Source organism: Rutilus rutilus (assembly GCF_951802725.1).
Source record: "Rutilus rutilus genome assembly, chromosome: 5".
Lineage (NCBI taxonomy): Eukaryota > Metazoa > Chordata > Actinopteri > Cypriniformes > Leuciscidae > Rutilus > Rutilus rutilus.
The window spans coordinates 44,168,779-44,312,957 of NC_140213.1; the positions used below are offsets into that span (position 1 = coordinate 44,168,779).

At 38.3% G+C, this 144,179-nt stretch overlaps 4 protein-coding genes across 5 annotated transcripts; all 4 read right to left on the reverse strand.

The window, feature by feature from the left end:
• Positions 1-1,358: 1,358 nt before the first annotated feature.
• capn12 (calpain 12) lies at positions 1,359-26,419 on the reverse strand. Its single transcript, XM_084408824.1, has 21 exons — positions 26,112-26,419; positions 24,925-24,994; positions 21,618-21,736; positions 18,026-18,159; positions 17,602-17,773; positions 17,238-17,321; positions 16,149-16,234; positions 15,877-15,954; positions 15,168-15,343; positions 14,121-14,383; positions 13,381-13,392; positions 13,058-13,266; positions 12,918-12,954; positions 12,733-12,807; positions 12,581-12,626; positions 12,085-12,146; positions 9,094-9,162; positions 8,757-8,835; positions 7,945-8,061; positions 4,039-4,091; positions 1,359-2,138 (listed from the first exon to the last, which is right to left on the reverse strand). The coding sequence occupies exons 1-21, from the start codon at positions 26,295-26,297 to the stop codon at positions 2,112-2,114; spliced, it is 2,154 nt and encodes a 717-aa protein (XP_084264950.1). The 5' UTR covers positions 26,298-26,419; the 3' UTR covers positions 1,359-2,111.
• Positions 26,420-33,740: 7,321 nt separating this feature from the next.
• Positions 33,741-47,871, reverse strand: znf296 (zinc finger protein 296). Its single transcript, XM_084408825.1, has 3 exons — positions 47,458-47,871; positions 42,669-42,980; positions 33,741-36,755 (listed from the first exon to the last, which is right to left on the reverse strand). The coding sequence occupies exons 1-3, from the start codon at positions 47,507-47,509 to the stop codon at positions 35,233-35,235; spliced, it is 1,887 nt and encodes a 628-aa protein (XP_084264951.1). The 5' UTR covers positions 47,510-47,871; the 3' UTR covers positions 33,741-35,232.
• Positions 47,872-48,226: 355 nt separating this feature from the next.
• On the reverse strand, positions 48,227-60,115 carry clasrp (CLK4-associating serine/arginine rich protein). Of its 2 annotated transcripts, none has more exons than XR_014627356.1 (21): positions 59,980-60,115; positions 58,563-58,702; positions 58,338-58,435; positions 58,113-58,214; positions 56,531-56,610; positions 56,333-56,417; positions 56,105-56,244; positions 55,870-55,966; positions 54,928-55,006; positions 54,755-54,828; positions 54,541-54,582; positions 53,632-53,814; positions 52,981-53,298; positions 52,707-52,877; positions 51,860-51,903; positions 50,834-50,894; positions 49,670-49,728; positions 49,529-49,575; positions 49,334-49,422; positions 49,124-49,148; positions 48,227-49,023 (listed from the first exon to the last, which is right to left on the reverse strand). XR_014627356.1 is itself a non-coding variant. In XM_084408733.1 (21 exons), exons 2-21 carry the CDS (start codon positions 58,659-58,661, stop codon positions 48,981-48,983), a joined length of 1,932 nt encoding a protein of 643 aa, XP_084264859.1. In that variant the 5' UTR covers positions 58,662-58,702; positions 59,980-60,115; the 3' UTR covers positions 48,227-48,980. The 2 variants fall into 2 exon arrangements, 1 of the variants encoding a protein (XP_084264859.1); XM_084408733.1 differs by having other exon boundaries at positions 51,864-51,903.
• Positions 60,116-61,643: 1,528 nt separating this feature from the next.
• siae (sialic acid acetylesterase) lies at positions 61,644-66,948 on the reverse strand. The gene is made up of 10 exons (XM_084409357.1): positions 66,744-66,948; positions 65,271-65,432; positions 64,971-65,131; positions 64,749-64,887; positions 64,372-64,555; positions 63,631-63,767; positions 63,415-63,548; positions 62,989-63,143; positions 62,699-62,885; positions 61,644-62,256 (listed from the first exon to the last, which is right to left on the reverse strand). The coding sequence occupies exons 1-10, from the start codon at positions 66,802-66,804 to the stop codon at positions 62,020-62,022; spliced, it is 1,557 nt and encodes a 518-aa protein (XP_084265483.1). The 5' UTR covers positions 66,805-66,948; the 3' UTR covers positions 61,644-62,019.
• Between the last annotated feature and the right edge of the window lie 77,231 nt (positions 66,949-144,179).

A 144,179-nucleotide genomic window follows, 5' to 3' on the forward strand; every position in this document is an offset into this window, starting at 1 on the left:
ATTGTGACGGCTTTAAAATGGTATGTATTTGGTGGCATGGGCACGTCTTTTGCAGTTTTATAGTGTGGAACTCAGTGATATTATTCTTACATTGAGGATGAGTGACATTCATGGGTTAGATATTTGATTAAGTCTTAGTTTTTCATTGGCGGACAGAGCATATAAATATATATTTATTATTTAAATGCAAGAATGTGTCCTATAGTAGATGCCGTAACTACGCTATTTGGGCCACAAAAGCAACTTTTAGCTATTTGCATTTTCATCCAAAGTTGCTAAATTAACTTATGCGCAAAAGTGGAAACATTTGCCGTTTTTATGCGCATTTTTGGAATTTATGTGCATCTTGGGGTTTCCATTCAGTGTAATTTTATGTGATATCCCAAAAATGCACATATAAATGGGTGGATGGAAACATAGTATTTAAAATTAGGTGAATAGTCTGTCCAATATTTCATTATAGGGAATGTTTTACCAGTGCCCAATGCTAATTTTCACATCCCAGTTCAGGATTTGGGATTGTTAGCGTTCTTATGTCGCCATCCGCCAATCAACTCTAGAGTAATCAGTCACATGGCATTTGCAACTCAAGTGATTGGTCCAAAAAACCAAGTAGCCGAAATGAGTGTCCATGAGCAAAGATGGCCGACTTCAAAACGCATTAGGTCAACAATAACGGATGACTTTCTCCAGATATTATTAAAAAGTTATTACTCACAGACAGACAGAGAACAGGACGGGCAGACAGGGATAACCGAGTCAAGAGTAGCTTTTAGAAAAGCCAATGCACGAAGGGATTATGCCCTAAAAAGTACAAGATGTAACTGGCAAAGTATGGAAGAGGAAGTGATCAAGAGAGCAATGACAGACATGTGTGGACTGTTGCTGGGGGCAACCTCTGTTCGGTCACCTTACGACAGGGAGGAAGCATTGTGTGAGGTTTCTATTAATAGGAGCAGCGGGAGAGAGGACAAGAGCGTACGAGTGTGTGTGTGTGTGTGTGAGCATACGCGCATGTGTGAGCAAGCGAGCGAGCGCAAGGTACGCGAGGAGGAGGAAGCAGATTGTGAGAATGAGACAGTTACTAGAGAGAGAGCTAGAGGGAGGGATGCAGGGAGAGCGTAGCGGAGGAGGGAGCGATGGCGTGATGACGCTGTGCGTGGCGTCAGAGCGATAAGAATAGAGCCGGTGCGTGCAGGGCTGCTGAGACATCGCTTTTAATACCCACAGCTACTATCTCGCTCTCTGAACAATGTGTGTGTGAGAGAGAGTGTGTGTGTGTGGAGGTGTAGCTATACGCACAGAAAAAATGTTAATATAGAAATGCCCTGTGATGAAAGATTATGACTTGGTGCTTTTATATTTGGAAGCAAAAAAACATTCTTGACTTTTAATGACATTAAGCAGAGATACATAATGTTCGTAAGAGGGAAAAAGTACAAGAGGAAGTACGAGTCATGCTGTACAAATGAAAAAAAAAAAAAAAGAAGCAATTAGGCTGCTTGTTACTAGGGATATATCAACATTTGCTGCTACTAAATCACAGGTTAAATTGGCAGCTCTATTAATAAAATGTATAAATGTGTTACAATGCTTTTTAGATATAGATTGATTTAGATATAGACATCATTTACCTTCATTACAAACCCGTATGCATTTCTTTCATCTGTGGAAGACAAAAGTAGATATTTAGCAGAATGTCCAGGCTGCTCTTTTCCTTGCAATGAAAGTGAATGGTGATCACAACTGTAGCAAAAATAGCAACTTGGACATTCTGCTTAAATTACGTCTTTTGGTCCACAGAAGAAAAAGTGTCATATGGGTTTGGAACGACATGAGGGTGAGTAAATGATGATAAAATGTTAAATTACAAGTAAAAAAATCTCTTAAATGTGAATGTATATGCAAGGGGGGTGAAATGTTGTGTATCCAGGCAGTGTTGACCAACTGATGGAGCAGTGAGTGGGTTGATGCAACTGCAGGGCAAAGGTCCACAGATCACAAATGAGATAGAAGGGGGGAGACGTAGGAGACGTAGACCCAGGTGGATGACGTCAGAGTAGTCTTGGCCTAGCAGAACTGTCCCGCTGAGGTGTCGGGTCTGGACAGGCTCACACAGCCAACAGCCTGAGCAGCCACTGCACAGAGATCAGAGAAACAATTCAGTAAATGTGCTGTGCACACTAATACATATATGCTTATATTGTACATACATGCTAGAGATACATATAGCCTTAGGGATAGTTCACCTAAACATGTCATTTCTGTTATGAAAACTCTCTGGGTGTTTGGCATGGTAATGGATATGACAATGTTGATATGTTTGGTCTTGGCGAATTAGATCAAGTACAGGACTTGCTACTGCTGTACAATATACTGTACATAAATTACCAGTAGCAAATTTATACAGGTGGAGCTGGGGAAGGTGGAGGGTTTCAGAAAGTGTGCTGCAACTGCTATATTTCTGTTATTTCTATGCAAATGCTGACCAAGTGTTTGAAGGTTGAGCAGCGAGTTCATTGGCTACTGATACAGCAGGAACCAATCAGCTGTGCCCTATAGAGAATGATGTAACTGCAAGAAGACTGAGTTAAGGAAATCTAGAGTTACATGACAGAACTTTGAATGTATCCCTATGGTGCTCTTTTTTGAAATTTTCACTTCATCAGATTGGTATGAAACTCGGTAAAGGTTTTGACACTTGCTATGCGAACACACACACACTGAAAAAAAAAAAGTCACACTTGTACTTCTCGTGGTCAAAAATTATGGCATTGAAAATGATTGGGAAATAATTTGGTCAAACACTATTGCATCATGTTACTCTTAACTCGATGTTTTTATTTTGAAAGAACATGTTTCAATCAAGTAACTCAGAAATTAATTTAATCTAGGATCTTACGTCTATGCCTGACCACAAAATATTTAAAAGTAATTTGAACTTACTCCATGGTTTCTCATTTCTTTTAAATAATTTTCTCTGAGAAATTATGTTTGTATAGCTATAGGGCTCGTTTTGTTATGATGTTTTCTTCATAACTAAAAGCTAATCAAATAAAAACATACATAAATCTATATCAAGTGTACATTAAGCCTTAAATACTCTTACTCATGGCAAATAACTTAATTCAATCACGTGGAACCACTGTCTATGACTGAATCATGTTCAACCAAAGAGCCATTTTTTTGAGTGTTGGAACACAACTTTGATTTGATTACCTCGCAGTTTTAGAGTAAAACATGTTTTGGAAAATACATATTTCATATAAACATTTAAAATAGTATTTTTGTGTGTCTTTAAAAAGAGACCAAACTTAAGTCTGTGCTCTAAAGCATTCAGGATTTATGAAGATTTAAATTGGAAGTTTCATTTTCAGGTCTATGCTCAAAAAGTGAATAAATGCATAACTACTGCGTAAATATAATTTAGTACCATAAAATCCCCACAAAACATACAAAATATTAATATCGAATTAAAATATTGCTCATTTAATCAAAAAAAAAACAAAAAAACTTTCATTCTTGAGCGCCACGTGAAAAGTAGTTTTTTTACTCACATGTTTATCTAAACCTGTATTACTTTCTTTCTTCTGTGGAACATAAAAATATTTTTTAAAATGTTAGTAACCAAAAAAAAAAAAAATTCTGGTCTTTCTCAAAATTTCTCAAAATGGTCTTTTATGTCCCACATAAGAAAGAAAAACAGAATGACATGAGGGAAAATAATGACAGAATTTTGGGTGAACTATCCCTTTAAACCATCTCTAGGATTGAAGAAATCAAAATAGGATTTATTTATTTTAGTATTAATATTAATATTACTAATATACATTTAAAAAAAAAATCTCAGCTTGCCTTGTTTACTGTACTTGTATTGACTATAAATATCTGTAAGACACATTTATATCAAATTGATCTTGACTATACCTGGACAAGTGTGTGTGATAGATATTATTATCTAGTGTTAATCATTTTAACATCAGTCAGAGGGGATTCGAAGATGGTTTTGACAAACAAGGCAGTTAAAGAAGCTCTTACAGCGTTGATGCCCTTGTCCTTCACCTCTGGGTTGGTCTCCGACTCGTAAAGATCTGAGAAGAAACAATCAGCAAGCTGAATCCTCCCAATTAACATGTTTACAGACAATGCGCACACACTCGCATCACCGATAATGACGTCACGGGCATCATCTCGACAGCTTTGAAGCCTGCCAATAAACATCATGATGAGATGCAGTGCTACATGATTATATTTACCTTCACACTGGATGCTGATAGCGATAACCATATGGAAATGGTCATACCGTAAATTCAACCTAAACAAAATGACTACATATAATCAGTGCCTACTTTAAAAGGTACAAATTTCTAACAAGTAGCTTAGGAAAAAGTGCCGTTTATGCGTAAAAAGCGGGTTTTGTATTCAACCCTTTATGAAAGTGACGTATCTGATTGAATTTTCATTTTGTTTGTGTATGTGTGTGTTTGAATGAGCAGCATTCCTGTGCTTAAAGGGCAGCGAAGGATACATAAGCAGATCCATCAGATGAAGGTCTCTCAGGCCCTGTTTACACCTGGATGCGTTTTGGTCGATCGGATCACAAGTGGACGATGATAAATACAGGAGTAAACGGGGTCTAAAACAACACTTCTTCTAGTGTTGATTGATGCTCAGCTGGTCTGGTTATCCTAAATTATTTGCTTTAAAGGGGTGATGAACTGAGAAATAACATTTTCCTTGAGCTTTTGACATATAAGAGATCATCATACTATAAGAATAGTAATCCCTATCCTGTAAGTTTCAGAACTGAAAACTTCCTTGTTAGTCCAATAAGAGCTTTTATTGACACCAGGCACAGCGAACGACAGCTTTTTCAAAGTGGGGATCTATGACGTCAAAGGGTATCAAACACCACCTCCGCAGAAGAAGATCAACGCCTACTTCATCACTGCCTGTTTAACCCCGCCCACTGATTTAGCCACGCCCACCGATTCGCGCATTAAATGAAACCCATTATAATATGCAAAACTGTTATCCAATCATAGCAGTGGGCGTTTACTTCCAAGTCTTCAATGCGGCACGCCCATAAAAACTGAGCGTTTCCGGAGCTAGGCTCAAAACCAGGGTAGAAAATAGCCTATTACTTATTCATTTTGATGTTTTTTTAATGTAAAAACCAAGCGAACATCATAAGTTATATAACAATATAATTGTTTTTTAAAAAGCCAGTTCATGACCCCTTTAAATTATTGTTTGTATATGCCACATGTCTGTGTGAGCTTGCTGCAAACTACTTTCCCTATGGGGATAAATAAACACTACCACCACTACTAGGTAGTCGAAAACGCATTCTACCGGATTGCTTTCGTAGTGTAAACGCTCATGTGGTCGAACAGCCGCAAAAGACGCCTACTCTCCGTCCACTGACCTAATGCCTAAAACTTTATGGGACTTTATGTCGGCTGGAGACTCAAGTTTGGTTTGAAGACGAAAAATGTACCAAGCACAATGTTCTCTCACCATTCCTGATTTCTAACACACACTCGCAGCGTTCGGCTGGTCTTGGAAACTAAAGCTGCTGCTCTCCGTGTGTCTTTGTCGTCTCCGCTCGTGTTCATATGTAAATTGCATGAGCTTATTTTTGTCCATTAGATTGAAAGATCTGAAAAAGCCTGTATATTTACCCGCCAACAGACCCTCGCCTCAAAGAAATCCGTCCACAAGTGATTGAAAGTGGACAAAAGAGATTGAAACTGCGGGAATGTGTCTCCCTCGTCTACCTGTGATCCAATCGACCAAAACGCATCTACCAGCTGTAAACAGGGCCTCAGTAAACAGATCACTGGATTCGGATATGTGCCTTGTTGCCTTCCTACCTCTGTATGCTGCCATAGATTCACACTGTCCACAAGAAACTTTGACCCCTTTATCTGAATGTCACCAAAGGACCAGGAAATTTGGTGAGTTTTGGTGAGTTTGTGTCCCCTGTAGCCTCAGTGTCCTATTCTTAGCTGACATGGTCTTCTGCCGCTGAACGTCCACTGCCACATTTGACATGCGGTGTGTGTTCAGAAAGGCTCTGCTGTAACGTCTGGTTATTTCAGTTACTGTCACCTTCCTGTCCGCCTGATCCAGTCTGGTCATTCCCCTCTGACCTCTCTGAATAAATAGGCATTTTTGTTCACAGCACTGGATGCTTTTTGTGTTTCGTTACACCATTCTCTGCAGATTCTAGAGACCGCCGTGAACAAAAGATCGGCAGGTTTTGAGAAACTAAAACCATTGCGTCACTTAGCACACAAAGTCACTTAGATTATATTCCTTTTTATATTCAGTTTTTTAGTTTGAACAACAACTGATTGTCATTCAAATGTGTGAATGCCTTTATCCACTGATTCGCTGCTGCATGATTGGCTGTTTGGAATATTTGCATTAACAAGCAGGTGTATCTCATAAAGTGTGTTCACATGTACTGTATTATAAATAGACACACCCTACTGTTCAAAAGTTTGGGGCTGGTACAAATTTTTTTTTATTGTTTTTGGGGTCTCTTATGCTCACCAAGGATGCAATTATTTGATCAAATGAGTACAGTAAAAACAGTAATATTGTATTACAATATTATTACTGTGATGCGAAGCTTAATTTTCAGCATCATTCAGAAATCATTCTAATATGCTGATTTGAAAACAATCGTGCTGCTTAAAGGTGCAGTGTGTAAGAATGACAACTAGTGGTCGAAATAGGTACTGCAGTCGAATTCAAAATATCGGAGATCGTGGTTTCTCAGGCCACCTGCTCCTCAGACTGGACGGCGCTCACACGGTTTGCCAGTTTGAGCACACGCATCAGGAACGAGCGCAGTGAAAAATGAAAACTGGCAAATTGGCAACGTGCAATATCACAGACCAAAACAATAAAACACATTCCAGCCTGGAAACGCACATTTCATGGTAAAATAACTGTGTTTTTCAGAGAAACAAGTATGTGAAGTTGGCATGTTTCCTCAATATATGCAAACATATTATGGTATTTTTATGCGTTAGTAGAGTGAAAAAGTTACATATACAGCACCTTTAATATTGTAATATTATCTTTAAAGAACAGCATTTATTTGAAATAGAAATCTTTTGAAAGATTCTAAATGTCTTTACTGTCACATTTGATCAGTTTATTGCGTCCTTGCTGAGTAAAAACATTAGTTTCTTTAAAAAAATCAAACTTATCCAAAACATTATTGTATGCTACCTTCAAATTACATCGAGTCACTTTCTGAATTTTAGCCATTTTAATTAAAAAAATCATACCAGTTCTGATCCTAAATAATTTAAAAGGCTATAAAATTTAGTCAGAATGCGTTTTGTTTACTGTTGATAAAGAATGGAAATAACGGTTGCCAGGAAACACTACTTGCATGACGAAAATACACTGTAAGAAAAAAATCTATAAAAAAATGGAAAATTTCCTTTAACCCTAAAAAAAAAAAAAAAAAGTAATGCGTAATTCAAAAATACGAGTAAAACACCAGTGAAAAATGTACATTAACACATATATACACTTCCCATCATTCTCTGTGAAAGCAAAAGAATGATATAAAACATATCAATGAAACACCTAATGTACATCCTTTACTTTTCATTATGATGTATTAGAAATCCTCTCATCTCTGTCAGGAAGTGTAAAAATGTACTTAATTGCTCAAAAAATTAAATGTTTTATCCATTTTTTATCCGAACCAAAATTGTTTTGGCGGGACTTGATTTTGTCCATTTCATAAAAAAATAAGAATTGTCAATTTTGATTTCATGCTGACTTTAAGTAGTAGACCCTTTCCAGGAGCACAAATAAGACACATTTTAAGTTCCCAGTAAATATGGGTGGTTATTTCTTTCTTTTTTGACTATAGATGACAGTGTAGTCCTCTCTGGTCATGGAAGGACTTACCGAAGAGCACCTGCAGTCTGGCAACACAAGACACAAAGCTACAGAAGGGCAGGTACTGTTCACCAGCGCCAAACCTCTCCCACAACATCTGCTCCACAACACCGTCACACTCCACACCTGAGGGCAAGAACGGACACAGAGAGAGGGGGAGGGAACGTGAGAGTGTAGAGAAAGTACATTTCTCTTTGTATAAACACAGGGTGTGGTCTTTGCGTATGCTACGTTCACACTGTCAGTTTTTGGGATTGATAACCACATTTACTCACAGGTGTCAGTCTCGAAACGTCCCGTTCACACTGCAACTTACAGTAGCGTCTCGAATACTGTCTGTACAAAGGTAATATCAAAGATGGCGACGTCCATAAAACTGAAAAGTCTTATCACTTTTGATACGACGAGAGTCTATGAGACTCGAGCCACGAGTTCACCCGTCAATCTTCCAGTGTTTATATCTGATGGAGATCGGAGCAATTGAGTCATGAGTAGAACAGAAATCTGAGAGAAGCAGCTGCGGTTGATCTAAAAGCCTTGTATCTTCTCCATCACACTCAGCAAAACCACACATGAAAACCCACAACACTCATTAGACACGTGTTTGTGCAGCAGAGCGGCTCTCTCGCACTGTAGGACGTCACAGAAAACTAGTCGTCCAGTCCGGTTCTGTTCACTAAGCGCAGGTGTTCTGAGAATGCCTGAAAATGTACGGGTGTGAGTTCGGTTATAGAGTGCGGTTGTCACTCCCATAAATAACTGAACCGTGTGTGAACGTAACCGCACCGACGACTGTGTTCTGCTGTTGTGTATGTGCTCACCTGCAGCATTCAGAGCCAAACTGAGTTCAAACGGACTCATAGTTCCTGACGAATCCTCATCAAACTGAAAAAAGATAGACTGTGGAAGAAGAAGAAAAATGTCAGCAAGTAATTTCCCCATGTTTTCTCGGCACTTGAAATTTAGCTTCAGTATGACAGCTCTAAAGCAAGAGTTCGTCAACAGGACAAACAACAACAACAACATTTCAAGGTCTTTTTGTCTGTGCAAGACGAGCTCCATGTAACCAAACACAACCTGATAATTGTCACAGCTCAGTGTTCTCTAACACTGTGCCAAAGCTGAGAGTGACCTTTTCACGCACGAGAACTGAGATACCTGCAGATTGCGTAGGGAGGTGAGCAGCTTCTCTGCTTGAGCTCTGTTCAGACGGCCTCTGCCTCCGGTCTACACACCGCCGTTAAGAATATATACAAATAATGGGAGGAAAACTAAAAAGTTCATTATACACTACCGTTCAAAAGTTTGGGGTCAGTAAGATTTTTTTATGTTTTTAAAAGAAGTATCTTTTGCTCACCAAGGCAGCATTTATTTGATAAAAAACAATATAAAAAAAACTGTAATATTGTGAAATATTATGACAATTTAAAATGACTGTTTTCTATTTGAATATATTTTAAACTGTAATGTACTCCTGTGATCAAAGCTGAATTTTCAGCATCATTACTCCAGTTATCAGTGTCACATGATCCTTCAGACATCACTCTAATATGATGATTTAATGCTCAAGAAACATTTATTATTATTATCAATGTTAAAAACTTTTCAAAATTCTTTGATGAATAGAAAGTTCAAAAGAACAGCATTTATTTAAAATAGAATATTTTCTAACATTATAAATGTCTTTACTGTAACTTTTGATCAGTTTAACTCATCCTTGATGAATAAAAGTATTGATTTATATGATTTATTATTTCTTAAAATTACAATTCTTACTGACCCCAAACTTTTGAACGGTAGTGTTTAATGTTACAAAAGCTTTAGATTTCTGATAAATGCTGTTCTTTTGAACTTTCTATTCATCATAGCATCATGAAATAAAAATGTAAATAACTGTTTTCAACATTGATAATAATCAGAAATGTTTCTTGAGCATCAAATCATCATATTAGAATGATTTCTGAAGGATCATGTGACACTAAAGACTGGAGTAATGATGCTGAAAATTCAGCTTTGATCACAGGACTAAATTACACTTTACTGTATATTCACATAGAAAACAGCTGTTTCAAATTGGAATAATATTTCACAATATTACTGTTTTTGTTTGTATTTTTAATCAAATAAGTGCAGCCTTGGTGAGCAAAAGATACTTCTTTTAAAAACATTAAAATCTTACTGACCCCAAACTTTTGAACGATAGTGTATATATATATATATATATATATATATACGTGAGCACAGGTGAGACCTGAACAGCACATGTTACTATCTGTGTTTAACATCTTACTAAACTCATTTAAGTCTTGCCAATTTAAACATTCAAGCACAAGAAGACAAGAAAGTGCACAAATATTGAGCTCTCTTTTAAGTCTTGCGCTTTAACTTCACACAAACATTATGTCAACATGCCGGTCTTGGCAAGTATCCTAGCAAACATAGTAGGTTATGTCTTAAGTGAATGTAAACAGTCGATAAGCAACGCATGTGTATCTAATATTTAATAATGAGTCATCTTTATTTAATTTACACAGTGAAGATTATATACAATGTTGTTTTACATTTGATTACTTTATTCAATTTCTGTACCTGAAAAGCACTATTTATTGTATCTAATTTGTGCTGTTGCTTGTAGTTTGATTATTTATTATTTTCTTTATTTTTATTTGACAGTAGTCCTTTTTACCCTGAACATAGTCGAACTGTACCAAAACCGTGACCCTAAAACCGTGATAAAAACCAAACCGTGAGTAATTTAACCCCTATATATACAGTACCAGTCAAAAGTTTGGAAACGTTACTATTTTTAATGTTTTTGAAAGAAGTCTCTTATGCTCATCAAGCCTGCAGTTAAAAAAAAAAAAAATATGAAATATTATTACAATTTAAAATAATGGTTCTCTTTTTTAATATACTTTAAAATGTAATTTATTTTTGTGATGCAAAGCTGAATTTTCATCAGCAAGTACTCCAGTCTTTGGTGTCTTATGATCCTTCAGAAATCATTCTAATATGCTGATTTATGATCAATGTTGGAAACAGTTGTGCTGCTTAATATTTTTCTTATAACCTGAGATACTTTTTTCAGGATTATTTGATGAATAAAAAGTTAAAAAGAACTGTATTTATTTAGAATAGAAATCTTTTGTAACAATATACACTACCGTTCAAAAGTTTGGGAACAATAACTATTTCTTTTTTAAGAAATTAGTACTTTAATTCAACAAGGATGCGTTAAATTGATAAAAGGTGATGGTAACGATTTATATTGTTAGAAATGTTTTTATTTTGAATAAATGCTGTTTTTATGAATAAATGCTGTTAACGTTTTTTACTCATCAATGAATCCTGAAAAAAGTATTCCAAAAAAATATATTAAACAGCACAACTGTTTCCATCATTGATAATAACTGAGTATCAAATCATCATATTAGAATGATTTCTGAAGGATCATAAGACACCAAAGACTGGAGTACTTGCTGATGAAAATTCAGCTTTGCATCACAAAAATAAATTACATTTTAAAATATATTAAAAAAGAGAACCATTATTTTAAATTGTAATAATATTTCATAATATTACTGGTTTTTTTTTTTTTTGTTTTTTTTTTTTAACTGCAGGCTTGATGAGCATAAGAGACTTCTTTCAAAAACATTAAAAATAGTAATGTTTCCAAACTTTTGACTGGTACTGTATATATAAACACACACACAGAACAAAAGTTCAGGTTCAGGGTCATTTAATAAAAATGTATTTGTAAATGTAATGTAAATTTTTTTTCTGTTTGAATATATTTTAAATGCAACTTATTCCTGCCTTCAGTGTCACATGATCCTTCAGAAATAATTCTAATATGCTGTTTTGCTGCTCTAGAAATATTTCTTATTAACAGTGTTGAAAAAGCTGTGCCACAAAGATTTTTGTGGAAACAATAAAACAATTTTAAACTAAAACTAAATTCAGAAAGAACAGCATTTATTTGAAATAGAAATCTTTTGTAACATTATAAATGTCCTTCATATCACTTTTGATTAGTTTAATGCATCCTTGCTGAATTTAATTAAAAAAAATCTGATTGACCATAACCTTTTAAACAGTAATGTATATTAAACATAATAAAAACATTGCATCAAGATGAAAGAAGGATACATCTTCTCCAAAGATGAGCTGTCTGCAGGTCTCCAGAGGAAGTTCATAGTCTTTTTCCAGCACTAAAACATAATTAAAACACATAAACAGGAATATGATTGTATAAAGCACTTGTTTTTAAGAGGTCTTTCTGACACTTCTTGTGAACCAGAGAGCAAACATATGTGTTTACTAATATCATCACAGGAATACTGTTTTTGCAGATGTATTTTCGTCACAACTGATTTATTCTCTGTCTGATAATGTGGGGTTTATCACATGTAACTGTAACTGATATGAATGTTAGCGTCATTTGAGTGTTCAACATATTTTTATACAGTACTAATCATTTTTACAGTCTAAAAAGGTGCTTTTTTTCTTATAGTGGGTGAATATATAGTGCAGCTGGAGTTTATTCTAGGTGGCACTAAAAGACACTTCCACCTTGTGGCCATTAATGGTACAGCAACCATGTTTGCTTGACTGACAGCTTGTGCTAAAATGTGCAAATCCTGACCTGAATTCATCAGATTCATAAATTGCACAGCATTCACTCTGTCATCCTGGAAAGTGAAAACCAACAAGACAACAGTTGATTTTTACTAATAAACACTTGAATCCCACAAATATTCACACTAGATTGTGACTGGATGGGATTGAGATGCTTACAGATCCAGCCTTTTCATCAAACCACTTCTGCACCCGAAACTGGTCCTCAGGTAAGGCTGGCTTTGACATGACCATCTATGGACAGACAAATACACACAAAATGCAGACAGTCACACACATAATAATATCATATTTATGCTCAGACGGTTGTTCTTCTTTCTCTTTTCAGTCAGTACATGTCTTACCACAGAGTAGTTGTTGGTGCAGGGGAAATCCTGGAATCTGTAAAGCAGATTTGAAACTTTCATATGGTTAACCATTGGACAGACATAATCACAACAGAGAGCTGACAGAAACATAAGCTGTTTGTTGTTGTTGTTCGTACCCCTGTATGTTGCCGGTTTTGGTGTAAATGCGGAGGAAGAACTCCCCCTGCTGGTTGGGCCTGAAAGTGGAGGCTAGGATGGCGTAACTTCCAGGCTCCAGGTGAACCTTCCTCCACACGCTCCTGATGCTCCGGTACTTTCCAGAGCGAGCAACCGCACGGTTGTTGGAGAAGAACTGCTGGTCCAGAGATCCTGGCTTCTCCTGCAGCTAAACGTAGAAAAGATGTGAAAGAGCGTGCATGTGTTTATATCTCAATAGCGTCGTGTATTAAGAAATGTTTTAGATGAGTGTTTTGTATTCATTATTCACTCAGCCGCTCACCTCAGAGGGGACCTGATAGAGAGAATGAAGAGGTAAGACGAGGGGGAAATACAAAAGGGCCAGCTGAATTTGCAACTAGAGCAGAGGCCTTTAACTCTTTCCCCGCCAGCGCTCAAAAACAAAAAAGTTTTCAGCCATTTTTTTTTATCATTTTGGCCCCCAGAATATTTAGCTGTATGAATATGTGAACAAACAATATATCTAAAGAAAGAACAGAGCCTCTGCTTTTGAAAAAACTGCTTTTATCAACACTTAAATGTAGGTAAGTTTAATAAAAAAGCAACATTTTGAACAAAATGCTGAGAAAATCTACGGATTCAGCACTCAAAGCTTCACAGACCCATACCTCGCACTGGGTCGACATTTCATTTCAGTAACATTAAGCGGTTTTAATTTATATGCTGTTTAATGTTTGACGATCGCATAAATGTGCATTAGCAATGCTTCTATTGCTTGTTTCTGCTTCTTCTTCTCCTGTGTTTTTGATCCAGAAACTGTATTTTTTTTAGTAGATGTGTAACAGCGCCCCCTAGCGTATAACAGTGAAAACATGGATTGCTGGAAATTTCTGTCAATGGCAGGGAAAGAGTTAAAATGGGGGTGCTCTCAAACTAATTTAAAAACATGAACCAAAAATAAATATTTTGTTAGCTTCAACCAAAAGCTAACTCTTTTGTAACAGGCTTCCCTACTCCATCTCTAACGGTTAAAGACCCTCAACGTTATAATTCTCTCTACACCTTGTAGATGTGAAATGCGATGTAGAGGAAGTTGATTTTATCTTTCTGTCTGCGGTATTTCTGGAGAAGCTCCACCAGAATCGTGCACTTCTTCTTCTTCTTCTCTCCCTGTTTCCCAGGCTTGCTCACAGGAGCCACTAATCTGACGTCTTCATCCTCTTCTCCGTCCCCTTCCTCCCCTTCCTCATCCTCTCCGTAGTCATTGTCATCCACATCTTTCTCAGACAGAATCATCTGGAACTGAGGGTTTTTCCAGAAAGATCCTGCAGGGATGAAAGGTAAAGGAGGAATACAGGGAGAAGCAGGTTAAGGGAAGCAGAGGAAGAAATTACAGTAAAAAGAGCAATTTATTAATGCTGAAAAATAACCAAACATTTACTTTATTATTGTCTGAGTGTTGTATTACTTGTATTATATTATATTATATTATATTATTTTAAAATATTATAGAGCTTGGCATAACTAGAAAACCTTGAATGTATGCTCATTATAAAAATGCCTATGGATTTTAGCAAGATTTTATTAATTTACATTACTTTTCCAGGTCTAGAAATAACACTATTTCCATAAAATTAGACTGTGCACTCTTAAGGCAAGCTTCAATGGGCTTCTATATAGAACCCTAGTGTTCTAGACTCAATTTTAAAGAACCCTTAATGCCAAAAAGGTTCTATATAATGACAAATCTCTTAAATGATTGCATTATACTTTTATGTTTAATAAGTTATTTCAATTATTTTCTAGTGATAAAGTATGTTTACAAGCCGTTTATTTTATAACATGTAATAAAATAAAAAAATGGATAAAAAAAATAATTAGAATTAAATCCATGCTGGGAAGGTTGTATATATGAATCTATATAGAACCCTTTCTTCCAAGAGTGTGGGAAGACTGTGGAAAAAACAAGAAATATCTTGATTTAAATTAGTTGATTGTTTTGTCTAAATCATTTTAAGTCATCTTGAGACCCCCTTGGAAGTTCGCTGAGGCCCCCTAGTGGGATGAGAGCCGCTGATATGGACTTATTCGTAATAAACATGCACTTACTGGGGTATTTTCGGCTGCCCCCTGCAGAGCACATTGGGACCCAGGTGCCTTGATGTGAGCTCAGTGTCCAGGACGGGGTGGCCGTGTCATCACTCGCCTCCCCCGACATGGAGTCCGGATTCACACTGCACATTTCCACTGTATTAAACAGACGGCAGAAGTCCTCTACTCCAATCCTGAAAAACACAAGTGCTTATGAAGTCCAGACACAGGCAGATTTGAACTAGATGGCCTGTTAAGAAATGCGATGACTGTAGTGGCAATTATTATTATTAGTAGTCTTAGTAGTGTTATATACTGTCATTCTTGGCATTTAATTGATTTAGGTTTGGCAATGCTCCACAATAATATGAGATAGAGAGAGAGATGTGTGTGTGTGTGTGTGTGTGTGTGTGTGTGTGTAATACAATCAATAGCACTGTCTACACCTGAAGCAGATAGAGAGAGTGATGTGTGTGTGTGTGTGTGTGCGTTTATGTGTGTGCATGTGTGTGTGTGTGTGTGTGTGTGTGTGTGTGTGTGTGTGTGATACAATATCAGTTAATGATCAGCCTGTTTCTATTTTTGACGTTCTGCAGAGCTACTAAAGCCACTTTATCTTCCCCATTTGTCTGAAATACAATGTTTTTATTTTACAAATATATGTTTGTGTGCACGTCCCAAGATGACATTCTACGGAGAACAGTGGGAAAGTGTCTTGTACACCTACCAGAATTCTCCATCTTCAGCTTTGGCCAACTCAAGTCTGGCCTTCTGAGCGTTGTCTATAAAGTCCCAGTCTTTACACCTGCACACACACACACACACACACACACACACACACACACACACACACACACACACACACACACACACACACACACACACACACACACACACACACACACACACACACACACACACACACACACAAGTGCCCCGTCTTTAGCAGCTCTGAGATGCAGTGCTGGTAACAACATGATCTGCTTTAGTCTTTCTCACTTGTCACTCCAGGGTCCACAGTACTCAACAAACCCCCAGGGGTTACGCAGCCTCAGCAGGAAGACCTCTTCAGACGCCTTCTGGACCTACACACACACACACACACACACACACACACACACATACATTGGGTTTCCATGTTATATGGGGACTTTCCATAGTCATGATGATTTTTTATACTGTACAAACCGAATATTCTCTCCCTTAACCCTAGCCATACCCCTAAACACAACCCTCACAGAAAACATTCTGCATTTTTACATTTTCAAAAAACATTATTCTGTATGATTAAGAATAAGCTGTTTTTCTCATTGGGGACCAAAACATTTCGCCACAAGGTCAAAGATTTCTGGTAATGCAATCTTTCTGGGAACATTGCGTTGTCATGTTTTATGGTGACTTTCCATAGACATAATGATTTTTATACTAAATTTCCTGCATTTTTACATTTTCAAAAAACATCTCTCCACAATTTATAAGCTGTTTTCCTCATGGGGACCAAACAATTTCCCCACAAGGTCAAGGACTTTGGAAATTGCCATCTCTACACTCACACACACACACATACACACGCACGCACGCATGAACGCACGCACGCACTCACACGCACGCACTCACACACACACACACACACACACTCACGCACGCACGCACTCACACACGCACTCACTCACTCACTCACACACACACACACACACACACACACACGCACGCACGCACGCACACACACACATACCCACGCACACGCACGCACGCACGCACTCACACACACACACACACACAAAACAGAGCATGTGAAAAACTATTTGGTATTTATTAGGCTCTTAATCTACTAGTAACAAACAGAGATATTTACCAAAAGCTATAAAAAAAAAACACAAATTGTATAAAATCATTCAAAAACTGTGATGAAACATCCAGATCATATTTCACCCCAAATTCAAAAGAAACAAATTCTAAAGAAAATAGTCACAATTAAAATAATTTAATATTATTTTCATTTAATAACAGAACTTAAATATTTTTCTTTGTGAAATTCCTACAATGTTCATGTTCGTGAAATCGTGTGTATTTGCCTTATTCCCATACCTTATCTGTATCAGTGATGGCATAAGCATGTCCTTTAATGAGACCCTCTGACGTCACAATGCCAATGTCCTTCACACTGGTAGCCTGCACACAAAACATACAGTATGTGTGTACAGTATTGTACAGACCCTGCTGAAAAATCCAGCATAAAATTGCATGTTGGTCCAGGCTGGTTAGATCTGCATAAATCCTATAGTGTAGTACAGTGTAATAGTATAGTAAACTGATAGCTCCTGCTTCACATGCTGGTCCTATAGCATGCAAAACATACCTTATGCTAGTGACTGGATTTTTCAGCAGGGAAATCATGGATAGGATTAGGATTATGGTCATATACTGTGCCGATGTGAATATGTGTCTGTACATGTATGAAGCAGCTGATCAGACTGCTCCTGGCCAGGGCAGCAGTGATGGCTCTCCAAAGCATGCGTGGGGGTCGAGAAGACACCGGGAGGGAGTAGGCAATACCCCCCGTGAAATCCTCCATTCCCTCCGAGATAATCCCCCCTTTCAGACTGCCATAAGAACCAATCAGCCTTTAAGAACAGACAGACGGAGAGAGAGACACACACACACACATTAATAATTGGCTTCTACTGGTTGGATTGATTCCACATTAATTACTCTACATCCATCGACTGCATTTGATGATTTTTCATAACTGGATGTTTTTGTCTAAAAATATCAGTCCTTAAATAACGCAAAGGAACAATGGCCTTCACGTGAGCAGTGTCACTAATGAATAGTCACGGGCCCACACAGTCGAGGACACATATGCTGGAACTGACTTGGCATAAGCTTTCTCCACCAGGGCGCTCCAGAACTCGTTGGTGGTGCGAGAGTAGCTGAAAAGCAGACGGCCCTCTCTCACAGGCAGCCTGTCATCCACTACCACCTCCACCCACTCACCATACTGCCAGAACTACACCACACACAGAGACAGAGAGAGAGAGAGAGAGAGAGAGAGAGAGAGAGAGAGAGAGAGAGAGAGAACAGGGTGACATTTGCTGATGCACCTGAAAAAGTGCAGGGTTCCTGCAGGTTTCAGTTAGTCAAATTTAAGACCTTTTTAAGACATTTTAAGACAATAAAGATTGAAATTTAAGACCTAAAAAATATTCCAATCAAAGAATTCATTTTATTTCAATGAATTCAGTAATTGAAAAAGCATTAACTTAATTTACAGATAAAGCAATCACATTAGTAACCTTCCACACCCAACAACGCGTGTCAGAGAAAAGAACAGAATCAGATATAATTTTTTTTTATATAAAATTGTACTTTGCATATTATAGGCCTACTGTAAAAAACTATAATTAACTATAATAATTAGTTGATTTTAGTTGATCATAGTTGATCATAACTAGAGATGAAATGGCATGAACATTTCATTTAATTATTATAGTGCCCAAAATTACCACTGTTATCACAGAATCCTGTTCAAAAAGTACTAATACTACACAATGAAATCAATTCACCAAGTTTTATGTCGAAAAACAGCAAATAACAAATAAAATTTGCATCAATACACACTAACATAAACATTAAAATTATACGATTAAAAATGATAGCCAGATTTTAAAAGTGTCTTGCAACATGTTATATACTAACATGTACAAGTTCAAATAAAGTTGACAAAAAAGGTTTTTATAAAAAGATAAACCTCACATATTTCAGACTTTAATTTATCTTTTTTTGACTCATTCTTTTTATAAAAAAATGATTTACTGACATTTACAATACAGTTTAGCTTATCTTTTATTATTAATACTTTATGTGATGTTAGAACATGTCAGCCTGCAGGTAGCACTGCACTGCACTGTGTGTGTGTGTGTGTGTGTGTGTGTGTGTGTGTGTGTGTCCATATGTCTGTGTCCATGTCCTTGGGCTATACAGTAACAAGCCTAGACATTTCAGGAATCGTCCACCAATCTCCAATCGCTAACTCCTTGTTTTCCCATTTCTCTCCTGTCACTCTCGTTCTTTCCTCACCTCTCTAACCCTCCTGGATCAGGTCAAGTCATGTTGCACATACCTGTTTAGCCTCCGAAAGTAATACTACGGCAGGTGGAATGTAAGTATATAATGAGAATGGCATAACAATTACATAACGCTGAGCAACCTTCCATAAGAGCTCTTCAGTGCTAATATGTTTTGATTGTTTAATTAACTGTGCTGTTATCTCACAAGTTTAACCTCAGCTCATAACCACGCACACGACAGCACACAAGCCACGAGAGCTGCAGCGGCTTGTTTTATTGCGAGGCTTCAAGGTGAACTCTCTGAAACAAATAACATTGCAGTAATAATTACAGACAACTCGCAATAGTTTATCCATCACTTTGTGCTTCAGAACAGAAAACCCTGAGGAGTCGGTGAGAAAAATGTTCTCAATCACATATACCGTGTCTCACTGTATAACATAAACCTGTTATTGAAAGATGCACATGAAAAAGTGAATGTTTTGTATGGGTTTTGTTATATTTTTGCATTTTTTTACATGGTGTTTGACGTGAAATTTGTCGTATCAATTGTGATAGAATTATGCATTAGTAAACGTTTTGTTTTTTCTAATTTACTATATAATTATGCGCCTATTATTTTCCTCTGTCTTTTTCTAGAGAACAGCTTAAAGGAGCTATATATGAACATGTGTGAACAGCTTGTAACGAAACTTTAAAAACGAGACCTTCCCAGCTTGTCTATGAAAGCCTGTTGACTGATTTTTATGTGAAGGATTCGGATAGTTTTTGCCGGGAAAATCAAAAGCATGTGTTGTTTATGCGCTCCCGAGAGCCTCTCTTCCGTTCAGTGACATGATATGAATTCTTAATGTTCAGGATAATGCTGAAAGATCCATTCTGTGCTGTAATGCACTGTAAAGAGATTCATTCAAACTATAGTCACACATAGCCAGATCTATATAGTCTATAATCTATACTTTATAATCAAACTGTGATAACTGTGTAATTTTAATGAGCTCATCTGTCGGCATGATGATAGTGAATTGCAGAGCTACTATCGTGTTGTCTTGAGCCTCACAGTGGGCCTCTTTTTTCAGGCTACCAATATAAGTTTAAGTTTATCTCTCTCTGGTGGTTCCTGCCCAGTAACAAGGTGGACAGGATTCCTGAGGGGTGGACAAATTAAGGACTATTCTGGCTGTTTGTTACCCTGGTAATCCAGAGTTCTCGCGAGAGCACAAGTTGAATTTGCTCAGCGAGTTTACTCTGGTGTCGAGTAATGATGCTCATTAAATATGCCCTTGTATCCGAGTTGCACCAATCACATCGGGTTATCTGATATAGGCGGGCCAGAGGCGAGATGACGACAGCGCTGCGACGTCGAAGTCATTAGTAAACATTGCAAGATGGCTATGGATGAACACCAGTTGTTTGAAACGGCTTTGGCCGCTACAATGAACGAGTTAGACTTGGCTTTTTATCTAAAAGAGGAACAGAAGACGCCGCCTGAATCGTTCCTTTGCAAGAAGGACGTTTTTGCTGTTTTGCCGACCGGATACGGCAAGAGTCTAATCTCCCAGTTAGCTCCGCTGGTAGCTAAGCGTATGGGGTTTATTGTTGTGATTGGTCGTAGTGTTATCCAATTGCATGCAGTGAGATTTTCAAATGCATGCTTGGTGCCGCCCCTCGAGCTGGCCGATTTTCATTAGTCGACGACAGACCATTAATCTTTTAGATTTAGGTCTGGATTTCTAGGCTAGCTGTTTGTTCTCAATAATGGTGAGTTTTAACATTAAAACATGAAAAGTTGGCAACTTTATGCTCATTGTAATCCAAACTTTGGATTTTATTGACCAATCAGATCATTAGTAGACTAAGCAAATAGGTTTAAGGCTGATTTTAAAGGGGCCTGCGACAAATATACAAACAGAAACACAATGTTCTTTCTCTGTGAATGAAAAACAGACAACTGAATTATGATAATTTGTGCCAATGCGGTGCATGTTTAAAGGGGGAGGGACATGCAGATGTACATGTCATCGGGACAAAGGGAAGATGACAGGAGCTGTTTCTGGAATGAACCTCAGCTGTTAGTGATGGTAAGGTCAAAGAAGACTGATTTTAATTACCATTCCCGAGGACGTACGTACATTTAAACGAGGATATAAATTCTAGCCTGATTCGACCCTCTCTCAAAATGGACATTATAAAAAATGGCCCGCTTTATGTAAAATTCATGGGTTCTTTCATGCTATCAATCACTCATTACAGTCACTGATCTAGTTTTATATACGATTAAATAGTAACTGTGGAAGAAAAGCATGACGTATTTAACCATTTCAAAAGAATAATCTCATACATTTGTGAGCATCTCATTACTGTCATTTTTTTATTGCCGGTTTCTCGCGCTCCTTACCCTGAAACGGAAGATGCCAGCGTAGGATTCACTCAGGCTTTGTCCACAGGGAACCACTTTGACAAACAGAGTCGGGTGCATGGTGAGACAGGACAGGGCCGCCAGCAGCCAGCAGTTACCTGAAGCAGGACACCAAGACAGCACTGTTACACAATCCTCTCAACATTTATGACCACAGCCTCAAACACAAAGTGGAAGGTCAAGCTTTGAAGAAGCAGGAGACACATGCTGTGTGTCACACGCACTGAGACATTCCTCCGTAACAGGTAACAGATGTTCGTTTGCTCCGTGTGGGGGAAACAACACTTCACAAAAAAACAATACTTAACACACCAACTCCCATAGGAATAACCCCAAACAGAGCTACGTCCAATTAATCTTCCGACCGCAAGAAAACGGCCTGGATATGTTGATGTGGAAAGTCACTTGAAAACAAATAATTAAAATTTCTGCTTGAAGTGCCAAGAATAAGGCATTATTTGAGTAGATTTCCATTCAAATTAGATTATTTACATGCGTTTGTTATTCTAGTTATGCGTTGCGATGTTCATATATTATTTAGAGAGGCCATCCAAATCCTGAGTGGCAAACGCACACTTCATGATTTAAGCTCAGATCCGACTGCTTTGATACAACATGCCCACAGTTGGGCACAAGAACACGCAGAAATGTTGAGTTTCGCAATAAATGATAGCCAGATGTTGCTGTGACACTGATAATTATTGATAAGTATCTCTTAAATGGTACTATATCCTGGGGGATACCAAAAGAGAAGCAGATCTTTACTGGTATATTATGTGTGAACAGGACCTTTGTAAAAACATGAAATGCAGGGCAAAAAAAAAAAAAAAAAAACATTTCGAAAAAATTGTCTACATCCAAAACCGACTACATTCCTACTATATAGCATGTGAAAAACCGTACACCAAAAGAGTACTATGTCCGAATACATAGTATTCGAAAAATAGTAGGCGAAGACTCCTCGGATGGCCTACTACTTCCTCCGAGCATTCGATGGACACTTTACTATCCCATGAGGCCACAGGAGGGGATTTATGAATGGAAGTGAAGTGACGCAACTGATGCTGGTAGGTCACATGACGGTAACAACATGGTGGATGTACACTGTAAACCCGAATATGTTGGCAAAACTCAAAAAATTTAAGGCAATCAGATTTTTATTTTGTACTTATACATTTTAATTGTTCTTAACTTGAAATGTTTGAGTACGCTAATTCATACATTTAACTTAAAACTTTCATGTAATCTCAATGTGATCACTTTTATTAGCATAAACTTACAGTAGCTAGCTTTAACAAGCTAGTTTGCCAACATTGCTAATGTGTTAACATGTTAACAATAGTATGTTATACAGTAGCACTTGCTGTATGAGTGCAGCAATAAAAAGGTGTTATTTGCTCACAAATCAAGCTGCATGCACCACTTGTCACCATGATGGTAACTATCCTATAACCAATATTAACAGAAATTCTTCTAAATTAGCATAACAAAACATTAATCACTACTAAATCTTAACATTACTTAACATTGATCTTGCACAGAAAAACACATTTTATTACACTTAATTTTAGCATTTACTCTCCCTTTTGAGTGCCATCGGCAAAGCATGCTGGGAAATAGACATCCCAGCCGTTTCAGTTAAACTTAAGTTCGTCTAAATTAAAAGAAATAATTTCATAAAACTCAAAACAATGAAACAGTTCAGTTTACCTAAAATATATCAGTTCTGTGAACTTGAAAGAAAAAGAAAGCACTAAATACTCATAAAAGTTAATCTGACTGAACTAATTAGTTTAATTTAAGTTTGTCCTACTCAAACCAATTAATTATTTTGAGCGTTGGGGTTTACAGTGTAGTACATCTGAATTTCATTCATTCTACCCATATTCATACTATACATAACACGCTTTTTTAACAATCGCCACTGAGACCACGATTTCGGACGCAGCAAATGTCTTTAAAAAAGAGGACATTTTTAAAAGTTGAACTTATAACTTGAGCGTCACATTTGTAGGATGGCGTCTCATGCGTGATTGCAAAGGACACGAGCGCAACTCATTTCTGAGAAAAATGCTGAAAATTTAACATTAAATTATGCATGATTACGTGCAACTAACCCTAAACCAAACCCTCATCCTAACCCTAACCCTACAGTAAGTACTGGTAGTTAATTATGTAGTACTTAAGTGTATAATTACACTGTAACATGGACACCTTAAAATAAAGGGTAACACTTTATTGTACAGTGTCCTTGTTACACACGTTACATGTACTTACTATAGTAATAACAGTAAACTATGCATAATTACATGCAACTAACCCTAAAACCAAACCCTAACCCTATAGTAAATACATGTAGTTAGTTAATATTACTCAGTACTTCAATGTATAATTACACAAGTACACATTAAAATAAAGCGTAACAAAATAAAGTGTAGCTGAAAAATTCTATGATTTTGTTGTTACATTCATCAAAATGCATGTTAAATGAAACACTGAATTAATTCAGCAAAAACTATTACGCATATTATTAATAACAAGACATCTTATTTACTTATTCATGTAAATTATGATTTCACTGTATACTTTGTTGAGTTTAAAAGGCACACTGTTGATAAAGAGGTACTTGACCCTTTCTGGTGGATCTTTGGGGGTACATAAGACAAAAAAAAGGTTGGGAAACACTGAATAAAGCTGAGTATGTAAATGTTGAACATTGTACGTCAACAAAAACACTTTCCATCAGCACCAAATCGACGCCATATGTGCAGAGGAAGAGAGAGGCAAAACAATAAAACAATCCCCGCTGTGCACAATAATTGTTATTCTTTAGGTGGGTGGAAACGGGGGACGGGTGAGGGAGGGGGGGGGTACAGATGATGCCAACCCAACCTCTCGCTCCCTCCTTCTTCCCTCTGCTTTCATCCCTCCCTGTCTCTAGTACATTTGTGGTGTTTTTGATGTGCGTTGCCTGCGGCGGCTCGTGTTGCGTCTCTCAGCAGGGACTCAGAGATCCGCGCAGTGTCTCGCGGCTACAAGGGCTAGAATAGGGACAGTACATTAAGCATGATGAGGAAGATCTGGGTGGAAGGAGATGGGGGAGGGCATCTGCATGATAAGGAGAAGAAGAGTGGGAGCGTCGCCAAAGACGGATATTTCTCTGATAGCCCTCAAGCCTTGAGGGTGCTTTCGGGTGATTTGGTTTCTGAGAGGTGCAGTAAGGCGTTATCCCATTATCCTGGCATGAAGTATGAACAAGCGTGCGCTAACACGAGCATGCACTCACCCAGCTGGCCCTGGCAGATATCGGTGGTGCCCATGGTGCCCTCAACAAAGACAGCATTACTGGTGATTTCCTGAAGAGGGGGAGAGGAGATGGGTGTGAGCCAAAAACAATTTGCAAGTACATGCGATGGGTTGATCAGAACATCTGAAAGCATATGCATGCGTAGGAGAACTTTTCAGGTTCAGGGTCTGGCTGACTGTCTTAAAGGGATAGTTCACACTAAAATAAAAATTCTGTCATCATTTAATCACCCTCATGTCATTCCAGACCTGTATGACTTTCTTTCTTCTGCTGAACCAAAAAGAAGATATTCTGAAGAATGTTTGTAACTAAACTGTTTCGTTTCCCATTGACTTCCATTGTATGGGAACTGAAATGCTTTGGTTATCAACATTCTTCTAAATATCTTCTTTTGTGTTCCACGCAGGTTTGGAATAACATGAGGGTGATTAAATGGTCCCCCCAAATCTTTTTATTGCACTCTTGAGTATTTTTTAAAGGAATTTAAAAAACATACTATAAATGCCCCACGTTTTGGCCTTTTTGCTTTAATATATATATATATATATATATATATATATATATATATATATATATATATATATATATATAAGCTTTTTTTTTCATCCATTTCACTTTTCTGTTGATTCTACTGAATGTGTTATTATATATTCTTTGAGCATAAATACATTCAAAAAGGTGGTTGAAAATAACGCAGGTTGTATTTGTGATTTTACCTTAAATATTTAAGGCAGAGTAACAGAGGAACTGAATTTCCCCCTGAGGTGCAACATCACCTTTAATGTCCCCATAAAGTTCTGTGGGCTTTACTAGCTTGTTATTAATGACAATTCCTCCTTTTTTCTGCATCACACTCTGATCCGTCTTTAAATTAAATAGTAATTTATTGTAAAATATGGTCAATAATTACTCTTATACACTGTAAAAAAGTTATGACAAAATATGTTTTTACATTGCTTAATGTAATTTAATTTGAAATGACTTAAACATCCAAGTTGATTGTACTCCATTTAAGGCAGCAACTTTTTCTTACAGTGGATGCTGTTACCAATTAAATCAATCTGCTGCAAATTAAAGGCATAGAAACAATCTGAACCTATAACATTCTTTCTGATAAATAAAGCCCATCTGATGATTTAAAAAAAAGACTATTCATGATAAGTTACCTTTGGGCGCAGCCACTTCACTGCTTTTTTAGGATCAGGATCCGCAGGAATCCCGAGGGAGCTTTGGTTCGCTGCAAACACCGTGTCTGAGAAGAGAAGGGCAGATTTCAGACACTTCTGCAGCAGGGAGTCATAGTCTTGATCCTTGAACTTCACCGGATTATCAATGGAGCCTAACTCAGACATCTCTTCAGAATCAGATCGCGTCAGTCCTGTCACTCACAGCCTGTGCTCAACTTTCTGAATCTGGGCTTTAGCTCAGAAAAGTTTGGAGCTGCACATCCCACCCAATCCCCATCCCAATCCCCATCCCAATCCCCACCCTCCCGAGTTTACTGGCCTGGGAGGCGTAGAAACTTGAGACGTAGAATAGCCTATATGATAATGTCAGACTATCTTGTCTTCCTGGGCTGCTAATCGATCTAAATCAGTCGTGCTAATGTTTACATAATTCAATTGTCTGTTGTTAGCAAATGAAATACGTTTCGATATCAACATAGTAAGCCATTGAGGGATATTTTCAGACACAAAAATTAAAAGATAGGTGTCGACGAATATATATTCTTTCATTTATACAACGGGGAGTTTTATTCACACAAACCAACAAATTAACATCTGTTATATGTGTGACTGTGAAATAACACATTCACCACTAGATGGCACTGCGATGTCACTACCTCAGTTATTCCTATAGTATCCAGAATAAACACGTTAAACCCAAATTCTTCCCAGCTATGTTTTAATAGCCTAATTACCTAACGACCTCCGTACCTTTTCTATTTAAAAAAGCACAACTGCAGAGTCATACATTATTGCATAAGATTAAATTAGAAAGGAAGTGTTAAAGGAAGTGTTTATTTTTAAAGGAAGTGATAATAATAAATGTGTATCTATTTATTTTTACCCTTTTGTTTCATTTGATGTTAAAATTGTTTTACAGTCGACAATTTTTGTGTCTATCATGACGTTTAATGATAGGCCTACTTCCCTATAACGAGTTTTGACCAGACAGTGGCATGTCTGAAACCGAAGGCAAATGCCTGTCATTCAAGCGAGCCTTAGAGATAACTAAGAAAATATTTGATGATTACAATGCTTATTTATAGATAGAAATGAAGTCATAAATTAAATAAAATGAAAGCCTATTCATTTCATGTAGCTGCTCGGTCAGATGCCATTTATTCATTCCACCAACAGTCAAACCACACAGGATTGTGGGACATCATATTTTAGAAACTGATCTCAGTCACACAACAACACAAGTACTTGCGCCCAAAAACAAAACAAAAATTCATCTCACAATTCTGACTTTTCCCCCCTTACAATTATGAGTTTATAGACTATATCTTGCAGCTGTGACTTTTGCGAGTTTATATCCCGCAATTCTGACTTTTTGCCCTTACAATTACGAGTTTAAATCTCACAATTCTAACTTTTTTCTCGCAATTACAAGTTTATATCTCGCAATTATGACTTTTTTTCTCGCAATTATGAGTTTATATGTTGCAGTTATAACTTTTTTCTCGCAATTACTAATTTATATCTCGCAATTTTTACTCTTTTCTTGCAAATATGAGGTTTTATCTCGCAATTCTTTTTTCTGACAATTACAAGTTTATATCTTGCAATTATTACTTTTTTCTTCGCAATTATAAGTTTATACCTCGCAATTATGACTTCTTTCTCGCAATTACGAGTTTATATCTTGCAATTATGACTTTTTTTCTCGCATTTACTAATTTGTATCTCGCAATTTTTACTTTTCTCTCGCAAATACGAGTTTTTATCTCGCAATTCTGACTTTTTTTCTGACAATTACAAATTTATATCTTGCAATTCTGACTTTTTCCTGCAACTACAAGTTTATATCTTGCAATTATTACTTTTTTCTTCGCAATTAAGAGTTTATATCCCGCAATTATTACTTTTTGCCCTTATAATTACGAGTTTAAATCTCACAATTCTAACTTTTTTCTCGCAATTACAACTTATATTATATCTCGCAATTGTGACTTCTTTCTCGCAAGTACAAGTTTATATCTTGCAATTCTGACTTTTTCCTGCAACTACAAGTTTAAATTTTGCAATTTGTACTTTTTTCTTCGCAATTAAGAGTTTATATCCCGCAATTATTATTTTTTTCTAACAATTGCAAGTTTATATCTCTCAATTATGACTTTTTCCTCACAATTACGAGTTTATATCTCGCAATTATGACTTTTTCCCCTCACAATTACGAGTTTATGTCTCACAATTCTGACTTTTTCATGCAGTTGCGAGTTTATATTCCACAATTCTGAGAAAAAAATATTCAGTGGTGGAAACAAGCTTCCATACAAAACACTTTTGCTGCTATTGAGGTGGGATGCGGTTAGCACAGGTTTGGTGGTATGGGTAGATTAAGGGGGGGTTAAGGGGTATGGGAAGAATCAACAGTGTAATTACATGCAGTTTTAAATATATATATATATATGTACAATCTAAAAACATGCATGTACAAAATAAGTGCATTACATCAAATGATGTCAATTCTAGTACATCAAGACACTTAATATGAAGTGGAAACTCAAACTAAGGTTTGTTCACAAAAGTAAGCAGTGATACTAAATAGGTTAATTTGAAGCTAAACATAGTGGAAATAAATCCATTTGTACCAATCAAATCATCTGACCTCGAAACAGTACTTTGCCTTGGTTTCACTGGCTGCCCGCGCCTTGCTAAAGACATTCAGACAAGCTTACAGGGGCTAAACAAACACCGTCATAATGAGACGGATGTGAACAAGCGCTCGCGAGTAACTGGTGTTATTGATGCATATATGTTCTGTGAGCTACATATGGTCTTTCAGTTCGAGAGGATTATGTGGTAACGACAAAGGTTGCTGACCCGCCCAGAACATTATTACACTCCCGGCACGTCCACGACCCCTACTGCTCCCACGACCCAAACCCAGAGTCTATCTGCTCACAGGCATCAATTAACACCAGTCGTTCCCAGGCACCGCAGTGGTGCCCGATGGAAGGATGCATGAAAAAAGGTCAGGAGGTCAAGAACAGAAAGACAATTACTCTATATCTCGCTATTTAACTATCCTGCCTCAATACGTCGCTTGCTATCAGTATTTACTCTTTATATTTGTGTCTCCCTATTGCACTCTCGCTATTTAAACACATGCATATGTAGAAAGAACTGATGTCCAAATGCTATTCAGTCACGCAACGCACTCAAATGAATAGAAACACTTTACATTTACTCTCCTTTCCTAGCAGACGCTCCTTGAAGACACCGAAAAAGGTGTAATTTTCTGGGGGGCGAAGGACAAGTCAGTTAAGTCATAAGTATGGGTTGATCCCTCAGGGCAGGTCACAGTATTGTGGACATGACAATGAGACCTGTGAGCTCTGCTCTGGAGTAAAGGCTAACCAGTCTGTCTGTCCGGCGTCAGGCGGCTGTTTTGACCTGTTTCTTGCTCAATGTGTGAGAGTAAAGGTCACCAGGTGCTGTGTGATTCCCCCCCCCGTTTCTCAGTATCACATGCAGATCGTTTGAGAGGTTATGAAGGAGAGGCATAGAACGCTTGTCTCTCTGTGTGTGTGTGTGTGTGTATCTGTGAAAGCAGATTTTCTTTCACCTAATTTGTGTCACATTTGTTCCAAGGCTAGAACGATGTAAAGTCTTACCACAGTTTATATAGTCAGTTTCTCTATATAGCCTAACTAATTTACCTTTCAAAAGTAAAAAATAATAAAAATAACACTTATACTTGCCATAAATTGATTAAAAAAGTGACAATAAAGAGATTTCTGTCAAAAAATTTTAAGCAGCTCAACTTTTTTCAACATTGATAATAAAAATGTTTCTTGAGCAGAAAATCAGCATAGCCTACTACGGTTTCTGAAGGATCATGTGACACTGAAGACTGGAGCAAAAAATAGCTTCAAATAAATTCATTTTGAATCATATATTATATCAGTCAGTCATTATTGGTTCACCCAAATATTACAATTCTGTGACTTCAAGTTCAGATTTAATGTTCATTTCACCAGGTTTAATGTAGGTTTGATCTCTACGTTATGTTTTCCAACAAAAAATATTTCCTCCTGAAAATAGAAAAGTAAATAATGACAGCTAGTGGTTTCATTTTTAGTTGAACTGTTCCTTTAAAATCAATTTTCTTCAAACTGATCAAAGCAGCTGCATTACGGAGCCCTTAAAGGGACAAGCTGATGGAAACAAATAGAAGATGGGAGAAAAATATATATTTCAATGCTTTGCTTTCACCGGAAAGACTTTACGTTCACTCGCAAAACTCTAAAGTTGGCGAGCGAACGCAAACGTTTCTGAGGGGAACTCAAATGTTGGGTGAGCGAAGGTAGAGTTTCTCGGGGAATGCAAAAGTTCTAAAATATATGGTTTCTCTCATCTCATATTTTTTCTACCACCATATCCCAAAGTTTAGGGGCTCCGTACTAAAGTGATGGGAAAAAAAATATGTTTATGCTTTTGTGAACGTGAAAGTTTTGCGAGCGAAAAAGTTTGGAAATATATTTATTCCGTTCTACGTGAATTTATTTTTTGGAAGAAATATAACTGATGATTGGATTTGGTTTGGAATGATCACATTGAAATGAAAATATGAAATTCCAAACCTCTTCCACCACAGCCGCTGGGAATGTGACCATCCTGGAGCATCGGTAACAGGATTATCAGCTTGTTCTTTGTGGTGAGATGGTCATGTTTTAACCCTTATTTGTGGCCGCTCCCTCCATCCAGCACAGTATTAGCGGACAGCTGGACTGTTGTCTTCCTCTCACACGCAAGGCCACTACAACATCACTGAGGCAGGGGGTAATTTTAGGGTTCAGGTTTCTCTCTGTGGTCCTTGCGGAGGAAAGGAGGGACGTTACCACAAGGAGGAGGAGGAGGAGGAGGAGGAGGAGGATATTGGATGAAGGGTTGGGTAACAACCCTCTCAAAAAACACTTGAGAGCCTTTCTGTGGTTTATCCCATTCACAACCTTCATTTGCTCATTCCCTCCATCTCATTGATTCTGTCACACCAGAAATTGTCCTGTGGGAAGAAAGACGAGGAATTCAGTGGCACTTCTTCATAAAATGTAATTAACAGGTTTTTAAAATATAAAACAATAGGTCTCTATATCATATTTTTTATATTTATTAAGCTTGGCCGAAAGTAGACCTCCGTCAGAAGGCTAATCCACATTTAAGGAATAGCTAGCTCACCCGAAAATTTTAATCATTTACTCTCCCTCAAGTTGTTTCAAACATGAAAGTGAGTTTCTTTCTTCTGCTGAACACAAAAGAAGACATTTTGACGAATGTCAGTAACCAAATGGTTGATGGACCCCACTGACTGCCATAGTATTTTTTCCCATGGAAGGCAAGAATAAGGTGTTTCAGAAGAAGAAACTCATACAGGTTTGGAACAACTTAAGGGTGAGTAAATGAGGACAGAATTTTCATTTTTGAGTGAACTATCCCTTTAAATGCGATTTAGCACAACCCTTATAATGCAGTGATATGCGGCGATTTAATAAATGTAGGCTATATGTGATATGATCTACCACCAGTCTGACGATCACCAACCGTCTTACTATTCACATCAGGTTTCATGAGAACTGGTATTGCATGTTTTGATCTTGCAATGAGAGAAAGCGATTTCAGCAGCAGTTACAGCGGAAGTCCATGACCTCTAGAGAGTTTGCTGCGTTACTGCAGAGGGCCTGCGAAATATTGTTTATTCTGAAACAAATATTTGTGGAAAACCATTACAGTAAGTGCTAAAAATGCATTATTGAGGTTTAAAAATTCAGCTAAATGTTGTTTCTCCTACATTGCATTTTTACATTAAATTGTTAATAATCATTTTAAAAGATGAAAAATTAAATAATAAATATTTAATACTGCAGTGTAATCATTATAACACAATTAAATATAATAATATAATTAAACATTATAATTATAAATATTTTTTTATAATTTATACATATAATATAAAATAATTCAATAAAATAAAATAAAATAAAATAAAATAAAATACATGTACCCATACTAACCCATAATAAATCAGTAGATACAAAAATATTATTTGAATGAATATGGTTTAAACATCACAACACATGTAAAACATTTATAAATTATAATGCAAATTTATGAAAAAATAAAATAATTAAATAAATTACCCTAATCATTACAGGTGATAAATCAATATGAATAAAACGTAGCCTATTATGTTTATGCATATGCAATGTAATCCTCATAACCCAAATCTAAAAATATTTATAAATAATAAAACATAAAAAATTATGAAAAACACATTATTATTTTAATGCATATGAAATTTAACAATTTAACACAATATGTAAATATGAATATGGTGCTGTCTTATGGTGCTAAGACAGAAAGATCTGCTTTATACCACCGGGGCGTCCCTTCTCTGTCTCTCTATCCAAAGGGGTCCTTGGCTTAATCTCCCATTAAGGACGTCTTGAGAGCATTGTGAAGACATAAGGTAAATGAATAAACATGGTTATGAATAAATCAATTCAGACAACTCCCACCCCTGAGAGTTTCTTGAAACCCCCAAACCACAAACTTTCTCTCTTTTCACCCGGAAACAGTGCTAGTTATTGTGGTCTGTGCTCAAACTCAAAACACACCTCAAAGTCCACGTGCGTCTGAACGGTCAGTTACCCGTCACCACACCCTGATAGGAACGGGACGTCGTGATTGGTCGGTGAAGATAAACACAGGCCAGTCCTGTGTGCAGAGAAAAGGTGCAGAGAGGCGGCCAAAAGAGACAAAGGGCACCTGGGAATGTTTTCATCAGCCAGAGGCCATCTTAGCTCGCAGAAGCTCGTGTTACATTATGCAATTGGGACCGTGCGCCACCAAATGGTGCGCGGCTGAGGTGGGTGTATAAGGTTTTGATAGAGGAGAAGCGATGTCAGGTCCCAGGGCAATCACCTGTGATTCAGAGAATCAGAAATTTCTTCTGAACTACCAGTCATAAATGACGCATTAGAGCCCTCCCTTACGCCTCTCTATCTTTCTCTCGTTCCCCGAAACGGCGATAATTGGAGATGGGGTGAGAGCTACATATGGTCCCTTCAATCCAACCTCCCCCAGCCCAGGCTGAAAGCTCATTAAAAAGGTTGCTTGTTAATAAGCTATAGGGATCATAGAGCGTCCCACTCATTAGAGGGGCCAGAGATACCGGCGTGAAGGTTTTGTTACAAAAGAAAAGAGCTGTTAAGATGACTCTGCTCCCCCACCCATTTCAATCCGAGAACTCCTTCCCGGCTTTGTCTTTCTCTCTCCAGATGTACAATCACACTTTCTTAGACGAGTAATCAACCTGACCTGATCTGATCTAATGTTTTCCATCAAACCCTGTTCCTTGAAGGCCAACCTGAATGACCCAGTGGTTTAGTCAGATATGACTGTACTACTAGCGGACTATGACTCGACAACGATAGCCGTTAGAGGAGAGTGGCTCATCTGTGCAAATACTGCTGTATTTGTGATGTGATCTGAGACATGTAGCGACAGGTTCGACTTGCCGTCACACTTTCTGGTTTTCACATACTCAAACACACACACACCCTCTGACTTTACCTCAGTCTTTTAATTATGGTACAAATAGCCATAGAAATACAAAATAGACAAAGTGGTGTAGCCACACAGGGATTTCTGGGAGAAATCACATATAAGACATGACATTTCAATCAACAGAAATTATTCAGAGGACAAAAAGAGCTTTGTTTTCGCTGCTCCCTGAAGAAACGGACACAACTGGATGTCCAACTATTTTCACATTTGCTTATCAATACAAAAAAAAAAAAAATGCTTTTTTAAATTCCATTTAATGACATATTCCACCATATTTGTTACCACGCGAACATAAAGTGTAACATAACAGATCCCTGACATTGATATTCATAAAAAAATAAAAAAAACGTAACAAAGCAGACTTTCCCTGTATAGATTTATCATATATCTGGTCTCTAACTCTCTCTCACATATACACAAACAAACACAAGTGCTCTCTCAGTGGGTTCACCATTCAACAGCGCTGTTCCCTATCCAGAAACCAAGGCTTTTCATTCCACAAAACACAATTGACAAAAATAAAACATTAACAAAACTTTTCATAGTATTTCTATGTGCTCGGGCAGTAAAACAAATGTCTGCGAACAGGCTAAACAGGCTCACAAAATACAACGAAAATTAATTTGTTGTGCAGTAGAAAAAAAAAATGTTATACATTTTTGTGGAATAAGTTGCAAAATAGACATATACACAATTCTGACATTCAAAATGAACTAAATGGCAAACAAATGCTCTTTAACAGTGATATGTGACAGTGAACATGTATTGCCACAGACCCAATCAGTCCTGTTGAATATACAGTATCAAAATAAGGAAACAACCCTGTCAGATAGTTGGGAAAACACAAGCTCAAATTCATCTGTGCAAGTTTTACTCTTACTACACTGATGTAGAGTCCAATCCTGCTCCTGGACGGACGATTCCTGAAGAGATCCAGCCTGAAAGGTCCTGAAGACTTTGATGAGCTTATTTCAGGTGTGTTTAATTAAGCTCTGCAGGACAGAAGCCCTCCTGAAGCAGGATTGGACATCCATTCCCTTTTCTTTTTTTTTGTTATCACGCACAGATTTCTATGAACCATGAACCTTTAAGGCTCTGTGATAGAGTGCTACAACAGTGTCCAGGATTGAAAATCACATTGACAGATCACCTGCAGGCCTTCCTGTCTGATTGTCTTTCGGGCTCAACAAAAGGCTCAAATGGTTTGTAACCATCTCCGTATACGTTCAAACGTTCACGTTCTGGGTTTCGAAGTGCCTTGTACGACGGTGGCTGGGACTAAGGAGTCTATTGCAAGTCAGGATTGAACAGTAGGCACTTGTACTGATATGAGAATCTATCAAGTCTCGGTCAGTACCAGCTTCCCTCCCTGGAGTGACTTGAGGTGAAGGCGGGTAAGGTCTTCTTGGTTTTTTGATAAGATGGGCATACTGAGTTGTGGGTAAAAGATGGTGGTTTTGGTCATTATCAGAGTGTCACGTTGCTGTTTTTATACTGCGGTTTCACCCAGAGCCGCAGTACAACCAGTTTCTTCAGAAGAAGGGGGCACATCAACGCTCACCCTCATTTCAGCGTCCTCCTCTTTCAGCTGCTCTGATAGGTCCACATTAGATTCTGTGAGCGCTGTGATTGGAGCTCCTGATTTATCGTCCTCCATTTTGATGTTGAGGCCGTTGTAATCGGCAAGCGAGCCCTGGCTGTAGGCTCCTGCGCTGGCGTGAGTGAGTCCGTGGACCTTCTTGAGGTGTTTCTCCAGCGTGGCATAGACGGTGAACGGGACAGAGCAAAGCTGACACTGAAAGGGAGCGCGTGTCCCGCGGGCACCGTGTGTTTTCATGTGGCGTGTGAGTTTGCTGCTCTGAGCGCAGGCGTAGCTACAGAGTCCGCAGCGGTACGGCCTTTCCCCCGTGTGGCTGCGCCGGTGAACCGTGAGGTTGCTGCTGTTACGGAAACACTTTCCGCAGAATTCGCACGCCTCTTCTTTTTTCTTCTTGCCCCCTCCGCTGGTGACCTGCCTCCTTTCGTTCTCCCGCTGCCAGTCCGTGACTATCTCCACGGCCTCCACCTCTTGCTCCCATTCGCCTTGAGGACGATCCTCCCGTTCCGGGCGCTTCGGTGTGCAGTTCCCGCTGGCGATCCCGCTCTCTCCGCTTCCACCTGTATCTCCGCTCTCCAGAGAGCCCTCCGAGGGGCTGCCATAGGGAGAAGCCGTATGAGGTTCACCTTGACCCTCTTCTTCAGCTTCTCTCAGAGGCTGGTAGTACCGCAGCAGATTGCGATCCGCACCCCTGGACTGAGAAGATATCAAGATCAGGCTGGTTCCTCCTGGATGCTTTCCAGCCTCCAAGCTGGCGTTATGACCACCGGAAATATCGTTATCTCCCAGTCCAGAAAGCTTTCTGTCCTCATCCGCACTGGCAGGGCCGGGATCAGATGTTTCCGGTCCGGCGGCAGAACGACGGTGGCTTCTCATGTGTCGTGCAAGTTCGCCGCTCTGAGAGAACGTGAGCTGACACACACCGCAGTGATACGGTCTGTCGCAGGCGTGAGTGCGCCGGTGCGCGGACAGGCTGCGCAGAGACTGAAAGCCCTGGCCGCACAGCTGGCAGGAGAAGCCTGTGTGAAGTGGAGGAGAGGACAGGGGAAAAGGTGAAGCGGCCGGAGGAGACGGGGATGGAGACGGCACCACTCCGCCGCTGTTACAGCTCACCTCCGCCAGGCGCTGTAAACACATGGAGAAGTTCAGGCTCTGGAGATCGCGCGGCGCAGGGATGGAGATGTGAGGTTTGTGAGAGCGAGCGGATCTCACGGAGGACGGCTGGAACGCAGAGGCCAGAGCGGCGCCCAGGTGTCGCGGATCCATCGTGGCCGGCGGTTTAGACGCGTGCGCGATGGTGTCGTCCTCCACCTGGTAGATGCTGAGAGAATGTGCGTTCTGAGCGTGCTGGAGGAGAGTCCATGCGCTGGAGAACACACACTGACATACCTGGCAGGTGAAAATGGAGGGCTCTTCTGTTTAGGAAAGAAAGAGAGAGAGAGATAATTAATTTATCAGTCAAACAAACACCTAAAATCACTCAAAAACACCCTGACAAATGGCATTTTTTTAAAATAGCAGTACATTCAGGAGAGAAAACCAAACTTGTTTGACTAATAAATGGTCCATATTTATTTATTTATTTATTTATTATTTAATGCCATAAAACAATCAATCTTATAAAACAATCAATATACAAAATCAGACAGATATACCAATAGTAACAACAGTAATAATAACATTTACATAGAATCTTTCAATTTAACATTTGTCAAATTCTACAATTATTCCAGGAGAAACATCCATTCATATATTTTCTGAATAAAAATGTCGTCTAATATCATTCTATTGAAATATGTTTTACACTCAATTCTTTTTTTTAATAGTGTAGACCTGCTTTGTACTATGTACAGCACTTTGGATCAATCTATATTGTGTTTAAATGTGCATTATAAATAAATGTTGTTGAGGTTGTTGTTGTCGTTACACAAATCACAAACCGGTTTCTCTTCCCCTTTCAATAAATATGAATAAGTGAGACTTCAACGTCCAATTCGGCATCTCGTATATACAACCTGGTCATGTCTAGTTTCAAAATAATAACAATTAACTGCTTGATTTAGTTCTGGAATCAATAAATGGTCCATAACATGCATATATATGCAACAGCCAACTGATGAGGTCCATTAACTGAATCTTCATTTCTAGGTTGTGTGAATGCCTACACTAAATGTGCAAACAAACACAGCCTTTCTCGTGTTGTACATATCTGACTAATTATGCTGAGTGAACTGGAAAGATGTCTATCATGACGCATTGAAAATGAAACGGCAGAGAGGAAAGGCTGCAGGCGAACTTGGTCATTTACAGAAAACAGAACAAAACAGGTAAAACCACAAATACTTATGAAAACGGGGCAGGTACAGTCCTATGTTTAGAAAAGAATGCTAACATACTGTTCTTATGTCATATTACACATTGTTAAAAAAATAATATTAAATCAAATGTAACAGTATGCTGAATGCAACAATAAATGTTTCAATCAGCAACAATGCTATCACATGACCTAAATACATTGCATGCCTTGATCTAAGAGATTATGTGGTTTAGGTTATCAGATTTTGTGTGAAAACATCATCAATTTTCACCAGTCCTTTAAAAATAACAAAAACAAGAGAAATCTGGTTGTATACTGTACATTTTGGCAAAAGTAGTAAGTTATTCATGTATTCCTGTGCAGGGCAAGAACATGATCATCATATTGAACCCCAAAATCCAAATGCAGAAATTTTGCATTGTGATATTTTCATGCCGTTCCTTCCAAGTTGTCATTACAGTAATATAATGGTATAAGTGGAATAATATATTTTATCATATATTATTTAAATTGCATTTATACATCATGGATGCATTTGTTTTTCTGTCAAAAAACCTTAGAAGGAAAACATTCCTTTCATGAAAATATTGTCAGAATATTTGGTAACACTTTACAGTGTCCTTGTTACATATGTTACATGTACTAACCATAGTAATAACAGTAAGTTGTGCATAATTACATGCAACTAACCCACAACCAAACCCTAACCCTACCCTAATCCTATAGTAAGTACATGTAGTTGCTTAATATTACTCAGTACTTAAATGTATAAGTACACTGTAGCAATGACACCTTAAAATGAAGTGTAACCAAATATTCCCTTCTGATCTTGGAGTGAAATGTGATCTGTTCACGTTTTGGTGCTAATCACCCATCATGTCTGCGCCTTGCTAAAATAATCCAAGCATTGAACACTGTTTTACTGTATCCCCTCAAGAGAACACGTATTTTTCAGGCACATTTTCTTTCGGTTAGAAGAACTGTGTGTCACAAACCCCTGCAGGTGTCAGAGCAATAATGAGCTGGTAATGTCAGAAAGGCTCTCCTGATTAAATGTGTGTTCACAGGAGAGAACGACCACGGATGGGCTCCTTCGGCGGCTCTGCTGGTATTTTTAAACGTGGTTAGCTTTGTCTCTATTTCAGAGAGCCGCTCGCCAATTAAGCTGCAAATTGCTAATTAGCGGAACGGAGCAAACGAAGGTTTTATGCAAATGAGTCCTGACTCAGCCTCCTTGATAAATGGGGCCCGTCTGCAAAGAGGATCCCAAAAACTGAGAGGAAAATTCATTTCATTTTTTCCCCCCATTCTCTTACAAAGGGTTCAAAGCAGCGCGCTATAAGCCTCTTTTACATCTCCTCAAGTCAAAATCCTTCTGCATTTTATTGGGAGGGGGCAAAAGAAGAAGATTAAAAAGAGCCTCTCCTATTCTCTTCTCTTCTCTCGTGCTCTGTGCCTGGAGAAGAACGAGAGTCAAAAAGCAAGAGGCAGATCTCTGAGGGTAAAACAGACGGAGGAAACGTGTTTAATTTAAGAACAAAAAAGAAATAGCTGCACAGGTCACGAAAAACAAGAGAAAAATCATCGCCCCTGTGACTGCACCTTCACACACACACACACACACACACACACACACACCCCTTCTGCCTCCAAATCTCTCCCTCGGGTGGAGGGTGCGAGGACGGGTGGAGGGGCTTTTGTCTCGGGGTCTTGGAGTGAAACACAATACCCAGCCTGTCTCTCTCTCTCTCTCTTCCCTCTCCCTTTCTTTCATTCTTTCCCCTCACTCTTTTTGTAAGGATTCCCATTTGGCCCAGGGTAGCAATTGCATATTAAGCAGAAGCAATAACCGCTAATTAAAAATGCAGATTGGCTGAGAGCGCTAACGAGCAGCAGGCAGAATCTTCTCTCTCTAGGGAACAGAGAGAGAGAAAAAGAGAGAGAAAGAGAGAGAGAGAGAGAGAATAAAAGGACAGTTGAAATGAAGAGCAAAGAGAGGGCTGGAGGAAATAAAAATACGACTATTGATACATTGTCTAAACTAATTCAATAATCCATTCCTCTCCCAAAATCTCTCTATGTCACTCTTTTACACCCACATATAAGCACACACACACACACACACCCCGGTCTGAATGGTTTGTGGGTTAACTGATTTTTCATTGGATGAGTCAAAATGAAAGCGCAAATACGACGTGCATACAAAACGCCCTCATCCAAGCAGAACAAAAATGTATCCTTCTGGGGTTCAAGAGGTGCCAAGAGTTGAGCTACTTTTAAACTCCGTCACCGATAGATTTGTAGTTGCATTTAAATGGAACAAATTAGATTCGTTTAGTAAAAAAATTTAAATAACACATTTACAACGGATACAAATATTTAGTTTTTATGGGTATGTTTCCACGACAGCGATGTACTAAAAATCCGCTGCATTCTGCTGCCAGGCCAGTAGATGGCGATGTCACTTTTTATATAATTTAACATGCGTACGTTTGAAAATGTTCTGACCAATGACCGATAAGCTTGAAAATTCTATATTATTTTGTTTGAATAAATTAATATTAAAACACTAAAAACTAAAATCGAATGTTTTAAATGCTGAATATATAGCGAATATAGGAATCACAACATTATAATACAGTACGGAAAAAGTATATTATTTAGAGATTTGCTAAAGATTACATTTGTTCGGTGTTATTAAATAATTTGTGTTTTTAAAGATTAACTATGTGTGTGTGTGTGTTATGGAAAAAAAAAAATATTTACAATCAAATATCCAATATGGACATATATTTTTATTTAAAAGTCTAATATCAACAGATGGTACTGATATATTCTGTCATATAAACTTGTCATTTTGATAACCTACATTATATGTTATGCCTATACCTACAAATAAATGGAAAATAGATCAAATGGTTTGGTTATGGAGTGGCATTTACCACCGCTCAGCAATTTGCAGTAATCTTCAGCAAGGATTCATTCAGTTGATCAAAAGTGTGACGGTAAAGACTTTTACATCGTTTCAAAATAAAAAAAAATTATTCAAATAAATGCTGTTCAACAACAATTTTGAACATTGATAATAATAGTGATAACAATCTCACCTACCACTAACTTTTGAATGGCAGTGTATATTCTTCCAGTGGACTGTGTGTGTCACGCAGACCTGGCAACCCTGACATGTCAGTTTAAACAAATTATCACTCACTCTCATATAACACACACTCATTTTGAACTGTCTTTCAAGCAAAAGTTTTATGCTTGGAACAGTCTTTATCAGACCCCATCTCTGCAGTCTCTGATAGTCTCAATAATGAACCAAAAGGAAGTAACACATTAGCATATTTTGCACCTCTCACCCTGACACCTTTATCAGCAACATACACCTTTCACACACACACATTAAAAAACGTGAGAGGGAATGAACCCCAGAGAATCAAGAAACGTGGACGGACGGATGCAGAGCACGAAAGGGAAGGAAGCGCAAACATGTGTAAGAGGGAGTGATCCGAAAGCATGCGTTTTTGTTGATCACAATCAAGCGTGATCATTTGCTTGCCTCTATGAACGGTCTGTAATGATACACTGATAATGTTTGCTTGGCTCATGTTGTAAGGGGAAAGAATCCTGCCCGTATGAGGAAGCGGCTCAGGTCACGGTTCAATAGCATCAAACTGAGAAACACCAACACCTGCACAGGCCGACGAGTCCCTCTACGGCCCACTACTGCACACACACACACACACACACACACACACACACACACACACACACACACACACACACACACACACACACACACACACACACACACACACACACTGACACACACACCAACATCCTGTTTAACAGTCGAAAGTGTTCAATGTTTCACCCAAAGTTTTTTTTTTTTTTTACAATCTTAAAGGTTTATTGGCTGTTTTGCTTCCATGAAGAACTTCAACGTCCATGAAACGGTTTTTCAGAGAAGAGAATGATTGGGGTAAAAAAAAAAAAATCTAATTGGGATTTTTCGGATAAAAATTGATTGAGATTAATATTTCTGTGCTTCTTTTGTAGTGCTTCACAATTTGGTCAAAAATTTGTGGCTATAAAATAATAATAATTATTGCAACAACAAAAAAAATTACATTACTAAAAAACTAAATAAGAAATATTACAACAGTAATAGACTCAAATTTTAAAAAAATATAATAATAATGATAAAATTTTACACAACAACTACAGAATTACAATACTAATATTTACGTTTCAGCTGTCTTCAATTCTTCAAAACTTTTATTTTGATGGAAACTGCATTTACTGTGATGTTCAGATGCTCGAGGGAAAGAATCACTCTGAAACACGCAGAGCATATGTTTATTTAATTACCTTGCAGCCTTTCGTGGTCATATCACGATTTTGGTTTTATTTTGATAAAGCATGCAGTTCTTTTTCAGATTAGTAAAACGTTCTTCACACAAAAAAAAAAAAAAAAAAAAAAGGGAATCCCAAAATGTTTTTTTTCTTCTATGAAATCGCTGCAACAACAACAAAAAAACCTTTTGGGACCTTTATATTTAAGATTAAGTTTATTTTGAAGCGTGCATTGAGCGGATGGGACTGTGGGAATAACAGCCCAGGTCAGCAGCAGCTGTATGACTGACAGCGCAGGGATAATGAGGGCTTTGCGCTCTGGGAGTTGTGCAGTTCGCTGGCCTGACTGTGCGGTGTTTACCTGGCCACTTCACCTGAGAGACAGAGCTAAGGAGATGCTCAGGTGTGCTCAGGTGTCTTTCCGGCATCCCCTAGGGTGTGTGTATAAGTGTACGTTTGCTCGCGTGTGTCGCAGGACTACCTATCCCTTCCACACAATTAGACCCGGCGTCTCTAACTCTCCAACTCACCAAGGCCTCAGCGCCACAGCAACGGCGGCCTAATGAGCCGGACTGGGGACGAGGCTGTTAAATGAGGGGACAGTTTTACACCAAAAAAAAAAAAAAGACACTAATTAGCAGCTAGAACTCACCGGCTCGGTTGGCCTCCACCCTCACACCTGGCTCTTCCTTCCATCTCCTGCCCGTCACGCGCCGCAGCTCCACAAACCCCGCCTCCACCTGCGTGCGATTGGCCGGAGAGGGAGGGGTGTGGCCCTGAGGCTGGGCTCTGGCTGTGCTGCACCCGCCCTGTTTGTGCTGGATGAAGGTGAGGATGTGTGCCAGCGGGAACGCCTGACCACACTGGCCACACGTCAGCAGGTCACGACCTCCATCCTCAGGCGGAGGCATCCGCTCGGGCGACGGCGAGGAGACGACAGGGACGACTGTGGGATCCGGAGCGTCTGTGAGCGGAACAACACGACATTGCTGTGAAAACACTCTTTAGTGCAGGGCTTGACATTAACACCCGACAACTTGACAAATGCAGGTGAATTCAGCAGTGGCATGTAACTCTTACTAGCCACTTTGGCAGGTTGAAATTTATATATAATATATACTTTTTTTTTTTTTTAAAGCATCTGAAATGATAAACTAAGTGCAATGTAGCGTTGTCAAAAATAGCGATTTTTCAATACATATCGATACTTAAACATCTGAAACGCTTCCGATACTAATTTTCCGCAGAATACACGATTCCAGCTGCGCTTTCTCTCTCATCTCCCCAACAGCGAGTGACACACAAACCCCGCCTCCTCTCACTCACTCATTTCAGTCTCTCCGGATGAATATTGTTGGTGTTGCAGGGCTTGAATTTCAGTGTGGGATTGCACATATTGAGCATAATTTTAGTGCATGCACATAAAGCTGCCTCAGTACTAAATGGAGTTTTTTTTTTTTTGCTGCTTGTTGCATTTAAACAGTCAAATACACACAAAATATTGTCGCATGTAAAAAAAAAAAAAAAAAAGCATGTTTAACAGTATAATGGAGATCTGTGCGTCAGGTCTTAAAGTGACAGCAGCCTAATAAACCTGCTGACAAATTACGAGATAATATTAAAGAAGGCAGTTTTTCCCTATGGTATCGATGTCAAAATTGTGGCCTGTGAAAATGCTGAGTGGCTAATTCAATTCAATTCGTATTTGTTCAATTCAATAATTTGTATAGTACTTTTCACAATACAGATTGTTTCAAAGCAGCTTTACAAAAAAAAATGCATGTCTTAGAGTGATCTGTTATCAGAGGTGACTGTGTCCAAGTTATGCATTCCTACATATCTAGTATATGTAGCTAGTAACAAAAAAAAAGTGAATGTCCAGCCCTGCTTTAGTGCTATAAAGAGTTAACCCTGGGTCATTCTAAACCCTGGGTTAAAGGAACCCTTTCATGTTACATGGTGTTAATAATTAATGCTTGTTATTTATAAACTAATAACAATATGACATTTCACACTGTACATTCCTAAACCCTAGGTAAACATTTTTAATTTGCATATTCGCAGTGTCAATGTCAGTGATTGGACGAAAGAGGCACACGACCCGTTTATATAAAGGCTGTAGCATTTCACATCCTGATATCATATATTTCGGATCGTACCATCACTGAATGGACTTTTCGGACTATAAAGGCAAGTCAAAAGGTCACTTATTTATTCCAGTTGGTGTGCTTTCGGTCACCATTTGATCTTTTTCTCCTTCAAATGCTGAAACTACTGTATATACACAATACAGGGTGTTTCTGTTACTGTCCAAAGCATGTGAATGTGAGGTACATGATTGGGTTGCTGTAACATTCTCGCACTGCTTCGTTTCACGCACGCACCACAATACAGGTTCAACACCACAAAAGTTGAGCAGTTTCATAACCACAGGGTAAAAAGGTGGTGCTTCTAATCGCAAGCGGGGTTTAGAACGACGATAAGCAGGGGTTAAGCACAGTGCGAGGAGCCCTTGGAAGTCTCGAAATGACCCAACTGAGCGGCTTTGCAACAGCTTCGTTTCTCTTCTAATGTGCTACTTTCAGTTCTCTGCATTTGTCGGTGTACTGCTAAACTGTCAGCATCAGCACGGCTCTGTCTGGTCAGCAGATACTGACCACTTCCTGTGTCTCTGCCACTGAGGGCTGCTGTGACAGGAAGTAGAGCGATGCAGCTCCGACCTGCTTGAGCAATTCGCCCATTAGTGCACGCTGATATATCAGGCTCTTTGCACTGTAGTCGTCCTGCCATGCTCACAAGTCTGCTGACATACACAAGGTGTCTTTCACACCACTCATAACCGCCGGGGCGAATGAGCAATGCAGTCTGTAAATCAAGCCATGTCAAAGATGAGCCAAACAGGAGTTTGCTACCAAGACTCTGAAAATAAAGGCTAGTTTACAAACTTTTTCAAAGTGTCTAAAGAGAAAGTCACTTTCATATTTTGTCCCTTAGCGCATCTAATGTCATTTTTACACTGCGGTGGCATGTTGCATATACACTGTATAAAAAAAAAGAAAAAAGTTGCTGCCTTAAATTAAGTACAATCACCTTGAATGTTTAAGTCATTTCAAATTAAATTACATTAAACTGAGTTGAATCTTGTATAACTTGCTGAAAATTGCTGTTTTTTTTTCCATTTCTTTGAGTTAAAGAAATGTAAAAACCTTTGTCATAACTTATTGATCATATAATATTTTTCACAGTGTACGACAAAAAGTGCATTTAAACACTGATTATTGCTGTAAAGAGGTTAAATAAATACATTTAAATCAAATTAGCCCCAGTTTCACAGACAAGTCTTAAACTAGTCTCAGAACTAACTGAAAGACATCTTAAAATACGTCAGTGCCATTGTTTTGTCTCAAGATATACATCACTAATGTTTTTTTCTTTTTCCTAAGGCATGATTAGAAAAGCTACTTAAATGACCTAATTTTTTTTGAATTTATGAATATCTGTGCCTAAACTGAAAGTTTCATGTATTGCCCCCTTCATACACTGTGAAAGTGACACAGAAGCTGCATAAACATAGGATAAAAACTAATTTACTCAAAAAAATGTAATTGATGAAATTTACATTTGAAATATGAATTACGAATATAGAAACATTACACTACAAAATACTGCTCTGCAATGATAAAGGCAACATTTAAGGCTGCAATGTTGCTTAATTTCATTACACGGAAGCAAGTCAGCATCAGGGCCGCCTGGGGTGAATCAAATCTCCATATTTTAGTAGGCTACATCTTTTATGGAGGATTTCATTTTTATACGCACTGAATTTGCTGCAGACACAGATCCTGCTCAGAGCACATTTAATTTGCCTGTAAAGACGGCGAGGTAAGAGGAACTTGCCCTTTGACCTGGGTGCCGCTGCTGTGGTCATGGACTCCAGAGCGCGCCAGTAAGGGCTAGCGCACACACACACACACACACACACACACACACACATACACACACAGAGAAAGACAGAGAGAGAGCGCCTGGACTGGATCCAACTGCCCGGGCTAGGCTGTCCATGCCGATGCAGGTACAGACAGTCCTGGGAAGGGGAGGATTTCACCTGTGGTTACTCAAAAATGTCACCTTTCCTGTTTCAACAGCTCTGGTTGTTTGTGCCGACACGCAAAAGGCGCGGCTGCTCTCTCTCACAAATAAGTGACTGGAAGTCCGATTTATTGAAGTGAATCGGTTCTTTCGAACAGTTCGTTTCACGCGTTTAGCGGTTGTTTTCACGTGGCCTTTGACATCTCGTTGGGGATATTTGATCAGTAAAGCCATATGTAATACGGTTTATCACGGTTTTTTATTTAATTTTTATTCATTTCATTATTAGGGAAGTCCATTACAATTTCATATGTCTCAGTTCAGATCATAAAGAAAAGTAATTTAAATCCTAAATATAATGATCACTTTCACTGTAATACTAAAATAAACGTTTACCTCAAATTAAATTGATAAATAAATATGAGTAAAAGGCAATGAAGTAAAACCAGTGTTCATAAAATGTCATAGCAACATTACAAAAACACATTTTAGTACGTTAACTAAAATATTTCTGACATTCGGCTTTTAAAGTAACTTTGCCTTTTAGCCCCGTCAGTCAATAAATTGGTTGAACCGATTCATTGAACAGATCCGATTCACAAATCAGACTCCGCTAACACACACACACACACACACACACATCAAACTAGACTCAAGTCTTGTGGTCAGGTGAGGCACGAACAGCTGCCCACAGTTAGAAGATAAAACAAAACAAAACGATGATCCTGTCATGATCAAAACAATATTTCATATCCACTCATAAGTCTTAGTACGCCGACTGTTTATCAATCAATTATTAATATCAATAAACAACAACAACAACAACAACAACAGCAGAAATATTGGAAGTGAAGCAAGCGCACTTGTCAGCAGGTAAAATTAATAATACCATCCGAGAATGAGGGTGTGTAAAAAATATGAAAACTAATTGTAAATATTAACAAAGTAGCCACTAAGGTATGAGTGACGACACCAAAACATAAAGATATCGTGAAGATGCAATAAGGAAGTGCAATGTTATTGCTCCAACTCGGAACTTTAACCTAAAAAAAAAAATGTATATAGCATATAGACATTTAACACGGATTGATTCGACACTTCAACAGCAACACATTTAAATAATGATAAATAATAAAAACATGAGGGTATGTTATCATTTCAACTCCAATGTCAAGTTCTGGACACGCACTGAGTGAGACACAAACCACGTGAAAAGTTATTAGGCTAACGTTACATTGATTTCTCGTTATTGGTTATGCTCTCTCCTCCCACATTATCCATATTCGGTTCTCCATGCATATGTTGGGTTTTGTCGTTTAAATGTGAATGAAGTTGTCTTGAATCCAGCTTACCTTGCATCGCGCTCAGGTGTTGCGGTCTGCTGCCGAGTTTGCGTCTGGACATAGTGAGAGAAGCTCCTCTACAACTACACCAAAACTAAGCGAACACTTTAAATCTCATAAAACAGCAATGATGTGTGACTGGTGCTGCTGAGCCCCGTCAGTATTCAAGTTCACACACTGTCTCTGTGTGCTGGCCCTACAGGAGGAGGAGGAGGGCATGAGCAACGCCTTCAGCCCGCCCACCATCATCATCATCATCCTCCTCGGTCTTATCATCACTGACCTCATTAAGCAACTCTGCTGTGCTTAGGCAACAACATTAGAGACACTTTAAATGATTCAAACTCATTCTATTCCTTATCTACCTGTCGTATTGGAGGACTTATGTAAATAGTCGTTTTGATGGCGCGCAGCTGCTGCTCTGACACCAATAAAAATGTGCTGGTTAAGGATGTGGGTGAAGAGGAAGTGGCTTTATCGAGGTCGACTGAGACAGGTGTTTGTTTGGCTGTCCGGCTTGTTTCGAAATCCAAAGTAACTGTCGCTTTACTTTCAGAGGCGTGCTTCTATTTTGTGAATGACGGGGGTAAATACAGGCTGATTGACACTGTTTACATGTGTCTTTGTGTATAAACTGATCAAATTCACATTAAAAACAGCAATTTGCATGGAATCACGAGTAGTTCTAATAGTGACGTGCGCCATCTGGCGGATACAGCACGTAACAGCGGTGACGGCAAAGAAGAGAACGCGGGAAAACACACACACAAACCAACGGTTTTTTAATCATGATTAGCTTTTTATTTCAATGTCAAAAATCTGTGACCATCGATGATTGTTTCCAATGCAAGAAATAACCACTAGACATTTACATTGCTGAGTGAAAAAGATTATGAGCATTTAGAATCTGCGTTTTCTGTAAAAGATTTTTTCCTCGCTCTTTAATGAAGGGATTATTTACAAATTATGAGGTAAAATGGGCAGATTCAACGTTTACCCCCACCCCAAAAACCAAGTCTGTCATTTATTCACCCTCACTGACTTTCTTTTCCCCATAAAACACCTTAGGCAGAATGACGTGTTTCACAAAAAGTCAGTCATGCGAGTTTAGAACAATATGAGAGTGAGTAAATGACAGTATTTGCATTTTTGGGGGAACTCCATCTTAAAATAGAGCATGAGACACAAGGGAGAGATTAGGTCCATCCCAATCTTGTGTCACAAAACTCAACACAGATCAACTCAATCAGCAAAGCTTGATTAGAATCATAGCAGCTTTAAGCATTCCTGGGAACCCTTGCTGTAAAATATCAAGACATCGAGGCAAAATGTGTTTTTAGAGCATGGTGGTGTTCATTTTCACATTTTAGAAATTACTTTTATTTGTTTCCATTGCAACCTTCAGAAGATGTACGAAGCTGAAGTGAGTGAAATGAATTTTATTGGTAATTTTTCCCCAACTTGCATGTAAACTCTTGCCATTCTGTTCAGCATTCACTCCTAAAATGTCTTGTGTTTTATCAGCCGATTCTTCAGTGCCGGTAATGCGGACTCCGTGATCTTGAGCGTGATCTCCTGTTGAGGAAGACAGTAGAAATGGTTGAAATGAGCCTGAACGGCAGTGCGTTTAGATCAAATGGACAAGTGTGGCTGGTCCAAACTGGTTTCTGCATACCTTCTAGATGAGCCGTAGTCTCGACCTGTGGGTTGTTCAAGATTTATGATTAGAATCTTCTTCATGAGTTTGTTTGTTCATAAGTTTTATTACCCTACAGAATCCTTTACCATAGAGCACAATTAATTCCACAAATTCTTTCATTATGTGGATGATAACATCAAGTATCACTGTACGGAGATGGGATTCTTTGGTGGGATGTAAACTCACCGTGTTTAGCGTTGGGAGAGGGCGAGTGACTCTGACGTCCATACTGCCTCTCCCATTCATCCCTTTCTTTTTCCCGCCGCTCCCGCTCCCTACAAGACCAAACAATGACCAAACTGTATCTTCTCCGTTGCAAACCGAGAGGACAGTTCCCACAACATGAACACGTTGCACATGTATATACATGTTGGGACTCACTTCATGCGTATTTTCCGTGCCATTGCGCGAAGAACTCCTTCTCGTTCCTGTGATGGGAGGGGGAAAAAGCATGAGTGTTAAAGTTCAGAACTACCTGGAACTCCCCACCCACACATACCAAATGTACACCCATGCTTTTACCTGCCGCTTGTTCTCTTGTTGCTGGATCTTGGCTTGCGCTGCCTTCTTATCCGCCTTGGCTGATGAAGGTGAAAGCAGAGAGTGAGGCAGGGTCAACAGGCTTTTATTTCAGATGTCTTTCGCATAGCTTAGAAACATGTGGTATACACTACTATTCAAAACCTTTGGGTCAGTAAGATTTTGAATGCTTTTACTCAGCATGGATGCGTTAAATTGATCAAAGGTGACAGTAAAGTAACAAAACATTTCCATTTTAAATTAATTCTTTCTTTTCATCAAAGAATCCAGGAAAAATGCATCACGGTTTCACAAAAATAAGCAGCAAAACTGTTTTTAAGTGTGATAAGAAATGTTTCACGAGCAGCAAATCATCATATTAGAATAATTTCTGAAGGATCATGTGACACTGAATGAAGTAATGATGCTGAAAATTCAGCTTTGCATCACAGGAATAAATTATACATTTAATCGTCGTAGTAATATTTCGTAATATCACAGTTTTTTGCAGTATTTTTGATCAGACTTAAAAACAGAGAGGGTCCAAAGATAAGATCAAACAAAAAAGCTATTACATTAATGCCTCATGTCTAGTCAAATTATTGAACCTTAATTAACACACAGCACATGTTTGTTTCACTATATTAGTAAGGACATTGCATAGACTTGCATTGATTTTATATAACGTTAATGATATTTTCTATGTCCTATCCCTAAACCAACCATCACAGAAACGAGCAAATCACTAGATTTAAAAAAAGCGATTTATACGCTTTTTTAACTACTAGTGAAAATGTCCTCACTAGTTGGTTGTCATAATATTTCACTATATACGTGAGGACATTAGGCCCTCAACAGGTATAGCCAAACCTGCACACACACACACGTAATTAAAATTCTGTATTATTCAGTATAAGTAAATAGATAAAATGAGTAAGACCCATATTCATCCACACAGTGCCGAAGCACAACTAAAACAACGTTCTTAAGCAAAATACATGCAGTTTTGTTGTTTAATTGCTAGAGGGCCAAAAGTTACATAGTGTACACTTAAATGTCCAATTCCGACTGATAAATAAATGCTAACCGATATGGTACCGATATATAATTCTTGGCGTAAATATTGTACGAGATGTTGGTTCCTGGATGCCTGAATGAGTAACTCACATTGTTTGTTTAGGGCCTTCTGCATTCGGATTTTGAGCTTCTCTTGAGGGGTCATCTTGGGCTGCAATGGACACAAAGACTTTAGAACAAGCAGGATGGGAAAGCTCTTGTTCAGGCAAAGAACAGCGACTGACAACAAGACATCTAATTTACTAGGTTAAGCTCGTGTCACGTCATGCAGAAATACGAGAGAGTTTTTAAACTACATACAGATCATTTATTATTCTGCATGTTGAATAGCACTAGGTGGTCCCGTTACGCAGAAACGCCTGTGATTTTTATGTTCTGGATGTATTTTTAGGTATATGGAAAGGTGTGAACAGACAAATGAAGGCAGCCATTTTGAACAGTACAGAACAGTTGACTCGTCTCCTCTCCGGGTCAGATGCACCAACTCGATGGAACAGTTACAAAATGGCAGCAACTTTAGCCATTGCAGAAAGCTGTTCAACCTTTACATACAAGGAAAATGTGTATTGACTTATGCAGGTGTGTTTAGGTGTGCGAGCGAGTGAAGTTGCTCTGCCTGTCTTGACAAGCCCGGGACAGAAGCAACACCTGAGCTGGGAAACTCAGGGCAAACCGGCTAGGAACCATTATTCCTTTGAAGTTTTCCCATTCATTGGTGTCTATCAACAGCCCATCATTCAGATAATTATACTTAGTTAAATAAATGAGAAGTGCATGTATCATTTCCTTAAATAGAAGAGAAAACTATAACGGTTCCAAAGAAGAGCACACAGAAATATCGTGTTCTTTAGAGATAACGCTGGTCACTCCCGGCCTCTTTCTTACACGCATACCAAAAAAAACAGTCAGGTAAGTTCAGATATGGCTGCCGTTCTGCAAACAGAGGGCAGTTGATCACCAAGTGGACAGCCAATCACACACATTTCAAATGAGAACGGCTCTCTGAAGAGCCGAGAGATGGGCAGGAGCCCCAGCCTGATTGTTAACTGCATCAGCCTGTCAGGGGTGAGGGAGGCGGAGTCTTTAGCAACAAATCGAGATATATCAAATTCTTACTGACTTTGGCAGCTCCAGTCTCTTTACCACCCGGAGTTTCAGGCCTACGAGAGAGAAAAATAAGAACATTTTGTCAGTTGTCACTTTTCAGGCATGTGGATCAGCTTAAGACAATAATAAAGTATTGAGCTGCAAATTTCTAAAGCCTCTAAATTATTAATACGATCAAAACTGCTGAAAAACCAGTTGTAGACAATCTACATGTCTTCTAACATCTGATTGATAATTATTATTTTTTTTGCAAGTAAAAGGCCTTTTAAGTATTATTCTAAAAACACCCGCTTTCAGGTCTTTTTGCTGTGAAATTGCTACATATTTTTATAAGGTATTGTAGGAATAACTTCTATATTGCAAGTAGTATTTCTAAATGAACACTTACTAGACTGAAGCAACTTGGGTTTCAATTCATGTTAAAATATACCAAATATGATACATTAGGCTTTAAAAGAGTGTTTATCTGTAAATCTCTGAATCATTATTGTAGTTCATTGAATTATATACTTTGCTTAGTTTTATGCAACAGCTTTGATCATAAAACTAAGCAGGTAAATATCATACTTAGACATATTATTGGGAGATATAGAGTGACAACTGATAATTACATGCATTTTGTATTAGTCTGCTATACTGTTAAAAATATTTAAATGATTTACATTGCAAGCTATCAGAATTTCATCTTATTTTCTGGCCAAATAAATAACAACTGCTCAGTTTGGGCCTCTTGAGTAAAATTAATGTGTTTTTTTTGACAAGACAGACATGTAGCAATTTTCACAATTCATATGGTTCATATTTCTCAGGGTAGAAAATATGGAAATCACATCCCTGACGTTCTTTCGCAACTTACTTTCTCAGCTTGTCTGCAGAAGCAGGCGTAGCAGAATGTGAGGAGGGGGAGGGGCTGTGGCTGATCGCAGGCGAGTGTGAGGGGCTTTGACTGACGCTGCCACCCCTCCTGTACGCAGAGCTGCGACTCCGACGCTGGTAACGATCACCCGAACGTGAACGCGAGCGAGACCTGAGGGAGGGAGTGTTTCATCCGATCAAATTCACCAAAGACAAATTACACATTTTTTCAATCAAAGAATGTACAAAGTCTTGAATTCAAGGAAGTTCCTTGCCTGGTTCGTCTACGGCCCGTGTAGCGCCTCCCCCTATCCCGGTCACGGTCTCTTTCTCGGTTTCTGTCTCTACCTCGATCCGTGGAACGAGACCTCGTCCTGTCGTATCGTCTCCTCGAGCCAACTCCTCCGCTGCGCTGCCGTGAACGAGAGTCAGACCGCCGTCGAGAGCGAGATCGAGACCTGGAGTAACGGCTGTCCCGGTCCCTGCCCCCGCGAGAACGACGACTCCGACGGGAACGTGAGGATGAGCGCGAGGACCGGTGCGAAGAGGAGCGGGAGGAAGAGGATGAGTGACTGGAGGAAGAGCGTCTTCGGCTGAAAGATATACACAAAGCGCTATGTTATTATGAGAAACCTCTAAAACCGATTAAATCACAAGACAAGCCAAAGAGCTTCTAGTTCTCAGGATTAAATGATTCCAAGCTGTTTTTAACCCTGAATATGCCACAAAATATCATCAACAGACTAAAAAACCAACTCTGATATTGGCTGGCTCTCTCTCAACCATATCACCAATCATTTTAAAGCTCAACCTGTGGCAATTCTCTTCGCACAGTGGACTACATGCTATCACAGCTGAACACGCTAATAAATAAATGGAGAAAAAGCCACTAAGGAGCCAGAGAGTAGAAAGGGGAAGTTACCGACCGGGAGCCCCTGCTATGACCTGCAGTGTTGGAGGAGGTTTGGCTAGACGCCGCTGCAGGCGGAGGTTGTGCAGCTGTGGCTCCCTCATCCTCACTGCCCCCAAAGCTGGTGATGAAGGTGATCTTATCATTGCCTGGGGTTCGGGAACGAGAGCGTGACTCGGAACTTGAGTCTGACTCTGGCCTGGGACATGAAGGAGAGAAACGAGAGAGTAGCAAGACGCTATTACGCAAGATTAATACATGATGTACATTACTGTTCAAAGGTTTGGCCTCATTACATTCTAATATGATTTTGTGCAATTAGGCTGTTTAATATTTTTGTGGAAACAGGGATACATTTTTTTTCAGGATGAATAGAAAGTTTAAAAGAACGACATTTATTTTTACGTAGAAATCTTTTGTGATTTTATAAACTTCATCATTGTCACTTTTGGTCAAATTGTGAATAAAAGAAGGAATTTCTTTCAAATGTAGAATATGTAATTGTAATCAGTAATGCACAATATATCTGTCCCATAGCAATTATCGATGGTGGAGTTTTTTTATTTATCATCATCATTGGTCATATTGTATTGTGCATTGTCATTTACCCTATTTTGACCTTGATTAACTTTGCCAACCTTTAACCCTCAAAATGAATCTTTAAAAACACTAATAACTTAACACTGTTAAATGTAATCTTCAGAAAATATCAATTTAACACTATATTCACTTGCATTTAAAATTGATTTTAAGTTTTTTAGACAAAATACTATATACTTTTTAATAATGGCCATTTATTGGTTATCAGCTACACCATGTTTATCAGTATAGGCCAGAATTTTAATATAGATGCAACCAGAATTGTAATGGTTTTTGTGCAAATTTTTACATCATTCAAAAATATAAATCTATCAAAAACACTTACCGTTTGTAGGGGTCGTATGTAGGACTGTCTCTTCTGGCATAGCTGTTTTTGAAATTCACATTAATTTCAGTTAATACATTTTCAAAGCAAAACATCAGCAAATGTTTTGCAATTATCAGCTACTAATAAGTCTTGGATTATTATTTATGAGTAAAAACATTAAAACTTTGTCACCTATCTAAAAACTTGTAGCTCATATTTGTGGTGCTGTTACCTTGGTGGGCTGATCTGCCGGCCTTTCATATACTTCTCTCTAAACTCTCTTCGCTGTCTGCGAGACCGCCGGCCCTGATGGAAGCAAAGCAACAATACAGTGTTACCAATACGAATATCAAACACAAACAACTTAATGGGAGAGAAGAACAGTTGAAAAGCTTCTGCCCATACAGAGTACATGGCCTTCTCTGCTTCCAGTGCTTTAGCATGCTTAATGGCCTCCACTTCCTCCTTGTCCTTCCTCAACATCCTGCCACAAAGACACATCAGACTTTAACTACAGTTCATGTTTTTGTTTTTTTATAGAAGAATTACAAGAAAAATACAGTGTGTTCATTACGGGTGCTTTCACACTTGTTTAGATTGCCTGGTCAGACTTCGAGTTTGATTGCTCCCCCCTCCCCCTACTGGACTGTGTTCACACTAAATTATTTGGGTCTAAACTGCAGAACACATCATGAAAGGGTGTGTTCACACTTGTAATTCTGTTCACTTGGTTTGTTTGGTCCGGACCGGACCAAAATAAATGGTCAGCATTTTAACACCGGACTTAAAGGCATAGGGATGTGTTCACAACCTGATCGTTTTTTGGGGCTTTTATTGAGTATATTTTGTGACGGGACTTACCAAACATCCAAAATGATGCTGTGTTCTGGGCTAAATGCGCTCATTGTATGTGTGTAGTTACATATGATAGTATTTTGACCAGCTGAGAACTTGTGAAGAGCTTATAAAATGTGTAAAGGAGTCAAAACAGCATCAGGAATCCATCAAGATCTGCTGCGAGGAGGTTTTAATCCAACCAAACATGCAGAGTGTGAACACACCCTAAAGAAGCAGCAGTTTACCCCACGTCATCAACAGTGGTTCACGTCCGCGATTAAGTATAATTGAGTTCATTTCAGCAGCGAACCGTACCCCAGACCACCCTGTTTATGAAGACTCGGGTACGGTTTGTGGGTACCCGTTCATCACCCAGATAAACTGAACTCTTCTGCCTCAATCGGACCGAAGTGCGCACCAAAAGTGCAAGCGTGAAAGCACCCTAAGAGTCAATCAATATAACAATCAATTTGCTTTATAATGGTTTAGCTGAAGAATGCGTGAACGAACCATACAAAGTCCCCCTCTGCCATGCCGTAAGTGGTGCCCATCTTGTTAATCTCCGTCACCTGCTCTGGGGTCAGTTCATCTACATCCACCTCAACATCTACAACATGAGAAAGCATTCACACACATTGGTTACCTTCTATACCCTATTTAAGTAAATCACATATCTAGAGTGTCAGTATATCATAAAACAAGCATTGTCCCAACAGGAAGTGTTTATTGTACACGAAGGACACACCAATGTCAGGAATGACTTCGTCTTCCTCAGAATCGCTGTTTTCTGAGTCCTCCTCGTTCCCCTTCTCCGCCTCTTCATCTGGTTCAGTCACTGTGCTGTCCTCGTATGTATAACCGATCTGAGCTTTCTTCTCAGAGAGTCTAACAGAGAAAAACATAAGATGTGATCCTTCTAACTGAATGTTTTTTCAGGCATACATTTGGTAACTACTGATTCATAAGATCATACTTTTTCTTTTCATCCTCATTTGGTTTCTGTAGGCCACCGTAGAGTTCATCCACATAGATCTGGTACAAACACTGCTCCTCAGAGACTATAAAATGACAAGAACATTTTTGTGGGTTCTTCCAAGTGGATCAATGGCATCTAGTCACATTACACGGGTCAAAATGTGATTGAAGCATGCTAAAGTTAAAGGGGACTCACTGGTCGCGAAGTCATTCTGCACCAGACCTCTATAGCGTTCATAATTGCACTTCCTCTCCTCTGATTCCTGCTCTGGGGTGCTGTGAAAGAAACAATGAGCTCTATCAACAATGACACAAAGTAGCAACCAGTTCTGCATAATTTTAACATCTTCTGGTGGTCTACAGTCATTTTAGACCAGAAATGTTACATTTTCAATTGAAAAACAAAAATGTGAACATGATTAGAAAAGTTTAAATGGTCTTAAAGTCACACTGTGATCTTCATGGTCCAAAATGACAACCATAGGAAATTAATGGGAAATATAAAAATGAAGAGCAATTTTTTGGGTGTCTACAAAACAAAGCAGTACTTGACAATGTCTAAATATATATCCAAATGCAAAACAAAAAAAATAGTTATGTCTGTAAATAATCTTATAAGCAACAAGAATTACTTATGATTAAAATAATGAACAGTCATATTATGAATTAAAATAATATGAAATACAAATATCATACATTTTAATTATTTTATATAGAAATAAATAGTGCATCATTTAGAGGTGAATACTGTCTAGTACCACGAAATCCCCTGAAAATCCTACATATTAAGAAAGAAATAATGCTGGAACAGAATCCCTATTGTCTTTGGTCTGTTTTGACTGCCGAGGATCACAAGTGTGACCCCTAAATGAGAAGTACTAGAGTTAAATTGAAAAATCAATAATAATACACTGTGCCTGTTTATTTGTATATTTATTTTCCAACATGAGATGCATTAACCCTTTAAAACCGGATGTGTCGTCGATGACGACACAGCCAACCAAGCTGTATTCATGTCACTGTAACTCTTCAACCGTTTGCACTATCAAAATAATTCAAATAGTTCCTGAAAGTAGACATCATGCGCTTTTCGCCAATATACGGCTTATTACGGTAATGTCATGCTTTCCGTCTACAAATGACAGCAGCGCGGGATGGAAGGATTTGAACAGAGAGATACGACGCGCGGCAGGTTAGAGTGTTTTGGATTGCATAAAATAATAAAAGAAACAAACAAATACATGGCAAAATAAGTGTTAGACAGCAGAAGAGGGGATTGGGATGATTTTTAATGAAATTTGGGAGGCGGATGGCCATTACTCTTTCACGTATCTAAGCATGTAGTGCGTGCATGTGTATGTGTGCATGCATTTGTATGTGTGCCTGTATGACAAAAAGCATCCTAAATGAAAACTATGCAACCCAATGTCACAAAAAAGACTTGTATATATGTATTCTAGTTAATTTTTCAACTTTAAAGTGTTAGTTTCTTTCATTCATGATTTTTTCTGGTTTTTTTTACTAAATAAAAATCAGTAAATTTACACTCGGTTTTTTTTTTTTTTTGTCTATTTAAATTCTATTTACAAACTCACCACACACAATAATGGTCAATAAGTGTAATTTGTTGAAAGCTTATCTTTTTCTGAAAAAGATGACACCTTGCACATGAAGATAGCACATTGTTTTAGAATTTTACAGTCAAAAAAAAAATCAAATTATGTGAAAAACACCTATTTTAGCTTCAGGTTCTAAAGGGTTAAGATCAGACTACTCACGTAGTGTTCAGGAGAGGTGGCGTATAGGTGGGGATGTAGTCCAAGTGTGCCCTCACATCAAATCTATCAATCATGTTGTTGGTATCTCCTTGCCAAGGCATCCTGTTAGAACATAAGATGAAGTTGTGACAGTTTTCCAAGAAAACCCCTTAAAATGGGCTGGTTTTATGTAGGTGTGAGAACTATGAACATTTATGCAGACTGATCTGCATGCAAGTGACATACATGTTGATGGGACTCTCAGCTGCCAGGGCCACAGCTGAATCCAGGTGGATTTTGTACGCTCGACCATGAACCTGCAGGAACTGGGCTGGATCCTTTTTCTACACAGAACAAGAGAAATGCGTTTCTTCATTCAAAAGCCTCTGTCCAGTACCAGGATTAAGCTGTGCACAGAAAACAAAGCATGAAAGTCATGTCAAGGTCACAGACTTTTGTCTTTTGACTTACGATTTTCTCATAGTACTCTCTGCGTCTCTCCCCACGCCGCTTGTAGTCCACCATCATCCCGCGCAGTTTCCGCTCATGTTTGCGGGCCTCCTGCCACATGACGGCTCCGCTTGGGGTTGGGCCGCGTCGGGGCAGGGCTGCTATTAGGGGACACAGACGATTCAAATCAACAAACACAATAGTTGCCACATACAGTGCCATTCTGAATCTTGACACTTGGAGAAAAGTATATTTCACCATGGGAAAACATGGTGAATTTACACCGCAAAGGTGGCACAGAAGCTTTTCTGAAGTGGCAATTACATGTCTTTATACAGATTGTTTAATGCTGCTCAGAGGTGGCATAAATGCATTTACACAGCAATTTTAACTGCATATTGTTAAACAAGTGGCTTAGGTGGGTCAGAGCAGGCATAATTCAGTCTGGCTTTTATGCTGCTTTGCATCTTCACACAGAATTTTGAGTAGGCGCAGAGCAGCCTTAACTCAGCTGTGTAAAGATGCATCACGCTAAATTATTAAGGCATCTTCACACAGCCGAGTTAAGGCTGCTCAGTTCTGTGTAAAGACATACCGCAGCATAAAAGCCAGACTAATATATCCCTGCTCCAAACCATCTCAGCACCTAACAATATGCAGTTAAAAATTGTGTGTACATGCATTAATGCCACCTCTGAGCAGCATTAATCTGTGTGAAGACACCTAATTGCCACTTCAGAAGCGCTTCTTTGCCACCTTCTGTGCATAGTAAATTTGGTATTATATTGTATGGATTTCACCACTGCACATTATGAACTGCAGTAAGTGTGTTAATCAACAATACAACTGTCACAAAAATATTAAGGAAACTAGTTAACCGTCATTGCTGAACACCTAAAAAGTGCCTAACCACTGAAAGGCAGGGGTGTTAGGTTACAGATTAACAAACCTGATCAATAAAGTTTGACACGGCCATCTTTTGAGTAAAAATAGTAGCGTTCGCTACCCTAATAACATAAAAACTCTATAATAATGTTTGAAACGCTTGGTCTTCACATTAAACCTGAATAATAACACATTTTTAACTAACGTTACTCGGTAACCAAATGAAGTGTTGATAGCCAAGTGGCTGAAGCCTCACGCTAACAACACAACTGTTACATGCCAATTCTGGAAGTGAGTCATACTGTATTTATGAACACACAGCAAGGACTGTCGATTATTCAGCTCGCGTAACTCCCGTGCAAAGTTAAGATTCACAGCTCACGTGCGATTATGTATAATGCTGCAAAAAGCTGGAGGACGTAACGTTAAGTTACCCGCTAACGCTAACGTGCTAACTGCTATATTTCACATCTAGCATTAGCTAACATCCGACGATGAAGCTGTGTGATAGTCACCATATTCCCTTTGCGCTTTATATGATCAAATGAATTACCTGTTTATGTTTACAAGTATGTATAATCTGATTTTTCGCCACAGAAAAACACATACGTCGGTCACCACCAACTGAAACAGGCCGCTAGTTTACATACATGCGCGTGCACACACGCCTCCCAGCGCATGCGCAGCTCAGATCAATGAGCTGAGAAAACAACTTGAGGCGCTAGTACACTTCGTTGTATTTGAGAATCTAGATTCTCTAAAAGGCGGTACACTCTGGCTCATAAAGAACATGTTTGAATATCAGTGTCATTTTATATACTCTAAAGACGTTTTAGGCTGTTTAGAGATATTTGAAAAGTAAAATAACATATAAGGATGTCATAATTTGTCATAGGATGCACGCATCTACTAGAATAGGCCATTTATAGGCCCATTTAACAGTGATCTGTCTACTGTTGGTTATCATAGACTTTTGGTTGTAAAGTGATTTTTTTTTTGTTAGTGTTTTTGTAAATGTGGTGAGTTCAGCCTATTAGAGGAGTCAGAAGAGGATATTTGGACTATAGCTAAGCTACGTCATAAAATATGACACAATGGCTGGAAAGTTACAGCAAAATGTATTAAAGATGCACTCAAGAACTATTTTTGTTGTGCTGCCTGATATGAGATTTGTCTTGGACTTCACATAAACGCTAAAAGTTTCACTTTCCACTGCTTTCCATTACTGAACACAGTTAATTAAGCAAGGGATAGACTCCAATAACAGGTGTAGAGCTGGTTGTGTGATCTCAACATGTCGGTTACCTGCTCCATGTACAATAAAACAGTTTTATTAGGCTACTGATATGACAGAGGCCATTTATCTCATGTGAGATGAAAACCTTTTTAATAAGGTTAATGACTGAATGCAACTTTAACCTTAACAAACTAATATTGTTGTCCTCTGCTCTGCTACTAATTCTATAGGAATTTATGTATACAAATACTTGCATTGATATTTTAATTGTATATATACAATAGCTTATTATATATATTGAACACTAATCACCCGGCGGCGTCGACCATCTACATTCTAAATCGTACTTTGAACATGTTTCCACCAAAAAATGTCCAAATACTTTGTTAAACAGTACAGCTAAAATAAATACAACTGCAGCAAACATTATTATTGGGTAGAAGTTCATTTTATTGTTAATATAAATGTCTTTCTAAATGAACATTATTGTGAATGAGAGTTTGCAGTCTAAACTGAATGTAGTTAGATTGTGAGAATGTATTGAATGAGTCTTCACACTCACAGGGCCCTACTAATAAGAGAGCCAAGGAGCCCCCATTGTCCAAGAGCTTTGTTAAGGCCTTGTATATAGACTATGGAGGCCACATATTCAAGAATAAATAAACATTTGTTCGGGACATTCATTAATCTGACCAATGAGAATAAATGCTGTGAAGTTTTGAGGTTAACAGGTACATATATTAATATTAATATACACTCGTTACAGTGAAGGAGAAAATACTATTGGTAACTTTGTAACTACATGTCAGCTTATTCTACTAACCCCAAGCTGTCTACTACAGTCTACTAATACTCTAATGAGAGTTAGTTGACATGTAGTTGCAAAGTTACTTATAGTTAGTAGAATGTCTAAAGTGGACCATTAAAATAATGTGTGACCTCTTTCTCTGTTTTGCATCTCAGTGAAAGGAAAATCATACTTTCTGATTAGTGCCGGATAACACTCCACTTTACATTGATTTATTTCATTAATCAATATATATATGAAAATATCATAATATGAATTCTCCACTGAATAAACTTACAACAAAAATAAACCTCAACCAATTTATGAAACAAACATTAGACACAGTGGTATTTAATATTATACCACACAAAAAGTGTGACCTTTCAAAAAAGGACACATTCAAAGTGCAAACTGACTGGATTGTGTGGAAGTTGTGTAAAATGGCTCTCCAGTCAGGTTCAAATTACAGACATTTCCAGCTTATATTTTACTCATTCATACATTTGTATATCACTTCTACATGATATGAATAGACATTTTTAAAACATGATGGTTCAGTATACTGCTGGTCACGGTTTTGTTATGGCCAGGATGAATGGTGGTGCAGGTAAGAGTCCATTAGAGCTGTAGATGGGGCAGGCTTTAAATTGACAGGGCCAGTCTGTCCAGAGATAACGCACCGCAGTGATTGAAGCAGCTGTACATGGTGGTTTAGATACAAAGACATAATTTAAGCCATGTTTTATAATGGGAGCAGGCAACCAATTGTTGTCCGATTCACACATTTTATCCTCAGAGCAGCAGATCTACGGTAGAAAAGAAAACATACACAGTCAAGGTAAGTTCAACAGTAGCATTCTCATATTAAAGGAAGGGTAGGGAAATTTGGAGAGGCTAGCAATAGCAATAGCAATAGCGCGAGCAGGTGCACGGAGGTATGCAAATACTTAGGTTGACAGGCAGGTAGGACAGCCTATAATTGCATTCGGACCGAATACAGAGATTGGATGAAATCTTTTTCCACAGAAGACTTTTAATATTATAATTGTTTTAATATTTAGACGTCTTCTATTATTGCTTGCTATCAGGATGTGAAGAGAGTTTCCACCAGTATAACAAATAGTGTTTATATAAAACATTGCCTACCCTACCTTTAAAACCAGCCCTTGTTTGAATAAAAAAATATTTTTTTTAAATCACAGTTTTCTAATTGACCATGTACTTGAATGTTTTTGAAGGTTATCTTACCTCAAAAAAATCATCACCAAGACTGGCATTAACATCCTGATTAAACACGATGCTAATGAAAGACTGGTTGAGCATGGCCTGAGTAGGGAAAGGTCCTTGGAAAGACACGTTCTTCTCCCCATAGGCCACAGCTCTTGCTCCTAGCACAAGTCTGTACGCCACGTCCTGTTTATCCTCTGGGTGGATACTATTGAACCCCCAAAAAACAAGCAAATCAGCATGTTAGAGTCCAGCACTTCCATTAAACTATTGGAATAACACTTTAACTACCAGTTTCTGCTCCTCCTCACCTTCCCCAGGGGGACTTTATATCAGGTACATCGATAGCAACAGCCATAAAGGTGTTCTTCATGCGCTCATTAGGGGCAAAGCCATAGTCTGCTGTCTGATGCCAGCGTATTTCTCTGAACCCATCAAGCCGATCGTTTTTGCGATATGTGCTTAGCTAGAAATGAAATGGAAGTTCAATTTAATTTCACGTTATAAGTATTGATGACATATAGCTTTCCTTCCATTACTGACTATTTAAGAAAGTGGTGCTCACTGCAGAGCCAGATGACACCCAGATCCCACTCTCTTGATGTAATGGGTGGAGTTAAGTACGTTTAGGGTGTTATTGGTTATCTAGCTCCACCCATTACATCCAGCGAGGGGAAGCTGGACGTCAAGCTCCTCCCATTGGCTCTGCAGTGGGCAGCCTCTCTATTTAAGAGTACCTGTACGAATCCAAAAGGGAAGTCTAGTGCAGTTTGGCCATCTGAGCCTTCATGGAAAGCCATCCTCCAGTCGTCGATCATGGCAGGGAAAGAGCAGTTGTATAAATCCCTGTTGTAGTCTGCATTAGTCTCACCTGAGACAAAGAGCAAAGGTAAAAATAGCAAGTCTTTGCACATGTTTTAAAGGGCTATAATTCTTCACCTGAGAAGTACTACCTTGGTACCATATGGCTCCTGTTATGGTCATGTTGAGTAATGGATGGATCATGGCATTCCACAGCACTGAACTCATCCATTTAGCAGAGATGTTCCCCGAGAAGTAACTTTGCACAGGCGGAGGGCTATAAGGAACACTGTAGTGAATTCAGGTACAAAAGTTGAGAAAGTTAAATGAGAAGCAATTCAAGTCTGTATTTTACAAACTATTCATTCAACCACATTTGCTTATGTAGGTCAATAACGTATTATACAAGAGTGTTCAAAATAAAGAAAAGAACAATATTTTAAAAACGTAGTTTAAAAAAATGTGCCAAGTTCTTGGAAATGTACTGCTTGTTGGTTTCAAGAAAGTTCATTTAACGTTTGGTATGGTACTTATTAAAGTTTTTTGGGGAGTTTAAACCTGAACTAAACCCACCTTGTCATACACAGGTAAAATATTCTGATATTTTTATGACCTAGACACACAGTCATGATTTTTTTTCTGCAAGTTTTGTTAAAATATTTTTTTTATGAAAGGGAGTCTTTGAAGAATCGAAAGTTCCATTTAAAACAGAAATATTTTGTAACATTATAAACATTATTATCAACATTATAGATCTTCACACTCACTTTTGATCAATTTAATGCATCCTTGCGGAAAAAAAAGTATCAATTTCTTTCCCCCCTAAATGAAATCCTACTTATACCAAACTTTTGAAGGTTTTCCTTTAAAAATCCCTCCTTTCAGTATTATACCTGGTCATTGAGCTCTTCAATCCACACTTGTGAAGCGCCCTTGGTGTTGACCAGGCTTCCACAGGTGTGCCTCCCCAACACGTCTCTACTAGTCCGATGGGATATTTCAGTGTCTCATAGAGATAGCGACCAAAGAGCCAGCAAACTGCAGAGAAATGGCTGAATTCCTTTCCACCAAGTAATTCTTGAATGAGGAGCACAAAAAGACAAACAGACATTTCTCTTCAGGGAAACGTACAGTGTTATGCATACCTTTTGCTAACAATTTATCATCTAAAAAACAAAAAACAGGTTGGACATCATTCTTAAGATAAAACAGGAATGCAACAAATATCCCATTTTAGCTGATTTGTAAGAACGTATTCGGTATTCCATACCCGCTGTTGGTCGGGACCAAGGAATTTCCACTCCTGCGAGATCAATTAGTTCCTTCTCGCTCTTCTCCAACGCAGCCTGGAAGATCCTCACGTCAGGGAACTTAGACGCCACGGCCAGCTCCTCTGTTGCATTGATCAACTTTTGAAGAACAAGAGACATTTTTGGGGTTAACTACACATCTGAAAGATGTCGACTTTAAGAGTTAAGAGAAATTTACTCACTTGACCAACAGTGAATGCCATGTTACTTTGTCCACTACATAACCAGATGTCTCCAAAGAGCACATCTGTAAGAGTGACTGAGCTGTTAGTTGTACTCTGAGATGCAGTCAATATGTAGGGACCACCGGCCTCCACAGGACTGAGAGTTGTGCGCCAAATACCTGTGAGACATTGAAGCCAGAATAAGCCAGTCATTGTTCTGAATTATTCCAAATTATTCATTAAATTATCTCCTTTTATGTTTCGCAGAAGAAAGTCAGTCACACAGGTTTGAAATGACAAGACTCATATGACACTTACCATTGATTACAGGAACAGAGTGTGCAGATACTTCGTGTGGTCCAGACAATGACACCACAACCTTGGCTCCTGTCTGTCCAAATCCCCACACAACTGCTTTGGCTGGGGCTTTCTGCAGAACCATGTGACTCCCATAATAAGAAGAGAATCGTAACTCTTCCGCTGGGAATACAAAGAAATGAACATAAGCTTTTAAATCATGGTAAGATAAGATTGCATTGTAGTGATGGGGAAGAGCAACTATGAATCGGTTCTTCAAACAGTTACAGTAATTTAAAAGATTTTGGGTGTTTCTGGCTGCATCCTATAATAAGGCTGCCATGTCATGAAACAACATCGAAGGCCGTATCAGTTTGAAGGATCCTTGGAGGGTGGTCTTTATTTTGCATCCTTATTTCGGCATATTTTGAAAGATGCATCAAGTGTATCATTCACATCTCCCAATTACCCACAATCAAAATTGGCAGAAAATTAGTCTGCACTGAGCTTGTCCAATTTCATTATGAAATGCAAGGAAAAAAATGTAAAACATTTTCAAAGATGAAGGCATGCTGTAAATAAGTCTCATAATTCTAAACTGCCCATGACGTGATTGGTTGTCATTTGCAGTATTGCATTAATTGTAGGCTACATTAATTTACAAGCTGCATTTCAATCATTTTTAGATGTAGTTATTTGGGTTTATTACATTTTTTACAAAATAGGCTAATTCTTGCGTTTTGTATACCTCCGTGTTATGAGTTTTTAAGGCGGCATTACTAGACTTTGTCATTCTATCTGAGGAAAACTCCTATGGGAAAACTAAACTAAGCCATGCTGGGCAAAAAAACTAAACAAAACGTCATGACGCTAATACGTCATGACGTGATCCTCCACCATCCCCGCCCGCGTGACATATCACATGCATGTAAACAAACACGTCCTAAAAAAAAAATCCTGTGTAAGCTAAGCACACACTTATGTTTATAACGCGTTTTTTCTAAAACTTATACAATCAGGATGTTTTATTTTTAGTATTTCTGCTCTCGTTTTTAAAGTAAGTTCTTTGCGTCCCTCAGTCAAATTATTGGAACACTCTGTTTATACGCATTTACACTAAATGTTTAGAATCAGCTCAAGCATAGTTTTAGGGAACAGCTCGTTCCGACCGATCCCTGAACAAAACGTCCGGTTTAGTGGTCATTCATTCATTCATTCGTTCACTGAAAAGATCCAGACTCTTTCACAGACAACACCGATGCATTGCCATATGCTTGCACTTTCAGCTGGTCTGGATTTCACATAATGTAAAATTGCACACGTTTACGCTTAACTGATTTCTTTTTGCGCTCGAGTTCAATAAAACCATCTGTAGGCCTACAGCGTCAGACAGAATATGCACATATGCATGTCAAAACCTGTTTGAAAAGGGCATTGCAAGACACGCTGAAACAATTCAATCAATCATATGTAATTAGCTGTATATTGACTTACCTGCCGAGAAAACACTGGAAAATGCGCTCAAAACTAATGAGAAGATCAGCGGAATCAACATCTTCACAAGTGGTTCAAAACAAGGAAGTGCATGTGAACACCGCAGTGCAGAACAGTGTACAGTGCAGTCTACGCAGAACTGAGCATTCTATGGTGCCAAACCAGTATCTTAACATTCCTCAACAGTTTTACCGGATATTGTCACAGATGTACACATCCAAATAGGCTATTTGGATTTTCTAAGTGACCATTGTCCCATTATATAGCCTAACTTAAATGACATGCAGTTTTTATTTAATTTGTATATCCTACAGTCTATAGCTTAATTGGTTTGGTATTGCAAGTGAACAAGAATGTTAAAGAAAAACAAAATAATTGTTATTGATTTGTTGTGATGTGAACATTTACAAATCGTATGCATGTATTGCATGTCTGATATCTCATGTTATTGCAATCATATCTTTATTTTATTTATTTTTTGGGGGGGAAACTGTGGTTGTCAGAATAATTCTGTAATATTTACAGAACAACCTGTAAAGTATAAAACTGTAATTTACAAACAAGAACATTTTAATTTAAACCAGTAAATTCAACAATGCACCCTGCTACAAAAATCTGTTTTGTAATTTTAAAGCAACACTAAGGAACTTTTCCTCTTCGGTCGCCCTACAGGTTGGAAGCGGAATTGTCCATTAGCCTACCGCTGTTGTAAATAAGGGTTTAAACAAACTTTAATGTTGCATGATTTCATGAAAGTATGATGTATTGCGACATCAGAAACGAAGAAAAACTAAACAATGACTACTGTAACGCTTGACGTAAAGCAAGTCAATTTTGTAGTTTTCTCATGTCTCATTCGAACTACAGAAATGTGACCCGGTTTGGCAAACTTGCATAGTGTGGTTATAGCAGATATAGGGCCGCAAAGCGAATCCAGAAGTGCCTTTCACACTGTTACGACTTGATGAACCACTGATACGATTTTGGAAAAATTATTTTAAGGTAAAAATTTTTTACTTAGTGTAGCTTTAACATATATGACAACCACTATAATAATGCAGGTGGTAAAAGAAATTAATCACAAGTATAGCTTTTTCACAAGGCAAGGCAAGTTTATTTATATAGCATATCAATTCTGAGATTTTCCCATGGTGAACTGATTACACTGTGTCTGTGGTGGTCTTTTGGTGTGGTGTTCACAAGCTGAATTATACTAATACTATAATAACACCATCACTGTAACACACATTGAATAAAGCAATAAACATTCATTAAACAACAGAAGACGTAACATAAAATCCAAATGTGCATAACTGATTACAAAAACTATAAGAAACATGATTATTTAAAGGTGCCTTATGTAAAAATAAATAAATTCATACTCCACATTCCATACCAGATGGGGGCAGTATACCTCCAGAAAGTGAGTTGGTCTACTCTAGAGTATGAATATCTTCAAGCTACTCCCCTTCACCTTTACCAGTGAATATGTTCATATTCGTTTTGTTCATATTACATTTTTATTGTTAGTTTGAATTACATTAATTTGACAGACAGCATTCGCTGATGTTGACCAAGCTAGCGCCAACATAACCAGAGCTTCCAACTCTCACGCATTCACCGTGAGACACACGCAAACACTTTTCACACGCTCTCACCCCACACATCAATTTTCTCACGCACAGAAAAATCGCGAAGCAAAGAGGACACGGAGACCGACAGACTAGACAGAGCAGGTTAGTTATGATATAAAAAAATCTCAGCTCTCAGATTCTGTCAATTAAATACCGTTTTGGCGCTTGTAAATGTTACACGACAGATCCCTAGCGCATGTGAACCGATCATCTCTACTAGCTAATAGTAAAAAAAACACGAACACTGAAAGATACAGTAACGTTAGGCTACAACTTACCAAAATGTATTCCTCATACATAATATCGACCAATCAGTGTTTTTTATCATCGTGAAGAGGTCAATAACACAGCTGGAGAACAATTATGTCAGATTTACCTCAGGAAAGCCATTTAATAAACATAATATAGGTCACGTAGTTGGCAAGAAAAAAAGAGCAATAGAGATTGTGCTATTGTGTACTATATTACAATACTGTATTTATGAACGTTATATACGTTTATCGAACAGCCTTCGATACATTTCTATGTTATAACTTCCCGAAAATCTACACAAACATATAAAACAAACTTCTAACGAAATACTAACACTAACAGCATCTTACTTACCAATCCAAACGAAATGTTGCAAGTTCGAAGTCAAACCTCATTTTTTTCATGTCCATTAGTTGTCTCCAGCGATGGAAAGCAGTGCCAATGTTTACTCTGGTTCTGTTCCTTTTTTATCATATTTTATTTGAATGTAGTAGTGGGCAGTAGGCTACTTTCCACACGATTGACATCAGGTTCAAGTACGCCCACAAGCCGTGCGAGTTATTCGTGTATTGCATGTTTGGCTGGTGGTTATGTTGCCGGTATACCGCCTCCCATGGCCGAAACTGGTATTACGACACCTGTCGGGCCGTGGCTATTAATGCTAATGCTAATTGAGGTTGATATCTCTGCAGCACTATAACTTGACATTTTTTTAATGACATCATCGCCCTTATTTCTTCTCATTCTTTTGATGCATGTAGCTCATTTTTTGGATATTTTTACCTCAATTTTTACATAAGGCACCTTTAAACAAAATACCTTCAAATGTGAAGTGTACAGGAATTCTGTCAGTTTACAGTTTTTGACCAGATAGCTATACATTGATTTGTTCTTTTTTTTTCTCTAAAAACTGTACAATTAACAGTATTTTACTGTAAAATTACATGAAATGTCCAGTTAGATCAGTTACAATTTAAATTTAAACAAAACTATTTAAAAAAAAAAAAAATCTTCTCACAATATTTTACAGTTAAAATTCCACTAATTTTCCTTTTCAGCATTGCAATGTGCATGTCGACACTAAATAGCACCAATCACCCACTTCATCATCTTTGCTTATTTCAGTAAACATGGCATCCCATCAGTCTAATTGCATCCTGGCAGAGGCTAATTGACCGCCTAACTTTGCAACATCATTACAGCTGATGGGATGGTATTCAAGATAAAAGCTTTACATACGACTAATCGAGAGAGAGAGAGAGAGAGAGAGAGAGAGAGAGAGAGAGAGAGAGAGAGAGAGAGAGAGAGAGAGAGAGAGAGAGAGAGAGATATTTGGATGCACTTCTACAAATCTTTTTGAGTGACATAAGCTGGAAATGTCTGTAATTTGAACTTGACTGGAGAGCCATTTTACATAACTTCCACACAGTCAGTTTGCACTTTGGATGTAGTGTAAGAAATATGTTGATCAATCAGCAAGTTAAAACCCAGCGGGAAGGGATGAAGAAACAGGGGTTTTAAATGGTCAGTGAATCATTACTGGATAATTAGGTCATTAGGGGAAGTTGAAGCACATAGCAAAGGCAGTTGCTTTTATATTAAACGAAAAGGCTGTGCTTAGGACTTCAGTTAATGGAGATGTTTTACTCACTAGCTTTAGCTTGGGAGAGGAACAAAAGCACCATCAGTCTTCCCTTTTTTTTTTTTTTTTTACATGTTTTTAATATATTCTCTACTATTTGTTTTATAATTACATCTCACATGTCAAATATTTATCTTAAAAATTGGGTTAGAAAATTTTAACCCTAACTCTTTGACTGTGTAAGTTTCTCTATAATGGAAAGTGAACAAGTTGATGGTGGGAGAAAGAATGATTTGAGAAGAAAATTGAAATGCAAAGTGAGCAATCGTAATGGCCATTAGCGTTTAATTGAGTCCTCCGGCATTATAAATCAAGACGCGACAGAGAGGGAGCATGAGGCCTGGATTTTAACACCAGCATGCTGATCTATTAGATGGCTTTAATTAGATGCACTTGAAACGGTGCGCTTGGAAAAGGGCCAGTTTCTTGAACATCAGCTCCATCTATCTTGAGACTGAAGACATATACATTAGTTTGACAAATAGTCATAACTGACCAGCATCATATATTTTCAGACCAATTTCAAGCATAAATTTACCACAGCTTTTGTCATCATGATAGCATACTTAATAAAACTGCTGGTCCAGAGACAGTCAGTATTTGTCTGATGCAAAAAATGAATGCATTTAAAAAAATAAATGCATATTATTTTCTGCTTCAAGTCTTTTAAATATTAGAAAATAAATGATTTATTTGGTGTAATACCTTACTATAACACCCTGATGTGCTCTGCGTGTTTTAATGTTTGATATCAAGAACATTCTTCAGAAAACTAGAAGTGGATCAAGGATGAAAGTGCAAACTTAATATAGACATAATGCTCAACAGTGCCTATACAAGCGGAGTTAATCTTGTTTGCTAACCTTTTATCTTCTTCTGCTTACAATGAATGCAAAGGAAGAATGATAAAACTGCAGATTAAAAATTGATTCAATAAAAAACAGAATCTGCAAACAAAAGATATTCTGTGAAAAAAAAAAAAACGGTATCAAACTCTTTAGACTCCAGCACGAAATTGGACTGACAATGACACCGTGTTCGTTCACAGCAAAAATCTCATTAATTGGGTGGAATTTAATTATATGCATCGCTTAGTCACTGTTATCTCCATTGCAGATGTTAACCTGAGATTCACTGCATGTCTTCTATGAGGACAAGCATTGCTAATTAAATAAATTTTGAACGCAGCCGTTGCATCTGCTGCGATGCATTTTATATTTAGCTAGTAGGAAGAAAACAGCCCAGAGATGTGTTCCTAAAAGTACCATCAAATTTTGCTTCATGACCGAATGTGACTTTTAGCCTGAAACAAATCACAGGTTTTAGTTTTCATGTTAAAGTTGTCATGAGAAATCAAATATGCCTTGATCTTTTGACATATAAGAGGTCATTAAAACAAGTTTCAGAGCTTAACACATCCTCCTCATTACAAACAAAGCATTTCTTTAATCAAGCTACAAAAACAGCTTGTTTCGATATTGCAGGATCTGTGACGTCACATGATCAAAGACATTTGCATATGACCGCCTCCAGAGCAAGACATTGATGTCACACCATAGGCCCCGCCCACTGGCGTTCAGTCGCTTAACGTTTGGCATTCGCCTTCACTGGATGTGAACGTCACGGCAAAAGCAAAACCCATTATAATGACTGACGCTGTCTACACTGATACAGTATACAGATGTGTGTTCAGTTTCTGACACACTCCACACGCTTGAGGCTGTCGACAACCGGACAAATGATAGAGTGAAAGAATGTCATGTCATGGACCCTTTAAATCTTGTCAACATGACCTATCAGGACACTCAATAATAATAATAATACAATATTTTACAGCCTCGGCTGCCTTTTATTATTAATCTAAATCCCCAATGTCTGCCTGTCACAATCTAGATGGACAGATTCTCTTGGATGGCAATGTTCCCAGCTTCTGTTAAATGATTCAGTGCTTTCAAACATAAAATATAGGGCTGGCATTAATAAAATAAAGCATTGTTTAAACAGCAAAGACAGACTACTTTAAAACTGCAGGAGCACATGTCTGTGAGTTATGGAGTGGTGAAAATCAGGCTGGATGTGGTACAAAGACAGACTGGTACAAAGATGTGGTACAAAGACAGTTGATGGTTGATCTACTAGCTGCGGTTAGACTCCTGGTCAGCAGGGGGAGCTCAAATGACACAGAAACGTGTGTATGAGAGACACATTATCCTACACAGCTACTAGTGCCTTCAAATAGAGATGTAGTAGCCACTCTACAGCAATACATTCAATTATCCACTTCCCTTTACTTCTCTACTCACCTATCCTGATACTCTTTCATTCTGGACAGAAGAGAGAAGGTTAGATTTTGTTGCTGTTATTTTGCCGTCACCCAACAAGACTTAACTGAGTGCAACCCTTAATGAGGAGAAGAGAGACTGCTGGCTTAAATGAGGCCAAATCTCTGCCTGTACTTGAAGTAGAACTCGTTTAACTCGCTCTGTGAAGCTGCACTTCTTGGTTTAAAGGAGTATGAGTCTAAATTTTCTTTAAAAATTTGAGAGAATTGCTAAGCTGTTTCATCATGCCGACAGGTATTTGGAGAGCTGAAGGCTTTGTAGGTGTAATTAACATGATTTAGGAGAGAAGAACATTTTAAAAACACATTGGGGAGAGCACTGAGTGAACAATTGAATTGCCTAGCGGTTGCTCCGTCATAGGTGAAGAGACTTAACAGAGTTCTTATGTTTTATGTAATTGTCACAAAAAATGTTAGAAATATTTTTTTAAATGTACTGATTTTTGTAGCCATTTTCTAGAGATCAGCTTGAATTTGATATAACTTGGCTCTCTGAAATACTTGATTTCGGTGTACTTGAATACTAGCTGTTGTCAATAGACCTTATTCAGAGTAGCGCCATGACAGTATAAAAGCTAGGCTGTGAGGGCTACACTTACCGGTGTTCGCTGTAAAAAGCTGTATAATAAAGCTCCTATATCATGTTGTTTGGAGTTTTTGTGCCTACTGAAATGTCCTGGAAAGGTATTTTTGCAGTGTTTCGTCAGCAGATCAATCTGTCTATGTCTATCCCTCACAGCCTCGCTTTCATTCCTGTTAAAAGTTAAAGATGGCGCTGCTGTGAATAAGGTCTATAGACCTTATAGCCCCGCCCCTTTTCAGCGCGTTCGTCTTCCGGTTTGTATTTCCACGGCATGAAGGTAAGATCTTACGAATTTATGAATGAACTGCTCGTTTTAAAATCATTTGTTATGACATCCGCTTCAAACATTACAATGCTCATGATGACTTTTGTGAAGTCTACAATAAATAAATCCACTTCACCGGAATTCCCCCAAAAAATGGAGGCTCAAACACAAAATTCTAAAGATGGCTCCTTGTTTCTGGTGTGCTTGTTTCTCTGGCACATAAAATCTGCATAGCAACACTTGGTGTCATGAACAATCAAAGGGTCCACAAATGGGTCGAGGCCTTATTCAAAATTGCACCCTATACCCTCATTCACTATTTATATATTCAGTCCACTGAATAAGAGGATGAAAATGAGTGAGCGAATTCGGACACCGAGTGAGGATCTGCCAACCTTGAAGAAGTTTTATTTTTTTATTTGAAAAACATCAATTATCTGCAAAAACATAAAAAAATACCATAAAATGTGAGTAACTGGGGAGTGTACTTCACCCAGTGTTTAGAGAAATTTCACTTAAATTTTAGTATTTAGGTACTTTGAGGTCATGAAACTGCAGCTTAACAGTTTAAAACATCTACAAATATTTACTAAAGTGCAGAAACGTCAAAAACACCATAAAATGCAAGTAACTGGAGAGGGCTACTTCAAATGTTCAGTGTAACTTCACTTGAATTTTTGTATTCTCACAAGAGGTACTTTGAGCTCATGAAACATTAAACATCTAAAACATTTACAAATATTTGAAAGACTGCAAAAGACACACACACACACACACACACACACACACACACACACACACACACACACACACACACACACACACACGCACATGTTGATTGAGAGCAGATGTCCTTAAAATCACAGTTGTCACAACAAAATGGGGCATTCTCCTTAATGCCAGTCTTTGGATGTGCTTTTAAAGCCCCAATTCTATTGAAAATACAAACACATTCTGGCTGTAAACAGGGAAAGGAAGTTGCATTAACTGACCAATGATGAAAACCTGCAGAAGTGCACTGCATGCACTTCTTATGCTGAAAACCTGCTGAATAAATAAATGACAAAGCCTCCTTGCATCAAATAGCTGACGACAAGTGACAGAACAGAAGTTATTTTGCATAACACTGCCAAATTTGATTAATTTATGTCTTTAAATCGCATGCAGCAATATTTTGAACCTCAAAACATCTTAATGAATTTTAAATTCATGAGGATGTCTAGTGGCGGATCCTGGCCGTAACACTCTGGGCAGCAAATTAATTTGCATATTCACGTAAAATAGCTAACTTCTGCATTGATAATAAGGTGGATATATTAGTGCATTATACAGCAAACAAATTTAGTCCTCGTTCCTGATGTACATGCACTGACATACCGTTGCAAGTTTGATTTAGGCCTATTAAAATAAAAGGTATGAGGGACAACTGCTTAAAATCAAAACTTGCCACTAGATCTGGTTACGTCATCAGTTAATTATGTATTTATCCACTGACCTACGGAATATTACAATATGGTTGGCAAAGATGGACGATAAGGTTATGAAATGAAATATTTCACAAGTTCAGTTGAGCAACTGAATGAGTCTGTGAGATTTATTGCTGCCCTTTTTACAACTAAGTGACACCCATGAAATTCATCCACTGACATAAAGTTGCTAACAATAAAGGCCTGTGTCAGTATTTGGAAACTGTTGGCCTTATGTTCAAAAAGAGTGTGTCTTTGCCCAAGATTTAATCTCACAGGCAGGCAATAAACCAGAGAGCAATTTCTGAGAGAGACGAGCTCTGTAACATGACAGTGGAAAATCCCAGCAGAAATGTCCAACCCACTGCATGCTCTTCATCATACCAGGGCCTGACAGCTCTATCATGTAGGCAAATAAAATGACACAAACAGCAATAAGGCCATCATAAATCCCAGCAGCAGGAATATGCTGTATGATCCCAATCTAATGGCCAGTATTCAGCTCATATTGCAGCGTTTCAGTGTGTAGTGTCATGCAAACAGTCAGGGTGCTTCTAATGATGCATTGCAAATGCAAAACAGTGAGTGGTAAAATTGATTGCATGCTCCATGGGACGGCATGGGGATAACAGCCATGTGAAAGGTATTCATTTGAACCACTTTTTGGTAGCACATACTGTATGCCAAATGCATTCTCTGTTTCCCTTTTAAGAGGAAAATCTCTAGTGATATTTATGATTCATGTGGAGGGAAGGCATTGTTAAAGGTATACTCCAACCGAAAATGAAAAAATTTCAACACTTTCTCTCTTCAGATGAACACAAACCAAGATTTTTTGAAAAATAATGCACCTCTGGAAGTCCAATACAAAGCAAGTGTACAGGACCTCCAAAGTTGACACTTTAAAGTGAACACGACAGCAATCCACACCACCCCAAGTTGATGGATCAATGTGTTCGGAAGCAAAACTTAAACTGTAAACCATTGCTTCTGGCCAACTGTGAAATGCGGGTTTATGAAGTCACGCTTGAAAGACATCAGCATGTTATAAGCGCTGTGAAACTCACTCAAGTGATGGGATTGATTACATGTTTGTGACGGTAGGAAACCGGGTTTTCGAGTCTTTGGTTCACTGCAGTTTTAAGGAGAAAATACTCAGCAATGGTGTCGACTAATGAATTTGCTCATGGTTTGTCCTAAAGCATCTTAAAAACACCACATAGACACATAAACAACATTAAAAACTTGATTTTCACCACAAGGGGTCACACACACCTATCGTTTGCTTCAGATGACGTTGATTCATCAACTGGGATCGTATGAATTACCGGTTGTGATTTTTGAAGTGTCAACTTTAAAGGTATTGCGGAGGATTTTCTTTTTCCGGGTGGATCATCAAGATTATTGGTCCTCCTAGTTGTCAATCATTCTGGTGATATGTTTGCGTAAGGCCGTCGTACGTGCTCGTCCCTAGGTAGTTTTCGCTTTCTGCGCATGCGCACTTTCGGGTGTATGTGTGTGGTGAGCTACGGTTTCAGCCATTCATTGAAGCTCGCCCGTTCTCACAAAATGTCTGAGGGTCGCAAGAGAAAAAGTGTCTACGAATTATATGACAAGAAGAGAAAGGCCTCTGAAGAAAGAAACAAGACCAGAGTGTTTTTGGGAGAGTATTTCACACGCTGGCGTGCGCTAAAAGCACAGGTTGGGCTTCCCACTGATGCCTCAGTCGCGAAGTTTCTACTCGACAGGTAAAGTTTGGCATGCTATTTGGAGAAATCCATTTAAAATCACTGCTAGTAACAGTTAATGTAAGCTATGATTAGCGATGCTAGCCCTGGCACAAGTCACACACCGCGCAGACTTGTCAATCTCAATTTGTCTAAAGTAATTATGACCAAATGGTAAAAGGTATCACGCTGAAATGTTCTAAAACCTTGTGTGTTCATTTTTGATAATTCCAATGTTCACATAGTATTTATTACACAAATGCAACAAGCTACTTCTCCATTGCAGATCATGTCTTGAGTCCTCACTCAATCGATCAGTATAATAAGTAAATAAAACACGGAAGGGCATTTGACATTTTGTCTTGCATGAATGTTTTTGAGTTAGTGTTTTTGGGAGAATATTTCACACGCTGGCGTGCGCTAAAAGCACAGGTTGGGCTTCCCACTGATGCCTCAGTCGCAAAGTTTCTACTCGACAGGTAAAGGAAAGTAGGCTTGTATGAGCCATGCCGACAGCAACTTGTAAACAGAGTGTGCACGAGGAGAACTAGGCTCGTGCATGCTCTCTCGTGCACACGTTTAATAGGCGTTCCCTCTCGGGAGCAGGTAGAGTTTTTTCAAAAAGTGGAGAGGGCCGTTCTTTTCTAAAATTCAGGAAAATCCTCCGCTATACCTTTAAGGTTCTATAAATTTACATTATGTACGTTGTTTGAGACATGGGTTTGTTTTCTTCTGAAGAAATGAAGTCATATACATCTGGGACAGCATGAGGGTGAGCAAATTTAAAAAAAAAATTATCTGGGGGGGGGTGCATCCCTTTAAGGCAAATCATGGCCTTGGCTACAGTGAAAAATGCTGCAGATTGCCTTGCCAATATACACTTCAACTGTGAAATCCGTTCCCAAGTCAGATGTCTTGGAATTATCTGAGGGCAAGAAGTGGAACAGGGCTGTCTCAGTGCTCGCCTGTGGACCGTCATGGTCCAGCCATCTGCGCAAACCCTCCAGCTCCTATCAGCCATGCCCACTGGCCTCCTGAAAGCTTTTCCTTCTTTAGTTAGAGGGGGATATCAGGGGTGGGGATGAATACGGCCGATGACAACTATATCAGGGAAGTAGAATATGAAACCCTGCAGAGAAAAGATTAATATTCATGAGTGAGCATATGGCTGTCCTTGGAAATAGCACAAAAAGTTCAAAGTTCTGCCACCATTCAACACAGAGTTTGCTCAAGCATGATACTCGGTGAAACAAACGGACCAGTCCTCTGTATTTGCATTTCATTATTTCACGATTCATATTGAAATTCACAGAATGTCGGCTTTGAGAAGGCCGTTTAGGATCTTTCAGCAACTGCAGCGATTCAGAATAAACAAGCTGATTATACATTCACAGCCAATCTGCATTTGCATTTCAAAACTGACAGTATCTGAAATTCGCATATGGCAAAGTTTCGCTTTATAAAGATATATATATATTTCTTGATGTTTTAATCTTGTACCAAACATCTTTAAAATTCTCAATGTGCTTCAGTTGCAGAGTGCACTTCCGAACAGATTAATTTCTAATTAATTTGACTGTACTTGCCCTCTTTAATTAGAAAGTAGAAATGGTGCACACATACAAGCATGATGTTTCGTAAGGACATCTGTGCATGGTTCTTCTAGGCAGTTTATAGTGTTTCTAATTTGACAGGGAGGAAAGTATAAAGCAATTGTCGAAACAAAAGCTGTCTCAACTGTAATATGACACTTCTCGGATTTTTTTCAGGCCGTTGTGGAGCTGCCGTCCTATCAGCATCCAAACCAATTTCATAGCTGACATACACAATAGTCACACATATTTTCAACATGGTTCTGCTGAGAAATATGCCTGGAGAAAGAAAGGATGAGGAGAGAAAAAAAATAAAAAAAATAAAACTCTGACAAGCTCATCTACTCTGGGTAGGAGATCTGGGGTTTATTTTTCCAGTCACATACAATGGCTCAAATCCAGCAGGCCTGTTATCTATTCAAGTCTATTTGTGAGTAAGGAATAATGCCGTTTGAAATTTGCATCCTTACTCAACCTGATTTGACACCGCTGGACAGTAAGATTGTAGAAATAGGGGGTTAGAATTGATTCGTATGTGCTTGTTAAGGCAAGCATTGCTATTACTATTTTAAAACCCTTTAAGTATTAAACTTCATTGTGAATAGACGGGCTTACACCAATAGATCAGTATCTAGACCAGAATATCATAGAGTCTTAGAGATGGGCTTTTTTGACATGAGACCTAAGCAACCGCCCACAACCCTGGCAACTGCATAGCAACAGGTTACAACCACTCAGAACACCTTTGCAACCGCATAGTAATACCCTGACAACCACCCAGAATACCCTTGCATCATGGAGGTGAGTTCTGCATGGGCAAACACCACATTTTCTTTAGAGAACGTCAAACTGTAATCGATATGAAAAAGGTCCTTGTAAGTGAATTATGCTATTTATATTAAGCTTTTGGCTTTCATTAGATTAAAGCACTTCTAAAGCTTCGTTCACACTGCCAGAAACATGCAGCGACAAAGCGACATGATCCCATTTATTTCAATGGAGGGCTGGTGATTTCCGGCGACACGTGTGACAGTGACTGGATGTAGGCGTGTGCAGTGAGAGATGCTTAACTTTATGCAAATGCAGAGCGACTGTTTGGGAGCGACAACCAATAGGAGTGCACTTGATCCGTCTATGCATCCTGTAGTGGAGACTGTTGACGGCAAGATGGAATTATTTTAGTGGTCAGCAACTTTCCTATATAATTTATGATATATCTCTGTGTACACTCCTGGGCAAAATGCCAAAATATTTTGTGGTCTATTAATGGTCTTAACCATAGACTGGTCTTAACTAGCCTGGGTGCCAACCCGAACCCCGCCCACAACATTTATTGGTCGGGAAGTTCGGTCTGGACTCGATCCGTTGAGGAGTAATTATGCTCGGCTCCCAGAAGGCCGAGCCAATCAAATTGCCAGGGCGGGCTTTAATCGATGATGGACAGATGATCAGCGGTTACGTAATCACCCACGTCACCAAAGAGCGCTTGGGTTGAATTGGTTTTCAACAAAGATGACTGCAGCTGGAGAATTGAGATGTTTAGATTCCGCTATCGCGTCTGTTATAAAAGAAATCGACCGCGCATTAATTTTAAAAGACGAACAGAGAACCGCAATCAAGGCATTTGTTGATCGGAAAGATGTGTTTGCCGTCCTACGTGATTCTCCTTCGGTCGCACTCATGGAGTGCTTTATTATTACTTTACTCATTACTTTGCTACTTCCTGCGTGTGTGCAGTTGAGCTCTGTTGACAACTATGCGTCGCTCAACATACGTCACTTACTGCGTTGCTCTGATTGGTTGTAGGTCTATCCAATTGAGTGCAGAGTTTTTTTTTTTTTCTGGTTCGGTTAAGACACGCCTCATAATCAAAGCCCTATGGAGCAGTATCAGACTCACATTCTGCCTAGAATATGAGTAAGATGAAGTCAGGCTAGGTCTTAACCATTTTAATCACAAATCACTGGTCAGGAAATGATCAAGAATTGCACAAATAAAGTAACTTGGAACAAATTAAAGTAACCGCATGGAAGAGCCTTACCTAACTTACAGACAGTCAGTGTTGTTCCACTCAATGTTAATGGCTTCAAACTGTTCATGAGTAGTTGAAAAATGTCTCCCAGTTTGTTTGAGTTTATTGTGAGACCAAATATTCTATATATAGACTTTGACCAGGCCAAAACATGAGCCTGATGGACTTGTTCAAGCCACTTCTTGGTTGTTTTTGCTGTGTGGGCAGGAGGATTGTCCTGTTGAAAAATAATTTGTGGATAAGAAAATTAAAAGCTTAGCCATTTTAAGCTTGGCCCATTTTTTTTGTTGCTCTGACATTGGGGAAGATTCGTGGGTGCTAATTTGCATTATTTTACAGTTTTTTATAGACATATAGACAATGACATACAAATGACTTACAATGATCACCCTTTTAAAGCAGGGTTAGTTGACAAATGCCCTTAATATGATTTTCATTTACAATAACTAGTACTAAAATTCAGCATTACTAACTTTTGCATGCCATTAGTCGTGCAGACCTTCAAGCTGCAAGGATTTCTTAGCTAAATTTGAGTCAGACATGAAGACTCACTCGGACCAGAGTTTGTTGTTGACTCGAGAACAGTTGCAATCGGATCAGCCAAAGTAGCGAATTAATCGTTCAGTGTGATTTGCAAACTGATTCAACAGAAGAATCAGCTCATTCTGTCAGGACCACTTCCATCAAAGCTAACTGACAATTAGCATACAGTTTGGATTGGCGGTATGGTTCTGTTCTGGACAACAACACAAACATCCACGCAACCTAGCATGGATAAGAGCAGGGAGTGCTGTGATATAACCCCTGTAAACCCCTGCTTTGAGTTTTCCCCATAAACAGCTTCACATAAAATCCAAGAGCATTTCAGCATCACCAACCTGCACCGCTGTGAATCCATTAGCATGTGAGATGCAGTTGCTCTGCTAGAATCTAATATCAAACTACTGCACAATGCTCTCACTCTTTCTCTCTTATTTAATGTATGGAAAATCACGCACAGCTGACCAGCACTTCAATAAATTACTGACACTCCCACAATGCATGTGGCGGTGGTGTTACCAGGTCATTTCAATATAACGAGCTGTTGTACACAGCAGGGGCTTGTTGTCCAAACACATTTGGTGCTCATTATAGTTAATCACGTTTATCGTTTGGGGGCCAGAGAGTGTCTCAGACCTCGGTAGATAACATTCCTCTGTTGTTAACTCACGGGGAAGATCTGAAGCTGGAAATATTTGTGATGAAAAACACATAATCCCTAGTGGGCAATCTTCATATATAAACACTATGCAGTATGCCCTGCATGAAAATAACATTAGTTGGAAAGCAGCATTATGCTCTGACAGCTCGAACCGTTAGAAAGAGTAAATATCATGAAGATTTATGGATAAATTGATCCTTATGTTTGCATTTACATGTGGCAGATATTTTTATAAGCATTTAAAGAGACAGTTCTCCTCAAAGTTCTGTCATCATTTATTCACCTTCATGTTGTTTCACACTTATATCACTTTCTTTATTCCGTAGAACACAGAAGACGATATTTTAAAGAATGTTGGAATTGCTTTCTTCAATAAAGTGAAAGTCAGAAATAGTTTTGGACCCCATTAACTTTAATTAAAATGTGCATTTTGTTTGTTCCACAGAAAAAAGAAAGTCCTACAGGTTTGGAACGACCTTAGAGTGAGTAAATGATGAGGAAAGAATATTATTTATATCCCTTTAAGCAGGAATTCCCAGAGGGTTTGGTCAGCCAAAACTAAAATATTTACGTGTACTCTTAAAATGTATAAATTTGATAATGTTTCAATAATTTAACAACACATTCGTAGGCGGTAAGGCTAAGGAGATGCTCTCCCTCTTTAAAAACACATTTGAAACAGATTTCCTCTAAATAGTTCACAAACCACTGTTAATTTCAACAGAACCCATACACAAAAGAATTGTATTTGAAATATATTTTCTGGATATGTTTTGGAATATATGCAAATATTTGAAATTGGCCCAATAAATATATTTCATACTTATATTTCATATATTTTTGTTATATTTCAGAATATATTTCAATGTATTTGGAATATATATTTTTGACACACAGAAAAAAATACATTGAAATATATTCTGAAATATAACAGAAATATATGAAATATAAGTATGAAATATATTTATTGGGCCAATTTCAAGTATGTGCATATATTCCAAAACATATCCAGAAAATATATTTCTTTTGTGTATGGGAAAAGCAACTATATTTGGGATGTGGCAGAAAGCGTGCAAAGATCACTCCCTTTATAATCACTAAAAAGCTGTCACTCATTTTCATTGCGATCTCACTGAAGCTGACAGCACGATGAATCTCTTATTTGCATATTGTTTGTTATAATGAGAGGATTTGCAAGCGTGCGTTCAGTGCTAACTTAAACACCTCTGATTGTCTGATTGGCTATTGCGTTCAAGAAATCAACAGATATTTCTGTGATTGGCTACATTGCTCAACGCTGCAAAAACATGTTGTAAATAGAAACCTTGGACGTTTTCCAGAGCGCAAACACAGATATGCACTGGATTGCTTGCCAAATATGGTTATTTTTTCCAATAACCTCCACCAAAAGTTTCACAAAAAAACCTGCACAACAATCAGGAAGAGTTTTGCACTACAAAACAGTTTAGTTTCAGCAATATTCTAGGGATATTTGGTGTGAATTGCTCTCTTGAGCTCATGGCAAAGCATCAGGACTATCACTGGGTCTCTCCAGATGATCCTGTTTCACTCCTGTGCTTTGGGGTTTTTGTCCTGTTGCATCACCCAACTTCTGCTGAGCTTCAGTTGGCCGACAGATGGTCTTGCATTCGCTCTGGAACATCGTCTCTCTGGGTCGGCATGAAAGCCAATTGGATTTGTCAGTTTGATGGTGATGTCAAACTGTTCTCAAAGCACGAATGTGTGACATTGCGCTGCTGGGGAAAAGTTATTAATCATCACAAATATGTTCCAGTACATTTCTCAAGTGGTTGAGCAGACTGTGTTTGTCTGTTGTTGTGAATTGTATAACCAGTTTATGTAGAAATCCAGGTAAATCAGCGATGAGTTTCCCTGAAAATATATCTATATATCCACCAGATGTGAAGTCGTTTGTAAGGTAAATACATCTGTGTCTTAAAATCACTGTAAATGTGCCTGTCAGTATCCTCACTTTATATTTGCTGTGAACAGTATCTACACTGACCTTTTCAAAGTCCATAAAATCATGCAAACAATTTCTCACCACACACATGTGGATGTGAATAACAATTTGCTTCCCACAGACGTCTCTGTCTGGACCCTACAAATTAAAAGCTTGAGACGGTTTAAGGTCTTCATTAATGAGCAATGATTGCACACTCGGCTGCTCTGAAATATTTCCTCAATTTTCTAATTTCACATATTTTTTCCAAAAGGTTACCGTTGACATGTTGACAGTTTAACTGATGTGGCTGTCGTTCGCTTCTGAATTAATATGACCTTTTACTGCATACACAGCAAAACACTGCATTTCTCTTATGAATCAAATGAAAATGTTGTCTGAGGTAATCTACTCGATGTGTCCTTACAGAGCACTACCAAAAAATGGTCATAAATGCACTATATAGCACTAAAAACAGTTTTGCAGAAATGTTTAACCTGAAATGCATGCTACTTACTAAAATCACAAAAGACAAACTAAAGGAAAAGTATTATGGATCAGTGGTTCTTAACCTTTTGCCAGGTGATACATTGGATATCAAATGCAATAATATTCAAAATACTTGGTTAGGGTTATGATACAAAAGTAAAAAAATAAAATAATAATAAAACACAATGGTGTTTCACTCCTGAGTGATTTTGTTGTTGAATAGATTGGTTCAATTAATTCAGTGACTCATTCATAAAGACAGTCACTTGTTTCGTTCCTGAATGATTCAGCGTTTTGAATTAATTCATTAAATTAGTGATTCAATGACTCACTCGTACAGACTCTATGGGCCCTATCTTGCACCCAGCGCAATTGACTTTGTACACCGACGCATGTATCATTCCTATTTTGCACCCGACGCACAGCGGACTTTTCCCTCCACAGACGCACGTTGGTAAATTAGGGAATGAACTTGCGCTCCCGGGGGCGGTTCAGCGAAAAGAGGAGGCGTGTTCCGGCGCAAACGTTCCCTGGTGCTATTTTGCAGTTTCAGAAAACAATTCCGTTCAGATGCTATTTTAAGGGCGCATGCTTGGCCTTAATGTAGCGTGTGCACAACGCGCATACACTTTGATTCTCTCATCTACACAGAAGCAGCAGTTTTCATTTTTGCAAATCATACATTATTACAAGGAAAAATATTAATACATGAGGGAAATCATTGTGGTGTCCATGAAGATGTGAAAAAATAGGCATAAATCTAGCTTACACATTTACCCAAGTTAATATACGCCTGTTTAACCGAAGCTAATTTGGGACATGGAACAAGCGCGCCTGCTCTTAAAGGGAATGTGAGATGATGCTCTGATTGGTTTATTTCACGTAACGCCCAAACCACACCTATGAGTGATGTAGCTACTTCAGACCAACACATTTTAGATTTGCGTCAGGCGCAAGAGTCATTTATCCCGCCGGTATAATAGCAACAGCGCCCGAGATCCGCCCACAAAGTTACTTGTGTTTCACGTTTGATACTTGCGTTTCAGATCGTTAAAATAGGGCCCTATAGGTGTGCTTGTCTTGAACCGATCGCTAGGTGTATGACATTAAAGTACCGCGAGTTAAAGATCAGACGGCTCCGTATGCTTTCGAATTGTTCTCGCAGGTCTTTGATGTCATACACTGATCGGTCTGAGCAGCGCCGCTTCGAGACGAACACACCTAAACTGTTCCTGAATGAATCAGCGTTTTGAACGAATCAGTTGAATTAATTATTTAATACCTAAGTCACTCATCTAGTCACCTATTGCCTTAACCAATATATATGTAACCTGTCCAATCAGATTTGAGGACTGGAACTAGCCTAACTGTATAATAATAAACAATACTATACAGGCTATAGATTGTTTTCCTTCAGGAACAAGATTTTATATTTGACATCAAGTGTAACAATATACAAAATACTAAAATTAGAGTAAACAAAAATATGTAAATAATATGTATAATCAAACATTGAAATGTATTAATAATATTAATGTAATATTAAAAACTATTGTTATTAGTCGCATATAAATAATTGCAATGAAACAAATCCACAGATTTTTTCTTATAGTTGTGTGAAGCATTGAAATGTTTTTTTTTTTTCATTCCTGTCATATCAAATAATCATGATTAACATATAGTAATTAGTGCAAGCAATATTAATTGTAGAGTTTGCATTAAGGATGTTATTTGATTTTTTTGAAAACCAAAACACGTCATTATATATACTGTTAAATTTCTTATTCTTGTGGCAAAACTTTATTTTCACAAACAATGGTTTCTTTAAAAAACACCTGCTTTTATAGAGTCTGTATGCAAAGTAGTTTGCACTATTATAATCTTTCTTTCATTAAAAGAAAAAGTAATTAGTGCAAGCAGCACAATGAAGCATTGAGTGCATGGGCGTTTAATTGGTAATCTGCTTGCAAATAAACAATAATCAACCATCTTGAATGTTACTCTATAACAGAAACCACTCAAATCCAATTCAATCAATATTTAATAACTTTCAAAAGCACTTGGCATGTAAAGAGGAGCTCTTTCCGCTCATGCACGGTCGGCCTGCGGGCCAGTGGGGCAGATGTGCGATGACAGAGAGAGTGATGTGTGCCATCTGCATTGTCCCGCTAACATCTGCATCTCCTTTTTCTGTTTATGAGTGTTTCACAGATGGACATCCGTTATGCACGCGGATGAAAGGAAGGGGACAGCGAGGCATGCACAATGGCAGACGGTACATCTGCATGCTGCAGTGCAGGGGAACAGTGGATGTCAAAACTATTTTAAGTTCCCATCAACAAAACAATGAAGACGACACAGTTGTCCAGTATCGCTCATTTAATTCTAAATAAAGTCAGTCATAGTCATACAGGCTTAGAAAGTATGTTTCCACCACGGAATAAAACAATTTAAAAGATAATTGCGACTTTTTCCTCACAATAGCAAAGTCAGAATTGCGTAATATAAACCATAATGGAAGTTAGCGCTTATTCAATCCCACAATACACTGCAATATCGAATGTAAAGCCGATGTATGCTCAACGGCTAGAGAATACCCATAATGCACTGCGAGAGTCGCATGATGAATGAATTCCTTCGTCTCGCCAAAACAAGGCGCCCGCAGATTAATCATCCATCCATCCATTTTCCAAACCGCTGGTCCAACGTGGATACAGCATAATATCACACAGGCATTAACTCCTGTTTAACTGATCATTAAATAGTTTTATTAGGGTTTATAAAAGCTAGTTTCCGACAGAGTTCAAGATAAATCTTTTCATCTTACTACTGGAGCTGCCAGTTTGCAAAAGTTTCAAATGATTATTAAACAGCAAATGTGTCTGAATTCACTCACTCATTTTCATTCACTCCTTCAGGTGGACTATATTAATGGACTAATGTCCACTAATGAGGGTATAGGGGGCGATTTCAAACACAGCCCATGTTTACGCAGATCTCCTTCTTCGCTTGATTTTGGATTCGGAGAAGCTGTACTATTTCAAAATATGTGTAACATCCCCCCCTTACCCTATTAAACAGGGACTGCTGGAAATAATTAAATACCTGTTAGGCTTTTTATTTCCACTTTTGGCTTTTCCACTTCTTTTTCTTTCAAATAAATGCTTGTCTGTGCTGATATGCGATTGGAAAAGGGAGAAGAATTAGTTGGATTCACACTTGGGTTGATCGCGTCAAAAGTTTACACAACTGCTCCTGCCAACAAGGCGAGCTATTTGTTTATCTTATGGATGTATCACTCGCTGGCAATGATGGTAAAATTGTAACATATTGTCATAATGTGCTTTACGAACCCACAAAATGTTTCAGATGAAAGACACACACAACAGGTACAGTCAGTTGACATATAAATCTCTTTCTGCACAGGCCAAAAATGAGGCAGGGATGCACATTTGTTGACTTTGATCTGAGATACGTCAGGAAGACATCAAACAGGTTTCTGAGCTCGTGCTGTGGCAGTGTGGAGATGTGAACAGCATGACTAAACCCCTCAGAAACTTCTCTCATCTTCACAGGGATATGATCACAGTCAGACAGAGCGATGCTGTTTATCAAGAGCTCAATTACAATCAATATCTTAGCGTTTATAGAAATTAGTCTTTTAACTGGATTTCCTGAAAAAGGATCTGAATATGGGTTTTCAGATCAGCGGCAAGGGTTTAATAAAATAAAATAAAACATCTGCATTTACTTTTAGTAAATGGATGAATGAATAAATAAAATGTCCTGTATGTTTACTTAATGCTTAAAGTCCCCCTGTGGTGAAAATCAAGCTTTTAATGTTGTTTATGTGTCTATGTGGTATTTTTTATTATGCTTCAAGACAAATCATGTGTAAATTCATAAGTCGACAGCATTGCTGAGTATATTCTCCTCAGAACTGCAGTGAACCAAAGACAGTCTCAAAAACACGGATTGAAATCGCTGGTGTTTCTGACGTCACAAACTACCTTGTAGCCAATCAGATCAACGTGCCGGCGGGCTTTGGCATATCATTAACAGCGAACCAGCAGGGGAGTCTCGAAAGATGCCATGTTATCCCAGTATATTTTGTTGATCTGAAAAATCGGGTAGATTTAGCATTATAATGTATGATGCATATTACCATGTTATGATGAACTATTAGCCTATGCCTTTCTCCACTGACGTTCTGAGTAGTTCAAAGCGTTTCTGATGATTGTTAGAAGGCAGACTGAGATGGAGAACAGGAACATAGTTTGTGTAACATTAGCAACACGTTTGAGAACAAAAGGCTAATCATATATGAATTACTCTGTCATGTGTCCGACATTGTAAAGAGCGATTCCATACTATTGTGCAGCGTTTACCTCAGCAAGTTGGCTGAGTGAATCTCTGAGCTGGTGTAAGTGAGTGGAGGCGGGGCTAATTTGCATATTCATAGAACTGTGGGTGTAGAGTTACATTCAAGCTATTTTAGGGCATATAAAGAATTTATTAATTTTTTTACAGTCATTTTGGTCATCAAAGATGAGTTTTAAGAATAAAATGTATTGACTACAGGGGGACTTTAAATAAAAATGTTTAGGAAAGGTGTTCCTCATAAAAGTTTGTATCAAAAAAAAAATGGTGAGATTACTTATGAATTCTTTAAACCTTTTTACATCTCTAATATATTGTTTAACTAGTTTTTTTATACTGTAGGTGTAACACTAGAATCTGCTTAGAATCAATATTTAGTATATTATTGAAGACTGTCTGTAAACATCTCCAACATTGTTACAGATTACTGTATTTTTTTCTTGCAGCGAAAAACGTCTTTAGCAATTATTGACAAAGTGCTTGAAATTAAACTCAAGACCCTTTTTCTCCATCTTCATTATTGCTAGGTAAGTGGTAATGAAAATCATATTAAAAGGTGATTTTGAATGGGATGTAAGAAGACGTGACAGGTTAATTGGTGGTAATGAGATCTTAATTATTTTTTATAAGAAGTCAAGGGTGCATTGGTGGAGAAAGAATTTCACAATTGTGTTCACAAATGATCTGGTTTAATATAGTAGCCCATCTTATCTATGTCATGGCATAATGCAAGCATATGGCCAGCGTGGGAACGATCGATCTAAAGCTACTGGACTTCATATTAATCACAGAAGATGAAACCTCGGCTTTCATATCAAAAGCACAACACATGGGCCTGTTACTTTCCGCTTCACTTTACCAAAGACACTATTTCTTCTATGAAACAAAAAGGAATGCAAGCTGTTTATGTTTATTATAGAGACCACATCATGCGTGAGATACTCAGGGCATATGAAGATAATAGTCTGTATATTTGACTCATGATTGAGGAGCAAGTGTACATTCAATCTAAAGCTAAAGAGTGGGTCATTTGGGTTTCACAAGAAACGGGCCATTCAAAATCTATTGAAAAATTCATATCACTTTTGTGGTCTGTTAAATTACACCCACTACTGAGTAACCATGCCGTTATTTCACCTCCGTTTCGGCTAATCGATGCTCCTTTCAACAATAATGTGATACACGTTGTGCTCAAGGGCAACAGTAAAAACATATTACACTGATTAGGTTCAACCAGAGACGTCAGGCGCTGTTCATAGATTCATTATTTATACTAATCGAAAACCTTCAGCGCAGAGACACTGATGGTGCAGTAAGTGGAGTATTTGGTTCTTCAATATTTAGTTCACAGTGCTGGAGAAGGCCTGGTTTCTGTCAGTGAGAAAGACACGGTCAAGGTTTGTCGGGTAGACGCTGTGACCACACCATCTGGCTGCAAAAAGCACCTTTGGCGGCCTTTCAGAAGTGTATTGTGATTTATGAATTATAACGATTTTTGCAAGGAAAGGCTTTTTTTAAAGCCATTATTAAAAATGCATTATAAAAATATTTTTAATGCATTATTATGCCTTGTAATTGCTTTAGGGATGGGTGATATGACCAAAATCTTATATCACGATAAGAGTCATTTTATTTCACGATAGCGATATACACTTGGATTTAAATAGGCAAATGCTTAAGAGTCATCAATATTGCGGTGATTATTATGTTTCTAGTACGTTATATGTTTGGCAACAGTTCTTCTAACCCTAATGTGGAAGTGTCACAACATTTATTTCCAATCAAATGTGCATCAATTTTTCTCAAGATGTTGTATTGACAATAGTCCAGCACTCTGTAAAGTCTCCTCCAGCACATCCCAAAGACTTTCAGTGAATTTAAAGGGTTAGTTCACCCAAAAATGAAAATTCTGTCAGTAATTACTCACCCTCATGTTGTTCCAACCCCGTAAGACCTTCGTTCATCTTCGGAACACAAATTAAGATATTTTTGATGAAATCTGAGAGCTGGCTCACTCCTCCATAGACTTCTAGGTGACCGAAACTTGCTGGCCCAGAAAAGTTATTAAAGAGATCGTTAATATAGTCCAAGTGACTCCAGTGGCTCAATCTTAAGTATATCAAGCGACGAGAATACTTTTTGTGCGCAAAAACAAACAAAAATAACGACTTTATTCCACTATTCATTTCCTTCTCTCTGGACCTGGAGTTGGTTCACGTAGTGTTTTTGCGCAGCGCGTCTGTGTTGCACATCACACGTAGGCTCACTATTGGCCGACGCTGGTCATGTGTGTGATGCGTGTGACGAACAACACAGACGCGCTGCGCAAAAACACTACGTGAACTAACTCCAGGTCCAGAGAGAAGGAAATGAATAGTGGAATAAAGTCGTTATTTTTGTTTGTTTTTGCGCACAAAAAGTATTCTCGTCGCTTGATATACTTAAGATTGAGCCACTGGAGTCACTTGGACTATATTAACGATCTCTTTAATACATTTTCTGGGCCAGCAAGTTTCGGTCACCTAGAAGTCTATGGAGGAGTGAGCCAGCTCTCAGATTTCATCAAAAATATCTTAATTTGTGTTCCGAAGATGAACGAAGGTCTTACGGGGTTGGAACAACATGAGGGTGAGTAATTACTGACAGAATTTTCATTTTTGGGTGAACTATCCCTTTAAGCTCTGGACTCAGAGGAGCCGATTCATGTGTGAAAATGATTCTTCATGCTCCTCACAACCATTCACAGTTTGAGCCTGATGAATCTTGACATTGTCATCCTGGAATATGGCCCTGATGTGTCTTCCTACATGGTTGTTTAAGAAATGAAAAGCTACACACTCCATCAGTTAGGGTTAGAAGAACTGTTGCCAAACATATAACATGATAGAAACATAATAATCGCTGCAATAATGATCCAATCATACCTTTGCATTTAATGTACATTGATTACATTGCAAGCATTTGCCTATTTAAATCCAAACAGCAACTTATTTTTCTTTCGGGCAGACAGTGTATATCACGATACAGTTATACATTTCATAATTCTTGTCACCAATTTCAATCACAATCAAATATTTATCACAAAAAAGAATACTAGCCAAAGTAAAAAAATAAAAACCTCTAGTAAACAGTGATAAAATAAGAACAAAGAAATTACAAGCAATAGGACAACAAACTACAATAGCACAAATACATAATGTAACCATGATTCCAGCTATACCCCTGCCACTGAGATGAATGCGAATGCTAACGTATAGTTTTCTCTTGGTATGTTTGACCTCCTTGGTTTCTGCACTGTCAGGTGTTCAACAAGACACCTCCACATTCGCCACACACCCTCCAGCGAGTCCCACACACAACCTTCTCCATTTCCTCTTTCTCTGAAACACAATCCCACTGCAGTGTCTGCCTCAGCTCAGGCCAATGTCACCCCGAACCTGCATGCTCAGTGCTCCAGCACACACAGCTCAGCACAATGACACAGCACTTTCTATTCTGGGCTGTTACCATGAGCTCCTCGTCTGTCTCCCACACAGAGGGCACGGGACACACACTCACACAAACACACAATTCATTTCCTGATTGTAAATAGAAGCGACAACTTTGCCCCAAGCTCATACAAATGTACGAACCTGGGCACGACACGAACTCAGTTCCATCTGTGATGTCCTTGAGGAAACTATTAGTAACACACATTAACAACCTATTAAAAAAAAACAAAACAAACAATTAATTTCTAGTCAAGTTTGCTCACATAACATAACCTTCAGTGTCCCTGCCTGTGGCTACATTCCTGTGGTGTGTGCTGGACATCTGAAATGAAGTGGCATAGTCTTCTATTTGCATTTGTTTTTTCAATCTAGTGTACAACAAAGTTCCATTTGATATTTTAACCTTTATTTGTGTTTTATACTACAGGGCTGTTGAATGCTTGAATCTTATTGACTGACGAATGTTTTAAAGTGAGCAATTATTTTCAGGGAAATGCACAGCTAATGCTGGGTAAACACCAAAAGATTTTTTACATCTTATAAGATTTTCAAAATGTGATAGACCACAAACATGAGGACAAAAAAATCCTAGATTTAACCGCTATAGTGTGTGGTGTGCCATGATGTGACAAAGACAGCACACCACACACGAACAGATTTTCAATCAGAGTCTGGACTGTGAACACAGGAAATCTCGCAAAATCTCGCGAGACCTCAGAATAAGCATGGCGGACGATATGCAGGAAGAAATTGCGATGATAGTGTTTGGAAAGGTTTTACACAACATTTGTGCTGTTGCCACAAATCAACAAGCTGATCCTCCATCTCTGCTGTCCACATCAGTTTCACTTTGTGCTGCGCCATGACTGCGTTTGTTATTATGCTTCCGTCTTCCATCATCTCACTCTCTGATTGGATATTGTTTCGTTTCAACCTGATAATCTCCAGAACGTGCACGCGTTTGTCCTCGGAGTTCCCCCCACACATCAGGATTTTTGATCGTAAATATTAAGCATGTTGAATATTTACGATTCGCGATCGGGGCGGCTCCGACGTTCTTCTTTTCGGAAGTGGGGGAAATCGGCCCAAAATCAGCCCGATTATCTTTTGGTGTCATGCCAAATGATTTCAGTTATTTCAAAGGTCCTTACAGCCTACAACAGCAAAATAACCAAAACCAAAACGACACTGACCAAGCAAATAAATATAGTAAACAATAGGATAAAAACAACAAATTATTTCCATATTTTCTGCCACAAAATTATGTTTTATTATGAACGAACAGCACATACTCTCTTTCTCCCGCTCTCTCTCCTACTCAAACACACACACATACAGCACAGACACACACTCACACAGAAACCTGTTGTCAGCGCTGCTCTGACGATTTTATTGGTAAAATAGTTTAGCAACTTAAAAGCTACATGACGTTTCTCACTAGCGCTGTTCTTGAAGCAGATAAATGTACAGTTTTGCTATTATTGTTTCTCGGTGGAACGCTAAATATTTGCGAGAGAACGCAAAAGCATTGACAAATAATCATAGTCATATTTATTTCTTCCTTCACCATGTCCCTTTAGGGGCTTCATATATTCCTGCTAAGGGACAATAGACTAGACACTTCTTTTAAAGCCAGACTAAGCAGATCACCGCTCATCTATGTTTGTCTCATTTCCCAACAGAGGAAATTTGAGTCAGAGCTGTGATCTGTGGAATTAGAAGACCACTGACTCATCCGGTAACAGGGGAAATGCGGCTTATTGCCAATCTCTGGAACTATTCAGAGTGCCGTTATTAGGCTGAGACAGTATTGAAATTAGAGAACGTGTGTCTATGCGTGTAGGACAGAGCAAGCAAGATAAGAAAACTTTCAAAAATATGTAGGCATTATTGTATAATATTCATTTTCATGCAAATAACTCCCTGCTATTCAACTCTATCAGCACAGATTTCAAATATATTTTAGCACAGCGGGTGCAATTATCCGAGATGAATGGCGGACAAAAAAAAAGAAAAAGTTCCAGCTAGAATTCATTAAGCAAGTGTCAATCATTTAGCTGACACAACCGAGCTGTTGACTTGTGACATATTTTGTCACCACATGACAACGTGGAATAAATGGCAATGATGTGTGCTGCTAATCTCATTGTTCTGTATTATTATTCCGTTTTTTTGTGATCATAACAGGCAGTCTCATCACTCTAATATCATCACTGAATTTCTCTCTCAGTGGGAGGCTGTATATCAAGCACGAGCATTACCGAGACTTTGCAAATATTCAGGATTAATCCATCATGTTTTTCTGCTTTCCGCTGTTAACTGAGGTTAATCTGTGTTATTTTTAGATCGAAATATTCGATTTTTCTCACCTCAGTGTGGGCTGAATATGGGGGCAGGGGTTCTGTATTTTGCAGTAAAGGTACACTATGTAACTTTTTTTCTTTGAAATTAGCAAAATTGAAATAATGAGTTCATATAATGAGTACCCTGATTCACTATGTTAAAGCATATTGTAAGTGTTTATATTTTAGACCCGTCGGGATGATTTTTGCGGGGAATTGCATACATACGTCATTCGTATGAGAGACACTGAACAGAGGAGAGTCTGCTGGAGAAAAGAGAACGACAGAGCTCGTAATAAAACAAGAATCAACATTAGCTTGGGTTTACGGAGATGGCGAGAACTGAGGGATTTCAGATGTTGTAAAAGCGAAACAAAGATGCCATTTTTATTACTCAACAGGTGAATAAGGTGTTTTATTGAACAGATAAACTGCCATATGTAGCTCTCTAACAGAGTTCACTGTAAAACATTATCTATTGTGAAGGGTTGTTTCATTATGGTTGTTGAAGCTGTGCTGGAGTTTATTTTCAAGGTCTGTTAATGGGTAAAGCTACAGAAACGTCTTCAGCTAGTCAGCTTGAGATCCTTTCCATCTAAACTATTTATATCTCTTAAGCTTAAAAAAGCTCTTTTTTTAGTTATGAGAAAGAACCATATTCATCCACACAGTCACACACAAAACAATGTTCTTCCGCAAAATGCATGAAAAATGGTTTAACCACTAGAGAGCCAAAAGTTACAAAGTGGACCTTTAAAATAAAACAAATACTGTATACTAGCCATAAAATAACACACAATACAAATGTTCTTACATATTTGCAGAGGAAAATGCTAGTGATATCTGAGGTTAAAATATGTTTTCTTTAGATATAAACCATTTATTACTGCAGTTCATTATATAGTTAACGGGGAATTTTATCATGGCCACTTCTCCAGCTTCTGTTGCCAAAGCAAGCTTGCAAGTGTTCATTTCAGACCTTGGGAAGTGCTGTGTGGAACAAAAAAATTGCAATTTTTCCGTTTCGCAATTTTCTTGTGAATTTGTGAGACGTTAATTTATGGGCTTCAATCGCCACTCAGGACGTTAAGGCCTGTTGTGTAACATTCCATCTGGTAGTAATTAGCATTACATTAGGAGACTGCAACAGTTCAGCTGAGCTTGCAGAATTAAACACTGAAAGAAGGGATCAGTGGACCCTTCCATTGTTTCATTAAGCAATCACTCTAATGCACTTTTGATTAATGTCAATAAGCACAGAATCTCTAAATTACCAATTTATCACTAATGTGTTTATTATCAAAATGCATGCGCTAAACAAAGAATTGAAAATTAATCACTTAAGAGAATAAATCACACAGATATTATTTTAATTTACTAAACTGATTATCATTAATCTGTCATTTTTTACAGTGTACCGACAGACCCTTTTAACTGTGAAAATACAGCTGTGCCCTATAGTGAAATATCACTGATCAAGCCTTGTCTGTCAATGGAGATTACCATATCTGAAAAGTTTTTTGGTCTGATAATATTTCAGTAATCATGTTGTGTGCGTTTTCTATCAGCTGTTTATGGGTTTGCAATAAAAGTCGGAATTTGTTCGCAGAATGTCTAAAGTGGACCATCAAAATAAAGTGTTACCTTACTTTTTTCCCCATCAAAATATGTTTTGCTCATGTATGATAATGATTTCACCCTTGTAGCTCATTTCTAATCAGTTATACTGGCAGTCAGTCAGTACTAAGTTACACTATATGTGTGATCTACAGTACATGTCTTAAAAAAATATCACCATTATTATCATTGTCCTCTTTATCTTTCAGCAGTCGTCCTGTTACCTCCCAGAACTTGCTCTGCCCTGTAACCCTACAGATATAATGCCTTGTAAATGGGTCACACCTGATGTTATCAGACGCTGGTGCCCGGGAGCCCGAGACGAGACATGTGCGCATAGGTCCATCTGAACAAGGATCCATGTCTGTAGTCATGTTGCTAAAGGGGTCATATTCTGCTTTTTCACTTGTTCAACTTTCGTTAGTCTGTAATGTTGCTGTTTGAGAATAGAAAAGATCTGCAAGGTTACAAAGCTTAAAGTCCACTCCAAAGAGAGATATTTTATTCAACAGAATCCACTTTCGAAGAACGACTCGTTTGGACTACAACGTTTTTTTTTTTTTTGGGGCTTTTTTAAGTCATAATGTTTCTCATTTAAATAATCTCCGCCTACATAATACGCAAAAAAGGGACGAGGCGCGGCGTTGAAGAGACGCGGTTTTGTCCACCCCATTTCCAAAACTCATTTGTTTACTTTGACCTTCCTAAAGCTGACAATAGTGGTTCAAATTGATTTTAAACACTGTTTCTGAACGTTATAATCCCAGCGTTTTATCTGTGTGCTGCACATTTTATGGAGAACAGCTTCCAGAACCGCAATACAGGCTACGCACAAAAGCATCTCCTGAAAGACGGAGCAGTTCCCACTTTGTCGGGACAATCTGTTGTCCGTGGATCACAACTTGTATGTCTTATTATTTGTAGTTGTGTTTTCTATTAACGGTTCCAAATATAAGTTTTATGTAGTTGCTACAATGTAAACAAAGGGCAGAGCTTTGCCTCCGTTAGCCTGCTAGCCAACATTAGTGTTGATGTAGTGTTTACTGTAGCTTTTGTAAGATTGTTTACTGCCCCTTAAGAAAATTAACCTTGGTTTTGTGATCGGTTACTGTTTGTATAACCATAGTTTTCCGTCAAATATCATGACTAAATGGTGTATAACGTATCTAAAATGTATAAGAAAATGACAAAAAAAACATACCACTCTGAAACGTCCTGTGAAATCCATGCTTGCAAAGTCTGTGCAACATCATCTTGTTTGTTAACCTTCTTAAGTCTGAATCAAGCTTGAATTGGTTTGAAATCAACGCGATCCTTTATATTTACATCTAAGCAGATGAAAATCACGGTTATGGTAAGGGGTGTGACATTTCCAGAACACACCCTAAGCGGTGTCAATCACAACACACTGGGCCAGCTAACCAATCACAGCACATGTCATATTTTAGAAGGAGGGGCTTCATCAAAATGATGTGTTTGTGCCAGACTGGGGGAAGAGGTGCTTAACTAATATGTGAAAAATAATGTGTTTTTTGAACAATCAAGCATGATTCTAGTTCACCCCAAAAACAAAATCAAGACTTCGTAAAAGGGCATAATAGGATGCCTTTAATGAGCATTTTGGCCGGACCACCTGGCTTAGAGGAATTCGGGGTCTGTGTGTGTGTTTAGTTAGTGTGTATTGAATACATCAGCATGGTATACATGGCCATCTATTCTTTTTTACCAACATTGTTTCCCCCGAGACATATTTCACCTTTTCCAAGCCTAATCTGTCACCTAAGACACAACAAAGAAGTCCTCCCATTCAAGCTATTTCAAAAGGTGAAGCTACATTTATCCCATAACCTCCCAGCCCAGCCTGACTGAGAGCCGATAAACCTCTAATGGCCGCTGGGGTGAATGCAATCACACGGGAGCACCTGCCGCCTCCTCAACATTACCAATCATCGGCTCTTTGTTTACCGGGGCGGATTAGGCTTGAGAACTGTTGGATATGTGAAGCCCAATCAGGTGTTCACTTCTTCAAACAGGGAGAGAGACGCATTTCATAATTATTTAGGCTTCAGCAAGGTGGCATAGCAATGCTGGGTAATGAGTGCTATACATAGAAGACAACAATGGGAGTGAATGACAAGAGTATGTCAACAGGAGGATTTACACTAATGGATGTGACCCCTGTATCAGGAGGACGAATTTCAAGTTCCAATATTGAACCTTTACATTTTAATGAATTATAATGCTTTTATCCAGAACCGCTTGCATTAAATTCAAACTATACATTTTATCAGTCCATGCTTTTCAACTCAGGCTTATTGGAAAAATGTTCCTGTGAAAAAATATCTGAAAAATGATATTATGTTGCTTTTTTTTGCTCGTTTCACAATGCTTTCAATATGAAATATTCAGTGAGTGGTAGGGATGGACCGATACCGATACTGGCATCGGGGATCGGGCTGATACTGTCCTCATATACTCGTACTCGTAGGCTACTCATAAAAATTCGCCAATACCACTTACATTTTGCGAGCACATCCCTTTAACCAGACATCAGAGTTTGTTCAGTCAGATGTCAATGGCAAAGAAAATAAAATGAGGCATGTAGCTTATTATTAACGTTAACTGACAAGAGAGAGAGCGAGCGAGCACACTTCTGTTGAATGCTCTTGATTGCTGATCATTCGTACGAATTCTACGAGGTGGCTAATTCGTATGAATTCATACGACCTCACTCGTACGAATTTGTACGATTTGTCTAAACCCATGTGATGGGTAGGTAGGTTTAGGGGCGGGGTCAGGGTCAGGGGTATTGTATGAATTCATACGAATTGGGCAATTCGTAAAATATGTACGATTTAGCAAAAATCGTACTAATTCGTACGAGTGAGGTCGTACGAATTAGCCACCTTTTTATCACTCGTACGAATTCGTACGAATTGGTCGTGAGATAGCGTTGTTCACTCAGCACATGTTATTTGGATGAAAACTAAATCGTATATGTAAGTAAAGTAAAACATGACCTGTTACCTGATTTAAGTATAACGAGTGGTTCCCTACATTATTACAGGACATGTGCAGGTCAAGAAGTTCCATGAAGGCAAACATCCAAAGCGCGCGCCCGCAAACCAGCGGCTCAGCGCGCGAATACTGAATTAAATTGTCTTTCGCGTCTTGCGCTTGTACGGACGAATTCACACAAAATTATGTAAAAACGCCCGTCTTGGCGAGTATCCTATAGTAAACAAAGTCGGTTATATCTCAAATGAACGCAGCCATGTTCAAGTGCGCTCGGTCTTAAAGGGGCAGCAGTTTGATAAACTTGCTTCTGTGTTTTAATGTTAATCAAACAAAGGACAAAGAAATACTCACTGATCTTGACTAAATAGACTACCCTTTTCAACTTTACAAAAATATCCATCTATATATAATTTATACAGTAATGAATATGCTTTTTTCACATTTGATTACTTTATTCAAATTTCTTTACTTGTTAGATCTACCTGAAAAACTCTAAAAACACTGTTTATTTCATTCGTAGCCTTTCTTTGTTCTATTGTATTTATTTGTCCTATTTGTAATTCGATTGTTTGGTCTTATTTTGTTACTGACTGCTTACTTGTTTTAAATTCACATTAATTAGGCTGGTAGTTTTTGTTGTAGTATCAAAATTGGATTAAATAATTGATATTTCACTGGTTTTGACCAACATTTGAACCGCTGACCCGATCCTCAGCACTGAGCCCTGCTGAAGCAGCTTTAAATATGTGTTGTAGCTATTAAATGAAAGATAAAATATGATAGAGCAATAGAATGAACAGTGACAGTAACAGAATCTCATACAATGCATTTTAGCAGGCTTAATTAAGCATGAAAATAACTGAAAGAAATATATATTTGATGAACAAATTAAGCCAACTAATATGATTTATATTCTTTTGGTTTAACTACTAATACATTTAAAAATTACAAATGCAGTGAAAATTCAGGGATCGGTTACGGTAGCCTATCGGTGTCGGCGAGTACCAAAAATGAAAGTATCGGTATCGGACTCGTTCTGCAAAAAGTGGACATCCCTAGTGAGTGGCGCAGAAGTGTGTTCAGTTTTATCCGAACCAGAAGAATGTGAATCTGGCAACAAAAAAAAAATGTCTTTGTGTGTTGGCCCACTGTTCTTTTGCCATCTCTAAAATGTCATGCAGAACACGAGGAAAGATAGTCAGAATCACCTGCTGCAGATACACATGACAGAATTGATCAATACAAGCCAAAACAGGACTGGTGTGTGAGCTTCGCACGCTGCCTTTGACAAATGAGCTGAGCTCTGGCAAGCACATGCTGAGCTCAAATACTCAATCTTCCCACTTTTCGATGCCGATTACAAACGAAAGTGACATTCTTTGAAATGAAGAGAGACAAAAGATGAATGGAATTCTCCTTTTAGGGCCTGGTTTTTTTTTTTTGTCACCGAAAAGAGATTAAATAAACAAGAACCCAGATTACGCTGGACCGAGGCGGTTCTCCTCCACAGGGTGATGCTCCTTTATCTGTATGATGCAGACGTGTTTAATGCATTCAAATGCTGGAGGCAATGCATGTAATGGATTATTCTGAACAAATGAAAATGACAAGCACCTCTACTGGCATTGTTTAAATATGTTTCTGCCTCAGATGCAGAATCAGACGCACATGTTTGTCTGAAGGTGCGGCTTAAAGGTTCAATGATACGTAAGCCTAATTTCCCCATCCGCTGTCTAGTGGTGACGTGACAATCCGTCACACAGAGTGAAACATTATCATCCCTGTTATTCAGTACAGACTGACAGCCTGTCCCTAAGCTGTCTGATTGATACGATGCACTAAAATACCTCAACGAGACACACCTTGCATTGTAGCTTTACTTGTAAACACTCAGATCTGTAAGATACTAGTGACCGAGAGATCTCAAGAGATGGTTTTCTTTTGCCATTTGTCTTTTCTTTATCCGTCACCATCATCCGACTGTTACCCAGGTGCTTTTTAAACATCTAATGTTGTCCCTCAATGGGCAACTGTGAGATTGAGTTTCGTTATTGAGTCTAGATTTAAGCGCTGGTCAGAATGCATTCATCAACTCACTGGTCAAGAGTGAATACAAGCATGAGTGCTAATTACTGGGGTTCATTTATAACTCTCTGTTTAGAGAGGCATCGTAGGAGTGAACAGCTGCTTGTTAAGAGGTTTAATGGTAGATGGTATTATTTTCATGACACTTGATATTGGCAATATGAAATATTACCAGAAGGTTATGTAACACATCATATTGTCTGTTTATTAGATGAACTGTAACTTTAATTCATTGTCACGTTTATAAGGATTATGCAGGCTACGTGTCCTGTGTGTTTTCATAAATTTAGAACAAAAGTTATTAATGAATCATTATTTGTTTGTGAAAACATTCGTACGCAGATTTCACAGATTTCTTTTTTGCCTTTTGGATGTACCTTCTTGTTTTTGTTTTGTTAAATAAATGATCAGCAATGCAATTAGATCCTCCTCATCATTGCCTGTCCTGCCGTAACAGGGAGATTGAATGAAATAAAATGAATTACACTATTGGTCAAAAGTTTAGGATGCTTGAATATATTGTAAAATGTCATTTATTCCAGTGATCAAAGCTGAATTTTCAGCATCATTACTCCAGTCTTCAGTGTCACATGATCCTTCAGAAATCATTCTAATATGATGATTTGATGCTCAAGAAACATTTCTGATTATTATCAATGTTGAAAACAGTTGTACTGCCTAATATTTTTGTGGAAATTGTGATACTTTTCCCCCCAGGATCCTTTAATTGTTACATCTATGTTCTTCTTCTTCTTCTTCTTTTTGATTTTTAACGGCGGCTGGCAACCAACTTAAATAGGTGCATTACCGCCACCTTCTGCTCCGGAGTGTGGAACAGAGTTTTACAATCTATTCACCAAACCCGTTTCTCTAATAAAATCGAAGAAGACTTTACTATTTATTTCACTTGCCCATTTTATTAAAACCTTAAAATTTATTTCCTGCTTTACATTCTTTCTTATTTCTTCTATCATCGTTCCTCTTTCTTGCTCATATCTTCTACAATCAAGAAATACATGAGTTACTGTTTCTTCAACCTTACAGATTTCACATAACCCGTTTGGGTGTTTCCCTATTATTTTAAGTGTGCTATTTAAATTTGAGTGCCCTAATAATATTCTGCTGAAAATAATCTCTTCTTTCCTTGACTTACCTATACACTTTATATTTTGATTTACCTTGTTTAATAAGCTGAAAAGGAATCTACCCTTTGTCCCATTGTTCCACTCTACTTGCCATTCTTCTATCAATTTACTCCAGATTAAAACCTTCATCTCTGATTTACTTAATGGAACTTGTAACTCTATTATATCTTTCTGTAAAGCTTGTTTTGCTAATGTATCCACTTCTTCATTTCCCCTTATTCCTTATGTGTGCTGGAATCCACATAAAACTGATTGATATACCATTTTGGACAATTCTTGAATGCATTTGTAGTATATTAAAAAGAATATCTTGGTGATTAGATTTGAAAGATCTCAAGCTCTTTAAAACTGAAACTGAATCTGTACAAATTAAAACATTGTCAGGTTTTATTTCCTCTACCCACTGTAACGCCAAAAGGATTCCTATCAATTCAACAGTATAAACTGCCAAATGATTTGATGTTCGCTTTACTCCACTAATCCACTGATTACTAGTAACTTTGACTAAAAAAGCAGCCCCAGTTGTTTGATGTTCTGGATCTTTTGACCCATCTGTAGATACTTGTATATGTCGAGGATATTGGGCTCTGATATATTCTGAGAAAGCATATCTAAAGTCAACTTCTCTTTCTGTTCTTTTTGTCTCCTATGTTTCGTCCTGTGACCCAGTTTTCCCCAGTCTGTCTAATTAGTCATCTCAATCACCTGTGTCCCGTTAATCATCTAATTAAGTTCCTTTTGTTTGCTCTGTGTATTTAGACCCTGTGTTCTCGTTAACGTCTGACGTGTGAGTTTCCTGGTCCTGTTTCCGAGTTAATTCATTAAATACCATTATAATTGTTCTCCTTCGTCTTTAAGTAATTATTTTAGACAATACTGGTTCACTTGCTGGATAAAGGTGTATCCCTGCATTATATATAATGGTGTAAAGAGGACAAGTGTATTTGCAGGTTACGATGTGATGCAAATCCCCCTTAGAAAGATCAAGACAGATACTATTTTAATACACTACATTTATACATTTTAAAGCACTACATTTATAGCGCATTGAAGCCAGAGATTTATGCCACTGATCTTTAAGTACTTAATATGTCCCATCATCACTGTAGACATAAATAATGGAGGGAAATGCCAGGAAGCTTGTTTGCCACAGTAAATCAGTGAGAAGTTCAGTGAGTGTCACGGTCGTGTTTGAAAAACTGAGAATAAAGTATCGGGGTCTGGCAGATTATCCTTTCATTCTATCCTTAATATAAAGAATAAAGTGACTTTGACTCGCACTTGTTCCAAAAACAGACATTTTGAGTGCTGTAAGCTTTAAAAGTATTACCATGTTTGATGTGAATGAGATTGCTGTCTTGCTACTTGCAATTGTCAGACTGAATATTTATTCCAATGATTTGTCCTTTAAACATGTAGCGTTGCACTGGTTACAAATAAAGCTAGAGGAAAGTATAGTTTCAAAAATAGCAGTTCATCTCTTTTCTTTTCATGTGCGAAACACTGTGTGTACAGTTGAAGGACTCTTGATCATTCGAGAGCTTTTCAAACCTTGCTTCAGTTGTTTCTACTATAACAAAGCAGTTTCAACTTTATGGCCAACCATGCAGGAGGGAAACATGGGCACATATTCCCTCCATTTTTAAATGTTTTAAAGTTAATTTCAAGCCAAATCCCCCTAATATAATACACATTCTGTTGAGAGTTTAATTTGCAAAGTGCAAAGAACTTTTAGATGGTTAATGTAAAACGACCAAGCAAAAGCCAAGCTGGTGCATCCCTAATTCACAAGCGATAAGTGGGAATCATAGCAATTATACCAATCACTGCCTTTCAGCAAATCAGGTAGGACAAATGGGCACACATAATTATTACTGATTAAAATTCGCGAGTTAAGCTGAAAGTTTTATAATGCCAAAGCTGTCCCAAAAAAGAGCAGATCTTGTAGAACCAATCTCCATGAACTTATATAGAAAATCCATGTGTCTGGATTGTAATTAGTATCAATAGTCCAAATACAAAGAAGTAACACTTTGATAAGGAAGTGACTTTCAGATGATGAATTTTGTTGTAAAAGTACACAGGCATTTTGTCAAGAGAAGGCAATCGGCGCAATTATGTACGGTGAACACAGATATCTTTACAATGATCAGTTCTGGCAGGCTCATCTAATTATAAAAGATGGCGACTGAATGAGCTATACAACGCAACTGGAAATGAATGCTTAGATCTCCAAGGTAAGCCTGAATGTCCTTATGCTCAGCAAGCTTTTATTTGCTTTAAAAAAAGGGCCAGGGGCTTAGTAGAATTATCTGAAGGTTTAGATGCAGGTATGCCGTTTTGTTTCAAGACAGGTTACGTTTTACTAAGTTGCGGGATATTATATATTATATATTGTGCACTTAAGAATAATGGTATACATCATTAATAAACTATGCAGGACAAATGAGTCATACTACATTGACACTTCAGCTACTAATATTAATTAATATAGAAACAAGATTAACTAATCAGCAAGTAAAGCCAATTTAGCACCGAGATTCCTTATTATGTAATCAATAATTACTGAGATTACCCTAATTAAAGGCAGGGTATAGGCAGGATCTTTCTAAAAAACTTTTTCCCAAACTTTTCTCCCAGAGGAGGAGGAGGAGGAGGAGGAAGGGCAAGAAGACAAGCAGTCTCAGATGAAATTCAAGCCACTCTAGTTGCCCATGTCTTTATCAATGGTATGACTGTGAGGGAGGCTGGGCTACGAGTAAGGCCAAATTTGAGTCGCTTCACCGTCGCCTTGAGAACCTTCAGGGAAGAGTGGTGGCAAACAAAATTCTATCACTGAATAAAAGACAAACATTTCCAATACAATGAGGTGTATTTTCTTGCAAGAAAAGGCTACAGTCACACAGAGTGGCACAGAGTGTGACAGTGAAGGGAGGGCATCCTTCATCCTTTATAGTCTTGACTCCCAGAATTGTATCTTTCTAGGCAAATGATGGTATTTCAACCATATGTGGAACATTCTTAGACGTGTTCATCATATTGTCTCCTTGAGTGGAGGCCCTCCTGTCACGTCTCAACACTCTTTACCATTCCAATCCAATTTCATATTAGAATAAGGTTTGTGTGTGAGAACCACAAGCAACATAACTTACCAGTTTTGGAAATGTTGTTTTGAATTTATTGGACCAGTGTGTTAGACTATGTTGTAGTGTGTGTGATTTTGAGGGCTTTTGTGTCCTGTCTGAGGGCAAAGTTTGGTTTTTCAGCAAGAGTGAATGGTTTTGAGTGTAGAGCTTCATTTTGACCTGAAAATAGGATGTTTGGGAAATTGGGTGAGACGTTATGGATTTGTGTTTATTGTTTTGAGAATACGAGGCATAGTTTCAAGATATGTGTTTAAGCTATCGAGAAAAACCTATCTGGTTTTACAGTTAACGGCACCATATTGCCTTGCGTGTTGTATATTATTTATATGTTTAGTATGTTTAGAGAGTAAATATAATTTGTATCAATTTGGGGAGAGTGATTTTTAACCAATGCCCACCATTTTGAAAGTGCAAAACAGTTTCACTGTTCACTCCAAAAAAAAAAAAAGGTTCTTCAGGGGTTCTTTGCAGTGGTTATGGTGCTATATGGCACTACTAACATTTAAAGAACCTGTTAAGCCCAGTTTGGTTCTTCAGCGGTTCTTTGGGGTGGTTAAGGTTCTACGTAACACTATTTGACAAAGGTGACCTTTAAAGATAGGTGCTATATGGCACTTAAAGTGGTTTCCCTACACTCTCAGAAAATAAAGAACATAATTGTACCTTTAGGGGTACAATGGCTTGTCACTGGGGCTGTACCCTCAAGGGTACAATATTGTACCTTAACCTTTAAAAGAAACAGTACATATATGTACCTTTTAATGCTTTTTGACCCTCAAAAAGGTACATATATGTACCTTGAGGTCCAATAATAAGCCCTATGGGGTACGTTGGTGTACGTTAGTATTGTACCTTGGGGGACAGAAATGGACCCCTACTGTACCCCTATTTCTGACAGTGTATGGTTACAAGCCAGTGAACCACTTTTAGTGCTATTTAGCACCAGAGTGTTGTTTATTGAGCTGTGTATCTGTTGTCCCGATATAATTCTGCCCCACCAGATGTGTTTTTTCACTGTCACAGATATATGGCAGAGGTCAAGGATGTTAGGTGTCAGAAGGTAGCTGAAACCGTGACAGTGACATTTTCACTCCTGGTGCGACTTTTCCTCCTTGGCTCCCAAATATTCCCAAACTAATTAATGGAGAGCTGTCTGCAATGAGCCCTCCCTACTATCTGCTGTGACACAGCTGCAGGTTAATCAAGGCTTTTCAAACTCATTATGGGAATTGTCTTGAGGAAAATGTGATTAAACTTGCTTCACATCTCCTATCTGCAAATGCAAGACAAACAAAGTCTATGACAGTGTAAAAACATTGTCCAGGTGGAATGGAAACTTGTAGGTGATGGAAACTTGTGAATCCAGTCAGGACAATGAATGAAATCAAAAGAATAAAGGATTAAATCAATTAGTTTGGAGAATGAGAAGGTTATATATGTTTGCATTACCATGACTTTGCATTTATCAATCAATTGAATCTGCAGGTCACATGACTTCACGTGTGTAGATTGCTGTTTGAATAATAAGTTAAGAATTATATTAATCAGAGTCTTTCATCTTTTTAAAAACTATCAATTTCAAATGTATATCTAAATCTGAATATGCACAGTATGGTGCTACGCAATAAATGTAAATGAGTTTCTAAGCGCATTACACAGGAATAAATGTCCCTGATTAAATGCATGATATTTTACGGTCATATCCAGGAGGCATATTTTTCACGGAACAAAATTAACTCATAATGAGTACCGTAGGCATGCAAATGAAAGAAAATCTTACCGAATGCCTTGACTAGGATGGATGCGTGCCGCTGTATCTCAGAATCTAATCAAAAACACATCTAGGGACAACAAAAAATATGCAGTTCTATTTTGTAATTATTAGTTTAGTTGGGCTTGATGAATCACTGCTTTCCTAAGTGAGATTGAGTGCGATGAATTTGTGCTTAATGATTAGAGAGTCACAATTTATTAGTGATGCCTTATAAAAATAATTATGTGTTTATCTGCACCACTTGGCACCTTTACCGTGTATTCAGGGCAAATTATCCAGAAGTTGTTTTCTTTCATAGTTGACAAGCACAATTTTTGGATTGTTGTGTTCAGAGTTATGATCTTTTCAACATGTATTGAGAAGATGCAAGCTTTTTTTTTTACATTGGATACTGTAAAAGAAATGTTCATATTGATGAAATTGGGAATATTGATTGGTTGGCCTAGTACCTCACACAGCAACGCTTGATTTCCACCGCGGCCAGTCCTCAGATCACACAAGCTTTGTTTTTGGACCAATCGATCTTTTTTTAACCCTCCCTGTTTCCTTTGCAATTACCATCCGAATCCCGCTACAAATCTCAAGAACAGGGAGCAATGAATTAAGTGCTCATTTGGAACAATCTAAAGTGCTGACTAGCCAGATAAACTCATTACTTGCCAAGCACAGTTTTTCAGTGGATCAGAAAGTCTCTGACTCTGGCCAAGAAGAGTGGAGGGAAGAATACTTCATTCCTCTACAATGGCACTATATGAGAAGCTATACAAAACCAGAGGCTTTACATAATTATTTTACTGAATACCTAACAGTATTAATACTTTAACTTCTATCTCTATTATCTAAATAGATATATTTTAAACTGGGAAGGGTCATAGCACTTGCATATTGTTGTCCGATTGTTAGTTTCATTGCTTCTATTGTTCTCATTAGTCACTTTGGATAAAAGCGTCTGCTAAATGATGTAAATGTAAATGTATTACTATCAAACACTCTGTATTACCACCAAATCATTTGACAAATAGTCACATTTTAGTAACAGGCTAACATAGCATTACATTTCACGTTCCTGGCAGCTAATTCATTACGATGACAAAACATAGTGTGATCAAACGTACAGGTAATACAAAAACTCACTTATTAGCTGATATATAATTTATATGATTCGTGAATTCTTTACCTCTGGATTTCCCATAGTTCCACTCTCCTTCAATAGCGTCATCTAACTTCGTCTTTGTTGTTGTTTTGAAAATGCGACCTCAGACGGCGAAAAAATTACATATTGCAGCTTTAATGAAAGTTTGAAGGTGAATGTTCAAGCCAATCACAAAAGATACATAAATAGAAGTCATTTATGTTATATGTTGCAATATGAAAAAGTAAAGTAATGCAGCATTCCCTCTCTCAATCTTATTTACATGCCTCTTACACATAGTGTGAAATGTCTCCTTCACAAATGATATGACATTTCCCTGCAGAATTTTCATGAAACGGATCACCAGCACGACATGAGAAACACGAGGTGATCTATAAGTCGCGTTTGTGCTCCATGCTGAGAGATTGTTGTGTGAGAGTGACACTGCTGTTCTCTTGTTGATACAGAGAAACAGTGTGGCAGAGTGACTTATTGCCTCAGGCTCTTCTAAAATCAAAATGTTTTGCACAAACAGGCAGTGAGGCGACGGCATATCAGCTGAGGATTTGCATGGCATTCAAAACCATGATCATGTTCCTCTCAATAACTCATCCTCTCTCATGTGGATTCTTCTTAAGACTTGGCCTTGTAATAATTATAGGTAAATGTCAACAGTATGCAAAGGATTTCCTTAGAGATGCATGCTGAGGCAATAGGCATGGACTCACCCAATCAAAAGTTGGTAATTTTCCAAATAGGATATGACACTATCACACTATGGGCCCTATCTTGCACCCAGCGCAATTGACTTTGTACACTGACGCATGTATCATTCCTATTTTGCACCCGCGCAAAGCGGACTTTTCCCTCCACAGACGCGCGTCGGTTAACTAGCAAATACACTTGCGCTCCCCGGGGCGGTTCAGCGCAAAGAGGAGGCGTGTTCCGGCGCAAACGTTCCCTCATGCTATTTTGCAGGTTTAGAAAACAATTCCGCCAGTGACCAGGAAAAACCTAGTCTAAAGTCAGTGGCGCGTTGCGCATGTTATTCATGCTATTTTAAGGGCGCATGCTTGGCCATAATCAATGTAGCATGTGCACAACGCGCATTACAATTTGATGCTCTCATCTACACAGAAGCAGCCGTTTTCATTTTTGCAAATCATACATTATTACTAGGAAAAATATTAGGTCTTGTAGGTCTTGATAAGCCTAGGGCTTCTACATATCCCTTTTCGAACAGTGTGATTATTATGCAAAAAAAAAAAAAAAAAAGGTTTTGTTTTTCTTGATTTTGTTTTATTTTTATTGATGGATATTTAATGTGTTGCTGTCTTTGGTTTAATTTATTTTTTAATTGTTCGAAATAAAGATTTCATTCATTTATTCATATTAATACACGAGGGAAATCATTGTTGTGTCCATGAAGATGTGAAAATAAAATAGGCATAAATCTAGCTTACACATTTAATCACACGCCCAAATTATCATACGCCTGTTTAACCGAAGCTAATTTGGGTGTGTTTGTTTCTCCATCCCCAATGTCACTTCTCTGTGTTTTACGGCCGTGACGAGGACGTCGGTCTCCTCGGCTGTGAACCGCTCCTGTCGTGCGCCTGGCAAATCCGCCGTTATAATAGGAATCCGCTTAGAAAAAGCGCGCCTGCTCTTAAAGGGAATGTGAGATGTCGCTCTGATTGGTTTATTTCACGTTACGCCCAAACCACACCTATGAATAATGAAGCTACTTCAGACCAACCCCTTTTAGATTTGCGTCGGGCGCAAGAGTCATTTATCCCGCCGGGAAAATAGCAACAGCGCCGAGACCCGCCCACAAAGTTACTTGCGCTTTGCGCTTTGACACTTGCGTTTCAGATCGTTAAAATAGGGCCCTATAACTTTATTTATTTAGTTAAAAGAATGAGTAAATGTGAGTTTGCATGGTCAATTGCTGGCGATATCCTAGTTTAATGGTATTAAAAGCTTTCCAACATATGCAACACAAACTGGATCAACTTTCACAATATCTGATCTTGTAATATTGATTTTAGATTACAGAGGTATTCAGTTTTGAATATGTTATGATTTCGGAACAGTAACACAGGAGAGACTGGGGCTCGTCGTCACATGGACACATATCAAAATCCTCCTAAATGACCATTTTTGCATGTTATTTTTTGCTGTGTCCTGAATTTATAGAAGTTTATTTATAGAAGTCCATTTTGACGACATATACCGAGATATAGTGAGATTGCGAAAAAGGTCAGTGTGTGTTAAATTAACTGCATATTTCATATGTATACCGCATATTTTTCTTGGCCATTCACAACAGAAATGATAAATAGCTTTTTTGTAGCCAGGATTTGAAGCTGTGTATGTAGAGAAATTGATTTTCAAAAATAAACCTCCCTAAGAAATCTCCACTGCAAATAATGTGACAGCAAGCCTTTTGCTGTCCTCTATGTAGACAATTAAACATTGATTTCATTTCTTTGTTCTCAGTTGTGTGGCAATTTGGTGTATTAAATTAGGTCATTTTGATTAATTGCATCAATGACTGGACAGCAAGAGACACAAAATAGACAGTGAATAAAAGGATGGCAAAGGCTGGGAATGAATGGTAATTCACTCCTTTGACAGTTCATTTTTTATGATTATTATCATCATAAGATTAAGTAAGAATGTGTTGACAGATAGTCACTGGGTGCTCGCAGGAGAAGAGGTGGACTCATGATCAACATTAAGTGTCTACTCTAGATGATTAAAAATATTTAACTACTTAGGCAAGTCACTTGGCAATTTGCATGAGTGAACATGGCTTTATCAAAGCTAGCTGGTGTTCATGAATCCTGAGCATTTTTCACCAGGTAGGATCATCTTAATGTTTGCACTTAATCATGTGAATGTTGATGGGTTCTCTCTCTCTCTCTCTTATGTTTGGCAAATAGCCAGCATTCCTCCCTTTTAAATCAACCTCTGTCGATGAGGGTAAATAGCTGGCCAACAGCCTTGTGAATGTGGAAATTGAAGAGAGTCGTGTTTTGAATGAACACGTCCATCCCAATTACAAATAAATGCATGCGGGGTCTTATTACTTTTGTTTTATGTTTTCCTGAGAGAAATGAGGATATTGAGATTAAAGCCTTGAAATTTAAACTGCTTATTCCTCAGCATGACAGGTTTATCTTTTGTGACGGCGTGAAATGGGTTGAAAATTAAACTTCAGAATATGTGAGAGGAATATTTTTTATTATGCTGTCTCATAGTAGATTACTTATAATATGATTCAAATAAAATTCCAGCCTTGCTTGAAAACCGAATTTAGTTTAGCTGGTCATCCAAGCTGGTCAACCAACTGACTAGTGGCAAAACCCTCTCTAAAATGATCAAAACAGATAACCTAATATGGTTTTTGGGTCACACTTTAGTTTATGGTCACTATTACAGTATTTCACAATTGCTAAGACACATTTATTGAAACCTTCACCCATATTCTCAAAACTTTAAACACCCAAAACCCAGTCTTTAAACTACATTCACAAAACCCCTGACTCTTCTGGCCAAATCAAACACTTGCCTCAAAACCATTTGATCTGTGCTCAAAATCAAACAGTGCTTTCAAAACATAAACCCAGCCAGTCAATATACAAACACTCATCAGCATTCATTAGACACTACATCAAAAAAATTGAGAACACAGCGTCTAGGGCATGTAGTTACAGAGATTTCTTTTTTTTATTGCATATAGAAAATAATTTTGCCATAAATAAAAGTAAATAATTCACAACTCAGTACAGCAAATATATTGCATACTGCAAGTACTGCAAGTAATACAGTATTGAATGTCTGTATTTTCAGTATAAAAAATAAAGTAAGCCCAAAGAACAAAGACAACTCTAAATGAAAAGCGTATTACACAAAATATTGTGCAATTGCAAAATCAAAGTCAATGAGAGACTCATTCTGCCTCAGCATCCCGTCTTTGTGCTGGGTCCGGCCAGAGGACTTTGTCCACATCACATGCAATGTTGTCCCTTTCTAGGCAACGGGGGAAGAACCCTCTCGTGTGCCGGATACAGCCTTGACAACACTCCACACCTATGTCACCACAGGCCAATTCCATTGCCTGTAAAAGATTTACCCTTGTATATGGGTTACGGTCATAGACCTTCCATCGCCACGCAGAGAAAAACTCTTCTATTGGGTTCAGGAAAGGGCTGTATGGTGGAAGGCAAACATTCATGAATCGCTGGTTGATGTTGAACCACTCACGTATTCGGACACCACGGTGAAAGCTGACATTGTCCCAAACCACAACATAGACAGGATGCGCTGCCTGCTGACGATCCTGCTGCTCACGTTCAAACAAAACACCCAGAAATGTAAGAAGATGGTCAGTGTTATATGGCCCCAGGGTTGCATGACGGTGGAGAACCCCCCCATTGCTTATGGCTGCACACATAGGGTGACATTGCCACCACGCTGGCCAGGGACTTCCACAATGGCACGTTGGCCAATTATGTTCCAGCCTCTCCTTCTCCTCTTCGCCAGATTGAACCCTGCTTCATCTACAAAAATGTATTCATGGGGCCTTTCCATGGAATCCATTTCAAACTATATATAAAAGAGATAAATAAATAGTTTAGTAAGTGTTACAGAAAGACATACTTCTGCAAAAGTGTATTTATATGCACTCCTGATTTACATACACTACAATATAGTGCAGTTACAGTAACAGTATAGTACAATAAAACTTGTACTGTAAGCATCAGTGCTGAAAGTGTACACTTACTTGCACATACTGATATCGTAGATCTTTGACCCTTTCTGAATTGCGCTCAAAGGGTACTCTGTACACTTGCTTCATGCGTACCCTGTTGCGATGGAGGACACGGGAAATGGTAGAAAGGCTGACACTGTTGATTCCTTCAGAGTTTACACTGTCTTCTACAACTCTTTGCTGCATTTCACGCAGTCGGATGGCATTGTTTTGACGGACCATATCAACAATGAGAGCCTCTTGCTGTTGGGAGAACAAAGGAGTCCTTCCACCCTCATTTGGTAGTCTTGCAATTCTACAAAAGGGAAAATGATCTTACAAATGTATACATACAGTAATGATAGTAATGGACATCACATTCATATGTAAAATGTATTGTAAATCTTTTTTTCTTTTTTCCCCAGTCCCCTAACAAACTGATGTAGTCGCACAAATTAGAAAACCAATACATTTACCTGTTCTCTTCTCTGAATGTCCTGATCATGGTGGCCACAGAGAGTCTGCTCAAATTGGGTTGTACTCTTTGTCCTGCTTCCCTCATTGTCATTCCATGAACAAGAACATGGTCTATCACAGTTGCCCGAATTTGATCTGAAAATAATTGGTCTTGCTCTTCGTTGTCCTTGTACTCTTCCTCCTCGTCCACCACCTCTTACACGAACTGCCTCTCACATTGTTTCCATCCATTGTTGGAATCAACATTCAACGTACCTGTGTACTCTGAACTGGCTTATATTCTAGACAACTGATTTGATCACATCATTAGAAACAAGTGTGAACAATTTTGAGTTGTTGCGTGTAACAACAGCTGTGTTGTAGTTGTGTTTAACTTTTGCCACATGTATTTACCATTTTGCAACACAGTGCAAAATGTGTTTTAGTGAGTGAGAATGTGTTTAGAGTTTTGCAAAAAGAGTGGATGAGATTTGCAAACAGTGTCTTAACTACCTGAACTTGTTTAAGGTTTTGCCTACAGAGTGACTGATTCGACAAATGGGTTTAGGCCACTGAGCGTTGGGTTCAGAGAATGGGGTTTAGTGTTTTAGCAATTGTGAAATACTGTAACTAACTATTAACTATGACTTTTGCCTTAATACACTCCTAATTACTGCTTATTAATAGTTAGTAAGGTATTTGTTAAGTTTAGGTATTGGATAGGATTAAAGGACGTAGAATATGATCATGCAGAATTTTATTAGGCATTAATATCTGCTTTAAAAGTACTAATAAACAGCTAATATCCAAGTAATATGCATGCTAATAAGCACCTAGTTAACAGTGAGAATTGGATCCTAAACTAAAGAGTGTTTCTAAAATGTTGAAATTTGAACTCTTTTTTTTGTTTGTTTCAATCAATTATTTCTCAGCATATTCCTCATTATACAGTTTAGAGCTTGAAATTGATGATTTTGTTATCTAAATATGCCAAGACCATTGTAAATCGCTATCTCCCCTCATTTCCTCCTCAACAGCGTGTTGGCTTAATCAGTTTATCAACCCTAAGAAGGTTTCATGGCGAACTCATCTGCCATAATGAGAAGCACAGGCAAATAACACAAATACTTCAGATCAAATCTGATTACCCAAATTTACAGAGTAAACAGCAATATCCCAGTGTAACCACAGGACACTAAAAGGTTGAAAGACATTGATTGCGAAGGGCAAGTATGCAGCTTTTAAAAAAAGACTAAGGGCCCTATTTTAACGATCTGAAACGCAAGTGTCAAAGCGCAAAGCGCAAGTAACTTTGTGGGCGGGTCTTGGCGCTGTTGCTATTTTCCCGGCGGGATAAATGACTCTTGCGCCGGGCGCAAATCTAAAAGGGGTTGGTCTGAAGTAGCTTCATTATTCATAGGTGTGGTTTGGGCGTTACGTGAAATAAACCAATCAGAGCGACATCTCACATTCCCTTTAAGAGCAGGCGCGCTTGTTCTAAAGCGAATTCCTATTATAACGGCGGATTTGCCAGACGCGCGTCAGGAGCGGTTCACAGCCGAGGAGACCGACGTTCCCGTCAGGGACGTTGGGGATGGAGAAACACACCCAAATTAACTTCGGTTAAACAGGCGTATGATAATTTGGGTAAATGTGTAAGCTAGATGTATGCTTTTATAATAAACTATCTATCTATCTATCTATCTATCTATCTATCTATCTTTCGTAATAATGTATGATTTGCAAAAATGATAACTGCTGCGTCTGTGTGTAGATGAGAGAATCAAAGTGTATGCGCATTGTGCACACGCTACATTGATTAAGGCCAAGCATGCACCCTTAAAATAGCATATTAATAACATGCGCAACGCGCCACTGACTTTAAACTGTTTTTTTCGGTTAGTGGCGCAATTGTTTTCTAAACCTGTAAAATAGCATGAGGGAACGTTTGCGCCGGAACACGCCTCCTCTTTGCGCTGAACCGCCCCGGGGAGCGCAAGTGTATTTCTTAGTTAACCGACATGCTTCTGTGGAGGGAAAAGTCCGCTTTGCGCGGGTGCAAAATAGGAATGATACATGCGTCCGTGTACAAAGTCAATTGCGCTGGGTGCAAGATAGGGCCCAATGTGTTCATATAAATTGGTTGGTATTCAAAAACTCACGTAACTGGATTGAAAGGGTTAGTTTACCCAAAACTCATCCACATGCCTTTCCAAACCTGTAGATACTTTCAAGAACATTTGACAATGACTTTTACTGTATGTAAATTAACACTTTTTCAAAATATCTTTTTTTGTGTTCCACAGAAGAAGGAAAGTCACACAGGTCTGGAGTGACATGAGGGAGAGCAAATGATTTACATTTACAGGTGAACTATCCCTTTAAGGGTGCATTTAACAAATGGCCATTCATTGCCAATAAGAAAAGGTTAATTCATGTTCTCTGTTCAAAAACAGAACGCGTCAATTGAAATTATAATTGGCAGTCATTGAATTATAATGACTAAGCGATGTAGGACGGATGACGTATCCAAGTGTGAGAATGAAGCCCAATGAATATGGACAGCTGCCACTCACAGCACTTAAAGGAATAGTTCATTAAAAATGTATGCATGCAAACCTGCATGAATTTCTTTCTTCTGCTGAACACAAACGACGATATTTTGAAGAATGTCGGTAACTAAACATTTGATGGACCCCATTTCCATATAGGAAAAAATATATATACTATGGAAGTCAATGGGATCCATCAACTGTTTGGTTACCGACCAATAAGTAATATAACCATTCCAATGACTCCGAAGCTGTTCAGTTAAAGTAAAAAAGTTACTTAGTTCACCTTTAACAGCAGCTTCACTATCAAAGGATGTCTACGGTATGCTCAAAATCCTATTTTTACGCCTCAGAGAAATCTTCAGTGATTTGCTTCGGTGTGTTGACCAGAATCCCTACATGTGAAAACTAACTCTTGTTACAAAGATCACAGAGGTTCGAGTCAGGTCTTCACTTTAAATTGACAAATTGCTGTAAAACACTCCTCAAGAGCAGTGAAAGAGCATTTCACCGAAGGAACAGCTTTCATGGATAAATGAACCTCAATGAACGTTTCCTCTGGCATTCTCACATCTAATTATTCAAAGGGCCCTTCAGTAGATGTATCAATACAGTGAGTCAAATGGGGCTTTAAATGACTTCATTATTTTGAGAAAACTGTCAGTGTGCAGGCCATATATGTAAACAGCCGTACAGTCCTGAGGGTTATCGTGGAAGATTTATTGATAGCTCCCTCTTATCCAATCATTCAATAGTGTCTGTGTGTCTTGAAGCATTCAGTGACCTTAGCTTAGAAGATTTATACATTTCTTACGCTTGTGAACTACAGTATAATAACTACGGTTTTGAAAGATACTTTGGTAAGAATCTGTCTGAAAATAAAAGGAAAACGAAGAACTTTAAAGAAGAAACCAGAACACACAGAAGTTAATTACACAATTAATTGTGTCTAAATATAAATGTGGATGTGACAATGAGTGAAAAATAAATATATTGGTAACATTAATTTGTCATTTGTTAACATTAGTTAATGCATTAGTTAAAGCTTGTTTTTCATGAACACTTTTTGTTATACTGCTTGAAACTCTCTTCACATCCTGAAGGCCTTGAAACGTGCAGTGTTATTCAATGGGTTGACGTAATTTCCACTGAAACAGTAATACAGGGCGGGACATATCGAATGACTCCTCCCCTTTTTTTAAAATAGCCAATAGCGTTTCATTTATATCACAGCTCGGCCAGAGCCGTTGAGCTCGGTAAAGCTTGTTTGAGGTTGAGCCTCTTAATCTCTTAACATTTCTCCTCCTAATCTCCTCCACATCGCTTAAAAATACAGCATTCTGTGCAGATCTCAAATGGGTCCGATACGTTGTGTGGTCTACGCCGACTCGATCATATGATCCGCTCTGTGCTGTCGTGTCTCTGGACCGGAGCAGACTGTGTGGCGCTGAGGTGGTTCGCGTGACACTAACGTGAAACCAGACTTCATTCGCCCCAATGGAAAGCATATTTAGACTGTCTGAATCGTTCCCTATCCCCTATATAGTGCCAGTCACTATGTTGAAAATTGTAAATGTGTAAACAAGTGACCGTTTTTAGCCCCAGCTTCAGTGTCTATAGGGGGCGGGACACTTTAGATTCTAGAGAGCATTTGATTGGACAGAAAATCTGATGAGAAGCTGAAGCTGTCAAAATTGTTAATCCATACTGGCAGAAGTGAGAGACTGTAAGTTTTGAATGCTTATATCTTCTAAATGTGAATTTTGTCATTGTTTTGGAGCACACTAGCTTATAGATAACAGTAACACCATGTCCTAACTACACGCGACGCGCGATAAAAGGTTATTTTCCATGTTAATCAGAGTTTTTGTGCTAACCAGCCGCGACGGCGACACGCAACGATCCTATTTTCGAATCCTACTGTATATGAGGCCCAATTTTCAGCCCATTTCATACCCATATGAGCCGCACATTCAAATGTCGGCTGGGAAACAACATACAAAAGACAGTGCATGCAAATGAACAGCACAATCAGTTCCCCTGTCAGTATTTACCCAGCAATCCCGTCAGTCAGTCAGTCAGTCACGGCCAATCAGACACTGTTGCACTCCAGGTCTGAATGACCTTGATCGCATTACTGATGTCCTCAGTAGTGTACTTCAGTTACACACCTGGGCTGATTCTTGCTAGCTTTCACACAAAAATAAACATTGGGACAGGCTCTTACACCGCGACTCGCGATAAAAGGCATATTTTCCATGTTAAAAACTTCCAAAGTTTTTGTCCTAACCTATTCTATTTTAGAAATGGTTTCTAATGTTTCTTGAACAACAAACACAAAGTGTGGCAATGATAATCTCAGGTACTGTTTATGTGCTTTATTTAATGTTAAAAGCGTGTAATGTGACTTTGAATATCATTTAGTGCTCCAGCTTTGTAGCTGTAAAAGAAACAATGGATAATTCACCTCAGATCTTGAAATTAAACAAATGGAAACAAGAACGTTCAAACTGTGAACAAACAAGTGTATTCTTTGACAAAGATTGTTTTAGTAACTCAGTAGCCTATGTATTTTTAATAATGTTTAAATGGTGTAATATTTGTGAATTTGATTATGTAGCTACTTATCCATTTTCTTGCGAGTGCGAATCTCTGGTGCTGTGCTCTTGCCGCGAGACTCCGCCCACACGCTTTTCTGATTGGCTGTGGGTTTTGATTGATGTTGACGCATCTCGCAGTCGCGTCTAGTGTGGACAGACAAATTATTTGTCGCTGGAATCTTATCGCATCGCGTTTGGTTAGGACACGGTGTAAGGCTAACATGTTCATACTAAAAGCCAAAAAAACTTCACTTCCTGTCTCCTGAGATACCTTCATCTTATCGATTGGTAAAGGCAGTATATAGATGTATATAGATGTATCCTTCGCTGCCTTTGATATCCCACAATCCTGTGCTTTCCATTCTGTGACAGTTGAGCTAAAATATAAAGATGGCATCTGCGGTTGGTGGACAGTTTGTGTGTAAATGTATGTATATGTTTTCCACTTCTTAGGCAGGTGGAGCTGGGGGAGGTGGAGGGTTTCAGAGGAACTCTGATAGTGATGCAGGACCAGCTTACAGCAAACAATTAACCAGGGCTGCGTTCAGCCCCGACAAAACGTTGCACAACGTTTTTTAAACAGAAACGGTGATGCGTTGAACACACTGTTCTGATGACGCAAGAGTTGCAACTATGGCAGCTGAGATCGGCCATTCTTTGTGTTCTTTGTGAAGAATTTTCGGAGCCTGATGAAGTCGGTATACATATGTGTTTAATAAATATGCCCGATGTTACAGTTACTGCACTTGCCGCCCAGAACAAAAGAGAACATCCCAATCGAGTGAAGGGATTGCTGAAACTGAAATGGAAGCACACATCTTACCTAATTCAGACTAAAACACATCTATTTAGCCTCACATACTGACTTTATTTGTAGTTCATACTGTTTTAATACCCTGTATTTTCTTTCTCATTTTTAGGAAAAGCACTTAATTACCATTGTTTATTTCTATACCAAATGTCATACACTTGCAATGAAGCTAAAAATATAAACAACTACATCATTATGTTGATATCCTATATTTTTACAATAAAACTTACGACAAACACGTCTTCTAATATCCTCAGTTGTTGCGTATACCGAGCTGCGTCGAACACATTTGTAAATTACTTTCCTTGAACCCATTGTGCGAGTTCACTTTAATTCCGCAAGCTTTATATACATGTTGCTGCTGATTGGACTGCAGTTCTGACACACCCACCAAACAAGAGAAAACGTATCTCAAACCCCGTTGCACACCGGTGCACGCCGTCTCCAGGAAACATGACGTTCAACCCGGAAACCGTAGCAAAACGTTGCGCACCGTTTTGAACTTGAACGTGCCCCAGATTTTAAATGTTGAGCAAGAAATCTCATTGGCTGCAGGATCAGCAGAGGCCAATCAGCTTGTGCCATGCGGTGATGATGTGATTGCTTGCAGATTGCATGTAAAGGACCAATCAGCCTGCGCCCTTGAGTTTCATGACATAGTTCATAGTTAGGTCATGTTAATGTAGCTAACTAATATTAACCAATGAAAACTTATTGTAACGTGTTACCAATTCATTTAAATAATATAATTTTATTTTGATGGTCCCCTTTTATACATTCTGTTGACTATAAGTGACTTTGCACCTACATGTCAACTAACTCTAATTAGAGTATTAGTAGTGTATTAGTAGGACAAGTAGATAAGCTGACATGTACTTGCAAAGCTACTTATATTCAGTATAATGTATGTTGCGGGAGCATTACAAAAGATTGTTAGCAGATATTAAGCAGACAGTCTACTGATACATTAATGAGAGTTAGTTGACATGTAGATGCAATGGTAGTCAACAGAATGTTTAAGGGGACCATAAAAATAAAGTGTTATTTTTTAATTCCTGACAAAAGAAATCCACATAATTTATATGGATTAACTGGGCTACAAATGCAAACACAAAATCACTGGGATAAACCCTCGATCTATGTATTGATGTCAATTACTCAAGCAAGCACTTAGCGTAGCAAACCAGGCTAAATTTACTCATCAGTCTTGGAGAGAGATTAGACTGCAGTATTGAGAGATGATCAATGTCTAATGCTATAAATGATCTAGTTGGACACCCCGAGGTTGTTTGGTTTGTTGGAGCATTGATATAAGGTCTTAGATAGCCACTTCATCCACTGGGAAAATGTGCTATATAAGAGGAGTTTTTTTTTTTTTTTTTTTTTTTTCATTTTGTGGGAGCCTGGTTAAATCTGATAAAATATATTTCTCCGGATGATGCAGACCGGAGGCTAAACTTACACAAAGAAACACTCTGCTATCCACGATCAAACAATTTCAGCTGTTCTCCAGCATCGGTGCAGGTCAGAGATGTGTATGTTTTGCAAGCTTCTGCTAGCCAACAGAGAATAGAATTATATTTTCCTACTTACAGCTAATGGGTTCAAACAAGGTTGTAGCTGATACTGAAGACTGATGCAATCGCTTTTTTTTTTTTTTTAAGTAGCTTAATGAATTAAGTCATGTATTACTTTTCATTTATCTTATAGTCATGCATTTATTCATTCATTCTTCTCAACCAACATCCTCTTAAATCATGTATTGCATTTACACAGCATGATGTGGAAATTACATTTAAAATATTTCTAAATATACTACTTTGTCTTGCTAGGGCTAAAGTCATATAGCTAGCGTTTTACAAATCCAAAATGCATGCAATTAAATATTTCACACCTTTTGCAAACTTACAAAATTACAGCTTGACTGGAAATGAAAAAGTCATGTTCACCTTGATATTTCATCTCAAGCTCTGCACTGGCACTCTGTAATTGAGTCCACTAACTTCTGATACACAACTTATTTGATTTATTCATTTAAAAATCTACATTTTTTAAGTGGTATATGTGCATTTCACTCTTTTGTTTAGATTATCTCAGTTTAAAGCGAAATAATTCAGGTCTGGATCTAGAAAATCAGTGTAACCACAAAAGAATCGAAACATAAATGGAATGTAAAAAGTAGAAAAAGAAATGATAAAGGACTGATGAAAAAGTTTCCAAGAATGTGATCTTCATACAACAAAAGAAACATTGACATTTTTAATAAAAATCAACCCCTGTGCCTATAGTTGAAGAGACACCCCGTAATTACTTTTTACTTATTACTTTTGAAAGTAACATTCCCCCAATACTGGAAAAAACCCTCCCTTTCAATCACTATGACTGCAATGTTTGCTTTTTTATATTGTCTTTTCAATAAGGGAGGCGTGCTCTTGTCATTGTCTCAGTTCCCAGATGTTCTTCTTTCCTTTTAAGAGAGCAGTGGAAACCGCAGTCAATTAAATAGCATTAAATAAATACTTTGAACTAAAAAGCATGTAATCATTACATCTATTAGTGGGAGTATTCAAATAAACATGATCAGTGCTGTGTGACGTTCCCTGTACGTACAAAAGACCCCATTGCAATTGTAAAGCAAAAACGATACAAATGCCACTCGCAATCATGCAAATACATCAAGTGTGAAATTTCAATCAGGTTTTGAATGTGATTGCCTACATGATACGCAACGGGCAACAGCACCCATTTGACACCTTGTTACTCAACTGTACCATTTGACTTCACATTTATTTGTTCTCCTAGTTTATAAAAGCTCACTGACATTCAGAGCAAGATGCAACATATTTGCAGTCTTCCAAAGACCTGGAAAGATGCCACAAAGACTTTGCTGTATAGCACTTGTCCAGTAAATCCTAATAAAAAGCTTCCTTTTTTGCAGATCAAGAGTTTTCTTCATTGCCTGACCTTTCTTAATAGTTAGCGACCGGGGGCAGATCGCACCAAAAGAAGCTAGGGGTGTTTTTTATTCAAGGAGCGAAGGAAGGCAGTGCTCTCTCCAAAAAATATGAAAGAGAGAGAGAGAGAGCGAGAGAGAGAGAGAAAAAAACTTGAAATATTTGATGAAACACTGTCTCAATCCTTCCAACTGCATTAATAATGTCTTATTGTATCACTGTCTATCTAGTGTCAGCTACCAGTTAACAACCATTATGCCTTCAGAGCTGATTCATTGCTGGTCCTGCTGTGTAAAGCTAATAATTTACCAATGAAGCAGAAGAATTCCCATGCCTGCCATTTGTTTAGCCTTTTGCTAGCATTTTATTGTGAAGTTCACATCTATTATGCATTGCAGGTGCATGCATTATACATAGGCTAATAGGGCATTAAAAACTATAATAAGACCAGCAGCTGCAGAGTTACGTCAGATATAAATCTATTTAACACACGGATGAACTAGGGGCTCGCTGCTTTTTGTGTAATTGAATCTATTTGACAGATAAAATATAATGAAAAAGTTAAAGGTCATACTGTGTACTCGATTTTGGCAGATTTTCTTGATATTCCCATTTATTTGCAACAAGAAACAGCGGGAGTCTTAAATAAATTGGCTACTTTAGATTTAGATTGGATTTAAGAGGGTTCTTCCGAAAGTCAGGAAATTACTAATTGAGCTCAACAGAGCAGCTGTTATAGAAATAAACTGATGTGGTTTGGTGAAAGGATGGACAAATCACGAACATGATGTCCCTTGGGTGAAGTACAACATGTTCCTGGATCAACATTTCAATCAGATCTGAGGCACAAGTTGTTATCCACCTATCATTTCCCTCTGATTTTAAGGATAACTTATGCGTACGGTTTGGTTTAGGGGTAGGGATAGGGTTAATATACAATTTTCAGGCAGGAATGTTGTTCCAGGATCAACAGTTGATGTCTTACTTGGCAAAATCATGGTGACATGTTCACTGATTCCAATAGTTTGGTCCGTTTTAATCAGTGGTTTTGTCAAAGAAGCTGTACAAAGCTCCAGCTGTAAAATGAAAAGATTGCCATCATTCTGAGGGTTAATGTCAATAGCAGTCTCATTATGCATACCACAAAGATAAATCGTGACCAGTAATAATCCACTATTGGCTCTGGTTCAAAAACGGCAGAGCAGATTACATCTAATTTATGGTATTAGAGTCATTAATGCAAATCAGAGATGGATGCACTTATGCATTCTGATCTTGTTGACTGTGGGTGTAGTGTATCACATTAACGGTACTGTCACCGAGACTCACATTATGCTATCTTTACTGCTACAAAAAATTATATTTTTATTGACCATATCTGCAAAAGACAAATAATATTTACTACTATTAATATTATTGAGGCTCTTATTGTGTATATTATTATTAGTGTTGTCAGATTAATTGCATTTAACATAAAAGTTTGTGTTTATATAATGCATGTGTGTGTGTGTGTGTGTGTGTGTGTGTGTGTGTGTGTGTGTGTGTGTATATATTATTATATAATATTATATTATTATACATATACACACACACAAACACATATAATACCGGTTAAAAGTTTGGAAACATTACTATTAAGTATGCTTTTGAAAGAAGTCTCTTGTGCTCATCAAGCCTGCATTTATTGATAAAAAATACAGGAAAAAAACAGTAATACTGTGAAATATTATTACAATTTTAAATAATAATGGTTTAAATAATCATGTGACACAGTTTCCAGTAATGGTGCTGAAAATTCAGCTTTGATCACAGGAATAAATTATATTTTAAAGTACATTAAAGTATAAAACTATTATTTTAAATTGTAATAATATTTCACAATATTACAGTTTTTCTGTATTTTGAATCAAATAAGCAAAAGAGACTCCAAACTTTTGACTGGTAATATACATATATATATATATATATATATATATATATATATATATATATATATATATATATATATATATATATATATATATATATATATATATATATATACATACATACATACATACATACATACATACATACATACATACATACATACATACATACATACATACATACATACATACATACATACATACATATATATATATATATATATATATATATATATATATATATATATATATATATATATGCGCTCAACAGTCAACACACACACACATATATATTATATAAAGACAAATTTTTATGTTAGATACGATTAATCGATTTGACAGCCCCAATTAATATTATAAATGTACTATTCATCATTAACAACAACTAAAATGTAAAACAAAATAAAGAATTGAAGTTTGGAAAAGCTCACATCAAAGAATGTTTTCATATGTGCAGTTGTTCGTCTCTGCACAGCGAGGGTTATTAAAGTATATTCGGCAGACAACCCTTGACAGCATTTTCCTCAGGGTCAAACCCCTTGAATCCCTGAGCAACATCTTTACTGAAGGTAGTGTGAGGTGTAAAGCGCTCTGCTCACTGCTCGTGTTGATGTCAAAGTGAGTGTTTTAGTCATAAATTTGATTCTGTGCATTTATCCCTCTGTGAATAATTGCATGGCACATAAATCAGACATTTTCAGAGAAGAGTTTGTTTTATGACCTGTGGAGGTGAGGGGAATGTTGATGAGCCGTCGTGACCCACTGAAGGACAAGGATGGCAGTGGCAGGTGGCAGGTGCTTCTTGTTGTTGATGACTCAAATAAAGTTATTCAGGCTTTACAAATCCGTTTCAGTCGCTCCTCCTTTGTAGAGTTACAGCTGCCGAGCTCGGAATGCTTCATAGTATAAATCAATAGAAAGCTGCCTCAATCAATAAGCTATTTGGGATTAAGTGTCGGTGTCCTCTCTCTGGAGCTGGACTGGCACAGGTTACATTAAAAAAAAAGAAGCTTCCTCTCACAAATATGTGATAGCAAATGTATTCGTGAGAGAGTGTTCTGTGCTTTTTGGCTTGCTTTTTGACATCTTTCACCAAAAGCTATGTTTCCATCCAAAGTTGCAAATTTAACTTATGCATAAAACATTTGCAAATAAAGCAGTGTTTCCATCCGTGAGTCGAAGAGAACAAAATCCTCACTTGGAACACAATATCACTGAGAAAAATGGAAGCTGATGCAGTAGGAGAAGCCACTGTATATAATATAGGCCTATGATTTTACTCCTCAGAGCGCGCAGATGAAACGCAGTACTCTGACGACAGATTAGAGACAGATCAGTCCGAAATTCGTTTTTTCGTATTCGTCATTCGGTTCCCTCTTAACACCTCTCTGAATGGTTGCTACGGATGCAAAAAACGCAGAAAATCGAACCCAATCCGGATTTTGTTTTGATGGGCGAAAGTTTCGGAGGCAGTGTGTAAACGTGATTGACACAACATGAGGTTGTATTTTTATTTTTTTTAACGTGCAACAATTTCAGGCGACAATTTCAGACTCTTTTAACAACCTAACGTGACGTTAACACCCTATTTTAACGATCTGAAACGCAAGTATCAAACGCGAAACACAAGTAACTTTGTGGGCGGATCTCGGGCGCTGTTGCTATTATACCGGCGGGATAAATGACTCTTGCGCACGACGCAAATCTAAAATGGGTTGGTCTGAAGTAGCTTCATTATTCATAGGTGTGGTTTGGGCGTTACGTGAAATAAACCAATCAGAGCGTCATCTCACATTCCCTTTAAGAGCAGGCGTGCTTGTTCCATGGCGGAGTGCTATTATAACGGCGGATTTGCCAGGAGCGGTTCACAGCCGAGGAGACCGACGTTCTCGTCAGGGCCGTAAAACACAGAGAAGCGGCATTGTATGGGGATGGGAGAAACCCACCCAAATTAGCTTCAGTTAAACAGGCGTATAATAATTTGGGTAAATGTATAAGCTAGATTTGTGCTTTTTTTTCACATCTTCATGGACACCACAATGATTTCCCTCGTGTGGAATATTTTTCCTTGTAATTATGTATGATTTGCAAAAATGAAAACTGCTGCGTCTGTGTGTAGATGAGATAAGCAACGTGCATGGCGTTGTGCACACGCTACATTGATTATTGCTAAGCATGCGCCCTTAAAATAGCATCTGAATAACATGCGCAACGCGCCACTGACTTTAGACTAGATTTTCTTGGTCAGTGGCAGAATTGTTTTCTAAACCTGCAAAATAGCACCACGGAACGTTTGCGCCGAAACACGCCTCCTCTTTTCGCTGCATCGCCCCCGGGAGCGCAAGTTCACTCCTTAGTTTACCGGCGTGCGTCTGTGGAGGGAAAAGTCTGCTGTGTGTCGGGTGCAAAATAGGAATGATACATGCGTCGGTGTACAAAGTCAATTGCGCTGGGTGCAAGATAGGGCCCTCAGTGTGCAATCCATCAGGCCTTACAGAACAACCAAAACAGCATTTCAGATGCTGTGCAACAGGATCGGTCCGCTGGTTGGTCCAGTTATGCCATCCAATCGCAGTCACATGTCTTTTTTGATGTGCATTGAGGAATTTATTCAGTAAATGTGTTTCCATCGTAGTTTATGCGCATGTTTTCTTATCGGGTCAAATTTGTATCCGACTCAGTTGAGCACATACTGTATGGTTTTTATGCGTTTTTTATTTATTTATGCGATATCCCATAATGCGCACAAAAATAGATGGATTGAAAAAAGATGGATGATGTCTTGGCATATGGGTTTAAGTCTTCAGATATTCATTTATAAATAACGATTTCTAAAACTCTGTAAATTTTTCAGTTAAACCCTGATGGGAAAAACAGGCCTAAGGCAGTGTGATAGTTTTGACTGGTTTAAGTTGAGCTGGTCTCTCAGCCTGAATAGTTTAGTTCATAATAGACCCGCCTGACCACCTTTAGCACCTTATAGGCTGTTTTATTTGAAGTGAACAGAGCTTGATAGACATACATATTCCCCAATTCGATTCTATTGAATATATTACATCTTAATATTAATCTCAGTTTTGCTTATTCTTAACTACTAAAAAAATAAATCTGTGTTTCAGATTGGTTCAAATCGGTAATTCATCTCTTAGAACTATACATTAAAAGAACAATAAATCATGTGTTTCTGGAATCGGGCTGCGCTACACCGGTCACACTGTGTGTTTCGACTGCTAAGCTATGCCAACAAAAACACAGCACTTGGCTAGGATCCAACCCATTTTAGTTTGAGCTGAATTATAAATCTTTTCAGTCAGCATGTTTGTATTGCTACCTGAAAAACAATGCTAAAGTGTTATGATAAACACTCTTTAGAATATACTGGCAACTGAGATCCCTCATTAGCGTCCAATTCATGAGACAAAACGCTGTACGCACCACTGTTGTCTCTAGAGTTCAGTGGTGCAAACACATAACTGTCACTTCTGAACGTATTTTTTAATGTTTGCTTCTGGCATTAAACACCCCTTGTGTTTGTTATGCAATTTGTGAAAGCTAAAAAGTCTGTGCATTTCACACTAATTCTCAGTGGAACCTGTGCTGTGATAGTCATAAGCATGTGTGAGACTTAATTTAAAAATATTACATTATATAATTTTTTATTTATTTCCTGTCTCACCCCCTTCCGCCCAATTTTTTTAACTCTTTTTCTGTATTACATGGACTGAGAAATTGACGTTTATTTCCGCTGGATGACGCAAAATGTGTTTCAGCTCCAGGGCTTTCGTCTAGTCTTTAAACAGCATTATGATCAAAATGTTCTGATAAAAAACAAGTCGATACCGTTATGACTACAAGTTTGCTAAGAAGTATTTCCTACTAAAGCAAAGCGGTATTTGACTCTGGTAAGTGTATACATAGAAGACTGGTGGGAGTGGCCTTGGATGGCAACATGCCCAGTGCATTATGGGAATTGAAATTTTCCATCCTATTTGGAAAAAGGAAAAACAAAAGCCTTTTTTTCTCAGTTTTCTCTAGTCAGGTAGCACCGATTTACTTTTTTTCCGCCTTTCTACTGTATAGGCAGCCAAGTTTTATTGAAAGCTCAATGTGCCAGCAGTGAAGTACCCCTTTAATGCTTTAATTAATTACATTTATTTTTTGTTTTATTCATCTCTTCATCGCTTTTGTTTTGTTTTGTTGTTCTTCATCTGTGAAATAAAGTGCACTGCTAAAGAGGTCATGGAAAAATACAACAAATTCAGTTCAATATAGCACTTGCTTTGCCACTTAGTTGAGACCACACAATAGAAATTGCATGGGATCTCGATTGAATTTCACTTCTGATGTAATAGGCCCAGACACGAATCATGAAGGTACCCTCTTAGCACCACATGCATGCATAGGTTGACCCCATTCATTAGAGAAAGGTTGCCATAATAATTGGGCCTATAATTAGAACTCGCAGGCATTCTTTAACGGTGAAAGATCTCTCAATGATGTTGACCGTCTATTAAAATAGCTGTAATGCTGGCTTTGGCATATAATAAAGAGGCTTATTTCATCCACAGTACATTAATTGCAAAGCAATGCATCTCTGCAAAAATGTGCCTTCAGTTTTATTTTTCTCCTTTTTTCCAAGGCAACCGAGACAAATTAAAGAGACCTATTAGGTGACTTCAAGAGATAGAATCAGCACAATCAATTTCTTCCAGCGCTTACCCAGTTAAACAAAAGAACCAGCTAAAGACACACTTCTTCTGCAAGCACTTAACCACCACACACACACACACACGCACACACAGTCATGGGCCCTATTTTAACGATCTGAAACGCAAGTATCAAACGCGAAACGCAAGTAACTTTGTGGGCGGATCTCGCAACACGCAAATCTAAAATGGGTTGGTCTGAAGTAGCTACATTACTCATAGGTGTGGTTTGGGCGTAACGTGAAATAAACCAATCAGAGCATCATCTCAAGCGTGCTTGTTCCATGGCGGATTGCTATTATAACGGCGGATTTGCCAGGAGCGGTTCACAGCCGAGGAGACCGACGTTCTCGTCAGGGCCGTAAAACACAGAGAAGTGACATTGTATGGGGACGGGAGAAACCCACCCAAATTAGCTTCGGTTAAACAGGTGTATAATAATTTGGGTAAATGTGTAAGCTAGATTTGTGCCTATTTTTTCACATCTTCATGGACACCACAATGATTTCCCTCGTGTGGAATATTTTTCCTTGTAATTATGTATGGTTTGCAAAAATGTCAACTGCTGCATCTGTGTAGATGAGAGAAGCAAAGTGTATGCGCGTTTAATGCCTACATTATGGCCAAGCATGCGCCCTTAAAATAGCATCTGAACGCGCCACCGACTTTAGACTAGGTTTTTCCTGGTCTGTGGTGGAATTGTTTTCTGAAACTGCAAAATAGCACCAGGGAACGTTTGCGCCGGAACACGTCTCCTCTTTTCGCTGAACCGCCCCCGGGAGCGCAAGTTCATTCCCTAATTTAGTCCACTGTGCGTCGGGTGCAAAATAGGAATGATACATGCGTCGGTGTACAAAGTCAATTGCGCTGGGTGCAAGATAGGGCCCTCTGTCTCTCTCACTGCAAAAAATACTCTTTCCATATGCAGGCAATTTTCAAACTACATACACTTCATTTCATACATATTCAGCATTATCATGACTGTGAAAGTGTTTGTTTTCCACTCATCAACAGGTTAAGCAGTGCTAAACAGAGGTGGTTAGAGGAGAATATATAACACAAATGAACACCGCATAAGTGTCTTATCAAGAATACTGTGTTAAATGATATTATATAAATGATATTTCTCTGTAAATGTACCCCCTCTCAAATGCCTTATTTTCAAAGCATTTCTTTTGAATATCTAAATAAAGCAAGCCTCTTCTCTCACCACTGTCAGCAAACTGACTGTCTTGATGACTCATGGAGCTCAAAACTACTGTAGCTTCATATTCAGCATATATATTTTCATCTTTTATTCAGCGATCTGTAGAGGACACTCGCTCTCCACATGTCGTTCTCCAGAAACAAACCGGGGTCATTTCCAGCACTCACCGCCACATGCTGGGCTCTCTGGAGGTTCAGCACATTTGTTTTTGAGGTCAGTCGGGAGGCTCTAAGAGAGACGCAGGCTTTTATGTGCAGCTTTTCCCTGACTTCAGCTTTTATTACACAGGCTGATACACAGTCTCTCTTTCATTGTTTCAGTGTGTGCTTCTTGAGCATTTCAAATGATGCTATCAAAGGAGTAGAGGCTGACACAATAATTATATAAACAGAACGATGCCAATAAAATCATATTTAAAGTAAATGCACATGAAAATAAAAACAGGCAGGTTTGCTCTCTCTCCCATATGCACAATCACACTTCCCAGTCACTAGAGGTTGTACTATAGATGGTGGTCTCCATAGCAACCAACCCCAATTTTATGACAAGCATGAAGGGCATAATAACGCCTTTTTTTTTGTAAAGGCTGTCACAATTTGCTTTTTCTTTTTGCAGTTGTGTTAGTGTGCACACAGGTGTGTGGGTTTATGCATGTAGCGTTACTGTGACAACTGAAGAGATATTTTGTTGAATTTTAGGCCTATATTAGACAAAACAACAATCAAGGACCGCAAATCTCATTCCGCAGCTAAAGCAATTATGTGGCTTAAGTGAGAAACAGAAGCCACGGAAACCTTAATTATCTTGAATATTCTTGTTTAATTAACTGATAATACATAAACATCAAAATCACTCTCTTTATTAAATCAACAGTAAATGAAATATGTATTTGGCATATCTTCTCATGTTTAACTGGGCCACTGTTATCAGATAATCATCTTGAATCTGAAATCTCCTCCCATGAAGTGCAGGCAATTAAACTGAGCAAATATGTCTAGATGAAGTGACAGATTAACACAATACATTTGCAACAAATTCAGACAGCTACTTGTCTTCTGTTTCTTCTTTTTGGCAGGGGGGAAATGTTTTCCATGGAAACGAAAAAATATTTTTTCAAAATGCTCCATTTTGCAACATTACATTTACGTGTTCATCTTTCTTTAGTGTGTAATGTTGCTTTTTCAGAATAAAAAAGCTCTGCAAAGTTCCAAAGCACAAAGTCACTCCAGAGGAAGTTATTCTCTATATCAGACTGTTCCTGAACTCCCAGAAACGCCTCCATTGTAGTCTTGAGTTTTGTTCCCGGAACGAAGACGTCACAATTTTTCTCATTTAAATAATTCCCACCCGAGGCTTATGCAAAAAAAGGTGCGAGGCCTGGTTAAAGAGATACTCCACTTTTTTCAGAAATATGCTCATTTTACAACTCCCCCAGAGTTAAACAGTTGAGTTTTACCGTACCATGGGTGCAGCAGGCGTAGTGATATGACGCAGCGCCTGAAAATAGGTCTAATAGGTTAGACAAACTTAGTCCCGGTCACGTTGGAAGAAGTTACCGAGCTGGGGACTATTTTTAGGCGCTGCGTCATATCACTACGCCTGCTGCACCCATGGTACGGCCGCACAGTTCCTTGATTATTACGCCGGAATGAGAGTATAGTTCCTAGCCATATAGGCTTAGAAAATCGCAACTTTTCATTTTCCGTCGATCTTAGTACACGGTTTAACTACAGAAGAGTCAAGTTTTAAATAGGAAAAATATTGAAACTCTTTGGTCATTTTGAAAGAAATGCTACTGGACTCGTCTGAATCAATGATCTATGCTAAGCTATGCTAAAAGTGGTACCGTCAGACCCGGAGTTCGGCTGAATGGATTCTAAAACGGTAAAACTCAACTGTTTAACTCTGGGGGAGATGTAAAATGAGCATATTTCCGAAAAAAGTGGAGTATCCCTTTAAGTTGTGTTAGTAGTGTGTTATCGCCACGTCCAAGAGATGCTGTTTATCCAGCCCTGTACAAGCTGTGCTTGTGAAGGTGTTTCGTGTCATCTAACTCAGGCTCAAACTGATGGCATAGAGAGAACAAGAGGCCTTTTCTTTTTTTTATGGATGTCAATGGAGGAGAGGCTTCTCTACACTGAATAAACTGCTTTTGGTGCGAAAACGGCTTATCATTTAATGAATCGACAGCCCATTGGCTAATCTTCAACATGTTTGCTCTTAAACATTCGTTTTGGATTGATCTATTTTTAGAGTTTAGAAGTCACGGACAATTGCGCGACAGGTATGATTCAGTTTACGGCACTTCTCATTCATTTCTATGGTATCCGCAAACAGTGATTGACTGTCGCACAACTCAATGACGTCGACGCTCTAATGTGATTGGTTATCAAGTCATTCGCTGTTACGCTTTCTCCAATGGTAGAGTCACGGACCCTCGTGTCTCCCAATAATAAGACCATCTCTGCTCGCCGGTTAATGGGCGTTACATTTCCGACACGCTTTAAACGGTAGCCCAATCGCAACAGACTGTGTAACATATATATTTATGATTTAATATCACTCAATCAACATGACTGCATTAGGTTACACCAGCAAATGTAATTTGAATAGGTCTGATTAGCAAAAAATAACCCATTTTTTAGGTAATTGCCTGTCACCGCTTTGAACCGTACTGAGTAGAAAGGCAAACATAATCATCAATCAAAACGGGTCACACTTAAAATATCATATTTCATGGAAACCGACATCCCGCACAGTGCTTTTGGTTTGTTTCAGCAGTAATCATCTGCACAGAGCAAATCAGAAAGCTATTCCAGTCCAAAGTATTCAGCATTTGTGCGGGTCACTGATGTAAAGTTGAATCTGCGTACAGTTCCCGTCTATATTAATCTATCCAGGCGGAAGGAAATGTGAATACACACAACATTCAGAACAAGACCAAGACAGGTCCAGTACGACAGCCTATTCACGGTAGCTGTCAAACTAGCTCTGCTGTAGTAGTACAACAGCATACGAATGTAACACAGCTTCAGTTCTCGGCTGTGTCTTGTGGGAATGCAGTACTTAACTCTGTTGTTATTCAGGCAAACATAAAGCCTTTAAAAGCTCTACTTCCATTGGCTGGTGAGGCCTGCATCTCAAATTCTATTAGAGTTACTGTGAGAAAAAGGGGTGTTTCAACCACCACGAGTCATATATTCTATTCCTCCCATGGCTCTGTGTCCTACATAAGCATATTGCTATTACAGTTCAGTTGTATTACCATATTTCCATAATGCCCCCCCCATCTGGCACTGCTGGTGCATTTGTTACACTGCAATTCATGAGACTGGTGTTTTCAATTGCCTGTGACAGAGCAGTGTTAGAATTAAACTGTAGTCAATTCAAGTGCATATTAGAGAAGATCTGTGTGTTTTTCTGTCGTTATTTTTGCCTGAACTTAAGAGAGCAATTAAAATGGTTCTGCGGGTGAGCTGCGCAAAGCGGGTTAACGTGTTTCTATTTGTGGATTCCAATATGCCATTTATATGAGCAAATATTTCTGCTTACCATCAAATAAAAGGCTCGGTGACAACATGCACTCTCAAATGCACATTCAATAAATGTGTACATGGACTTTATTGAAAAACAATGGCTTCCAAGCTGTGAATTTCTATAACTTTGGTGGCCATTATACTGTAAATCAAATTTTATGGCTGTCAAAGGAATGCAGCAATAACCCAGAATTGATCTCACTGAGCCACAGTCTATTAATCTGCTCTCAAGTCACTGTCACTCAAGTTGTCTCACTCTTAAAGGGATAGTTCACCCAAAATGAAAATAATGATATTAATGTGTATGTATATTAAGGAATTAAGAACGATCAAGGAGGATTGTTGGATATATAAAAAATTAAGTTGGAGGGTGTTTGTCATTTGACCAATCTAAAGCCATTTACTATATAACAATTCAATTAGGTAACACTGGTTACACTTTATTTTAAGGTACAGTACAATTATATATTGAAGTACTGAGTAATATTAATTAACTACATGTACTTACTATAGGGTTAGTTGCATGTAATTATGCATAATTTACTGTTATTACTATTGTAAGTACATGTAACATATGTAACAAGGACACTGTAAAATAAAGTGTTACCGTAACATTTTTGTGACGTTTCAATGTAATTACACAAATAAGTAATATTAACTAACTACATGTACTTTTTATAGTGTTAAGGTTTGGTTTAGGTGATTGTAATTATGCATAATTTACTATTATTACTATGGTAGAGTACATGTAACCGGTGTGGCTGTCACATTAAAATAATAAAATGTTACCATAAAAATGTTTAACACAAAGATAGACGAGTAACTAACAGAACTCCTAGATGAATACCATTAATGGATAGATAAATAAATAAAGGGCGTTGGATATTGCTATGGCATCCAACAAAAACATGAAAGATCATTTATTAACTGGTATCAGCTATGCAACATCCAGTTCAAAGATAAAAAAAATATATATATATACAGTATATATATATATATATATATATATATATATATATATATATATATATATATATATATACTGACAATATACACCAATGCCAAGGTCTCTGGAAAGAGGTTCAGTTAAGACATTTACATTCCTTGTGGTTGAATGCGCAGTCTGGCTGTGCTGACGTCTTCCACTGGCTGTTCTGGGAAACAACACAGTGGGAAAGGATCTGGAATCAGTTTCAACAGACTCGTACAGAAAGTGCTGTGGAAGGCTGATCTGCCCGAGCACCAAAAGAGTCCTAGCAATCTGGATCCCGCAGATGAATCCCTGCGGTGGATGCAGAATAACCTTAACAATCTGGACCACAAAGATACCTTTAAGTGAAGGTTTGCTCGCTGGAGCTTAACCTGGTTTCACTTGTGTCCGTATTGTCTTCTGCCTCTCAGAACTTGGTCAGTCTGCTGTTGTCTCTCTGAAATGGAGACTCAGGATGTGTTGTATTGGTTGTCGTCCCACCGGAAGGAGGCTCAGAATGTAGCATATTTGTTATTGTATCTTTCCCCAGTGTCAGCTGAAAGACAATTATCCCTTTCCAGTGAGGAGGAGATTGCAATTTGGTGATTTTCTATTCCGGTGCTGTGATTGGCTGTTGACATCTTTCCCCAACGGAACCGCTATCAATGCACTGAACACACAACATGGTGGAAAAAGACTGAACTATCAAGCATGCATTAATTTGATTGTTAACAGCTGCATTTGTGTGAACAGTTGCTGGTGTTAGGAACACTTATTTCTCTAGTATGAAGTGGATGATGTGTAGCATTAACGTTTCAAATATAGTTATGAATGGATTTGGATGGGTATTTGTGTCTCTTTGTTTTAGCCACTACTTCTGGGGTCTACTATCACTACTATCCAGGGGTCGTAAGGATTTCTTTTTTATAGCAGTACGTGGACCAATGAGAAATCCTCTCTTTAAAAAGTAAATAAGGATCGGGGATGTCTAGCTGATTAAATGAATAAAAAGCAACATTAAAAGATCATTAAAGTTTATGGCTCTCACATCTCATTTAAACATCCAAGGGAGGCCTTTTCTTTAAAATATATATTTTTTTGTGTCTCACACTACTGGAGCAATATGATGGTGAGTAAGGGGCTGTTTACATGACACCATTTTCAATTAAATCAGAAAACTTTGTATGCTTTGTAAACTTCTGAAAATGCGTTTTCATTTTTAAAAACGGTGACGTCATGTGCATGTTTATATGTGTTCAGTCTATGGGCGCGTAGTGTTTCTTTATAAAGTTACATCGCCATCTACTGGCCTGGCAGCAGAATACAGTGTTTTTAATCATCCTTGCAGATCCGTGTGAACGGGGATTGTTTTGAAAACATTGTCGTCTGTATGCAACAAACGCAAAGGAAAAACCTTTCCATTTTTAGTACATCGTCGTCATTTAAACATACCCTAAATGATGACGGGATTTTCATTTTTAGGTGAACTATTCAGTGGGAGCATTTGTGCCTATACTGTATGGCTGAAACATCCTTTTCATAGCATTTTTCTCAACACTCCAGAAATATATTGCAGTCTGTAACTCTAATCTCAGAGGATGTGAGAAGACTTTCAATATTTCATCGAGCGAGTAACCGTAGTGGTCTAAAAAGTGAATTTCAAGACACATAGGTCACTTACTGTGGAGTCACATATCACAGAGGAATAGGTTGAGGCTTGCGATCGAGGGAATACAATAGCAGACAGATGCTTTATCTGCAAATTTGACACTAAATCAATATTTGCTGCTTAGAAAATAACAGTTGAGCCACATAGTCAGACACTGGAGAGATGGGTGGATATGTAAAACCAGTCAGTCCGATGGTAGCGGCAGGTCAAGCAGGAATACTAGCAAATCTCCCCCTGAAAACAGCCCTTAAGTCTACCTGACATTAAATCCTTGGCTTTTAGGCTGGTTGGGTTCTGTGCTGGCTCTACTCTACTAAAATGTCACGCTTTGGAGAGGCTTTAAGTTCATTCTCTCAGTCTGAGTGCTCATTTAAGGACTTTACTTTTCATTAAAGCCTCAGCAAGACTGAACCACACCGCCTCTGACCAAACATGGCTCATCTTCGGAAAGAGTGCTGAAAGGTTCTAGAAAGAGTCTGATGTTGTGATCGCACACACTCCCTCGTGATGGTCTTCTCTGCAAGGGTTTGTGATTGAGAGCGGTGCAATAGTGTAATAATGGAGTGTATATTACCCTCGAGCGTAACATGGTTTAAGCCACAGAGCTAAGAGCTTTTCTCTGTTTCTTTTGAGTGAGGGTCTCCATCTCCCTCACGGACAGCCAGATCTATCTCCCAGCCTGGCATTCTGCTCTGAAGCCATGGAGCCATTTTCTCTCTGGCACTATTGCTGATTGATGAGTTTGTTTGGAGTCACATTTGTATACCTTGGCTGAGATCTACGATGTGAACAAACTACTTTACAGTGGGACATACTTCACCTCTGACATGATAGAGAGAACTCAGATGACATTAAGTTACTCAATTAGTCATAAGGGCCCGAGCACAGATGGTGTGAGGGCCCTGTTGGAATTGCTGTGTTTCTTCATCTTCTTCTTCTTCTCCAAAGTGAATCGCATTTTTGAGGGTCTAAACATGCTGGAAAACGCACAAATCTTTGCACAGGCCTCTTTGCACAGAACTGGCGAAAATTTACACCTGATATGGGTTAACGAATTAGGTGTGGCAAAATGGCTCAATAGCGCCAGCTATAAAGGTTCAACGAAGTGTGCCTCCCACTACGTTTCACGTAAGTGTACGAAATTCAGTACATACATGTAATGTTCCAATACCTACAAAAAAGTCACCTGGAGCGAAGTCCTAAATGCAACAGGAAGTCAGCCATTTTGAATTTCCCTTTGCGATTTTTGTACAGTTTTGCCATTTCCAGGCGTCGTACTTTAACAAACTCCTCCTACAGTTTTAATCGGATCATCTTCAAATTTGGTGAGTGTGATTATAAGGCCTTTGCGATGCTAAATTGCCAAGATCTTGAGTTTTCGTCGAAGGGCGTGTCCCTGGCGGCTTGACACATTCCGATGTTTCACCATGAAAAAGGAAGTTGCTGTAATTCAGGCAAACAACGTCCAAACCACCCCAAACTTCACACGTTTGATAAGAGTTCTGTCGTGAACACATCTTCATGCCCATATTCAGTTATAGTCATAGCGCCGTAACAGGAAGTGAAATGGCTAACACTGTTGTGGACTCCTAGCAACATATTAAATAGTGTCAGCAAGAGTTAAGTAGGCTAGCAACATGCTAGAAACATGTTAAAACATGCTAGCAACACTTTACTAAGTGCTAAAGCATGTTATTAATGTAACAGGGATCGTTGAGGAAAGACCTGGCAACTTACAATGGAAAAATCATCGGTTACACTTAATTTTGATGGTCCACTTTAGACATTCTACTAACTATAATAACTTTGGGTTACACTATATTTTAAGGTGTCATTGTTACAGTGTAATTATATATTTAAGTACTGAGTAATATTAAGCAACTACATGTACTTACTAGGGTTAAGGTAGGGTTAGGGTAGGATTAGGATTTGGTTGAGGGTTAGTTGCATGTAATTATGCATAATTTACTGTTATTACTATGGTAAGTACATGTGTAACAAGGACACTGTAAACTAAAGTGTTACCTAACATTGAAACTACATGTCAACTAACTCTCATTAGAGTATTAGTAGACTGTTAGGTTAGGGTTAGGTGTTAGGATTCGGCTTAGTAGAATAATTGACATTTTGCAAAGTTACTTAGGCCCTGTTTACACCTGGTAGATGCGTTTTGGTCAGTCAGATAGACGAGGGAGACATTCCTGTTCACACCTGGCATTTTTTATCCATCTCTTTTGTCCACTTTCATCCACTTCTGTCCTGATTTGTTCATGGGGAGAGTCTATGGGCATGTAAATGTATGTTTTTTCAGATTTTTTTATCTAATGGACGAAATAAGCTCACGCAATTTACATATGAACAGCCCGGAGATGACGGAAAAACACATGGAGAGCATCAGCTTTAGTTTCTGCTCTGACAGCCTCAAACGAACCATGCTGAATGTGGTGAGTGTGTGTTAGAAATCAGGAATGATGAGATACGATATGATGCTTGATACGTTTTTCGTCTTCCAACCAAACCAAAGTTTAAATCCCGTCTGGCTAGAGCTCTTCCCATAATGTTCATGCATTAGATCAGTAGGCGGAGAGTAGTTGGCTGTTTGATCACATGAGCGTTTACACTACGAAAGCAATGCGTTCTTGACAACCTCTGGAAGTGATCGACAGTGGACAAGCTCAAAACGTTTTAGACCCCGTTTACACCTGTATAGCGTCGTCCATTTGTGATCCAGTCGACCAAAACACATCTTAAATCCAGGTGTAAACAGGGCCTTATAGTCTGTAGAATGTCTGTTGGAAGCATCAAAATAAAGTGTTAGCGAATTTACAAACAGCTCCAGAAAAGGCATTATTAAGGGACTGTGCTCAATATAATTATTATTTTTCTAGCATTCAGGTAAAACTGAACCAGTCAGATTTCTCTGCACTTAAGACCTCAATCATTTTTGCCCAAATGTCATTGCTGAACATACAACAGCATGCAGTGATGTGGGGCAGTAAATAGTGAAATTTACATAATGGGGTCATAAAAGGCTCTTTCCACGTTTATCTGTCTTCCTCAATAATTCATTCGGCACTCTAGAGACAGGCCTATTTTGCATACAGTTTTGGTTTATAGATTGCTTTTGATAGACACCGACTGCATCAAACACTCATATTGCCATCACACAGATAATAGTTTTCATTTCTTTTCATTTCACGCAGATTTCATTACTACGTATCTGTTTTTTTTCTAGCTTCATTTGTTTTGCATTCATTCAGAGCTTGATTTCTTTAATTAGTAAGCCTGCTCATCTTTATGCTTGTGTTAAAATCTGCTATAATGTGCCAAACTTATAGATCTGTTAAGGGATGCGTCCTAGATACTCTAGAAATGGTTAGCTATTTCTAATTAATATGTGATTGAAAAATCTGTTAAAGCGAGAAAATGTATTTTTGGTCAAATTCTTGATACCAAAATGTTCAATTAACTTGTGATGAGAACACAGTTTAGCTAAACAAATGCTGCTTAGGTAAATTCTAAAAAAATCAAACTTCTGAAAGAGGCTTTTGATAAAAACAACTTCATAATCACTGCAAGTATTGATTTGATGCAGCTTTTATACACCTTAAATCTATACCTCCCTCCACTAATCAAGGCACTTGCCCATCCTCCTTTTCTTCTGAGCTATTTGCATTGTATCATTACAGACGCCTGCACAGATAAATGTCAATATTCTTTCTCATGAAAACTGCTGGCTCTGAAAAAGGGAGTCATTTAACAAGGGTAGTTATGAAAGCCATTGAATGAAAGTGAAAGAACATTTCTTTGCAACTCATGTTTTTCTCCCATTCTTGGCTCTGAATCAATTTGTCCATAAATCTGACCTCATGGCCCGCGTGGCAGAAGAATTTACATAACAATATCAGTGTGGCTACGGGCATTACATTTACTAACAACTTCGGTTTTAAGTACTGTATGCTTTACAACATAATATTACTACATTGTTTATATAGTCTTTGAATAAATATGAATAAATATTAGAATAAATATGTTTTACTTCAAAGATTTAAATGTGTTTTTGATGTCTGATTCTAATTTGCATATCTAACAATGTAAACAACAACAATGAATATTGTGCTCACAGTGCATGAGAGCATAATCAGATGTTCAAAAAGGCAGATAAAACAGGTCACATAACAATTTAGTGGCCTGAACAAACAGCATCGAGTATAACATCAAAATTTAAATGGGTCATATGATGTTATTTTAAAAGTTCATTATTTTGTTTATTGGGTGTAATAGAATAGGTTAAAATGCTTAAATGTTCAAATAACACATACTGATGATTATTGCAGCTCCTCTATTCCCAGTCTGTCTGAAATGCTCTGAGTGCTCTGATTGGTCAGCTGACCCAGTGCGTTGTGATTGGCCAATCACCTCAAGCATGTCGGAATATTTAACGCCCCTTACCATAATCGCAAGCTTCAGCTTCCAAGGCTTAGCCTGGAAATCCAGACCTAAATCTGAAAGATTAATGGTCTGGCGTCGACTAATGAAAATCGGCCAGCTCGAGGGGCGGCACCAAGCATGCATTTGAAAATCTCACTGCACGCAATTGGATAACACTACGACCAATCACAACAAGCCCTATATGCTTAGCTACCAGCGTAGCTAACTGGTAGATTAGACTCTTACCGTATCCGGTCGGCAAAACAGCAAAAACGCCCTTCTTGCAAAGGAACGATTCGAGCGCCGTCTTCTGTTCCTGTTTTAGATAAAAAGCCAAGTCTAACTCGTTCATTGTAGCGGCCAAAGCCGTTTCAAACAACTGGTGTTCATCCATAGCCATCTTGCAATGTTTACTAATGACTTCGACGTCTCAGCGCTGTCGTCATCTCGCCTCTGGCCCGCCTATATCAGATAACCCGATGTGATTGGTGCAGCTCAGATCGAGGGGCATATTTAATGAGCATCATTACTCGACACCAGAGTAACTCGCTGAGCAAATTCAACTTGTGCTCTCGCGAGAACTCTGGATTACCAGAGTATCCAAGGCTTCTAAAGCATTTGTAAACACACAGTTAATAATGATGTTGGTTTTACCTTATCAGTCGATTTCTGAAAATGCGGATGATCAAGCCGATGGATTGGAACTAACTTAGCAAGCAGAGAGTTTCACAGTGGTAAGTAGTCTTTGTAAATCATCTGTGTTGAACTCTCTGAGGTTCAGGAAGATGTCCTCTGTAAAATGTGCTGTACACAAGCACACTTTGGGGTTGTACTGCTCAGGAACAGCTTTATAAATAATTCCTAACCTCTGAAAAACACACAGTGTCTCCACAACATGACAATTCACTGAAGCCTCTTCTTGTCTCTTTGAGTACGCGTTTGGGTGGGCATTATGCTAATATTTCACATTGTGGAAGTAATATCTGGACTTCAATCGAGGCGTTTTAGGCAGGTCTGGATCAGTGCCCTCTGAATAAATCCTTTTGTGTGGGAGATTATGAGCTTTGTAACGTTTTAACAGATATTACACACTAAACGAAAAAGAAAACATTAAAAAGTATCACATGACCCCTTTAAGTTATGATGTGCGGCTGGTAATTGAATTAAAAACATACATAAAACATAAAAACATACATTTTCTCACATATAAAAATCTATTGTGAGTTTAAAATAATACATCTCCCATGTTCTCTTTTCTTTTCTTCTCTTCCGATCTGATAAACGGGGAGACGCTGATGAAGATGTGCGGAGGTGTTGTGACCTAGTGTCATGGTGTCTTTCTGAAATTAACTAAGGCCTGTGTATTTGTGTTACCCATGGGTAACATCCGAGCAGACAAACAACTTTTTAGCAAAAGAAAATGATATGAAATCGAATCTACTGTGCTGTAATGCACTTCCAGACTCACTATTAATCTCGTCAGCCACAAAATTGTATTATACCACCAATTTGCCCTCTTGCTATGCCCTCTGGGAGCCATATTCAGCATTAACAGCGGCTTAAACAGAGACCTGGCACTGAAACAGGTCTGGGAAACACATGTATTGCCAAATGCACATGCCAAGACTGTATTAAACTGAAGAATGTGGACTACCTGATGCTGCACATATACAGTATGTTCTCTTCACTGAATGCTTGCCAATCTTCAGTCTCAAGCCTCGTATCGTTCAGCAATGAATAATCAAAGTCTCAAAAAAAAATCCGTATTCCTCAAAATAAATAAACACAGTGAAATGCAAACTCAGAATATCACGCAAACATGCAATAATTAAAACTACACTATATACTTTATGTATTAAATCTCACTTATTAATCTGTCTTTGCTGCTGACCTTCGATGATCCAATTCAATACTAATACGCACAACTTTTTTAGATAAACATCACATTAGTGTTACTTTTTTATTCCTGAGGTGAGAGGTTTTTTCCCCTTAAGACTATAACATGCATAAGCAATGCTTTTATCGCTTGTTTCTGCTTCTTCTTCTTCACATGTATTTTGATCAGGAGATTCTGCACTCTTTCAGTAGATGTGTAACAGCGCCCCCTACCAAGTGAAAACACGGAAAGCCGGAAAATTCCGTCAACGGCGGGGAAAGAGTTACTGGTGTGCTTACCATCTGTTGATCACAACACATATGTGAAGCTAAAGCACTTTTTGTACGTTGTTCTGATCCTATTTCACGAGCTTCGGTCCCTGTGTTTCATTTCAGCTCCCCTAAATATCTGTGATCTACTCTGCCCTTTTAAAATCTCCCTGTTTTCCAATGCCAATATTCCAATGAATCCAAAACCATTAATAAAAAAAAATGAAAAAGTCCCCCTAATAAGACTAGAGTGTCTGCTCAGTGCCTTAAATGTGTAAATGTAAAAATGTCATTTAATATTGCCATGACAATACTCATGGCAGACATTTTGGGTCATGAAATGTGATTAGTTTTAGTGAATCTTTTTTTATCCACTATGTACTTTTAGGCTTTGGCATATTACAACATGACCTTTTCATGAGCGTCATCATGATAATATCAAAGGTAATGGCAAACATGAAGGCGTCTGCCCTTTGATGGTGGGCTGTGTATATGCACGAACAGTGACCAGATAAGTATGATTAAAATCAGTGGCGTGGACTGGTGGAGATAACGTGAACTCTGTGAGTTCAAATCCATCCTGGTGTATTTTATGTTAACATACACTAAGTAAAAGTTGGGGTAAATTAAATGAATACATTTATTCAGCAAAGATATCAAAAGTGTTTGTATAATGTTACAAAAGATTTATATTTCAAATAAATGCTGTTCTTTTGACATTTCTATTCAATAATATAATCCTGGATTATATATAGTATGCAAAAATATATAGTTTTCAACACATAATATGTTTTTGAAGACACACACAATGTTTGTGAAGGATCATGTGACACTGAAGACTGGAGTAATGATGCTGAAAATTCAGCTTTGATCACAGGAATAAATGACATTTTAAAATAACATTTCACAATATAATGTTTTTACTGTTTTTTGAATAAATGCTGGTTGGTAAGCATAAGAGACTTTTTGCAAAAATATTTAAAAAAAATCATATTTGTCAGTTTTTTTCAGTCACTTTTGTATCATGGCCGTTTCTAATGTAATAACTAGGCTAAAACAAAGAGTGTGATTTACATTAACCATGTGATTTCTAAACTGGGGTCATCTACAGTAGCTCTCCGTTCACATGCGTAGTCTGTCTTGAGACTTAAAAGCACGCAGCGTTCATTCGCCTTGCTCACCGCTCTCCCCAGATGTTCAACCATATGTGCAACATCACTAAAGTACTAGTAAAACCTTTGGATTTCACAGTATTAAACCTGTGTCATCCCCAATCTACAGCTCTTCCGCTCTGCTGCAAGAGATTACAGCTAATGGCCAAACTGCCATCTGTCTGATAAGAGCTGAAAAATAACAGATTCAAGAGAGATTAAACAGAGATTTCAAAATGCGAGC

Excerpts from the sequence above, each read along its gene's own strand:
- capn12 (XM_084408824.1), bottom strand. The coding sequence starts at position 26,297 with ATGTCTGAGTTAGGCTCCATTGATAATCCGGTGAAGTTCAAGGATCAA. Across the intron at positions 12,627-12,732 it reads TTGATGAAAAGGCTGGATCT|GATGACAGAGTGAATGCTGT; the intron begins GTAAGCATCTCA and ends TTCACTTTCCAG. Across the intron at positions 9,163-12,084 it reads AGCTCATCTTTGGAGAAGAT|ACCGGAGGCAGAGGCCGTCT; the intron begins GTATCCTTCTTT and ends GGCGGTGTGTAG.
- znf296 (XM_084408825.1), bottom strand. The coding sequence starts at position 47,509 with ATGTCCAGACGCAAACTCGGCAGCAGACCGCAACACCTGAGCGCGATG. Across the intron at positions 42,981-47,457 it reads ACACCTGAGCGCGATGCAAG|ACGCTCCGGATCCCACAGTC; the intron begins GTAAGCTGGATT and ends TTCCGCTCACAG. Across the intron at positions 36,756-42,668 it reads GGTGGAGGCCAACCGAGCCG|AAGAGCCCTCCATTTTCACC; the intron begins GTGAGTTCTAGC and ends TTTCCTAAACAG.
- clasrp (XM_084408733.1), bottom strand. The coding sequence starts at position 58,661 with ATGTGGCAGGAGGCCCGCAAACATGAGCGGAAACTGCGCGGGATGATG. Across the intron at positions 55,967-56,104 it reads CGAAGTCATTCCTGACATTG|ATGTTGAGGTGGATGTAGAT; the intron begins GTGTGTCCTTCG and ends CTCATGTTGTAG. Across the intron at positions 53,815-54,540 it reads ACATACGACCCCTACAAACG|GCCAGAGTCAGACTCAAGTT; the intron begins GTAAGTGTTTTT and ends TTCATGTCCCAG.
- siae (XM_084409357.1), bottom strand. The coding sequence starts at position 66,804 with ATGTTGATTCCGCTGATCTTCTCATTAGTTTTGAGCGCATTTTCCAGT. Across the intron at positions 65,433-66,743 it reads TTCCAGTGTTTTCTCGGCAG|CGGAAGAGTTACGATTCTCT; the intron begins GTAAGTCAATAT and ends TTGTATTCCCAG. Across the intron at positions 63,144-63,414 it reads TCCCTTTTGGATTCGTACAG|CTAAGCACATATCGCAAAAA; the intron begins GTACTCTTAAAT and ends TTTCATTTCTAG.